Raw genomic sequence first — 144,179 nt, 5'->3', positions numbered from 1 at the left:
TAAAATTTAAAATTATTTTTAATATATTATTGAAAATATTCAATATTAATATTTTAATAATAAATATTTATTATAATTATAAATATATTAATAATAAATGTTTTGTAGTATAAAAGTTAAAATATGACATAAGTTTATATACTCTTCAAAATTTAGAATTCAGTCCTATACTTTTATTTTTAAGAATTTAATTAATTCCTCTACTTTCTAGATTTGAAAATCAAATTTAATTGTTAACATTATTAATTTTTTCTATCAATTCTTTTGATGCCAAATTTTAAATAAAAATAATTGGCATTCTTGTAACTAAAAAACGATGTTATAATAAACATGAGTTTTATAAAATATTTTTAATAATGCTAACAGCTAAAGCTGGATTTTGATATCTAAAAAGAAGAACAAACCTAAAAAAAAAAGTAGATGGACTAAATTTTAAATTTACAAAGAGTACAAGGACTTATGACATATTCTAACCTAGTATAAAAATATGAATATTTTAATTATATAAATATAAGTATTTGTTTAAATAATGCTTAGCTTCATTTATCCTTTACAACTCTAACGTGTCAACATGTACTCTCATATATGTAATATATGTAATTTAAATTAAGTTTTAATTAAGTATTATTTATTATTAATTTTATATATGACATTGATTATTACAAAATATTTTATTATTATAAAATAAATTTTGATTATTAAAAGGAAAATATTGCACTATAATATTTTATAACAAATATATTTATGTTGTGTTTGTTTTACAAAGAACAATCTAAAATATAAATCTACAAATATAAAATAAACTCGATTAAATAATAAAAAATTAAAATCTCAAATATATGTCGTTTCATTAAAAGGGCTTTTATGAAATCTCCAAACAATAGAAAATATTTTATACAAATTCATTTAAACACCAAAAAATATTAATTTTAAAAAATTATTTTTCAAAATTATTTTTAAAACTATTTTAATGAAATAGACAGAACCTAAAATTAAATTTAAGTAGTAAAATGTACAAAAATACTTATATTTATATCAATAAAAAAATTCCTGGACAACAGAAATGGTAGTTGAGACATTGATTATTATTTTAATAGTTAAGCATTATTATTTTAAGAACTTGTTATGTTTAAAACATTATTTTTTTTGAGTTGGAAGGAAAAAAAAAACTAATTAGACATTGATTATCGTTTTGTGGTCAGTTTAGTGCTATTTCAAAGGCCATGAAAGTCGGGTATTTTGTCTGGCCTCTTGGAAAGAAAGGACCAGTAAGACATTCGAATATTACAAGTCTTTTCCGAAAAATTTCCGCTAATCGATGATGAATATTATAATTTCAATCGAAAAAAATAACAAAAACTGAGATTTTAGTGCTGCATTGAAAAATGTTAATTAAATTTATTACTTTAGGTATGTTTCAATTTGCTCCTGAAATAGGTATAATTGCATAAATATATGGATGATAACTTTTAATAAAAAGTACTAACAATATAAATGAGGGTAGAATTTGAACAAAAATACAAAGCGGCTAAACCATTTCTGTTATTTTAATTGGACTGCTCAATACATGCCTATTTTCATTAACTTTAGACCATTGAATCTTCCTGTATACTTGGGACAGTAATTCTTAAAAAAGATGCCATTTCCATTGGAACCCTAACAAGCCACATGACTGCACACTTCTCCCACTCTCTCTCTTTCTTCCCATAATCATTTTTACCCTTTTCCCTAACCTTTTATCCTCTATAAATAGGGCTCACGCATTGAATAATCCAATTATAGCTTCAAAAGACTAGAGCTATATAAATCATTAATACTTCCTTCCATAACATCACCATTGTAGCTAGCCATGGCCAATTTGAGATGCAATTGCTTGCTTTTCCTATTAATGATCCTTGTTTTGTCCCATGAAACACTTCTCTTTACTGAGGGAAGGAGCTTGGAACTGAAGACAAGGTTAGGGCATGGCAATTTACTCGGTCATGGTGAGGGTGATGGGAAGAGCATTAATGTAGCCATCCCAAGTCCTTTGCACCATGTTTTCAGGTCCTTAGAAGGATATATAGACGCTTTTCGACCCACAACCCCTGGACATAGCCCCGGTGTTGGCCATTGATTCACCAATAAGATATTTGCAATTTGCTGTAGTTCTTAGTTTAGTTTGTATGCAGCTTCATTGTTCTTGCATTAGTGCTTGTATTTGTTGTATCTCTACCTTTTTAATAAAATCTTTTGCAATTAACTTTGGTCTCTCTAAACTCCAATGCCTATTGAGAATCGTATCACAATATCAAACATTGTCTTAATAATTATTTCCTCCAGATAAATAAATAAAAATATATTTTTAATTTTAAAAGTGATTTATCCTAATATCATCTAAATCAAATTATAAGAAGAAGAGTGAAAAGTTTATTAAAAACAAGTTCGTTAGTCAAAGTAGAGAAATGGGAGGTAACAAAGTTATGAAAGGAGAATATGGCCAAAGTTACTTCTCTCCAAAACTGTGGGGTCCCATACTTTGCATGGCCCATGCAACTTCTTTACATATTATTCTTTTCTGTAACCCTCACTAAAGATGCGGTTCATAATCTGTTCGCTAAGTCACAGGGAGAATTTAGGTTGAAATTTTAGAGGTGATATTATTGAAAGAAGAAGTTATGAACATGAAAAAATTAGTTTTTATGTACAATAAAATAGATATGAAAATGTCTTAATTATAAAAGTATAAAATAAAAAAATAAAATGTGATTTACTAAAGTTATTTTTTCATTGAAAATTCATCAAAATGAATGATATAAAGCTTATGCTTATTCAAATGATGAATTTTTATGTATATTTTTTTAAATTTTTTTCGAAATCAAGGTTTCTACTGTCTGTAACAGTGATTAATTTTCTTATCGTGGGTGCTTTCTGAGATGGAAAAGTAAACAATTGACCATAAAATGTGGAGCATTCTCACGAGTAAGGATCGAACCCTTGATCACATAAATAAGAGATAAGGTGAGCAACTACTGCATCACTCCTCATGCTTATACTAGTATGAATCTTTGAGTTCTTACTTAGATCAACATTTTTTTTTGTGTGTGTTTCTTTTTCCTTCACAATATAGTGTAACATATTCCATGATTGATTCTTTTTTATTTTCTCACATTTTCCGTTGTTTTGTGAAGTCTAGTATTCCGGTGAACAATTTAGTATTTTATAATTTACTAAGGTTATGTTTGATAAACTAAAAATTAAGTGTTGAAATAAGTATGGAAAAATTAAATGTTGAATTTAAGTTATAAAATATATGTTTGGTGTATTATTTAAAATTAAATATTAAATATAATTAGATTGTTTGATCTAGAATAATATAATCTTAAATGAAATGAAATAAAATAAAAATAATTGAATTTATTCTCTATTAAATGATAAGTAAGTCATTATCTATTTATCATTTTTACACTTTTTGTAGAAATAATTCTATCTAGCAGTCCACATTGTGGTTTATCAAACGTGTTTAAAAATTAAGTTGCTTAAAATATTAATTTTAAGTGGATTGAATTTTTCAACACTTTATCAAATAGGGCCTAAATTAATTTGAATTCTAAAACATACACATAATATAGAGTTTAAATTTCTTAAAATTTTATCTTATATGTAAGTTTAAATATAAATCAATGATGTAATTTAATATGTACTGTTGATAACTATAAATGGAAGCCTCCTCAAACTCATTTGTATCATTCAACATTTAACAATCAAATTAAGAGAGCATTTACTTTAGTTGTATTATTAAATTTAAGTCTTCAAGTTGATTTACGGTGGGTTTGGATGGACGGTAGAATGCAGTGTGATACGTTTAACTTATTTTTTATCTCATGTTACAGTATCTAATCTCAACGCCGTCATTGTTTTTACACTAACTACAAGTAAACGCACCTTCCATCCAAACCCACCCTTAATTCCTCAACTTATGTGTTCAAAATTCTCTGCAAAAACCACTTGATTTGTTCGATTAAAATCCAAGTCCACCTTAATCCTATCTTAATTCATTTAGTTACATTTTAACTCTCACAAATAATAATTCAATCTAAGGTCTTCTAATACAAAATTTGGCGTTTAGAATATTTATATTTTCATCAAGGCCATTAAGAAAAAATCCCTTGTTTCTCCCCAAATGTAGCCAATATGAATAGTTTTAATTTGGTTAAATTTTGCTATTAGTCTTTGTACTTTACAAAAGCTGTAGATTTAATCCTTGTACTTTTATTTGGTCATTTTTAGTCTTTATACTTTTCAAATTTTAAAATTTCAATCCTCATCAAACAATAACTATTAAATTCATTAAGTAAAGTTCTATTATTTCCAAAATCTAATGTGTCAAACATACTATCATATGTATAATGTCATGTTAGCTTATTATTTCTACATATATCTCACTAAAATCTAATTAATGGATTAACAATTGTCGTTTGCATCAAAAACTGAAATTTTAAAATTTGAAAAGTATAAGGACTTAGAATGATTTAATTAGAGAAAATGGACTAAAACTACAACTGTATATATAGTACAAGACTAGTAATTGAATTTAACCAAACAAATTTAATTGCTACTGTTTGGGTTAGGACTAAAATTTTAAATTTTAAAATGTATAAAACTAAAATTAATCAAATAAAAGTATAAAGACTAAATTTATAACTTCCACAAAATATAAAGATTAATATCAGAGTTTAACCTTTTAATTTTAATTTTGTACTCGTCACATGTGAAAAATATTGCAAGTACCAACTTGGGTTTTTCTTTCTTTTTTCCCTTTAGACAAACATTAAGAAAATAAAATGACTCTTGACTCTTGAATTCGTTGAATAGAAGAAAAAAAAAAGGGAAGAAACGTTGAAAGAAAAAAAACATGAATGATTTCCCTGACAGGTTTGCCTTTGCAGGCTAGCTGTGAAAGTCTTCACTTTGTCTGGGGGCTTTTAACTTAGGCCAAATATTATATATATGTGAAGAGCATGTAAAGGGGATTCCACATTCGACAAACTACCTACTTCCCGAAACTCCATTTTATATATTCACTCTTTGTGCACACTTCACATGTATCGAAAATTGTCTCATGGAATCTTCCTTCATTCATTTTGAGCATTCAGCGGCCTCACATGCACTTGTTGTAATCCTTTTTTTTTTCTTTTTCGATTTTCTAATAAATTTATAAATATGAGAGATAATTTCGATTTTCTAATAAATTTATAAATATGAGAGATAAAAAATTAAATATCTATTAAATAATTATGTTAAAATCAAATGTCCGCTATCAAATATTTAAATGTAACATGTATATGACAGTGTGTTAAGTAGTAAATAATAATACGTGCGCACGCAAGAGCTTTCAATGATGGTTTTGGACTTTAGTTTCGAGTTTCGGGTCAACAAATATTAAAGAAAACAAAAGCAAATTAACAAAGTTTCTACTTTCAAAAAGGCACTAACGATAAAACTAAACATTTCAAGGAATCTTCGACCAACCCCAAAACTTTTTGTCTATGAAGAAGATATTATATTATATACAAAGCCCCCAACTTGGCAACTACCCTCCACAGGCTATGGAGATGTTGTCCCTTGTGGTTTTTAATACATAGTTTAATTACACACCCTATAAGCTTCAAGTGGTGGCTATAAGGCTATTGTCGTAGGGACGGAGCCAAACCGGTGTAAAGTTGAATAGTGCCAGCTGCCGCAGCCTTTTAAACTGTAGGAACCGGCCAAATAAATCAGGTATAGTGGGGAGGCGCATGAGATGAGAGTAATATTATAAGGTGAAGTACTAATCTCCCCCATTTTTTTTAAAACCCTGGTGGTGATCAGCCTTTGAGCTGTTTGAAGGGTAGGGGTTAGACTGATTTTATATATGCATAGGTTTTGATTAGCCTTTTAGGTCTGATCATGCATGGTCCGATATGTAGAATATGCGAGATATAATTTAATTGCTCACGCACACAAGTGCATCAAAAGCATGTCGTAGAGTATAAGTGGAATAGCTGGATATTATTGATTACTTACTCGAAAAGAGCATTAAAAATGAATAAACTAATAGTATATCTGATGACTGAATCAAATAAATATATATGTCAATATTTCGAGTTTTAGATTTGGTCTCTATGACGACAAAACCTTGTGGGTTCAACTACAAAGCTCCCAAGTTGAAGCACGCCTTGTCTAAAGCATATATATATATATATATATATATATATGAATTTTAATTTGGTGCAATTATACATATGAAATTTTAATTGTGGTTCAAATATATACTTAAACTTTAATTTTGATTTAATCATTTATTTTTATATTGGATAAATATAATTATTTATGTATGTAATATATAAACATAAAATAATGTTATATCAATAATTGTATTAATAATTATAAGAATTGGATCAAACTAAAATTTCATGAAACCAAAATTTATATATATAATTGCATATTAAACTATAGTTCACGTATAAATTTGAGATTTATCTTTTCTTTAATTGAAATGACAAAGTTAAAAACGTGAAAAAAACCTTTACATTAATATTTATTATTTTATATCGAATTGATATCCGATTAATTCATAAAATGAAAAGTATATATTATGAATATAATACATGATGAGTGTAATGGACAAATAGCTGGTGAACAAAATTAATGAACAATATATAATGGAGTCAAAGCCCACTACTAATAAAACCCAAAGTCCATAACTCTATACAAAGTTTATCCTCGAAACCCATTTCCTCGGTATTTATAGGAGTAACAACCACTCGAATATCTATAAAATTATTATTCGTATTAAAAATAATTAAATTTATCTCTTGGATATTCAAATAATGGATATTTGAATTTCAAATTAATTATATACAAAAATAAAATGAATTTAACAAAATGAATATCTAAATTTTAATTTTCCTTTTTCTTAGTTTAATTGATTTTTCATTACAAATATATTAGATTAATATTTTATTTTTATAATTTTATGATAACTTTTCATCATCGTTTAATTAATTGATAGGGTATAAAATTATACACCATCAATACATCTAATAATACAATACTACTTGGAACTCAGAAATATTAACTTTTATAACTATATATATATATAAGGTGAATGTATATTTTAACCCTCCAAAATTGGCCACCGGTATTTAATTGGTACTTTTTAAAAATTAGATTTAATTGATGTCTAAATCTAAAATCATCACACAACGTGGTATCTTTTGTTACAGAATTACATGAAAACCTAAAATTATGACATGTGGTTAGCATTAATAGTTTAAAAAATCTTTAAAATTATAAATTTATTTCATTATTAGATGGAACTTAGATAAATAAAATGTCCAGGTCCAGATGAACCGGAATGTCATTTTATCTAAGTTCATTCCATATATAATATTTTTAGTAATTTTATATAATTTTAAATTTCAAAATAACAATATAAAAACTTGATTTTTTAAGTTGTGCTTGTATTTTTAGAATTTTTTTGGTATTTTCTAATATTTTTAGTTTGGGCAAACTACAAAAAGTCACTTTTGCTTGCTTCGGATTACATTTTAGTTACTTATGTTTGAAATGTTACGTTTTAGTCACTCACGTTATCATTTTATTACTAAGTGGTCACTCTACTGTTAAGCTCTATTACCTCCCTAACGATGGTCCTACGTGACAGTCCAAATTAAATTTATTTAATTTAAAACTTATTTTCATCCTAGCAACTGGACATTCAAGTTGACATTTAAAACCCATTTGGACTACCACGTAGGACTATCGTTAGAGAGGTAACGGAGTTTAACGGTAAAGTGACCATTTCATAACAAAATGATAACATAAGTGACTAAAACGTAACGTTTCTAACATAAGTGATTAAAATATAATCTGAAGCAAACAAAAGTGACTATTTTTATAGTTTACGCTTTTAGTTTTTTTTATCTCTCCAATATATTTAGAAAATTTTAGAATTTTTAATACTTTTCTGGATAATTTTCATCTCCAAGAAGTTTCTCTCATCTTCAATAAAGTCATGGAATTTGCTTTATTTTTCCATCTTTGGCTTGTTAGTAATTATTTTTTTCCTAAATTTTCAATTTTAAATATTTATTTGTTTTACGATTTTAATGAATTTTCTTAATTATGATATTTTTGTTAGTGAAAATTAAAACACCCAAAAATCTAAAATAGTTGGATGACTAAAAAGAAAAAATTAAATAGCCAAGTGATCATTTAATAATTTTTCATAGTTGGATAACAAAAAAAAATCTCATAGTGATTATTAATGTAATTTACCCAAATAACATTTAATAAAATATAATATTAGAATTTCAATATCTACAATTTTTTCTTTTAGGGAGACTCCTTTGCACCAAAATAAAGTGAAACAAATGCTCTCATCAAATCACTCCTTTATTATCAAAAACTACACAATTCTGCAACAAACTTTAGAGAGACTACACAACAATATTCTTAATTACAACTGATGCTGATTAGCAAATTATTGTGTCAAACAGGTGAAAATTGAAGTCTAGTTCTTGTAGAACATGGAAACCTAAATCTGACTTGAAATGGTTTTGTGTGCTTGTCAACCACCCACAACATCTTCTAAATAATATGTGAAATGGCAATAATAAGAAATAAATAATCAACCAAAGGGGACATACATATATACATGCATGCATGCAGAATGCTTTTCCGTCAAACAAGAGGAGCCCTTCACTCATGGCTCTATCCTTGTCAAAAAGTTCATAGGCTCTCACTCAAGATTGGGCTAGAGTCAATCTTTTCCTTATTCACCCAATGCTTAACAAAATCCCTAGCCCCTTAGAACTTCTGGCCTATGTGCTTTATCAAAACTTGGACCAGCTTTTAGAACAGATCCAAAAGTCTCAGACTATGTTCGGGCCCAAAATGGCGCCGAGAGGCAGGCAAGGGTTCCCCCCCCCCCCCAGTGGCAAATTTTCATTTTTGTCCCATTAAGTTTTTAAAATTATTAGTTAATGGTAAAAATACATTTTGTTCCCTCAAAGATGAATAAATTTCAGTTTAATCTCTTTAAAATTTTAAAATAACAAGCATATACAAAGATAAAATTGAACTTTAACCTCTTTAAAATTTTATAATTTAATTGGCCCCTTAAAGATAAACTTTTGACTTCGTCCCTACCCTACCCAGAACGAAACTGAATTCTAGATTTATCTTCTGTGAATTTGAGACCATTGCAACATCCTCCTATGAGTTATCCCCTCGGAATCTAACCTTCATTGTGGCCTTCAATTTGGGAAGAAGATTTTGATTAATTTTCAATACTTAAATGTCTGTATAAGTTTACTCTTTTGAATAATTAATTAAAATTTTATTCATGAAAACTTAATTAGAAACTGAAATTTTATGAGAAGAAGAAGAAGAAGAAAAAGATCATGAAAATCGTGGATTAAACATTTGGTCGCGCAGGTATGAAAGCTTGACTGAATAAATCGGCATAATTAATGGCTGTTGGGGTCCCTTGTTTTCCTTTTTCTGCTTAGTGAGAGACACCCCTCATCAGTCTCCATGGTTCCCAACAGCAACCATTTAATATAGCTGAAACAATTAGGTCAACCGGTATTAAGTGCAATGATAAGATACAATACATCATTAAGAAAAAATATAGGTTTGAATTATGAAGATGATATTGTTGGATGAGATAACTACGAATCTTGAATATGAATCATCAAATGAATATGAAAATATCGAATAAATAAATAAACAAATTATTGTTCTATATAAAATATTATATAATATAATCAAAATATAATAAAGTTAATGTATGTTTAGTCTTTATATTTAATATCTAAACATTTATCTTGGATCAAATTGACACATAAACATAAAAATTGAGTGGAAATGTTAAATCAAGAAAAACCTTAACAAAATTAATTAGATACCACAAAAAGTATCAATTTGTTTAACTATTTTGAAGTAAGTTATCAAATTTATAAAATATACATTAATCCAATATAGAAACATTAAAGTCTATACAACGTTAATTATTATATTAAAATTTATTCATAATATTCAAATAGATAATATAAATTTTGTTAGTTATCATTTTTGTCCCTTTATGTTTTTAAAATAATAAGTTAGTTAATGGTAAAAATATATTTTATTTGAAATAATAAACATATACAATAATAAAATTACACTTTGGCCTCTTTAAAATTTTATATTTTATATTTGCCTCCAAAGATAAACTTCTTGCTTCGTCCCTACCCAAAACAAAACTGAATTCTGGATTTATCTTCTGTGAATCTAAGACCATTTATAACATCCTCCTACGAGTTATTCCCTCAAAATCTAACTTTCATTGTGGCCCTCGATTTGGGAACAAGAATTTGATTCATTTTCAATACTTTAACGTTTGTACAAGTTTACTATTTTGAATAATTTTATATAATTGATTCAAATTTAATTCATGAATATTTATTTAGAAACTGAAATTTTATGGGAAGAAGAAACGTGGGTTAAACAAATTGGTCGCACAGGTATGAAAGCTTGACTGAATAAATCGGCGTAAGAACTCATATTAATGGCTGTTGGCGTCCCTTGTTTTCCTTTTTCTTCTTAGTGAGAGACACCCCTCATCAGTCTCCATGGCTCCCAACAGCAAGCATTTATTATAGTTGAAACACTTAGGTAAACCTTACAACCTGTATTCATACATATGAATAAACGAATTTCAGGTGTTAATTACAATGCTAAGATATATTGGATGTGACAACTATAAATCTTGAATATAAATTATAAAATAAATATAAAAATACCAAAAATATAAATAAACAAATTATTATTCTATATAAAATAAATTTTTAAAGAAAATATGATGTAATATGATCTCAAATCAACTAGCAATGAAGAATTGAACTGTAATGTTCACTTTTCCCTTATGATGAGTGTTCTTTTTTTTCCTCAAATCACAAATTTATAAAAACGAGTTATACTTGTAAAATAAAAGTTATAATTAGGGGTGAGTGTTTATCGAATCGAGTAAAAAAAATTAAATTAATCGAGTTAATGAGTCTTATTTTATCATCCTAACTCGATTTAAATTTTTTGAATCGAGTCAAGTGAAATGAAATTTGAATCAAGTCAAATCGAGTGAATCTGTTTGAGTTAAATTAAAAATTAAACATGTCAAAATAAAATCTTATTAGAGTATAACTAATTCCATATTAGAATACGTAGATTTGAAATCATATATATTTGAAAACTTTTTCAATTCAAAATAAAAATAATAAAATACTTTAGTATGGTAAACTTTAATCATTAATTAACTTATTTAGGTCCTTAAAATTATTATTTTAGAAATTTTTAAAATTTATAACTTTCTTTATATATATTTTTAGATTTTTTAAATATAAATTTTGGAATTTTTATAAATATTTTGAATTTTTAAATTTGTTTTGAATTTATTTTTGTAATTTTTGTTGAGAGAAACCAATTTACTCATTTTAAAATTGACAAAAAAGGGATATTTACCCCAATCATTATTTGAATTATTCGAATTGTAAAATTTGACTCGAACTTGAAGCTTGAATTATTTATTCAATTTTACTTGAATTATAACTCAAAATTCAATTTTTCTTTTATTTTTTTCAAATAAAATCGAATTTTACTCACGCCTACTTCAAATAATCCCAATCACAACCCAACAACCCCTTCACCAACAGAAATCTATTCTCAACATAAAATCACTATATATAAAGATTTAAAAAGCTTTAATAGCGTAAAAGAAACATGTATATACAATTTATGTTTAAAGCACATGTATAAAAATACAATTTATTATTTTTTAATACTCAAACGGCATATTTGAGTGTGGGTTAGGTTTGTAGAAGCCTAAATTGCCCGGGCCCGATTATATCAAAACTCAACCAAACCTCTAAACCCACTAAAACCCTTAACCCATGACCCATTTACATCTACCCAAACTCATTACAAAACCCAAATATTAAACCCAATTCAAAAGCCCATTAAGCCCTCCCAAAAAAAAACCTAACCAAAAAAAAAAAAAAGAAAAACCTAACCCCCAAAAAAACCAAGAAACCCTAGCCACCTAGCCACTTTCCCACTTGTCCCATTTTTCCTCCCATTTTTTATATCCATTGTCTACCACCACCACCTACAAAATAGAAAAAAAAATAATAGAAAATCATGTAAAAGATGGCTATAAAAAGCCATTCAAAATCATGTAAGGGGATTTACAAAGATTGAAAAAAACACAAAATCCTTCAAATTTTGAACACAAAAGAAACATCAATAAAATGTTACATCTTTTCTTTTTCCTCTTCTTTCGAATCTTTGTTTTCTTTTTTTGTGTTTTTTTCTTTCTTTATATATGCATATATTGTTAAAAAATTTTACCTTTTCCACCACCGTGGTGCGTGGCCGACGACAGTGGCGACCAACGATCAGCAGTGACCGCCCCCCTTGGCGGATTCCTTCCCCTTCTCTCTTCTTTCCCCTTCTTTTTTAAGTATTTTATATATATTATGTATATATTTTTAATGCCATTAGTTATATATTTCTTATGTATATATTCTTAAATACTATTATATATACATATATATATATATATATATTTTAAATACCATATTGTGTATATATTATTATTACAAATTATTACTATTGCTAGTATTATTATAACTATTATTATATTAGTGTATATTTTATGTACATATGTATATATATATATTTTGTACATATCATTATTTTATATTATTGTTGTAAATTTTTATGCATATATTTTTTTATGTACGTTTCCTAATATTTTCTTTTATTGTAGATATTATTATTATTATTATTACATACTTTTATTATATGCATATATATATGTATTTTTATGTACATATTATTATTTTATATTATTATTACCAAATATATCATTTTTCCTATTTTATTATTAGTACATGATTTGTTTTTATTTTGTAAATATCATTATTATTGTTATTCTAATATTCTAGTATTCCATGTTAATATTTTTCATTAATGATATCATTTTTTTAAGTCCTTTATCTATTTTTAATTTCTCACTTTAGGAATATTTTTTCTCATGTTTTAATTAATTTCAAAAATAAGGCAATGTACCGATTTAATATTAAGCCATCGATTTCATCGTTATGTTGGGTGAAATTAAATGGCTTGTGTTAAAAAACAGGACACCCTTTCTAAAAAAATCGAAAACTAAAATTCTCATTTTCAATCGGATCACGATTAAATATTATATTGAACTCGTATTTTTGAAAATCAAGTCAACACATGTTTATGAGATACCAATTTTGGGCGTCGCGAGGGTGCTAATACCTTCCTCACAGAATCGACTCGAACCCCAATTTTTCTCTCGGACTTTCACGTAGACCTAAATTTGGCCTTCTTTTGTTTTAAAATAATTTTATTAGGTGTCCGATCACACCTATAAAAAGGATCGGTGGCGACTCCTTTGTTAATAAAATCGAAAATTGGTTTTCAAATGTTTAATAAATTGCCACAATTAGCGACCAAGCGAAACTAAAAATTTTTTTTTACGTCGCTACAGCTGGCGACTCCACTGGGGACGCTTTTTGAGAGTCGAGTCGAATTAAACTCGCGTTGTCAAAATTTTCAAAGTTTCTTGTTCAAATTAACATTTAATAATGATCCTCAAATTTTTTGTTTTCAAAAAAATCATGCATTTGCATCGTGTTGTATATATTCTAACTTGTTTTATCCGGTTGTTTTTCAGCTTTAAATTTTTGTGATTTTAGTTTTGGTTTAGTTTTTTAAATAAAACGTAAAGGTTTGCAAGTTTCTCCCCACACACCGTGCACGTGCATTTTTGTTGCATAACATGAGCTCTATACCCGGGCTTCGTCCCTGTTAAGTGAAAGTAAATGCTACGCCTTCGTGAGTTAACTCGTTCCTCCGCACAGGCTAGTGAATACTTTCGGGTTACATATGACTTATGCTTTCGTGAGTTAATAGGCATAAGTAAATGTAATCCCTCGAATTGATCTCGTAAGCCTATGATGGGCCATGACCGAGGCTCTGTACTAACTTTAGTAGATGACAGTGCAGACGATTCGAGTACCCATCTAGAACCAAAACCGCATATAGTGAACCATACGAGCCACCCAACTAGAGCCATGCCAAACCTCCACTCATTTAGTAGTCACCGAAATAAATACACAGGAAAAGCACATCTTACCTTCTATTTCTTTTACATTTGTACTTTCTAAGCAAGGGAATCGAGTCCACTAGACCAAGTAGCTTAATTTGTTAGATTTTCCACAGTTTTTCTCTGTTTATATGTGTTGCGCTAACCAAGGTCGTTTGTCTGTATTTTTATTTTTCATCATGCATCGAAGGCATCTTGTTAGGAAGGTGTTGATTAGAGATTGGTTGCCAAAAACGGGTTTCTAATGGAGGAGTCAATTATACGAGTGACCGAAACGTTATGTAATACTCCTTTGATTAAGGAAATGCCTAAATAGGGGCCATCTTGAAATTAATACCAAATTTTTGCATATTCATTCATGACTGACATTCATTTGACATTCATGCATTCATTCGACATTCATGCATTCATTCATGCATTCATTCATACATTGCATATCCCATACTCGGTCGCTGAAGATAAAATATATAATTCGCAGTTGTAATACCACAAGATCGAACCACGTCATCCAGTATAAAACGCACCGACAAGCTAGAGTAATGGAGGCTGAATTCAATGAGAGAATTGAAAGGATGGAAAGGGCTCAAAAGGAATTACAAGAGCAACTGGCCAAATAGCAACAAGAAACGAGAGACCTAATGGTGAAATCTCGAGAGGAATCACTCGAGCAAAGAGATCAGATGGCCAAAATGGTGGAGATGATGACAGCTTTAGTTAAAGAAAAGGGACCCATGCAGAGCCCTGACATTGAGGAATCTCGATCAAGAGTTAATCACAATCAAGACCCGCTCTATCCCCCCGGATTTAATCCACCACACGCCCGTGTAGCACAAAGAGGGTACACCCAAGGAGAACCCACAGACCCAGAGCAACGGCCGGTGCCACATACTCATTTAGGGCAAGGAATATTTATATCAAATTCTGGGGCTAATCCTGCCAATCCAATTATTCCAGATTCGGACGATCCAGCGGAAATAGCCAGGTTGAGAACGGACGATCGTGAGGCTCAAGAGAAGTATAGGAGCTTAGAGGAAAGACTCAAAGCAATAGAGGGTACTGAAGCCTTCTCTGCATTAAGTGCCAAAGAGCTCAGTTTGGTGCCCGATCTAGTTCTGCCTCCGAAGTTCAAGGTGCCTGATTTCGAAAAATACGATGGCACGAGATGTCCAAAGGCGCATCTTGTCATGTTTTGCCAAAAAATGACCGGTTATATGAACGAGGATAAGCTACTCATACATTGCTTTCAAGATAGTCTAACAGGGTCAGCTCTTCGGTGGTACAACCAACTTAGTAGAGAAAAGATTCGATCTTGGAAGGACTTGGCGTCGCATTCTGAAAGCGAGACAAGCATGTATCGACATGGTGCGGATCGGATGACCTTGCAAATGATGGAGAAAAAGCCATCGAAACCTTGAGACGATCTTGCAGAGATGGAGAGCGTCTCGCCCAAGTGGAACCCCACTAACAAAAACGGAGATAACCGTTCTCTTTATCAACACCTTAAAGGCGCCGTTTTATGACAAATTAGTGGGAAGTGCCACGAAAGAGTTTACGGATATTGTAATATCTGGTGAGCTCATAGAGAATGCCGTCAAGAGCGGTAGAATAGAAGGCTCAGAAGGTTCAAAAAGGGCAGCACCTATGAAGAAGAAAGAACCAGAAGCCCACATGGTGGGAATGGGAAGCCGTTATGCCTCTAATCCATATCCGAACCAACCCCGACCTCGAAATTATCCACCTCCAAATTTCTATTATCCCCCTCAAAACCTTTACTACCAAGCACCACCTCCTTCCTATCCCGTTTGCGCCACGAACAACCAAAGACCTATCACCTCATTACCACAAAACACGATACCCGCTCAAAGCCAACCCAGAAATGAACCAAGACCAGCAAGGCCTAATCTCGAGAGACCGCAGTTTACTCCCATCCCTGTGTCGTATGGGGAATTGTACCCAAAACTTTTGGAGAAACAGTTAATATCCCCCCATTACATGGCACCCCTTAAACCTCCATACCCAAAATGGTACGATCCAAACGCTAGTTGTGCATACCATGCTGGGAATCAGGGGCATTCTATGGAAAACTGTCTTGCCTTCAAAAGGAGAGTTCAAGGACTCATTGATGCGGGCATTTTGAGATTTGATGGTACTGGCGGTACAACCGGGAATCCATTCCCAAACCACACTGAAGGGAATGTGAGCGCAGTAGGAGAGAAAAACAAACGAGAAAGTAGAATATGGGTTTCTGAAATAAGAACACCTCTGCAGAAAATCTGGGAGGTACTAGTTGAAAAAGAGTTGTTCTATCGTCTTGACGGAGTATTCGAAGGAAAATATGCAAAAGGTCACAGTTTTTGTGAATTCCATAGTATTGAGGGGCACGATATTCAATTCTGCGAAGAGTTTAGGAGATTACTGCAAAATATGATGGACAATAAGGAGATTGGGATTTTTTATAAAGGCGAAGAGGCCAATGAGAAAGAAGTATGTACCTCTGACAATCAATCGTCAGGTTGTCCGTATAGCGCCGACCGACCGTTAATAATTTATTATGACGCGAAGAAGGAACCAGTGAAACCAAAAGTGATAATCGAGGTACCATCTCCTTTCCCCTACAAGGACAATAAAGCAGTACCATGGAAATATGACGTTGATATCATCACACCTGAAGATGAAAAACCCAAAGCCATGACTGGAAGCGTTGGGGAAGTAGGTCATTTCACTCGTAGCGGAAGATGTTATTTAAAAGAGGTCGAATCAGTAAAGAAGAACAGTTACTTGAAACAGAAAAGAAAAGCACCAATGCATGTGACTAAAAATGAGTATGAAACTGTGCCTGAACAAGAAACTAAAAAGCCTGTGAACAAAGAAGAAGCTTAGGAATTCTTGAAATTTATCAAGCACAGTGAGTATAGTGTGGTGGAACAATTAAGCAAGCAGCCAGCACGAATCTCAGTTTTATCTCTACTCTTAAATTGAGAGCCACACCGGAACGCTTTGCTAAAGGTGTTAAATCAAGCTTACGTAGCTAACAACATATCCGTTGAGAAGCTTAATAGGTGGGTTAACAATCTGAGTGCGGACAATTTCATCTCTTTTAGTGATGATGAGATACTGCCAAATGGTAGAGGCTCGGTGAAAGCGCTGCATATCACGACTCGCTGCAAGGGCTACATAATACCAAACGTGCTCATCGATAATGGGTCAGCGTTAAATGTTATGCCATTGGCCACGCTTTTCAGAATACCGATGGATTTGTCCTACTTAAGACCCTGTCATTCCACAGTAAGGGCATTTGACGGGACAAGGCGAGAAGTTATGGGAAAGATTGAGATCCCTTTGGAGGTGGGCCCTTATATTTATGATGTTGAGTTCCAAGTCATAGACATTACGCCCTCTTATAATTGCCTTTTGGGAAGACCCTGGATCTATTCTGCTGGAGCAGTCCCATCATCCCTCCATCAAAAGGTGAAATTTATCATGGACGGCTGTTTGGTTACAGTCGAGGGCGAAGAAGATATTGTCGCATCTGTCTCTGCCGATGCACCATACTTGGAAGTGAACAAAGACGCACTGGAATGTTCCTTTCGATCCCTTGAATTTGTCAATGCCACTTTTTTTGTTGAGGGAAACAAAATTTCGGTGCTAAAACTGTCGAGAAATACTAGAATGGGGGTCAAATTGACCGTAGGAAGGGGAGCTCGAGCAAGAAAAGGTTTAGGTAGATATCTGCAAGGAATAGTCAGGGCTTTAAAGCCAGCGCACCACAAGGCCCGATACGGTTTGAGGTTCCAGCCTGACATGCGTCAAAGAAGAAGACAGTGGAAGAAGGATCAGGAAAGAAGGATTGCAAGAACTTTGGGCCGAGAACCAGAATGGGAACTAATAGAGTACCCTCCTTTGTCAAAAACATTTACATCTGCGGGAATGATGTACCCTGGACAAGATGGTCCACAAAACACGCCGTGGTTAATTGAAAAGGGTCTTCAAAATGTCAGTATAAATGTTATTGACAAAGGGCTGATCTTGATAAAGATGTCTCAAGGATACGCCTTGTCCCCCGGTTTCATGTTGAACAATTGGACTGCCGAGGAGCTTCTTGTAGTTTATAAGTCTTCAGAGTAATGCTAAACATTAACCTTCTATTGTGTCCTTAGATATAATAGAATTCTTTTGTAAGAGCGTGCATTCGCTCTTTATCATTCAAATGAATATCAATGAAGATGCATTTTGTCACGTTTTTTCACATTATCGCTAATTTCATAATCATTTTCACATTTCATAGCCTATATTCACATTTGCCTCATTGCCATGACATGATATTCCTTTTGTTGGTTCCAATACTTGGATGCCCCTCTATAGTTTCCTTTTCTATTCAACTTTCAGGTGCTCAGATATTGACGACATGAATAAACCCGTTACGAATCTTGAAATTGATTTTGAGAAGGCTGTTTGCTTAGGAGAATTTGAAGCCGAAGAAAATGTTGAAGATTACGTCTCATCTCCTAAATTGTTAAGAATGGTGGAACAAGAGGATAAACAGATTTTGCCTCATTAAGAATCTGTAGAAACAATAAACTTGGGCACTGAAGAAAGGAAACAAGAAGTGAAGATTGGGACTTCTATTTCAGAGAGCACTAGGCATAATTTGATCGCTTTGCTCCGCGAGTACAAAGATGTTTTCGCATGGTCATACCAGGATATGCCAAGGCTAGATGAAGATTTAGTGGTCCACAAGCTCCCATTAAAGCCAGAATGCAAGCCTATCCAGCAAAAATTAAGACGGATGAGACCCGAAATGCTGTTGAAAATAAAAAAGGAAGTCAAGAAGTAATTTGATGCTGGCTTCCTACAAGCCTCCAAATATCCAGAATGGGTGGCTAACATAGTCCCGGTACCAAAGAAAGATGGCAAAGTACGAATGTGTGTGGATTACCGTGACCTGAATCAAGCAAGCCCAAAAGATAATTTTCCCTTGCCACATATTGATACGTTGGTGGACAACACAGTAAAACATTCATTATTTTCTTTCATGGATGGATTCTCGGGGTATAATCAGATCAAGATGGCCCTTGAGGATATGGAGAAAACTACCTTCATAACAATGTGGAGAACGTTCTGCTACAAGGTGATGCCATTCAGGTTAAAGAATGCTGAGGCAACATATCAGAGGGCTATGGTGACGTTATTCCATGACATGATGCATAAAGAAATAGAGGTCTACGTCGACGATATGATTGCTAAATCTCGAAGGGAAGAAGAGCATGTAGTGAATCTCAAGAAGTTGTTCGACAGGCTGAGAAAGTTCCAGTTAAAGTTCAATCTAGCCAAATGTACGTTTGGGGCTACCTCGGGGAAATTGCTAGGCTTCATTGTCAGTGAAAGAGGTATCGAGGTTGATCTAGATAAAATAAAAGCCATTCAAAAGTTACTATCTCCGCGCACGCAAAAGGAAGTTAGAGGATTTTTAGGGAGATTAAATTACATCGCCCGATTTATCGCTCAGCTTACCAACCAATGTGACCCAATCTTTCGACTTCTTCGAAAACATAACATTGGAGAATGGAATGAGGAATGCCAGGTGGCCTTTGATAAAATAAAGCAATATTTGTCTAGTCCTCCAGTGCTAGTACCACCAACTCTGGGAAGACCATTGATATTGTATTTAACTGTGTTTGAAAATTCAATGGGTTGCGTACTGGGGCAACACGACGAGTTAGGAAAGAAAGAAAAGGCGATCTACTACCTCAGTAAAAAGTTTACTGAATTTGAGGCAAAGTATTCGTCCATTGAAAAATCTTGCTATGCGCTCTGGTTTGGGTAGCTCGAGACTCGGACAATATATGTTGTATCATACGACATGGTTAATTTCAAAGCTAGACCCAATAAAATACATGATGGAATCACCGGCACTCTCAGGAAGAATGGCACGATGGCAGATCCTCCTATCAGAATATGACATTGCCTATGTAAGTCAGAAGTCGATAAAAGGGAGCGCAATAGCTGATTTCTTAGCGACTCGAACGACGGAGGAATATAAGCCCTTAAAATTTGATTTCCCAGACGAAGACTTAATGTGCATCACAGAAATGGAATCCGAGTCATCAAAAGAGAAGTCATGGAAGATGTGCTTTGATGGTGCGTCAAATGCTTTAGGGCATGAAATTGGAGCAATCTTGGTATCACCAGACGGGAATCATTATCCGTTCACTACAAGACTGAATTTCTTCTGTACCAATAACATAGCAGAATATGAGGCCTGTATCATGGGACTTCGTGCAGCTATTGAACGAAACATCGAAATCTTAGAGGTGTACGAGGACTCAACCCTAGTGGTTTACCAAATCCGTGGAGAGTGGGAAGTGAGGGACCCAAAATTAATTAAGTACAGTAATTTAGTAGCTGAATTGATCAAAGAATTCAAAGAAATAACTTTTCATTACTTCCTGCGAGAAGAAAACCAATTGGCTGATGCCCTGGCCACATTGGCTTCAATGTTCAAAGCAAGTAAAGAAGCAGAAATAATGCCCCTCAAAATGAGCATATACGAAGTCCCTGCACACTGTTGTAGCATTGAGAAAGAGGCAGACGGACGGCCATGGTTCCATGATATCTTAGAATATATCAAGAATCAAAGCTATCCCGAACAAGCGAATGTGAACGACAAAAGAACAATTAGAAGAATGGCAGCGGGATTTGTTCTTGATGGGGATATCCTGTATAAAAGAGGAAAGGATCAAGTACTTTTGAGATGCGTGGATGATGTTGAAGCCAGAAAGATACTTGAAGATGTCCATGAAGGAATCTGTAGGACACATGCCAATGGTTTTAGTATGGCCAGAAAGATTATGAGACTCGATTGCTACTGGTTGACGATGGAAAGCTACTGCATTAGTTTTGCCAGAAAATGCCACAAATGTCAAATCTACGGCGATAAAATTCATGTAGCCCCTTCGCCCCGTCGCCCCTTTACGTCATGACTTCTCAGTGGCCTTTTTCTATGTGGGGCATGGATGTCATAGGGCCTATTTTCTCGAAAGCTTCTAATGGACAACGATTCATTTTTTTGGTCATTGATTACTTCACAAAATAGATAGAAGCCGCTTCGTTTGCCAATGTGACCAAGACTGCAGTTTGCAGGTTTTTGAAGAAGGAAATCATTTGTCGATATGGTTTGCCTGAAAGAATCATTTCAGATAACGCCATGAATCTGAATAACAAGATAATGAAGGAAGTATGCGAGCAATTCCAAATAAAGCATCATAACTCCTTGCCCTATCGCCCAAATATGAACGGGGCTGTTGAAGCAGCCAATAAAAATATTAAGAGGATCATTGGGAAAATGACTGAGACGTTTAAAGATTGGCACGAGAAGCTTCCATTTGTTTTGTTTTCATATCGCACATCTGTACGAACATCTACAGGAGCAACTCCTTTCTCTCTGGTTTATGGAATGGAAGCTGTGCTACCTATCGAGGTTGAGATCCCTTCTCTACGAGTCTTAATGGAATCAAAGTTAGAAAAAGCAGAATGGGTACAAGCTCGATATGATCACTGAACCTCATTGAAGAAAAGCGTCTCGGGGCAATTTGTCACGCGGATGTACCAAAAAGAATGATAGCACCCATGACAAGAAGGTACGACCAAGAGAATTCCATGAAGGAGAACTCGTCTTTGAGAAAAATTCTCCCAATACAAAAAGATCTGCGAGGAAATGGGCACCAAACGGGAAGGACCGTGCGTCAGTAAAGAATGCATTCTCGGGAGGAGCTTTGATCCTTACCGAGATGGATGGGAAAGAGTTGTCGAATCCAGTGAACTCAGATGCTGTGAAGAAATATTATGCTTAAGATGAAAACTCAAAAAGGGCATCTTAAAAAAAAAAAAGGATTAAGGCGAAAACCCGAAAAGGGCGTCTTGATTAGTACAAAAAGATTAGGATGAAAACCCGAGAGGGCGTCCTAATGAAACAAACCTGGCGGTCGAACGATAGGTCAAGCAGTGAGGCTACAGTATTTGAAGCATTTCTGAAAGCTCGAAATCTTCTACGCAAGAAACCGCGCTCGAAAAGATTTTTGATTGAGGAACGAGGAAGAGTTCATGTGTTGAATATCTAGAGCATTTGTATTCGTTGAATGCAATCCCTTTTCTCTTTATGACACTCTTTTACTATCATTGGTTAACTTTCTTTGTTTGCTACATTTGAAATGAATAAATGTGAGGTACCCTTTTATCCCTACCTGACCATTTTCACGCATCTCATTATGTGATTCATTTACATGATAAATAGTGAAATGACATACTCTAAACGAAAGAAATGTTAAGCATTACCCGGGTAAGAATTTGATAAGTACAAGAGCCTCAACGCAAGGACAAAGCTCAACCAAGGGCAGAAGAGTGATTTCTGAGAAACGTCGATTACTCGTGAAGCTTGAAGACAGGTATAAGGCCTGAAGAGAAAGTCGAGAATCAAAGCAATGAACACAGATCCTCAACAATCGTGGCTAAATGGACATACGACAAACATGCTTAAGGAGCACTGCATAATCATGTAGGCATAAAAGCATTTAAGACAAACATGTGCATATCATGATAACATCATGCATGACATATACAGGTACTCCAGTAGAGCAAGAAGATGTGATGATAGCTGAAAAGACACATGAGTTCCACCAGATGACATGTTCTGGTATTCTGATCTTTTATTTCAAAATTCAATTCATATTGCGAGAGGTGAATTGAGCCTCGGGGCACGCTGAGGTATTGTCAATTTTTGTGTTTCAATCTATTTTTCAAAAAATCAACTCATATTACGAGAAATGAGTTGAGCCTCAGGACACGCTAAGGTAATTTCAATTTCTGTTTGTCAAAAATCAACTCATATTGCGAGAGGTGAGTTGAGCCTCAAGGCACGCTGAGGTAATTTTCAATTTCTGTTGTTAAAAAAAATCAACTCATATTGCGAGAAATGAGTTGAGCCTTAGGACACGCTGAGGTAATTTTAATTTCTGTTTTCAAAATTCAACTCATATTGCGAGAAATGAGTTGAGTCTCAGGACGCGCTGAGGTATTTTAAAAAAAAATCAACTCATATTGCAAGAGGTGAGTTGAGCCTCAGGACATGCTGAGGTAATTTCAATTTCTGTTGTCAAAAAAATCAACTCATATTGCGAGAAGTGGGTTGAACCTTTTAATTTCTACTTTTTCAAAATCAGCTCATATTGCGAGAGGTGAGTTGAGCCTCAGGTCACGCTGAGGTATTTTCAATTTCTGTTTTCAATTTATGTTGTTCAAGAATCAACTCATATTGCGAGAGGTGGGTTGAACCTTTTAATTTCTACTTTTTCAAAATCAGCTCATATTACGAGAGGTGAGTTGAGCCTCGGTTCACATGCTGAGGTATTTTCAATTTCTGTCTTTCAAAAAAAAAAATTCAACTCATATTGCGAGAAATGAGTTGAGCCTCAAGACACGTTGAGGTAATTTCAATTTCTGTTTTCAAAATTCAACTCATATTGCGAGAAATGAGTTGAGCCTCAAGACACGTTGAGCTAATTTCAATTTCTGTTCAAAATGAGTTGAGCCTCAAGACACGCCGAGGTAATTTCAATTTGCTTTCAAAATTCAACTCATATTAGAAATTAGTTGAGCCTCAAGACATGCTTGAGGTATTTTCAATTTCTTTTTAAAAAAAATCAACTCATATTGTGAGAAATGAGTTGAGCCTCAAGACATGCCGAGGTGTTTTCAATTTACATTTTCAAAAAATCAACTCATATTGGGAGAGGTGAGTTGAGCCTCGGACACTGTTGAGGTAATTTCAATTTCTGTTGTCAAAAAATCAACTCAGATTGTGAGAGGCGAGTTGAGCCTCGTGTCACACGCCGAGGTATTTTCAATTTGCGTTTTCAATTTACGCCTTTCAAAAAAAAATCAACTCATATTGCGAGAGGTGAGTTGAGCCTTGGCTCACGCTACTGAGCTATTTTCAATTCGTCTTTCAAAAAATCAACTCATATTGCGAGAGGTGAGTTGAGCCTCGTGACACTGTTGAGGTAATTTCAATTCTGTCTTTCAAAAAATCAACTCACATTGCGAGATGTGAGTTGAGCCTCAGTCACATGTCGAGGTATTTTCAAAATCTGTTTTGATTCTATTTTCAAAATCAACTCATATTAGAGAAGTGAGTTGAGCCTTGGCTCAGCGTCTTTGAGCTATTTTCAATTCTTTTTTTTCAAAAAATTTAACTCATATTGCGAGAGGTGAGTTGAACTTTTAATTTCTACAAGAGTTAAGTTGAGTCTTTTAATTTCTTTTTCAAAAATCAACTCATATTGCGAGAGGTGAGTTGAACCTTGATCACATATCGAGGTATTTTCAAAATCGCTTTTCAAGTTAAGTTTCAAAAAATCAACTCATATTGCGAGAGGTGAGTTGAGCCTTGGCTCACGTGCTGAGCTATTTTCAATTTCTGTTTTTAATGTCTGTTTTTAGAGAGTCAATTCATATTGCAAAAAATGAGTTGAGCTTAGGATCAAATGCCGAGTAGAGAATAAAGATTGAAGCTGATTGAAGACGTCAGATTTTGTCTCCTTAAAGTTGCAGTGGAGTTGATCGAGGGTATCAGATCTTGCCTTTCTGGAGTCGCAGAAGAAAAGACCACAAACCTTATCTCACTGAAGCGATAGAAGAGTAGATTGAAGTTGTAGATCTCACCTTTCTGAAGTTACAACGAAGTAGATCGAAGCCATACATTTCATATCCTTGAAGTTACATCGGAATAAATTGAAGCTACAAGGCGTATATCACAAGATGCAGTGGAGTAAACCAAAGCTACAAGATGCGGTGGACTGAAAAGGGACTAACTAAACAAGAAGAGTTCCAAAGCAAGTCAAGACCTAGCAAGACCGGGCAAATTTGGTCTTCCTTGAAAGTCTTTGCTCTATTATCGTTGCGACAATGAGCAAAGAGGGCATTGTAGAAGCCCAAATTGCCCGGGCCCGATTATATCAAAACCCAACCAAACCTCTAAACCCACTAAAACCCTTAACCCATGACCCATTTACATCTACCCAAACCTATTACAAAACCTAAATATTAAACCCAATTCAAAAGCCCATTAAGCCCCCCCAAAAAAAAACCTAACCCAAAAAAAAAAAAAAAAAAACCTAACCCCCCCAAAAAAAACAAAGAAACCCTAGCCACCTAGCCACTTTCCCACTTGCCCCATTTTTCCTCCCAATTTTTATATCCATTGTCTACCACCACCACCTACAAAATAGAAAAAGAAATAATAGAAAATCATGTAAAAGATGGCTATAAAAAGCCATTCAAAATCATGTAAGGGGGGGATTTTACAAAGATTGAAAAAAAAAACACAAAAATCCCTTCAAATTTTGAACACAAAAGAAACATCAATAAAAATGTTGCATCTTTTTCTTTTTTCCTCTTCTTTCGAATCTTTTTTTTTCTTTTTTTTGTGTTTTTTTTTCTTTCTTTATATATGCATATATTGTTAAAAAAAAATTTACCTTTTTCCGGCCACCATGGGCGGTGGTGGCGTGATGGTCGACGACGGCGGCGACGACGATCGACCGTGACCGTCCCCTTGGCCGGATTTCCTTTCCCCCTTCTCTCTTCTTTCCCCTTCTTTTTTAAGTATTTTATATATATTATGTATATATTTTTAATGCCATTAGTTATATATTTCTTATGTATATATTCTTAAATACTATTATATATACATATATATATATATATATATATATATATATATATATATATTTAAATACCATATTGTGTATATATTATTATTACAAATTATTACTATTGCTAGTATTATTATAACTATTATTATATTAGTGTATATTTTATGTACATATGTATATATATATATATTTTGTACATATTATTATTTTATATTATTGTTGTAAATTTTTATGCATATATTTTTTTATGTACGTTTCCTAATATTTTCTTTTATTGTAGATATTATTATTATTATTACATACTTTTATTATATGCATATATATATGTATTTTTATGTACATATTATTATTTTATATTATTATTACCAAATATATCATTTTTCCTATTTTATTATTAGTACATGATTTGTTTTTATTTTGTAAATATCATTATTATTGTTATTCTAATATTCTAGTATTCCATGTTAATATTTTTCATTAATGATATCATTTTTTTATGTCCTTTATCTATTTTTAATTTCTCACTTTAGGAATATTTTTCTCATGTTTTAATTAATTTCAAAAATAAGGCAATGTACCGATTTAATATTAAGCCATCGATTTCATCGTTATGTTGGGTGAAATTAAATGGCTTGTGTTAAAAAGGAGGACACCCTTTCTAAAAAAATCGAAAACTAAAATCCTCATTTTCAATCGGATCACGATTAAATATTATGTTGAACTCGTATTTTGAAAATCAAGTCAACACATGTTTATGAGATACCAATTTTGGGCGTCGCGAGGTGCTAATACCTTCCTCGCAGAATCGACTCGAACCCCAATTTTTCTCTGGACTTTCTCGTAGACCTAAATTTGACCTTCTTTTTGTTTTAAAATAATTTTATTAGGTGTCCGATCACACCTATAAAAAAGGATCGGTGGCGACTCCCTTTATTAATAAAATCGAAAGTTAGTTTTCAAATATTTAATAAATCGTCACAATTAGCGACCAAACGAAACTAAAATTTTTTTTTTACGTCGCTACAAGGTTGGTGCTTAAGCTTATATTCTTTTTTAAATTAAGACTCCATCTAATTTATAAACACTTTTAATTTATACTTAATGTGAATTTTTTATATTCATATAAAAGCAAAATGCAAAAGACCCAACATTAAAAAAAAAAAAAATCAAAGTTGACTCAATATAAATTATGAAAATGAAAGCAATCGCAAAGCCAATCCTCGAAAACAAACCCATATGAATAAAACAGAAAGTAGGTAGGTAAATACAGTGTTTGAACACTATAATAGTAATATTATTAACGCAATATATTACACTTAAGATAATGAGTTTATTTACTAATATTTTTAAGAGATTACAAATATATTTACATTTAAATAATCATAATCAAAATAAAGCATTCATCATTGAAAAATATATATACAATTTATGTTTAAATCACATGCATGATAATGATGACCGGCAATACTTGGTGGTTTTAAAACAACTCAAAAGTAGGTTGAAAGTGGAAAACAAGTCTTCCTTTTAGGTAATTATAAAACCTTAAAAAAATACTAGTTGCCAAACCATATTAAGCAAAAGCAAAGAATATACGTGAAGTAGGTAAAAATCACCCCCAAACAAAAACAATATAAAGAGAAAAACTAACCAATTATTATTCACTTTGAATTAATTAATGTTCAAAATTCTCTCACTCATTTACTATAAATATGCAGTTTCAATGCTTCCTATTTCATATATGTAAGCTTTTAATATTGTTCTCAATTACAGAATCATAATCATGGGAAACAGTTGCGGGAAACGGAAGATGGTGACTGTGCTGAGCATTGATGGTGGCGGCATTAGAGGCATAATTCCAAGCGTTCTTCTTGCATCCCTTGAATCCAAGCTTCAAGTATGGACCCTTTTTTGTTTTACCATCATCATTATTTATCTGTTAATTTATATTTTTTGAGTTGATTATTGTGGTAGGAACTGGATGGACCAAATGCAAGGATTGCAGATTATTTCGACATTGTTGCAGGAACAAGCACAGGTGGATTGATAGCCACCATGCTTACAGCTCCCAACAAGGACAATGGACGACAACCTTTGTACGAGGCAAAGGACATCGCCAAGTTCTATTTAGAGCATTCCCCTAAGATTTTCCCACAAGACAGGTTCTAGATGTTTATTTTTAGGATAATGATGCAGATTCTAATTTCATCTCAAATTTCGAAATTTTTTTAATTGAGTCTTCAAATTGTATCATTATAGTTGTGAGTTTGGATATTAAATGCTAGCTTGAAATAAGAAGTGAAGTATATTTAAGCACATGTTGACTAAGGGCCAGTTTAGTATTATTTCTTAGAAACACTTTTAAGATAAAAAGTACTTTTGAGATAAAAGTATTACTAAACAAGATGCTTTTAAACTTTTTAAAAGTGCTTTCAGGACAAAAGATGCTTTGCAAAAACACTTTTTTGGCCTTTTGGCCAAAAGCAGAAGCAGAAAAATTTTAAATTTTGTCCAAATGTGTTTTTTGGTCGAAAAATACTTCTAAAAAGTAATGCTAAACTAGCCCTAACTACTAGCTTAGTTAACATTGTTGTTGTTGCAGCAATTTGGAGGCTAAGATTCGAGTGCACTTAAATGTGCAATATCTTTCAATTTAATTAGTTGGTATTTGGAGGTTTACGAGTAGTTTAAAAAATGTATCAAAAGAATTAAACACATAAATATTGCATCAATAGCTTGGATATAACATGACAAATAAATAGCTATGTTGAAAGAAGGCCAACTCCTTTAGGAGAAGTTTTGATTTGTTGTTTGTCTTAAGTTGACTTATCCTCAATAGGTTGGTATTGTCCCTAGTCGGGTTTTTGTTTCCCAACTCTAAGGAGAGCCCAAATACTTAAGGCGGTAGGTTTAAAGAGCAAGAGCACTTTGTCAATATCAGACCATGTGTAGCACACAATCACCTACCAAAGGAAATATGGACATTTTGACAAGGTTCAAACTTTACTATGGGAAAATGTCCATATTTCCTTTGGTAAGTGCAACATATATGGTCCGATCTTGATGAGGTGCCCTTGTTTTGCAAACTTGTCACCTTAGGCAATCAGAGAGATAAAGCTCTAACCAAGGATAATACTAACTCATTAAAGGCTACATTAACTTTAAACGGATGACACTTCGAAAACTTTTTCCGAATAAGTTAACCTTCCCTGAACAAGTTAATAGGTATATTGATTCTTTGATAACTCAATCAAAAGATTTTGAAGCTTAAGATCAATTTAGAATTTGGATCATAGATTCAAGACATATGATTCAATTAACCTTTTTCTATTTATTTATGACATTAAAATGTTATAATTTAGCAGCATAAATACATCGATGGGACCCAAATACGATGGAAAGTACCTAAGCTCACTGATAAACCAATTACTAGGAGACATTACTCTAAAACAAACATTGACTAATCTCGTTTTACCAACTTTTGATATCAAGCTTCTTCAGCCAGTTATCTTCTCAACCAATGATGTAAGAATTATTGTGTTATTTCTAATATTATTTATATTTAGTCATTAAATCCACCTTAATTTTTTTTTTTTTTAATTTAGGCAGCGGTAAACGATTGGAAGAATGCTAAACTAGCCGATGCATGCATCGGTACCTCAGCTGCTCCAACTCTTCTGCCGGCACACCGCTTCGAAACAAAGGGTTCTGATGGCAAAACCCATAGCTTCGATCTCATCGACGGCGGAGTTGCTGCAAACAACCCTGTGAGAATCCAACCAGGCAATATAGCTCATAGGTTGTGAGTAGCTAAAAAATTTGTGATAATTTAAAGACCATTTTAATGTGAATTGTATGTGTAGACTCTGATAGCTATCAGCCATGTTTGGATGGAGAGTTTCAAGCAAAACGCGAAATTTAAAGATATCGAACCAATGGATAACAAGAGGATGCTCGTGCTTTCGCTCGGAACCGGTATTGCCTCCATAGATGTACCAAAGTATGATGTAGTTACAGCCAATAATTGGGGAATGTTGGACTGGATCTTCCACAATGGGAACACACCACTTCTTGATGCTTATGGGCAAGCGAGTTCCGATATGGTTGATTTTCATGTTTCTGCTCTTTTCCGAACCTCTAGGTGCAAAGAAAATTATCTTCGCATTCAGGTACAGTTTAATAGATTCGTAACGAAGCTACAAGAATTACAATATGCGTATTGACATCTTGTTTGAATAGGATGACTCATTGACGGGCGCAGCATCAACAGGTGATATTGCAACCGAGGAGAATCTGCAGATGCTTGTGGAGATTGGAAACGAAATCTTGAAGAAACCTGTTTCGAAGCTGAATTTTGAGACCGGGAGACTAGAGGAAGATGAAGGACTCACAAATGAAGAAGCTCTTGCTAAATTTGCCATCAGACTCCATGAACAACGATGTTTTCGTCTTAGTGCCTAAGGGCATGCAAGAAAATTCAGATTTTTCCCTTTGTAAAATGTTAGTCTTTGAATAAAAACTTTGGAGTTTGCTTGTTTGTTTCGCCTTTAAATAAATCGAGATAATAAAGTTTTCTCGAAGATTAAGCTATGTCTATGAGACTCGTGTGAGCGTTGAATATGAATATATATTTGATATGGGTAATATTCATTTATTTTCCAAGTTTTTCCACTAGAAATATCGTATCCCTATAACCAAATCCGAAAATGCAAAAAACATGGGTGTTAGATGTAGGTACTTCAAGAAGAATGAAACTATAGCAACATAGTAGACCTATCAATTTTGACACAAACTCGAAAATCACCCGAATCCAAACCTGACAAAATCTATCTGACCATAAAAAGGTCAACAACCCAAACTCTTGTAACCAGAACCTGATCCGAAACAACTCAACCCAAAATAATCCGAACTCAAAATGACCAGAAATAAACCAGCTCAAAAGAATAGAGTGATTGTCTGTAGGACTCCATTACACAAAAAAGAATAAAATTATACCTGATTTTTTACTAATCCGGCCAGATTATATCTAGAACAAACTCGAAAGACGGGATACTTGATAATGTATGCAAAAAGGAAACAAATTTGATCCTTCAAGTAAAAGGCAGCCTACATATCAAATTATAGTTTACTAGAAAAGTAATACCTTTGGGTAATCAGAAAGCAAATATGATGGTCGTTGGTGGACCGTGATCTACTGAAACATTCTAGAGTAAGCCTTTTTCTCCTGGTCTCGTCTATCAGCAATCTGCGGTAATTTTACGAAAGCAGTTACCTCCAATGATGAATTTAAAGGGAAGTGTAGGAAGGAAAGCATTAAATGTTTATCATGTTTAATACAAGTACAGATGATGGACAGACCTTCTTCCTTGCGGCCGCAAGCTCTTTCTTTATTCCACCTGAAAGTGAAGAAATGTATATGATAAGCAAAATGTAACAGAGGTAAATGATAAATCGACATTAAGTTCCATACATTTATGCATGCTAGTTAACCCGGTGACACAACCATGCCAGACCCTTTTTCAACCTCGAAAGAGTGAAAAGGAAGGGAATGGAAGAGGGAAGGACCGAGCAAAGAATCGTACAAATTTGTTAAAATTTTCTGTTGTTATTTCACAAGAGACAAGATTGTACTGACCATCATTCGGTTCTAAGTCCAATGCCTTTTTAAAGCTCTCTACCGCAGAATCGATGTCATTAAGTGCCATATATGCCTGACATCAATGAAAAATGAAAGCACTTGTGAAAAGCATCCAATGTAAAAGTACAATCACCCATTTAAGAGTTTGAAGCAATTTGCATTTCGGTACAAACACATAGCATGCCTGCATCTTGGCCTAAGAATAAGAAACGACACCTAACCAGAAAAAAACACAGACGAATTTGAACATTCGAGAATAAGAAAAGCATCCAATATAAAAATACAATCAACCATTTAAGAAATTGAACATTTAGCATTTCATTACTAACACATAGCATGCATGCATCTTATCATAAGAACAAGTAACGATGCCTAACCGGAAAAAACACATATCTAAATAAACAAGCAAGGTTCCACCCTCAAATTAGTTCCGATACTAGGCTACGTCATAGAGATAGTAAGTATTAGACCTGGCCTTGACGAAAGAAAGCTTTCACATTATATTCTCCATCACGAATTGCAAAGTCTGTGTCCAACAATGCTCCTTTTAGATCACCGAGTTTCAATTTGCAGGCCTAAAACCAAGAACAAAGACAGTAGTTATACGAAAGGAAATGAACATCGATTTCGCGAAAACAATATGCGTAAGCAACAACAAGCATCGAAGTAGAGAAACTCCTTACTATCACATACTGCCAAACCAACCATTACAGAGATGATTAAAGTAACGAGAATCTAAAATATGAGAAAGAAGATTGAAATGATCTAAAATTTTCCATGCTAGATGCCTAAACCTATGAACTATTGAAATATTTTTAAGGAATTCGAAATCTTACAGAACTGTTTGTAAATATCTGAGACTTGATCTTCCGCAACTTGGAGCTTTTCACTGTTCAATGACAAATTAAAAAGGATTCATGGCAAAAATATCATGATCATCAAAGCAAGCAACTAAAGTATGTACCTTCATCAATGCCTTCCAGCTCCCAACATTCGTCCGAGTAGCGCAAAGCCTTCCAATATTTTCTAAGAGCAATTTTGTAGTCTTGTTTCTGTAACAAGAAACAGCTAGGAATATCTAGTGAGAAAATGTACCATTGTTAAGCATTCATAATAGAGCATACACCATGCACAGTCTAGAAAAAGGGAACAAAAGGTGCAAATTATACCACAAAGCCCTTGTGATTATATCAAATACCTTGTATTGTTCATTTCCAACTGCTTTGATTGAGTCGACTGCCTCCATCCACCAAGAAATTTCATCGGATTTCTTGTCAAGGTCAGCAGGCCAATCAGGATACATATCACCATCCTTAAAAAAGTTTGCTATTCCATCATCTGCCCCTTCGGGAATTTCTCCACAATCTGCAATTATAACCTCTTGAGTGGGGTAATCACCATCATCGGTAGCAACATGCTCAATAGAACGAACAATACCCATTCCTTTTATAACTTTCCCGAACACCACATGTTTTACATCAAGATGAGGCGTTCGAGTAGTCGTAATAAAGAATTGAGATCCATTAGTATTAGGCCCCATATTAGCCATTGATAACATCCCTTTTCTTTCATGTTTTAACTCGAAATTTTCATCTTCAAATTTCAAATCATAAATGGATTCTCCCCCAGTTCCGTCACCAGCTGATATATCCCCACCTTGTATCATGAAACCTCGGATAATGCGATGAAATCGCACACCCTGTAGATTAACATTGTTTACACTGTCACTTACAAAAGTGAATAAAACAATTCTAAGGCTATCTGCATAAAAAAGCTTGTGTTCTTATGAACATAGGACCCCCATGAAATTGATTACACAAAGGTAAAGACAAAGAGGGGAACAAAGCTAATTCTCTGTAATAAATGAAATGAGTGAAAACATGTGAATTGAGTGCATGCAATCATTCAACCAAAGCAACTGAACCATACCATCATTATACTTCCCTCTATTCTCAATTTTAAATATTATCTTTATACATGCAGCAACATTAGAAGCAAACTGCATTACTATTGCATCATTTTATCACTTTTACATCAATTCCAGGTTGTTTAGTAACCCTAAACATTTTTACTCCTAAAAGAATTGTACTCTTTATTATCAAATAATACACAAAATGCAAAGAAAACACGTAAGCTCTAACAAACAATCATTTATAAAGATCTAAAACTGCTTTCCAGCTAAATTTTCATTAAAAAAAATACAAAAAAAAGGCTTTTTACTTCACAAAAAAGTCAAAACAACCCCCCCCACTCCCACCCCCTCAACTTTACCATCCACTAAACTCAAATCAAAGAGTGCTACTGCTAAAACCTTTTGACAAACCAGGAAGAAAGAAAAAAGAGTAAAACATAAACAAGGCATGGTCTCCATGCAAATTACATATATATATAAATATCACTGTTGTATATAAGAAAGGGAGAGAGAAAAGGGTAAGAACCTTGTAATGCAGAGAAGCACCAGTGTTAGGTCCAATGCCTTTCTCACCTGTGCATAAAGCCCTGAAATTTTCAGCAGTTTTGGGCACAATATCCTTATACAACTCAATCACTATCCTTCCTTCTAGTTCTCCACCTATACTTATGTCCATATAACATCTTGGGTTCACCATTTTTCTCCTCTCCTCTCTCTCTCTCTAGTAACTCTCTAAATCCAACCCAAAACAACCCTAATCCTACTTTTTCCTCTCCGATGAAAGAAGGGAAAAAAAAGGGCCTTTATGGCTTAACTTGTTCGTTTGCCGTGTTGGGTTGTTTTGGCTGCTGAAAGTGCTGACCCCACGGCACTGCTGTAGCCGTAGCTGCTGCTAGCTGCTTTTTGAGTTTTGCCTGTTCAGGGACTGTACGTTTTAGCTGTTTCTTGTTAGAAAGGGTGGAGGGTGTGTTATAATCTGTGGGTTGGTGTATGATATATTTGAGGTTTGGAACCGTCAGATTCTTTGTCTAGGGAGTTACATGACACGGATTTTGAGGTTAAAGGATGGGATGTTGATGTTAGGAGGCTGTCCAAAAGACAGGATTTTGGTTTGGCCTTTGCACCCGTACGATATATCATCTGGTTGTACTCTAGTACTGTATCAGAGCTCATCTGTCTGATTTTCCCGGATACTATCCTTTCTGAGATTAAAATTTCACATTATCATTGTTAACCTTGTCTTTAATTATATGATTTGAAACATAATATCTGTTCATGAAATTAAAAATATTTACCATAAAAGGATTAATCATCATTATCAACATAATATCAGAAGTTAATGTCTCATTTGCTTTGGGAAATGAAAAAGGCCTTCATTATCTTATAGTTATAATCACGAAACGTTAATCATCTATAATAATGAGGTTCACATGCGTGTCTCATAAATCTCTGGTTATAATTATTTAAATAAGAGAAAGAAAATATCAATGTTGCCATAGTGTCGGAATAGTGCTATCATATTTGTAACAATTATACTTGCTTTCATTCCATATCTAGCATTGATCCAAATAATATAATTGGTTGATATAGGGTAAGGTGAATAGACAAGTACACATGACTTCAACATTTTTTATTACTTGTGTAAATTTGTGTATATTTATTATACCAAAACAAAATGGTGCGAAAATGTCCCTTCAAATTAGATAATAAAAAACCCCCAAATAGTATAATGACAAATTAGTTTCAAAAATCGAGGTTTAAATTTTTTTAATTTGTATAAATGCATGAATTCAGCTAATTATTCAGGTAATTTTTGTACTTGTCGGTTAATTTATGATAAATAAAGAGTAGTGTTAGGGAAAAAGAAAAGTGAAAGGAGGAGGTTATTTTAAGATTGTTGTGTAGTCCGCTAAGAAAATAAGCTAATCCTCGTTTCTTGTGCGCTCAAGATTATATAGTGGTTATTTCTTATCTTATAGGGTTACATAGTTGCATAGTTATGCAAGTCGACTAAGAGAGTGTTCTTCATTATTTTTAGGATTGACTTTTTTTTAAAAAAATGTTTTTCTTTTAAAAGTAATAAGGAACACATATCATTGAAGTAACTTTTTTAATTTTTGGGATGAGCTTTTTTAGAGATGAAAAAGCAGTAAATTTTAGCTTTTTCAGCCAAAAAACACTTTTGGCTGTTATTTTACCTTTTTAACCTTTTTTTTGACTTAAAATGTGTTTGATGCTATTATTTTGTGTTCTCTTTCTTGGTTATTTAATATGAGTTTTACAAATATGTTAAAAGCATTAATTAAAAATAAAAAATATTTTTTAAAATAATACAATTGTGTCAATATCTAATTACAAATATTTAATTATTATATTTAAATATTTAAATATAGTTTATATATTCTAATTAAATTTAATAAATAATTAATATTAATTACTTAGAAATATTTAAAATTAATATTATATATTAAAATATTAACAATAAGTTATAATAAATTATTTTTTATATTTTTACTAAAATATCATAATATTAACTAATTTGAACATTATTTAAATACATATTTGTTACTTTATAATATCATGTCTAAAATGGACATTTTACTTTTCAAAAGCACTTTTTGACAGCAATATCAAACACTTAAATTTTTTCAAAGCACTTCTCAAAAGTACTTCTCAAAAGCACTTCTTCACAGCACTTTTCAAAAGCACTTTTCAAAAGTAATGAAGAACTGGCCCTAAATGATAGTGTTTTTACATGTCAATTGTGAATATAGAGTGTACTGTATAGTCTTATTTTGACATTTCAATCATTAAGGTCGTCCGAGATGGTTATACTTTGGTGGTCTTAACAGGGTGCATAGCATGTTGTTTATAAGTCAACTAAGATAAGGTCTACAAAGGTCATCTACAGAATGTCTCACATGGAGGACTATTTACTGACCGTTTCCTACGAAGGGTCATTTGTAGACTGTCTAACAGCTTGTCTTATGTCATATTTTGATAAAGATATAACAGTATTGATTGACTTTTTAAAATAGTGTAATTTTATTTTTAAAGTAATACAAATATAACCATACTAATTAACAAGTACGAAGAAAATAAACCCAAGTCCCCACATATAAAAAAGCAAATGACACAAAACACAAATCAAACATAATTTAAACCAAAATAACTGAGGACAAGACAATAATGGCAGGATTATTACATTCTTGTGTCAAAGTCTTCCATGAGATAAAAGCATGCAAAAATCTTGAGGTATGTACATGTATTTATTTATATAACAAAAAAAGGGTAAGGCAATAAGAAGTTTCAACAAGCAGTTAATGAAAAACAAGCATTAAAATGAGGAAACCATTGAGTATTCGTAATATTTATGTTCGAATTATGATTATAATATTATTAATAAAAGTAATTAGGAATAATGAAAAGATTAGTCTCGATTCTACCAAAAACAAGAAACCATTAATGGTATGGAAAGGACATATGCCACTTTGGGTACTCATGCATTATTGCTCGCACCAATATATCTTGTAAGGTAACATCATTTAGTGGATACAAATGGAAAGATAGTAACAATTCATAGAACACAATGGTTTTACTATTTTTCTATTTATCTTTCCAAGACCTCGGAAATAGATGTTTAATTACTTTATTTATAAAAACAATTTCATATGATTTGAGGCTATAGATAAAACTAATTTACCATCATAATTCATTTGATATCATTCAATATCACCAATCAAAAATAAATAAAAGAAGCAATTTTAGCAAAATTTGTACCTTTTTGAATCTAAGGGCAATCAATCACCTTTTTCTTTTCAACTCTTTTAATTGGTTTAGTGGCTAGAGATGCTTTTTTATAGAGTTCACTGGGGTTCGAACACTCATAGAAGTAAGTTGTAGATCTTTAATTGGTAGCACTTTTTGGACTTAGTGTGTGGTATGCATGAGTATTAACCATCTAATTGAGCAAGTTGTAGGTCACAAAAGGCACATCAACCTTCAATTTAGTCGCTTCATCAACCCAAACAAACATCAAATTTCAATATTTCCTCAATCTCGTGATCCCTTTGAATCTATAAAAACAACCTAAAAGTTTTTTTAAAAAGTTTTCATTAATAAGACCATTAGTTCTTAATTTAATCAATTCAATCAATCTTATCGATTTATCTAATTCAATTGAATAAATTATTAAAAGATTTACAAAATTAAAAAAAATAAAAATTGGTTTCATTGGTTCATCAATCAATCAATTGAATCTCTTATTTTAGACTGATATTAACTAGTTCTCGATTCAATCGGTTTGGTTCTCTATTGCCCATAGAGTACGTTTGGAATGAGGGTTTCGTTGAGTTTCAAGGATTTGGGCCACGGCTGAGGCTTTCTTTGTTTGGGTTAGGGTTAGGGATAAGAAAATGATTGTGGACACCATATGTGTCCATTGAAGATAAAAAAAAAATAGTACGGAAGATTCTAAATAAAATTGCTGCAATTGTCTTTTTGGGTTGTTGGATTTTGAAACAAAAATATTTCACGTGGGCTTAAAGATTCAATTTTTGTAATGAAAGCGATTGCTTTGTCGTTCAATTTTGCGACCTTTTCTTTTTGTAAATGGATAGAGCGAATTGGGAAATTTTGTCGACAGTCGGAATTTAGTCGCAATTTTTTATTAGTGTTAAAATTAATATTTTTATTTAATAATTTATATTTTTATAATTTTATAAGATTAAAATTTTGTATCATTTTAGAGATTAAAGTGAAATTTTATCATATTTTAACTTAAATTTCTATAATATTTAAAGGACTAAAAATTAAATATTTTATTTTAAGGGACTGAGGCCATGCCAACCTCATTTACTCAAAAACTTGGTAAAAGTATTGGTAAATCATTTATATGAGAAATACTGGTAAAAGTATCACGGAGTTAAATTACATTTTACCTCATTTATTTAAAAACTTGTTAAATTAATCTGTGTACGTTAAATTAAATAACAAATTGATCATTATTGTTAAAAACTCTATCTATTTGTATTGTTAAATTTTGGCGTAACTAAAGGAATAACCAAACAATGGCACGTGACATGACACATGTATCACATGCTAATGTATAGAGATTATTTTTTAATAGAAGAATCAATTTACTCTTTGATTTAATGTACAAGAACTAAATTTCCTATTTTTTTTGTGCAGAGGGGAAAAAACACGATCTTACTCCTAGTACAAGGTCCTCCATGATGCTTTTAATTAGAAATGTTTAAGTTGATTAAGGAATGTTTAAAAATAAGCATATTGAGCTCCATGTTCTAGAATTGTGACTATACTTCTCAACAATGTCGTCTTTAAGGTAACACTACTTATTCATTCTAATTTCCCCAAACGTTAGAAAAACATTACTAATTGAATATGTATAAGATTTAAATAACTGAGAATTGGTTGTACTCAAATTAAATTGTACCTTGCAAGAATTGAGAATTGGTTTTACTCAAATGAATGCTATTAGTAGTGTTTCTGAGAATTTAGGGTAGAGGAAATTGTTAGTGATACTTTTGTAGATAATCCCACGAGGCAAATTGTAATAGTGAATAGGAAGTTCGTTGGAGTTTTAATGTAAGGTATTGTCTGGGTTGCATTAGAATCTAATGAGTCACTAAACTAACTAAAATCACGACAAAGGCAAGCGCACCTATCGAATAATAGTATAGCTATAGTGAGTCGGGAATATCGTATCCACGAGGGCTAAAAGTACTAGTAATTACTATATTTTTATTATCTAGCCTATAAATTAAAAGGGATGTTTTTAATCTAAATTTAACAAAACTAATTATTAAGAACGCGACAAAGAGTAGAATGAGAAAATACTTGAATATAACCAAAGAGAAAGACAATACCCAAGAAAGAATCCACCTAGACTTCACTTATTATTCTGAATCTGAATTAGACGATTTATTCACTTGTGCCTTGATCCGTAGAAACCCCTAAATTATATTAATATCTCTTTCGAGAGTAAGAACAACTAACTCTAGGTTGATTAATTAAAATCTCTTTGTAAGTAAAACCCCTATTGTCGCATTACCTCGATCTATAGATTCCCCCATTAGATTTAACTCTAATCCGGTAGATTTATGTCATCCTATTTTTAGGATTGCATGCAACTCCACTAAATTATGCCAGATCTACTCTTAAATAGGGACTTTTGCTCCACTGAAATAATCACATCACACTTAAATTAATATTATGAAAATATTAAAGCAAGAAATAATCATACATAATTGAGAACAAGAATCAAGTATTTATCATATAATTCAGAAAATCAAATAATAAGATCCATCATAGGTTTCATCTTCCCTAGGCATCTAGGGAATTTAGTTCATAATCTGGGAGGAAAACATCTCAAAATTAGAATAACAACAAGACATAAGAAACCCAATAAAATATTGAAGGAAATTTGACTGGAGATTTTCAATCTTGAAGGAGATCTGCTTCTGAGTTGATTCCGACGGCATTCTTCGAGTAATTTCTTCGTTCTATTCTGCGTGCTCCCTTTAGTCCTTGATAAACCATAATATATACATATTTTTACCCCATGCTTGACATATTTATGGATGATTTTTCTTGGTTTCATTGAATTTGATGCTCGTAATCCTTTAGTTTCATATTTTATACTCAGAAGAGCTTAGGAGGACAAATTGAGCCTAAATCAGTGTTTTCCACGGCCTAGGCACTTCCACACTGGTGTTTCACATGTCCGTGTCGACACTAAAATAAGTCAGAATTACACACAGCCTGAGCACCTTTACATGGGCGTGGCACACAACCATATCCCTGTCGAGCCCAAGTCTAATTCTACTCGAAAAAGGCTAATTTTGAGGGTTTGGAAGCATTCCAAAGTCTATATAAACACCCTAGAAGAGGATTAAAGGGGACACGCAGAGTTGAAGGCAAAACATACTCAAGGACAGCCATCAGAATCACCTCAGAAGCAGAATCTATATCAAGACTGAAGATTTCCATCCAATTTCCTAGAAGTTCTTTGGATTTCTTTATGCTTTGTTGTTTTACAAACTTCGAGATGTTTTCCATTATTATTATGAACTAAACTTCCTAAATACCTATGGGAGATAAAACCTAAGACGGATCTTATTATTATTTGAGTTATATGATAAATACTTGTTCTTATTTTTAATTATGAATTTAACCCTTGCTTTAATATTCTAGGATATTAATTCAAGTTTTTGATGTGCTTATTCAGTGGAGCAAAAGTCCCTGTTTAAGAGTAGATCATTCATAATTAAGCGGAGTTGCATGCAATCCTAGAGATAGGACGACATAAATCTGCCAGATTAGAATCACATCTAATAAGGGCATCCATAGATCGAGTTAATGCGGCAATAGGGGTTTTAATTAGAAAGAGATTTCAATTAATCAACCTAGAGTTAGTTGTTTTTAGTCTCGAGAGAGATATTAACATAAATAAAAGATTTCTACTGTTTAAGTTAAGTGAATAAATCATCTAACTCAAAGGTAATAAGTGAAGTCTTGGTGGATTCTTCCTTGGGTATTGTCTTCTACATCGGTTTTCTAAAATGTATTTACAACTTTAATCTCTGCCGTAACCTTAGTTAGTTAGATAGTTAATTTTAGTTTTAAAACATCCCTTCCATTCTTAGGCTAGATAATAAAAAGATAGTAATTACTAGTACTTTTAGTCCTCGTAGATACGATATTTTCGGTTTCACCACAACTATACTACTGTTCGATAGGTGCGCTTGCCTTAGTCGAATTTTTAGTTAGTTTTACGACCATCAAGATTTTGGCGCCGTTGCCGGGGACTAAGATATTAGAAACGCTTGATTTTTATTACTTTAGCCATTATTTATTTTCATTGCAATTTAATTTTGTTTTTATTTACTAAATTTTCTTTTCTTTACTTCTGGCAGGGTTTTATAGTTTATGACTAGAAGAAACACGTCAGGACCTCTACTTGTTGATAGCGAAATCGAAAGCACAGTTCGCAGAAACCAAAGAGAAATAAGGTGAAGCCTACAATACATAGAGGAAGACCGAGAGGCTGATATCCATACCACAACCGAGGAGATGATTGATAATCAGAATAATCCGTTATCTCCTATGGTTGCTGCAAATCACGTAAATCAGGATCCTGCTCTTTGTACTATGTATGATTATGCTAAATCTACTTTAACAAGAACTGAATCGAGTATAGTTAGACCTGCTGTTGCTGCAAATAATTTTGAACTGAAACATAACATGATTCAAATGATACAATAGTTTTTTCAGTTTGATGGTTTGTAGGACGAGGATCCAAACACTCATTTAGAAATTTTTTTAGAATTTTGCGACACCTTTAAGATCAATGGCATTTTTTACGATGCCATTCGCCTTCGGTTGTTTCCATTCTCATTGATGAATAAGGCTAAACAGTGGTTGAATTCGTTACCACGATGGTTAATCACCACTTGGGAACAAATGACCGAAAATTTTTTACTTAAATATTTTCCGCCGGCTAAAACGGCTAAATTAAGGAATGATATCTCTTCTTTTGTGCAGATGGATCTAGAAACTCTTTATGATGCATGGAAGAGATACAATGACTTATTGAGAAGGTGCCCTCACTATGGGTTACCTCTATGGTTGCAGGTTCAAACTTTTTATAACGGTGTAAACCCCTCAACAAGGCAATTGATTGACGCAGCTGCCGATAGAACTTTAAACAAAAAAATGCCTGAAGAGACTTATGAATTTATTGAAGAGATGTCACTAAATAACTATCAGTGGCAAGTCATGAGAACAAAGCCAACAAAAGCAGTTGGTGTTTTCAATCTCGACGCGGTCGCTATGCTCTTTAACCAAATAGAACTATTAAATAAAAAGATTGATGGTTTGTATGGTCCTACTTAGGTATATCTAGTGATGAGGTGTGATTCAAATGGAGGAGGAGTGCACAATACAGAGTATCCGTCCTTCAACCCTAGCACTGATGAAGAAAATGTCCACTATATGGGTACTAATTCTAGACCTCAAAATAACCCGTATAGTAACACTTATAATGCAGGTTGGAGGAACCATCCCAATTTTTCGTAGGGTGATCAGGGAAATTAAAGGCCACAATATCCTCCAGGTTTTCAACAACCACCTTACCAACAAGAGAAGAAACCGAACCTTGAAGAGATGCTTACAAAATTCATCTCTGTGTCGGAAACTCATTTTCAGAATACCGAAATAGTGCTTAAGAATCGACAAGCGTCTATTCAATGGCTCGAAACTCAAATAGGACAGCTTGCTAAGTTGATCTCTGAACGACCACAAGGTGGCCTACGAAGTAATACTGAAACTAACCTAAGAGAGCAACTTCATGCTATTATTGTGCACAATGATGAAGGGTTAGTTGAGGATGAACTGAAATTGAGGCAAGATAATGTGGTGGACAACGTTAAGGTTGATGTAAGTAAAGAGTATAAACCTCGTGTGCCATAACCCAATACGAAAAAGAAAGACCACACAGACGAATAATTCTATAAATTCCTTAAATTATTAAAAAAATTACATATTAACTTAACATTTATTGAAGCTCTTTCGCAGATGCCAAACGCAGTTAAATTTTTAAAAGAACTTTTAGCAAATAAGCAGAATAGGCTACCCAACAAGTTGAAGGATCTAGAGAGTTTTACGATTCCTTGGTTAATTGGAAGTTTAACTGTCAGCAATTTTTTGGCTGATTTAGGGGCAAGTTTAATGTCATGCTCTATAAAATATTTAAACAACTAGGTCTTGGAAAACCCAAACAAACTAGGATGAACATTCAATTGGCAGATAAAACAATTAGATTTCCTAGGGGTATTATTGAAGACGTGCTGATCAAAATTGATAAATTTATATTCCCAATTGACTTTGTTGTTCTAGACATGGACAAGAATAGTGACGTACCTTTAATTTTAGGAAGGCCCTTTTTAGCAACTACTAGAACTATTATCGATATTGTCACAAGTGAATTGATATTTCGTGTAGGTGATGATACGATTAAACTTAAAGCTCATGATTCTGCTAAAATATCTAGTAATCGAGATGATTGTTTAAGTTCGGTTAATTTGAATAATGTTGTAACTCAAACTCTTTTGCAAGAGTCGCCTAGGAAGAAAGTGATGGAGCCTCATTCTAATCCATGTAACAAAAACAGAGCGACTCACGAAGAATGAAGGCTTTAGCTCGATGAACTAGACAAATGGGGAACACATGTAAAGGAAAAACCAAAAGCACACGATGAATCAAAGCGACACCACGATAGGCGTAGGGATGAAACAACACAATTTAAGGTTGGGAATAAAGTATTGTTAGTTGAAAAGGACCCCTGAATTACTACTTAAGAGCTTAATGCAAACGGAGTGACTCCTTTCACGGTACTGAATGTTTTCCCATACGGTACAGTCGAGGTAAATCATTCTTAATTCGACACTTTTAAGGTAAATATTACTCGACTTAGACTTTATGTGGATAATAGAATCGATAAAGAAAAAAAAGAGTCTCGAATTCGTGATCCGCCATGACCATGCGAATGAGAGGAAAGTCGAGCTTAGACTCTAAATAAGCGCTTCTCAGGAGGCAACCCGAGCACTAATACTACTAACTAGTTTATTTTAGCTATTTTTCATATTTCTTTATGCAAGACCAGTGACCCACATGGCCTGGACACACGGGCGTGTCCTTGGCTGTATGGAAACAGGGCTAAAAAATCCTCAAGTAACGAGCCACACGGCCTGCGATAGATCCACACGGGTGTGTGACACGGCCGTGTAGACCACACGGCCTGGACACACGGGCATGTCCCAAACTTTATGAAAATTGGAGCTAATTTTTTAATTTTCAAACAAGTCAAAAAGTTACACAGGCAAGGCACACGGCCGTGTGTTCGGACACACGAGCATGTGGGATACCACACGGGCGTGGGAGAAGCGAACAACGAAGGACACGACCATGCGATACAGCTGTGTGAACCACACGGGGGTGTCCCAAGCCGTGTGACGATTGGGCATTCAATTTTCGTGATTAACACTGGATAAACTCGAGCCACATGATCGTGTGACACTACCGTGTGGCCTAACATAGGCCTTCACACGACCATGCCCCTATTTTAACCCCTCAAACCTTAATTTTTTCTCTCTTCTCTTTTTCATTCCACATTTCTCCTAGCCGCTGCAACCCTTTAATCCTCCTACTCCAGCCACCTTCCACTCCCCGTCCGGCCACCATCATCCCTTCTCACCTTCCATTTCCTTTCTTTTTCTTTCTTCCCTATCCCTTTCCCCCTCTCTTTTTTCTTCTTTTCTTCCTCTCCTCCCCTTCTCTCTGCACCCGTCCGAACCCAAGATCTACCCACACGCCTCCACCATCACCCCGTGACGCTGACGCATCTGATGATGGGGACCTCTGAGTCCATTTATTTTATTTATTTTTATTTTTATTTTTATTTTTCTTTTATTTAATTTTCTTAAGACTTATGTTTTATATTTTGAACTATGTTTATCTTTATGGTTATTATCGAGTGATCCCTTAATTCTCTTCCACAGTTGTGTTTATTTTCTTATTAGCAACTCAAAATTATACCTTTCATTAGCCTTATCCACAACTCTGGCTTTTACTATTCCAAAGATTTCATCCAAAAATTCAGGGCAGTTTCACTTCTCTCCCTCTCTTCTGATATTATACTTATATTATTATCTAACTTTATACATTGAGGAGAATGTACATCTTAAGTGTGGGGAGGTAATTTATGATTATCAGAAAATCCCTGAATTTTTATCTTGTTCTCAAATAAATCTCTCATATTACAATTAGAATGAATTTGATTGATTTATAATTTTTATTGATATGTTTTGAATTAAATTATAGGTAACTGTGCATTGATTGTTTAAACTTTTAGACATTAGAGGATCAAGCATGATAGGTTGAATTTTGAGAATTGAAATTGTTAGGTTATTTCCCTGAATTGAGGTATTATCTTGAAGTTTTGAGTTTACAGGATTGACATCAAACACCCATAACTTTCATGAGATTTTGAGCCTTTTAGAGCATTTATCTTTCTTGTTCACTAATTTTTTATAAGTGTGTCAAAATTGATCTGCTATTCTAGAACTTGCATCAATAATATATGTCGAGACCATACCTTTGATTTGATATACTGAAATGATAAAGACACTTAGGTTTTAACCCATTTACCCCATAAAAAGCCTACTCACATAATTGACCCCTAGTGAACCCCTTTGAGCCTTGACTATTATTTCTTGATTTTTCTCCTTAATAGTAACCCTCAACTTAACCCTTTTTGATTTGCTAAGAATTTCTCCTTTCTCGTTGACTCCTTTTTTATCGAGATTTAATTTGATTAATTACCTAACTATGCTCATTCATTCCAGTTGCTGAGTTATTATGTACATTCCATTATTATACTTGTTCTTATTCTTAAAAAAAAAGGAAAAAGAAAAAACAATATATTTATTTTCATTCAGTCACATATTTGTCTAAAGAGCTTGGATAAGTTAAAGTTGTTTTATTGAGAAAAAGCTCACATCATTAGTTTCGGATAGTTCGAATTCTGGCACTTTTTTTGTAATTCAGCAATTAGCTTCATTTGTCTAAGTTTGGTAATTTATTTAAATTAATCTCGATTCTAACCCTCGTTTTCAGCCTTTATCCACATCTTTAACCCAAACCCCATTACAACCCTGTTAAAGACCTTTTGATTTGTGTATCATCTCATTATAGTGGTGGAGATTTGATTTTCATGCAAGCCTATGGTAATAAATTTTCATGTTTGACTATTGAGTGCTTAATTATTGAACCTTAAATACTTTGAATGATTTGAGTGAATCTTTAGTAAGGAATGTCAACTCTTGTCGATTTGAAATTAAAGGTAATTACTTAGATAAAGGGGGATACCTACGATTTTATGATTGAAATGTTCAATTTGGATTGTTGGAAATTTTAATGTTCTTTTAGTTAAGCTTTCAATGTATGATTGCTAGGGATTACTTCGAAACATTATTGATGAGAATTATAAGTTGAAAAAGATTTATTTTATTTATGAGTTGCGAATTTTGGTTGAGGACAAGCAAATGCTTAAGTGTGGGGATAGTTGATAAACTATAATATATACATTATTTTACCCCATACTTGGTATATTTATGGACGATTTTTTCTTGGTTTCATTGAATTTGAAGCTCCTAATCCTTTAATTTCATGTTTTATACTCAATAGAGCTTAGGATAGCAAAAAAAGCGAGAAACAGGCTAAAAACGGACAAATTGAGCCTAAATCAGTGTTTCGCACGGCCTAGGCACTTCCACACGGGTGATTCACACGCCTGTGTGTCATGGCTGTGTCGACACTAAACCAAGTCAGAATTACACACGGCCTGAGCACCTTTACACGGGCGTGGCACACGGTCACGCCGTGTCCCTATCGAGCCCAAGTCTAATTCTACTCGGAAAAGGCTAATTTTGAGGGTTTGAAAGCATTCCAAAGTCTATATAAACACTCTAGAAGAGGATTAAAAGGGACAACGCAGAGTTGAAGACAGAAAATACTCAAGGACAGCCATCAGAATCACCTCAGATGCAGGATCTACATCAAGACTGAAGATTTCCATCCAATTTCCTAGAAGTTCTTTGGGTTTCTTTATGCTTTGTTGTTTTCCAAACTTTGAGATGTTTTATATTATTATTATTATGAACTAAACTCCCTAAATACCTAAGGAAGATAAAACCTAATATGGATCTTATTATTATTTGAGTTACATAATAAATACTTGTTCTTATTTTTAATTGTGAATTTAACCCTTGCTTTAATATTCCAGGATATTACTTCAGGTTTTTGATATGCTTATTCAGTAGAGCAAAAGTCTCTGTTTAAGAGTAGATTATTTATAATTAAGTGGAGTTGCATGCAATCCTAGAGATAGGACGACATAAATCTGTCGGATTAGAGTCAAATCTAATAAGAGAATTCATAGATCGAGTTAATGCGACAATAAGGGTTTTAATTAGAAAGAGATTTCAATTAATCAACCTAGAGTCAATTGTTTTTAGTCTCGAGGGAGATATTAACATAAATCAGGGATTTCTACGGTTTAAGTCAAGTGAATAAATCGTCTAACTCAAAGGTAATAAGTGAAGTCTAGGTGGATTCTTCCTTGGGTATTGTCTTCTCCATCGGTTTTCTAAAAAGTATTTCCAAATTTAATCTCTATCGTTATAGACCCAAAATTCACGGGCACTGGAAAAGTGAGTTATAGGGCTTCCGTCTTAGTGAAATAAGTTCGAAAATACTTATTAGAAATATCTATGAGTTTAGTAGCGTGACTAATTAGGTTTTAATTAAGTGAATTTAGCTTAATTTAAAGAAATTAGTAAAAAGAACTAAATTGAATAAGGGGTAAAAGTTTAATTCTAAAGTAATAGAAAATAAAAGGATTAAAATGGTAATTAAACCATTTACAAAACATGAGGCGGCATATGTGTTAAAAAATCTAAGATTTTATTATTATTATTAATTATTAGTATGGTTTTATATTAAATTATTATTATTATTTTTAAATTAAGTTAAAGATATTTATTAATTAAATAATTAATTTATGAGATTTTGTTTGACAAACAAATTGAATAATGACAATTGTAATAAAAATATTGGTACATTTGTAATAAATAGATATATGTACACTTGTAATAAAATAATTAATTTACTTAATATTAAAGTAAAAGATATTTGTTAATTAAATTATTAAATTATTAAATTTTGTGTAAAAAAATAAAATAAATGGTGACAAATGTATAGTATTGATGGTGTACACTTGTGTGTATATAATTAAATACTTAATAGATATTTAAAACAAATATATTATAATATATGTTAATTAAACAACAAAGTAAATAAAAGAATAAAAGAATGAAATAAAAAGAAACAAAGAAAAGAAAGAACAGAGACATTCGAAACAGAGCAGGAAGAAAAGGGAAAAGAAAAGAAAAAGGAAAAACTAAAAGTTTAAGGTTTAAAGCTTTGATTGGTAAGTCATTTAAGTCCTTTCTATTTAATTTTGATGTTTTAGAAGCTTTAAAACAAAGGGTTCATGTTGGACAAATTATGGAATTAGGATTTTAATTGAATGAATTTTAAGCTAGAATTGATTAAAGGATTAAATTGTAAACAAGACTATAAGTTTTGTGTTGTAGGGAATAAATTGAAAGAAGTTTTAAATTAGGGTTTTGTTATGAACATTAGATAGTTAAGTAGAATATGGAAGGAAATTGAATAGAAATAAAATATGAATTGAGTTAGAAAAGTAAATGAGTTAATTAGGATTTAATTGGAATTATGGTATAAATTTGATAGAAATTCAGTTATTATTTTTAATTAATGCTGTAATTAATAGTGTAAATTATTATTATTTTTGTAGCTAACAAAGAACCCGAGACATTAGCACAAAAAGGAAAGGAGAAAGTTATCGAGGAGTAATTGCGAAATTTGGGTTTGTATTACTATAATTCAAGTTATTTGTTATTAAATATTAATTTTAAATTTATTTATTTTATAGTAAGTAAATATTGAGGTAAGTAATTTTATTGAATTGAATTTAGAAAATTGAATTGCGTGTTAGTATTACTATAATTTGAATTTAATTAATATTAGTATTAAATTGTATGAAATTAAATTGAATTGAGATTTATATGTGAATCGAATACCCTATTAACTAGTCAGGTTGAGTCGGATATAGTTAGCATGCCATAGGATTAAAAGTGTTCAGGGATGCTTCGACCTCGAGTCGATGAGACACTAGGTGTCACTATATTTCTTCGGATAGATTCGATGAGGTATTGGGTACCAACTTTACTTCAGCTAGGCCGATGAGACACTGGGTGCCAACTATTATCCGATGAGGCACTGGGTGCCATATTGGTGTGTTTGGTTGGATCCGTGTATCCGCCAAAGTCCGAGTTACGTTAATAGGGTGAAAAATTGAAATGTGAATTTAAGGCATTGAAATGAGAAAAAGAAGTTGAATTATGAATAGAATTTGGAATTGTGATAGAAAGAGAAAAGTATGAGCTAAATGTTCATAAGTGGTTTAAATTCAAGTTTGTGAAAAATACATTGATTGACGAATAATTAAATTGAATTGTTATTATGAAATGATGAAAATAAAAATAAAAATAAAGTATGAATTAGTATTTAAGAAATTAATTATTATGTATTTTAATATTTATGTTTTTATTATTGATGATATATTTTGAATTATGGTAATACCACTGAGTATATCCATACTCAGCGTACGGTTGTTTCCATGTGCAGGTTAGTAGAAGTCAATTGTCTTGGCTCAGCATCCAGAACATTCCAGACTCCAACACAAACTTAGTGATGTATTTTTCTTTTGGAAAAAGGTGGCATGTACATAGGTGTTGTGTGATCACTAGAATATGTATATTATTTTGGTTGTGAATGATGAATTATAAGGTTTAGATGCTTAAATGAAATGGTAAGAAAGGTATATGATATTTTGACACATGAACATTAAGTTGTTAAATGAATGAAGTTTTCAATCAATTTTGAATGATGCTATGATAGTTATTTAAGTTCAAATTATGTTAATGATATAAATATTAGTTAAGTGAATTTGAAAGAAATTGGTATTGGTTGTTTTTTTTTGTTTGAAATTGTAGGGGTTTTTAGGTAAAAATAAGCAGAAATGCTGTCGAAATTAAAAAAAAATTAAAATTAAAAATAAAAAATATCGAAAAATTTTCTGGAATACTCGAACAAGTCTCGTTCTATTTTTAATACGTGTTTTGGGATTCGAGGGTCCAATATAGGAACTTAATTATTAAATTATACTATGAAAGGTATATTAATTGTAAATTATTCGTAAGTTGTCTAATATGTCCGATAATGCCTCGTAACCCCGTTCCGACGATGGTTTGGAGTTAGGGGGTGTTACAGTCGTAACCTTAGTTAGTTAGACATTTAATTTTAGTTTTAAAACATCCCTTCCATTCTTAGGCTAGATAATAAAAAGATAGTAATTACTAGTAATTTTAGTCATCGTGGATACGATATTTCCGGTCTCACCACAACCATACTACTATTTGATAGGAGCGCTTGCCTTAGTCAAATTTTTAGTTAGTTTTACGACCATCAATCCTCTTCTAATATGTATTTATAAACTTTAGAATGATTAGAAACCCTAAAAATTGGGTTTTTCCACGTAAAAAAAAAGCAGGGTTCGAAATTGACATGGGCTAGCATATGGTCGTGTGGCTAGCCCGTGTGGCTCACACGAGTGTGTGCCCAGCTCATGTGGAAGTGCCCAGGCCATGTGGTTTCTGAAAACAGCTTTTTTTGTCTGATTTTGGCTCGTTTTTCGCTCCTTTCACTTACCTATGCTCACCTAAGTATAGAAACATAAATTTAAAGGATTAGGAGCATCAAATTCACTAATTCATAATAAATCATCCAAAAACATGCCAAGTAAGGGATTAAAACATGTTACTTTTATGGTTTATCAGAATCAGAGTTGCACAGTAGAAGTGTGCTGGTCAGTTTGGATTGAGAAGTTACAAATTTTGTGGTTGACTGAATAGTGTGACAACATGAATTTCAGGGACAAAATTCTTATAAAGAGGGGAGAGTTGTCATATCCTGAAAATCAGGTTAGTAGAAATTGGAATGGTGAACTGAGAGTGGTCACGCCTTTTTTTTTAAATAAATGTAGTAGAGCTATATTAAGAAATTTAATTTGTTGTAGTGGCTAAGCGTTAGTCATGTGTGTTTGAGATCTTGTGTGTAAATCTCTTCCTTTGAATTTTTACCATTTTTGTTCCAACCTCTATCTTTGAACATCTAGCTTATATATTATTTTTGCTCAAATATAAACAAAAATGAGCTTGTTGGTTTAATAGTAAGGCTTCAGCTTATTTAAAAGTATTATGTTTAAATCTTAAGAGTGCAATGCAAAAATTATTTTTGGTTCTCCCTAAGTGTGCCTCCATGTGGTTAGTAGTTGGGTCAAAATAGAATTTTGGAAAAAATTGATTAGTGGGGATGTGGGTAGTTTTGCTAAATTCTTTTTTTAAAAATTTCCCAAAAATCTCTCCAAACTGCAGTCTACATCCCACTATCTTTCTTTTCACATTAGTTCCTTTGTTACTGCAAAATTCTTCCTTTTTTTTTTGCAAATTTTCCATTCGATTGATACTAAAATTTTCTCCCTCTTCTGTGGTGAGTTTCTGTTTTGGTTTAATCTCTCTTCCTTGTTCATCCTTGTTGCCGCCATTTTGACTTTGAGTTGTCCTTGACTGTCGACCCATTTCGTTTTTCCTTTGTATGGTTGATAAACCATAAAAGTAGTATATTTTAATCACATAGTTAACATATTTTTTGGATGGTTTATCATATAATTTAGTGAATTAGATGCTCCTAAACCTTTAATTTCATGTTTTATACTTAGTAGAGCATAGAAGAACAAAAGGAGCAGAAAACGGGCCAAAAACAGACAAAATGGGCTGATTTAAAGATCCACACGGCCAAAACTTCTTCCACACGGGCAGAGCATACACCCGAGTGAGCCACACAGCTAGCCACATGCCCATGTGGCAGCCCATGTCGATATCGATCATTGTTTCCCAAATACGCGAAAAAAGCCAAATTTTAGGGTTTCTGAGCATTCTAAAGTCTATATAAACACACCAGAAGTAGACCTAAAGGGGCACGCAGAGCAGAAAGTAGAAATTACTAGAAGGAAGCCGTTGGTATCGTCTCAAAAGCAGATCCACGTCAAGATTGAAGATCTTCATTCAAATTTCTCTCGAAGTTTATTTGGGTTTTTCATGTCTTATTATTTTTCTAAATTTGAGATGTCTTCCTTTTATATTATGAACTAAATTCCTTAGATACCTAGATAATATGAAACCTAAGACTGATCTTATTATTTAATGTTCTGAATTTAATGATAAATACTTGTTCTTGTTCCTAATTTTGTGTTCTTAATACTTGTTTTAATATTTTCATGATATTAATTCAAGTTGATGTGCTTATTCAGTGTAACAAAAGTCCCTGTTTAAGAGTTAATCTACCATAATTAAGTGGAGTTGCATGCAATCCTAGAGATAGAACGACATAAATCTGTCGGATTAGAGTCAAATCTACTAAGGGAATCTATAAATCGAGTTAATGCGGCAATATGAGTTTTAATTAGAAAGAGATTTCAATTAATCAACCTAGAGTCAGTTGTTCTTAGTCTCGAAAGAGATATTAACATAATTTAGGGATTTCTACGGATCAAGACAAGTGAATAAATTGTTTGGTTCAGAGTCAGAATAATAAGTGAAGTCTAGGTGGATTCTTCTTTGGGTATTGTCTTTATTATTGGTTTATTCGATTATTTTCTTCACTCTCTGTCGCGTTTAGTAGTTAATTAGTTAGTTAATTTTAGATTAAAATAAATCCCTTATATTTTAGGCTAAATAATAGAAATATAGTTAATACTAGTACTTTTAGTCCTTGTGGATACGATATTCTGGACTCACTATAGCTTTACTACCATTCGATAGGTGCGCTTGCCTTTATCGTGATCATAGTCTAGTTTAGTGAACCATAAAACAATCATCAGTGGTTGTGGGTGGTTAAGGTGTTCAGATTGTAAGTTTCCTCTATTTAATTTCCTTAATTGTTATATCGAAGTATGTGAGTTGATTGTAGGATATCAGTTTAACTAATTTTGGGTATGTTTAGGTGAAAATCTTGAGACGAACATTCCTTCAGTGATTAGTGAGCCTTAGAAACTGTTGCTTCAATCTTGGCAAGTAATCGAATGCCTTGTAGAGGCTGATTTTGTTAGTGTTAAAGTCGATTGAATTTTCGTTTATTGTTGAATTAGTAGTTGGAGTTAGTACGAGAATTGCTAATTAGTTCGTTCTTAATGTCATTTTAGGTTTTAAAATCCTCGTTGTTGCGTTGACATAAAAAAACGACCAAGTGTATGACTTGAGCTCATAAAAACAATTAATGACATGAAGTCGAAAAACCTACTATTGACGCCACACGGCCGCGTGCCAGGCCATATGGCCATATAAACTAGGTTAAATGGGTTGTGTAGGCCACACGACGTGTGCTAGACTGTGTAGGCCACACAGGCTAGGCCAGATAGGCCGTGTGAGCCCATTTTCAGTAAAAATTAGTTAAGGTTGTGTTTGATGTTCGCTTCGAGGTTAGCTACTTCGTATGGTCTATTATGTGTTATTTATGACTTTTGTATATGAAATCCAATATTCTTCTTTTGTATGTTTAACTTCTAAAAGCATGTTAGCATGTTCTGATGTGTAAAATATTTATGATATGTGTGCATCTGGATATATGGATAATAATTGCATGTGCATTGGGGTAGGATTATGATGTGATGGAGGAAGTGTTGGCAATTTAATGATCTGGTAGTTTAACCACATATCTGTTTATGGTAGCTTGACTACAATTCTAGTGGTTTGACCATTCTTATGTGATTCTAGTGGATTACCGCATTATTTATGGCAGCTTAATGCACTATTTTAAAAAGTGACATATGCTCACTTATAAGTGTGGGGGGTTGAATGGGTAATTATTACCATATTTGGTGTGTAGGGATGGATGGAGATGGTGTGTAGCAGATGGGGGTGGGATCTTTTTCGATTTTGTATTAAATGTTGCATCGCATGATATGTCATGCCTTTTGTATTTGATTTGATTATTATGTTGCATTGCATAGTATGACATGCTGTGTATTCTATTCGATTTCTAACTTTTGTGTGATTTTGTTATCTATTCTGTATGTATGGGCTAAGTTACACATTGAACTTTGTAGGGGCTCCTAATTTTTTTTGACTTATTAGATAATCAGCAAATTTAGGATCAGACAACGCAACAGAGCTCGGATTGATTTTTTGAGTAATACCATAAAATCATTTTGTTGGATTTTGATATTTTAAACATAAAACTACAAAATCGTACGAATTATCAAACTAGAAATTGGTTTTCAAAACTAAAACTTTGAAAATTTTCCGCTACTATACTAAGTAAGTAATTAAGTGATTTTATTGTAAAATGAATGTTTTCGAGTATGAGATTTTTTAAAAAACGCATAAAAGGTTAGCTAAAATTAATATTTTTTGACCATGCGTTTTCCAAAATAAGATGTGTTTCAAGAACAAATGGCTAAAGTTTTTTAATTTATCAATGTAACCTTCATAATCCGGCCATAACTTTTAGGTCAGGCTTAGGTGTTACAAAAATTGGTTCTCACCACCGTTTTGCATTATAGAAAAATATCCAATGGTTCAATTGGTTCTTTGATTAATTAAAATTCCATAGCAATTAACTTTTACCATTTTTACAATTTAGTCATTATACTTTAATTAACTGTCCAATTAACAAAATTAAGGGACCAAACTTCAATTAAACTTTATACTAACCTCGTAAATATTAAATAATAACATTCACGAATTGAATCATCAGAAATGGGTTCCAAAATCACCGGGTTCGACACCATTGAAAATTAGACTGTTATAGATTTTATTTTTTAATTTTTTTAAAATTTTTATAAATTTTAATAATGTTTTAAAATTTTATGAAATTTTTTAAAAAATAATTTTAAAAAATATATTTAAAAAAAAATTAAGCTTTGAAATGAATGACCCTAGACAACCATTTATCCAGATTCATTCCAATAAAAATATTTTTTTTTATTTTTCATTTAAAAAAAATGAATTTATTATATTTTGTTGACCTGGCAGTACATTAGCAACTATTTTTGACATGGAGCGCAACATCAGCGCTGTTAACAGATATGTTAATGTTGTAACAGCCATCATTAGTCAAATGGCCTATTTGACCAGTTTTATTAATTTAAGGGCTCGATTGAGTGTAAAAAAATTCCAAAGGGCTAATTGATTTTTTTGAAAAGTTCGAAATACTTTTAAATCATTAAGCCTAAAAACAAAGATAAAAATTAACTAAAACCTAATAAAAAATCAAATTTTTTGTTAAAAATTAAAAGGCAATTTAAAAAAAACAAAAAAAGTGATCTTCAAGTTTTTAATTGGATTTGTTTTCAAAATAGTTCTAATTATTTGCGATTATATGTTATTGATATGATCTTTTATTTTCAATTTAACATATCAGTTGGATTCAGTTTTGATAACAATCATATAGATATAGTGTGAATATACTAACCAAAATAATAAACCTAAATTTTAAACTACAATATGTAAAAATAAATAAAATGAATGAATGAAATAATACTTAATTTGCAATTTTTTACCGTCCATTGGATAGTGCTTCTACTAAGAAGGTAAACAGATACGAGGGCCATTTAGATAAAAATTTTATATGATGAATTAATAATTCTAAATCACAGCGAAAGAAATTAGGGATAATATAATTTTTGGTTATTAATTTGATAATTAAGTTTATTTAGATATCTGAATTTTGTAATTTATTTTAGTCCCTCAATTTGGATTTTGATAAGATTTGATGATGTGATTAGTGTTCTTAGAATATGATTGAATTAGTTAATCAGATCGATTGGATCAAATATCAACTTGTATACTAATCGAAATAAAGAGGTTGAATCGATTAAATTACAAACTACTCAAAACCGGTACAAATTCAAAACTAGGACAAAAAAACCAATAGTTGAACAAATTGAATCAATTTAACATTTAACAATTTTATTTTTTAATGATTTTTTAATTTATTTTTTTAATTATTGTTGGTTTAGTAGTTGAATTGATCAAACCGATTGAATCGAGAACCAATAGTCTAACCCATTCAACCACTAATTTAATTATTAAGATATTATATGTGACACTTCAAGAATATATCATATAATCACTTAAAAATATATATTTTTTAAATTTTAAGTAATAATATGACATAACTTAGTATCAATTGGTAATTGGTCTAAATTTGTTGACACTTGGATTTGAAAATAGGAGCCATTGACTTTTGGTTACATGCCAGTCTTTTCACTTATTGGGGATGAGGTAAGAAAATTGCAAATAAAATCTTATAGAAGATGGAAATTTTAGGGGTGGTTGAATTGGGTCACCACTATTGCAGGATATATTATCATGAAGTAAAATCTCCACTCAAACCCCATTCTATCCATGGATGTCAAAAACAATGATTGCAAATTATGACTATTTTCACTCACCCAGGGTTTGTTAGTGGATTGTTGCAGAAATTTAAATATGGAATATTATTTAAATTTAAAATTATTAAATTTATTGATTTGAGGATATATTTGAATGATTTGTGTATTTACTTATAGTTAATGTAAAAATATTAGTCGTAGTGAGATTAAATATTGTAAAATATTATATCATAAGACAAAAAATAAGTTAAATAAATCATACTACACTCCTTTATCCATCCAAACCTACTCGAGTCTTTTAAATCATTTAACGTTATTGATGTTATAATACGTGAAAAGATATGAATTAGAGTATACTTAAATTTGTATTATTCTTTTATTTTAGAGTTTAAAGATTTTGAGTGATAATAAAATTGTATCAAGAATAATTCTAATTTGATAGGACTTAATCTAAAAACTCCAATTGATCTCAAATTCGGAATGAATTAAACCCAAACATGAAATGATTCAAAATGATCCATTCAAATTTAATAGGACTTAATCTAAAAAATATCTAAACTCAAAATGATCCAAATAAAAATTACCTCAACTCGAATATTTCAATCTTAGAAAACCTTGTTAATAAACTAGAATTACTTAAACCCAAAATAATCAAAACTTATCAAATAGTTGGTTGCAGTAAGACAAATTTTACTCTTAACGGGAGACTCTATAAGTTTAAACATTAGAGATAACCTTATTGAGAAGGATATTTATAAATTCCGAACATAAACTATAAAATAAAAGAAAATTTGAAACTCACCGCAATGAAAATATTTTATGGTGAGTTTGAATGGATAGTACTATGCGTTTAACTTACTTTTTGTCTTATCGTCGTCGCTATTTTTATGATAAACGCACGTCCATCCAAACCCACCTTTACCAAGAAAATTTTAAACCTGTTTAATCCGAATTGAAAATCAACTGGATAAGCCCAATATTAAGTAGATAAATTCTAAAAGGAATTGAGTTTAAAGCCTAAATGAAAGAAAAACTCTGTGAAAGATGGTCATTTTAGTTTCTAAAAATCCAATATCATGAATTTACACAAATTCATGTAGCAGACCAGGAACTTAATCCATGGAGAATGCTATCTGCAAAAATCTGTTTATAAATCTCCCTAAGTCACTGTTATTATGGTCCATTTCCCCACGTTTCAGCAAAATTCATGGGAACAAACAAAAGTTATCTGTTTATACACATCAATGCTCAATCTCCCCAGTCTTTGTAACCCCGCTTCTCCAACTTCGCCCATCGGATTTCTCATCGTCTTCGCCCTCCACGACGCTGCCCCCGCTCGACAGCCCTTTAGTCCAACCGCCGGCTCGGAGTGGACCCTGTGGGGAATCAGACTCAGAAATGTTTGCTTTCATCTTCTCATTACACTGATTTTGAGCCGATGAATCCGAAGCAACCTTTCGGAAATGAAGTCTATATTTCTGCACAAACGAAAATTTCTTTCAACAAACATAAAGGACATAAAACAAGGCCATCAAAAGTCTAAGATTTCACATATGGTACCTGTAAATGGCTTTTCACTTCATCATTGGTAAGACCATCAACTTGCATCAATTCCCTAATCTGTTTAGGAGTTGCCACTGTCAAAAAACCATTAAGACACCAACAAAAGAATCAGATTCCTGGTCCTAAAAAAGGGTTCTTTTCAGTTCAACTTGGATAACAACCATACATAAAATAAAATACATCAAAATTTGATTACTTTATTTGTAAAGGCCTAACCTTTTGAACCACCAAGCTTTTGAAGAGCTTCAACAAATCGTTTATGAAGCTCAGGTGACCAGCACCGTCTTTGTTTCTTACAATTCTGCATATCTTGTTGGTGTTTGGTCTGAAACTTAGTTTGGTTTTGATCTGAACCAAAACCAGTTTTGCAGTTGTCATTGATCTTCAAGATTGGATTATGAGAAGGAGAGGAAGAACCCAAATCAAAACTTGGGGTCATAAGAGAAAGCTCTAGATTGTCCTTATCCATTTGTCCCTTGAATCTTTTGTTATTAAAAAATTCAATTGGGTCCTCAAACATATCTTGTTCTTCTTCTTCTTCTTCTTCACTTCTCTGTCAAACTCAAAATCCCCTTAAAAACATTAGTAAATACTGTTCTATAAAACAAGATTAAAATCACACACTTGGTTTAGGATATTACCAGTTTCAGTCTTGGAACTTTGTTTGGTTTCTTGTTCTGATCAACGTTGTCGGAATCAGAGTTCCACAGTTGAACAGTACTCCTCCAGTTCCTCTTGTCGCCGGCGCCGCCATCGTTTTCCTTGTTTACCTTTCCATTTCCTTCATCAATGGTCACTGATCCATCACCAAGCTCCTTACACATCATTTCTTCCTCCTTCAATCTCTTAATCACTAAAATCCCATTAAAAATATCAAATTAAATCCCGGAAAAAATTGAAAAAAAAATAAACAAAAAAAAATACCATCTTTCAAGAGAAGCATGCAAAGAGGAAGCTCGCGTTTGAAGGCATCAATTTTCTTCATCTCATCTTCCAATCTTCTAACATAATCACTAATCTTACATAATCTTTGAAACCCATTTTTGATCTTTGAAGCTTGTTTCAAAAACTCAGATACAGTTTCTGGTACATAAACCAAATCCACATCCATGTTCAACTCCATTATTCTTTTTTTTTCTCGCTCTCTCTTTTTTCTAACATGACAATAACCAACCAGACATGTTTATATAGTATAAAAGAGATTCAAGATTCGCTGCCTGTTTTTCACGAACGGATCGTCGCGTATTTTTAAAGTTTATAAGAATATAACTCGGTGACTCGGTAGTCTTAACTCAGTGATGTTTGTAAATAATCTATAGGTTCCGTAAAGGCCACGCGGCGAACTGTTGAAAATATGAACATTTTTTAAAATTTTTATTTAGTTTTTTTTTCCTCCACTTTTTGGGATGAAATTACTGTTTAGGTGTAAAAAATTGACCATAAATAGTTGACCCATGAATAGGGGATGCTTTGTCAAAAGTACGTTAGAGGGGTATTTCGGTTATTTCATTATTGTAATAGATAATTTAGTCATAAAATAATTAAGAAACATATGTGTTTGGTAAGAAAAAGATCACCCTAGATTTTCTATTTCAAATCCAAGAAAATGTTACTTAAATGCGAATGATACCCTTGCATCTATAGATATTTGTCATCTACCACATTGATTTTACGAATTAATCCGACACTATTTAAATTTTAAAAATTTATAAAATCAATCCAAATTAAATATAAAGGATTTTTATACTAATATTAGTTATTTAGTAAAGTGAATGTTTATCTGTCAACTTCCTTTCCATTTTTATCTATTAGTTCACGCGTCGAACGTTACTACTTGTTGCTATCTACTCAAAATCAGAGACAAATACAATGGGCGAGTAATGTTTAAATCTCTTTACAAATTATAAAATTATAAGTTGGTATGACGGTAAAGTTATATTTTGACCCCAAAATTTAAAATTTCGTTTTGACCTCCCCCAGATTCTTAATAGAGTATGGTATAATGAATTAAGCGAACATCAATTCAATTGAAAAAAAATACGAAACAATCAAATTAAAAAGTAAAAAAATTTATACTAACGTTAATTATTTTTTTGTAAATTTAAAACTCTGTTGACTACTTTCATTACATTTATCTACAAACTCACTCATTAATCGTTACTATTGAAGTAAGGTGTGCTGAATGAGGTGAGTGGCACTTGAAAATGCCACTGTAACTAGCACTGAGGAAGTGAAATTACTTACCATATTTGAAGATTGTATAATCTTTCTATGGAAACTAATCCAAGGCTATTGAAGTATAGATTAGTGCCGAGTGAATCAATTCGACATATTGTGCTTCGAATGTTTAAGGAGTTGTGATGCACTCGTAAACTAATTAAAAATATTAGTAATTACTGTCTTTCTATTATTTAACCGATAAATTGGAGAGATAGATTAAAACTAAAATTAACTAAATAACATGATAACGAACAAATCAGGAAAATAAATTATTAACAACCAAGAAGAGAAACAATATCTAGGAAAGAATCCATCTAGATTTCATCTATCATTATCAATCTGAATTAAACAATTTCTTCACTTAGTATCTTGATCTGTAGAAATTCCTAAATTATACTAATAACTCTTTCGAGAGTAAGAGCAACCGACTCTAGGTTGATTAATTGAAATATCTTTCTAATTAAAACCCTTATTATCGCATTAACTCGATCTAGATCCCCCTATTAGATTTGACTTTAATTTGGTAGATTTATGTCATCCTATTTCTAGGATTGCATGCAACTCCACTCGATTATATTAGATATACTCTTAAACAGGGTCTATTCCTCATTTGATTTAAGTACATCGAATATGGATTAATAATTTAGAAATATCAAACCAAGAATTAAGCACACATAATTGAGAACAATATCCAAGTATTTATTGTGTAAAATAGAAATTAAATAACAGAATCCATCCTAAGGTTCATCTTCCTAGGTATTTGGAAAATTAGTTCATGATAACAATTAAAAACATCTTAAAGACAATATAACCACAAGAAACAAAGAAACTCATAATAAACTTCAAAGAAATCAAAAAGAGATCTTCAATCTTGATGGAAAACTGGTTCAAAGTCAGCTTTAATGGTGTTTTCCGAATTGTTTTCTTGAATATTCTATGACGACTTACTCACATCTTATTACATTTGTCATATATAGGTTTTAGAATGCCTGAAAAACCTAAAAATTGTGTTTTTTCGTGTGTTTGGAGTGCAATTTACGATTTTAATACGGCCTGGCAGATGGCTGCGCAACAACCCGTGTGACTCACACGGCCATATGTCCAGCCTGTGTGGAATGGACTAACCTGTGTGGCTTCTAAAACTTGCTCTGGTTTTTCGATTTTTGCTCGTTTTTTGCTCATTTTGCTCCCAAATGCCCTTCTAAGTATAAAAAATGAATTTAAAGGATTAGGAGCATAAAATTCACCATTTTAAATTGAATAATCATCCAAAAATTCATTAAGAATGAGACTAAAATATGTTACATTTGTCATTTATCAAGTTGATTATTATTCACTTAGATTCTATGTTAGCAAGCCGTAATTGGTATATGTTATGAGGATTGTCTAAGTTATGTATGAGAGCTTATAGAGAGCACTTGAATCTGTTCATTAATGAATTATTTTTTTGAAAGAGTGCAAACTGGGTTGTAAATATTGAGTATTTACTGCCCAAGTTTTCAGGGGGAGGGATTGTAGGTGAATGTTTCAGTATTAAGGTATAAAGGTGGTATCTCTATACAAGTCATAGAGTATGATTCACTTGTTGTATTGGTGATTAAAGATAGTAGAGTTACTCACTAAGTTAAGCTCTAAAGACATGGAAACCAAACTGTGTAAAAAAAGATTAGTGTTCTTTTTTTTTTTTTGCACAGTTTTCACAATGATGAGTCGTAGTAGTCACTGTAGTCAAACACTTTCATTAACTATTTTAATTCACAATAAACGAAAATTGTATAACTTGCTTGACAACTAATTATTTATTTAATTTCATTGTTTTCACCCACACACGATTTCTAATTTATTTCAACCTATACCAATATTAAAATTTTGACTGAGTTAATGTCAATCGTTAACCTAACACCAACATAGTTGGGTTAAATGTAAAAAACAAAAAAAACAAAAAAACCAAATTTAATATATAATATTAAATGAATTTAAGTATAATTATTTAAAAAAATTATTTTTCAAGCCCACAAGTGCAATGGGCTTTAGTATAAGAAAATCTTTTGTTAGATTAATATTTAGAGAGCGGAGATAACCTGCCAAATTATTGCTGTTTGTTTTTCTTTACAAATATTTGATCTATAAACAAATTAAAATTTAATTACATATAAATTTAATTTTGATTTAATTCTAATATTAAAATCAACCAAGTGACTTACACTGAAATTGAATTAAAATAAAGATGTTGCTCAATCATATATCCAACTTCACTCGAGTGAAATTAGGGGTATTAACAGTGATCGACTCTTAAAATAAAAATTTTCTATTTAGGTAATTTAAAATTTTTAAAATTTTAAATTAGTAAAGATAAAATTGTACTTTAACCCTTTAAAAATGTAAGAATTTGATTTAATCATTTAAAATTATAAAAATATAAACTATTAAAGTAAAAAATTATATTTTATATATCGTAAAAATTACAATTTAAATTCACTCTTTTAAAAAAATTTAATTTCATTACAATAAATGCAATCTTCGGATTTGTACCAAATGCATATAAAATATCTCATTAGTTTCACACACACCTTGAGTTTTAAAACCTAACACAAATCTAAATTGTTTTAAACCTAATAAGTTTCTTATTATAACATTAAACATTTTTAGGTGATTTGTCACTAAAATATGAAGTCTCATAAGATTTTCCTTAGCTTTATTTATTGAATAACAAAGATCTTTTCTCTTTATTCCTTCTCAATGCAAATGCAAATGTGAATAATGAGCAATCAATTTAATTCAAGATCATCCATCAAGTGCCCCCCACCTATTCAAGACTTTGTCCTTCACCTAAGACTCGAGATGGAAAAAGATAAAACAAGGCATGCGAAAGATTCCTTTTGACAAAGCCACTTTATTCATTGTATATATATATTTGTCTTCCCTTTTTTTCGGATTGGTGTTCAAATAACTTAACTTTTATATATATATATATTTTTAAGCATTTGTGTGCCCAAGAAATTAGAATCTCCTAGAGAAAGCAAAACAACCAATTGAATGATGGCAAATGGTAAGGAACCGTTGATGAAGATGAGAGATTCTTTTGCTAATACCCGTTCACCCCAAAAGCAACATACTTTATTGGGTTGAATTCATATCTAAAATTATTTTTAAAAAATTTACATATAAAGTAAGTTATATCTTACTATAATATTTTTATTCATTTTAAACTCGAATATAATACGTAATAAATAATTATGTAAAATTTTAATAAATATATTTATTATATTTTTTTCATCGTGCCTCAGGGATCAATTGATTCCTTAAGGAGAGCCCAAATTTTGTTGTTGAGTACAACATACTAGTGTCACGGGACTAAAATTTTAGTTTGGAAAACCGTACGGCCTTAGGCAATTTCTTGAGTTTAAATCTGTCTAAAGTCATCCATACTCCAGAAAATAAGAATTCTAGTAGAAATTCTCCAAGGCACAAAAAACAAAGCGAAAGTAAACTTGTAAAGATAAAGAAACTTGTATCAAATAGAAAAGTAAAAAAAGAAAAAGAAAAAAAGAACAATAACACAATCAGTGTTTGAATAAATGCTTTCAAAAGTATTCTATTACTTTAAAGAATTACAATTGAGTGATAAGAAATTACATCAACAACTAAAGGTAGTGCCTATCTACAATATGAGAGTCCTAAAGGACTTAAACTCTACACATTCTTATCCTTTAGGATTTACAATAACTACAATGGTAATTCTAATTTTACTGGAGTTTTTCACTATGCTACTAAGACTTCAAGTAGATGAGCTTTTTATACAAGTATAATAAAAATAACCCGACCCGATAAACCCCCTATATATATTTCTAAAAACCCCTCTTGGGGGGAAGAGCACTCCAGATACTCTATTTTTACTATCTTCTTCTTCTCTGCTTCTTCACTAAAACTCCCTCCACCTCCTTCTCTACTTCTGTTGATATTGTGTATCAACAATGGTGCGGTGAGTGTGGACGAATTACTCTGGTCTCCATATTGGGTTTGAACTTAGGCTTGACTTGCAGTAGATGAGTCATTTGGTTGCTGGGATAGAACCTGTGACTGAGGCTGCAACGGGGTTTATTCACTCATGTGAAATCGATCAAAATCTTAAATATAATTTAGAACCCTTTAGAGTGTAACATGCCGTTTTCAGTGGTGTCAAAAATAGTGGTTTTGGGACCACAATTTCGACAAGCGAATCAATATTTTATTATTTACTTAATGTTTATAGGGTTAGTATAGGGTCGTATTAAAATTTGGTTAAGAAATTTAATGTTTAAATAGTTAATTTAGTAAAAAGGACTAAATCATAGAGGCTACAAAAGTTAGTTTCTAATAGCTAAAGATGTTAAATGGATATAGGAAAGTAAACTGGTGAACTTAAATGGTAATTATACCATACCATTAGATAGCGGATAGTTGTGGTTTGGTTTTGGTGAAATTTTGATTATTTTTAAAGGTTAATTTTATAATTAGGTAATTTGGTAATTAAAACAAAAAATGACAAAATCTATTATCATCATCTTCTTCCTTTAATTTCCCATAGTCAAATCCTCCATTAGAGAAATTGGAGAGCTTTGGTCAACATTTTTTCATGCATGGTAAGTGATTTTGATCCCGTTTTTAGTGATTTTTATGTTTTTAAAGTTGTTTTAGCTTAATCTAGCTAACTCGGGGGTCAATTTGTGAAATTGTTAAAAGTTTAGGGACCTACCATTAATGAGTTAAGTGTGTTTGTCAACTTAATTGATAGATTCATGAGTTTGACAGCTAATTATAAGTATTTTGTTAAGTGATTTTTGGTAATTTTAATGTTTAAGGATTTAACTGTTAAAATAGTAAAATTTTATGGAAATGCTCTGAAATGGTGATAAACATGGGCTGATTAGAAACCCTAAGAAATTCAGCTAGCATGAATGATAGTTAAAAATGGTTAATTTGCAAGTTTCAGATTTAGGGGCTAAATTGCATAAAGATTAAAATATTAGGGGTAATTTTGTAAATTCACTTTGATAAGGGTTATAAACCTAAGTTTAATTATTTGATATGCATTCATGTGTGCATTCCTAGCTAATAAACTCCATTGAAGAAGCATCTGAACCACAAGTAGGCTTTCGGATTATGTTATAAGTGCTTGTTTGTGTTTAACAATCATTTGGGAAAAAAACAATGGCTATATTGTTCTTCACCACAAATGTATTTTCAATACATTCTTACATGTGATGCTGACACTTTTGTAAAGAAGGGCTAAAAAAATGTTTGGACAGTTCTTAATCTTTTCTAAGTGTTTCATGTAGCTTGATGGTAATTCTTTTGGCAATAGTTGCATTCTTGGCAATAACTGCATTCTGTATATATATGTAAAACACAACTTTTCTATTACATGGAGTCAGTTATGTGGGTCAAACTATATTTTTGTTCTATATTTAGGATCTTATCTTAAGTGAGATTGGTAACATCAAAGTTTTTCCATTAAATCACATGTTCTTACATGTAAAATGTACTAGAGTTACATTATTTTATTTTATTAATTAAGCAACTATCTTGTATTCAATATGATTGCCTTAATGTAAGCTTGTGTTCCCTATATTTGTTCCCTATCTATTTCAACATAATAGGATCACCCTTTAAATATTTTTTCCTTAATGCAGTTTGGAGTAACTCATACTGTTGATGTAGTTTTGTCACCCTTGTCCAGTTAAAGTTGCAAGGCATTAATTCTCTCTTCGCAAGCATAACTTAAAAAATATTATGTATGAACGTTATACTCTCTTTTTCAATAAAATTACATTTTTTGCAAATATTGTTTAACTTGCCTAGACAAGAAACAACAAAATATATGAAACAACTCGTTGATTTACAATCAAAGTTGATATTATTAAGGTTCATTGATTTGCGATTACAACCCAAGTTCATTAATTTACTATCATGAGCAATCTTCTCTGAGTTAGTTGATTTACGATCGCTACTCCAAACAGCTTATTGATTTACGATCACAGTTGATATTATTAAAGTTTACTGATTTACGATAACAATCTAAGTTCTTTGATTTACTATCATGAACAATCTTCTCTGAGTTAGCTGATTACTATCGCTACTCCAAACAGCTCGCCAATTTACGATTATAGCTAATATTATTAAGATTCACCAATTTATGATCACAACCTAAGTTCATTTATTTACTATCATAAACAATCTCCTCTAAGTTAGTTGATTTACTATCTTTATTCCAAACAGATCACCGATTTATGATTACAGCTGATATTATTAAGGGTCATTGATTTATGATCAGAACCTAAGTTCATTGATTTACTGTCATAAACAATCTTCTCTGAGTTAGTTGATTTACTATTGCTATGATCACAACTGATACTATTAAGGTTTGCTGATTTACGATCACAGTTTAAGTTCATTGATTTACTATTATGAACAATCTTCTCCGAGTTAGCTGATTTACTATGGCTACTCCAAACAACTCACTAATTTACGGTTATAGCTAATATTATTAAGGTTTGTTGATTTACGATCATGACTGTCGTTTTTAAAACCCATTAATTTCTTCAACAAAGTGGGAGACAAATTTTTACTTACGGGAAAACATTTCATGGTATTCTGCAATACAATTTTTTACTCCTGTACCACACTATTGGACAACAAAATTTGCTAAGTAAAGTTTCAAGTTAAAACTTATATAGTAAGCCCCAAATTACACGCATCACACTTGTAAGCTTGTGTAACACCCCTTACCCGTACTCGAGACCGGGACAAGGTACAGGACATTACTGTGCACGAACAAGACATTTCCGAAAAATTTGGGCTATAAAAATTTCGTCTAAATTAAAACCAGTCAATCATATTTATAATGTCCCTATTATGGACCTACGAGGCCCAAAATATGCATTGAGAATCTGGGACTAAATCGAGAACTTAAGAAAGTTTTTGGAAAATTTCCTAGGTTAAGCCTCACACACCCATGTGGAGGCAATGCACACGCCCGTGTACTTTGGGACACGCTCGTGTCCCTTACTTGTGTGGAATTAATTGAATTTATTTCTCATTTCGAACCTACAAGGGTTTTCACACGGCCGAGCACACATCCGTGTCCCTAGCCCGTGTACTTCACACGGCTTAGACACGCCCGTGTTGTCGCCCGTGCCCAAAAATTGAAGCAGTCTGTTTATGAGGTCATCATGCATTTAGGGACACACGGCCAGAACACACGCCCGTGTGCTAGGCCGTGTCCACCATACGATTAAGACACACGGCCGTGTCTCTACCCGTGTGTGTACTACCATGCATTCTGACCTAAAAATTTTAGGTGCAGGGGACACACGGCCTTACCACACGCCCATGAGGCTGATCGTGTGTCACATATGGCCTAGACACACGTCCATGTGTCTAACCGTGTGGACCATTTTGGAGGCTACAAATCTAAGCCAATGGTCACCCTCAATAACCATTCATATTCGTGAATCTCAATAAAGTTTAACATGGCCTAAATATGCCCAAGTACTACCATAAATGGTCTATTGCATGTTAACCTCATCTCATCGGTTATGTACATGCTAATTTATCCTCTTTGTATTTGGGATTTACATTTCATTCAAGAACACATTTAGACTTGGCTCATTGTTATAACTCATTGCCAATTATGACCTAACCATCCCAAGTGATTTCGCCACATTTCATATGTCTATTTATAATATACCACATTTAATCATAACAAGAACATTTAACCACAAACAAGCACAATTAGTAGGTAATAGCTTGCATCAAAATGAGCTATGTCTTATGGCCATATACAAAAAAAAAAGAAAGAATAAGTTTAATATTTAAGCCCTTACATAGGCCAACCAATGACACATATCACAAAATAACCAAAACCTATACATGCCATTGAAACAAAATAAAGTATCTATATACCAAAGCAAAACAAGTTGTTTGTGTTGACAATGCTCCAATTGTCTTCCAATCTTCACGAGTCCAGGAGCTCTGTAAAATAGGGAAAGGAAAGGGGGTAAGTATTAACATGCTTAGTAAGTCCGGATAACGGGAAGTAAACTTACCGGTTATTTAGCATGCAATCATACAAGACATTCAGGCCAACATTCATAGTAAAATTTCTTATCACATGTACTCAACCATCAAGTTAGTCTCATGCCAGTATAATGTAACATCCTACATATATGAGCTCATCAATTCAAACATGTCTATTCCCATTTAACATTTTAATCCCGTCGAATTTCTTGGAATATTGATGGATATCTCGTTTACCATCAAATCATACAAGTGATCTTTCAAATACACAACACAGGATTATCAGTCAAGGCTAAATCCCCCACAACGTAACTCACAGAGTAATGTCGGGATTACCAGTCCAAGCTAAATCCCCTACAATGACATGCACTCCTACGAGTTCAGGTCTGAATTACCAGTCCAGGCTAAATTCAGACCCCATTTGGATTACCCGTCCAGGCTAAATCCATTAAACAACACATATTCTTCGGGATGCTAGATCACTATAGGATCACCTGTCCGGGCCAGATCCTTTGTACCATTATTTCATTTTCGAGTAATCCATTAGACATTTCTTTTTATTCAACCGGGACATTTCATCATAACATTAATAATTCATGAGTTGTCATACAATAAATATTACTATTATAATTCATCTATGTACATACAACTTAAATGTATTTTAAAGATAGTTTACATTCGAGTTACACGAACTTACCTTGTAACTGCTTAAGTTTCGTATTTTAGTTATTCCGAAACTTTTCATTTTCCACTATTGATCTCTGGAATCGGTTCCTCAGGGTCTATATCAGTAAAAATGAATTATTAATACCTCATGCTATTTATTTCGGACCTAAAATTCACCCCAGGCAAATTGACCATTTTGCCCCTAACATTTCAAAATTTTACAACTTAGTCCCTAGGCTCGTAAAATGAAATACATGAAATTCATTGGTTACTCAAGCCTAGCCAAATGTATTATAAACTCATACTAGCCCACATTTTCCCCTATTTCACATTTCTACCACATATTTTGTACCTTTTGCAAAAAGGCCCTTTTAGGGGTTTTTCATGAAAATCACTTAGAAAAAGATATTTAAATCACATCTAATTTTCATATTCCCCCATAAATCATCAAAGAAAAAACATGTCACACATGGGTCATTTTGCATACATGAACCCTAGCTTAAAATATGTGTAGAAATGGAGAGAAAATGTTACAAGGATCTCAAAAATACAAAGAACATTAAAATCGGGCCTAGGAATCACTTACTATTGAGCTTGGAAAATGAAGAAACCCTAGCTATGGTATCCCTTGAAATTTCAGCAGTAAGAGGGAGAAGAATGACTGATTTTTGCCTTCATTTTCCCTTTTTATTGCTTTTATTACCAAATGATCAAAATGCCCTTCTTTACTAAACTTCCAAAATTTTCCATGCATGCCCATTTTTGTCCAAAAACTTAAAAATTGGTCAAATAACTCTTTAAGACCTTATAATTAATAATCTAAAGCAATTTCATGCAAACTTTTTCTAGAATCCAAGTTTTGCCATTTATTCGATTTGGTCCCTAATTTCCAATTGGACACCTTACACTAAGAATTTCTTCATAAAACTTTAACACATGCTTACTTTCATATTCTAGGCCTCATAATAATCATAAAATAAGTATTTTTACATCGGATTTGTGGTCCCGAAATCACTGTTCTGACTAGGCCCAATCTGGGGATGTTACAGCTTGTCTCATAATAGTCACTTTATAACTCTTTTTTCACAAGGTAGGGGAAAATTGTTATACACCTATAATAAAAATAACTTGGTCCGGAATTCGATCCAAAATTCGACCTGATATACCCCATATATATTTCTAAAGACTCCTATTGAGGGGAGAGCACTCCAGATACCCCATATATATATATATATATATATATATATATATATATATATATACTATCTTCTTCTTCTTTGCTCCTTTACTAGAACTCCCTCCCCCTCTTTCTCCACTTTTGTTGATACCGTATATCAACAAACTTCTTCATGTGTTTCACGAATCGGGCCAGTTCAAGTGGGTCAAATGAGCTCTATTTAATCAGTTAACCTTCATGAGATGTTTTGTGTGCATTCTTTTGGACTTAGATCCACGACCCTTGACACTAGTAAAGGGTTTTCCAATCTAATGATTGATGCCTCATTTTATAGGTTTGATTCATTCATTGCTCTTATTTGTTATTGGTTGGCTTTAACCATCGCTTCGAATGGATTGTCATGTATGGCTTTGGACATTTGAGATAAGAGTTTCTTCATATAGCTGAGGATGCCCTTGCTTTATTGTGTTAGAAAGGTGCTATAACGTTTTGTAACCCCATTTTGTACTAATTTGTGTTGCTCCTTGTTCTTTTTCTTTTCGAGTCAAGCAAGATTGTATCTTACCATTTTTATGGTTAGTTTATTCTATTTTTGTTTCTTTTGATTAATAGCGTTTTATGTGAACAAAAATTATGTTGTAATCATGTTATTATAAAATTAGATTAATTTTCCAAGTTTTTGAAAAAATATATTATTTAGATTTTTTTTTGGTAAATTACAATATCAAGACAAAGTCCAAACAACCAACGTGACTAATGCAACTCAAACCCAAGCTACATTTAGAGCGGTAAACACCTTTGACCATCGAGCCATCACATGGGGTTCGTATTCTTTTTAATTTAATTGTTATATTTAATAGTCTATTTATGTAGGTTGTGCTCAAATTTCAAATAAAAAAATGTGTTTTTTTTATTTATAATTTGTGTAATATCCAAAGAAGCAGTAAAAACTGCTAAAAAAATCCTTTACAACAAGCAAAGGCAACTCAAATTGATAACAACATTCTATCTATCACTCTTTGTCATTATAAGTGTAATATGTACAATTTCTTTAATTATGCAATTAAGAATTTCTTTTAATCCCTAAAACAATTTCTTTTATGCAATTTCTTTGAATGTTGCACAGCTTTAGGACATCTCCTTAAACCTTGTTTGCAAAAACACATTCAGAAAACTAAGTGGTCCCTTATTTCCAACTCTCTTTAGCAGAGGGTACAATGACCCTCAAAGTCTGTCTTTGGTAGGAAGCCTATTAATAACACCCATTCATGTTATGTTATAAGAGAGTGCTTCCAAGTTAGGAATGTTGAGAGGAAACCTAACAATCTCATGCCGATAGCTTCTCTCCTTTTAATTTCATTCCAGTTTAGGAGTTGGAACATGCAAAAATTCCACCCCGAACATGTTTCAATATTTTGATCATATCTTAAATTACAAAATTTCGATTTAGTCACGTAAAACAAGAATTTGAAGATTTAATTGACTTATTATTTCAAGCATTGGAGCTTAAAAATAACGGAAAGAAATCCAAAAATAGCTCGAAAGGTTTTATTTCCAAACATAACTAAAATTTAACTTAAATCATATCATAATTATCTTTGAAGTTTATCAAATTCCTCCATATACTCTCTCCAACTTTAAAGATATGTTAAAAATAGTCTGCCTTTTTAATTAAAAATATATTATTTAATGTATTAAATACATTGTTTAGTCATTTTAAATTAAAAAAAAGAAATTATCCAATATATTTAAAAAAAACAGTATATTCTCTTTTAAAATATTAAAATTGTATTAGTTTTATGATTATTCTTTTATTAAAAATAAAAATTTTTAAAAATACTTTTCAAGTTTAAAATTTATTTTAAAATGATACTTAGTGGTTTGGTTTCAGGAAATAGATGCAATTTTCTTTTTCGTTTTCTTGTAAAATAAAAACATTGAAAAAATATATTTGGTTGAAAATTTTAAAAGTAATTTTAAAAAATTAAAATACTATACTATTAGAGGATATTTATCAACCCCATGACATTGTTTGTGGAGTTTAAAAATAAAAATTCTACGGTAGTATACTTTTTTAATTTCATAAACAATTTTAAAAATTGTCTCTCCTTGTAAATTTTTAACTTTACTTATAGAATCTAAAAACTTTACTAGTAATGTACCAAATATAACTTTAAAACTTTCAAAAAAAATTGGAGGGATTATATAAAATTTTAATAAACCTTAAAGGGCCATTATAATATTATCCCATTTGAAATTTAAGGCACTCCAGCTTCGAAGGCGTCTCTCCGTCCGAAGGATAGCATTCAATCAACTCTAAAATAATATAGGTACGGAGATTAATTTGTTTTCATTATCCTCTCAAAATTCGAGACACATGTCAAAACATCATTCTAAAATTCGATATTTCTACATGTTGAAAATATATATATATATATATATATATAAAGGTAGTGAAGATAAGGATTCATTGAATTGTTGACGTTGGATATTGATAAATGAAGAAGAAGATAAAGATGCCTTTTTCATGCAAGCTGACAAACCATTTCTGACCATCAAATTATGGCATTATTAATATATCAATTATTTCAACACCATTATCTTGGACTATCAAAATAACTCTCTCTTTTTCTTTATAAAGTATTTTTTCAAATTATTCTATAATTATTCTTATATTAAAAGTTTGAATTATTTTTATTTATGTTAATTTTAAATTTTTTGAAAATCTTAAAGTTTAAGCTCTTATATTAAAACAATTGTCATGTTTAGAAACTAATTTAAAAAAATTCATATCTTAACGTAAAAATAATTATTTAGTTTAAATTTCAATACGAAAATAATTGCTAAATACAATTACTAACTTGACAAAAAAAACTTGAGTAAAAATTGTTTTCAAATATCAACTTAGGACAACTTACAGATTACTCAAATATCAAGCATAATTATGGGCCATGGTAATGCATATGTCATACGAAAAAGGGCATATCATGGAATAAGAAATTTTGCTTTGTGATGGTCGAAAAGCCCAACAACTAAAATGATAAGTTGTTTTGTGTTACTCTTATAAATAAATATTAAAATTTTGAAATTTTCTAATTTTAGCTACTCAAAAGTTTTTAAGCTCATTAGTTCCTATTAGTTGGACAAATAGTTAAATATTAATTATTAAGTATTAATTAGTATTTTAATAAATATTAATATTTGAAATTTAAATAAAAATATTAAGTGCAGTTGTAAAGTATATTATATATATTTAAAAATATATAAATTTAAATATTAGAAACCAATAGAGAGATAATTGTAAAACTCAAACATAAATTTTAAAACCCATACTAAAAACACAAAAAAAAGTTTGCAAATTTTCAGTCTCTCATCAATAATTTCATTTGGACGAAAAAAAGGCTTTAAGTTGATTTTAAGTTAACAATTATCAAATGATATTTTAAGAACATGTTAATGTTACAATATACTACGATGAATTTAGCCTTAGGGATATATAAAAAGGCTGTATGGGTACTAGAGGTGATCAAAGGTCGGGTCAGGTTGGGCCCAGATAAAATTTTAGGCCCATCTATTAGGCTCGGGTTTGGCCCGACTCGAAATATAGGCTTAAAAGTTTGTCCAAGCCCGGCCCAAAATAAAATTACTAAGCTCGAGCCCAGCCCGGCCCATATTAATTTTTTTTGCTTATTTTATTAAATAAAAAAATTTAAAAATATAATAAATCAAATATATTTAAAAACATAAAAACAAATAAAAATAATACTAAAACAATTCTTAAAACAATATACAAATTGATAATATAATAAAAAATAGTTATATTAAAAATTTAAAATGATTAAAAATAAAATAAAAAATATATTAATATATAATTTGGGTCGGGCTAGGCCGGGCCCTGAGCCAAAAAACTCTTACACGAGGCTCGGCTCGTTTTCTAAACGGGCCTTATTTTTTTACTCAAGCCCATTTTTCGGGCCTATATTTTTATCCAAACCCTCAAATTTTTTAATCCGGCCTTCGGGTCGGGCCGGGCCACCCGGCCCATGATCAGCTCTAATGGGGACCTCGTCTTCTTTTCCCCCTTTTTTTTTTTTTTTTGGGCCTTTTCATTTGTTTCTTCGACCTTTGGCTGGCATTTTGTGAGCTTTTCCGGCCGTCTTATGAAGGTTCCCTCTTTCCGTTCGTAGCTCGGGCCTAGGCCTTTGACTTCTCTTCGATATTCCCGATCTTTACTTGTTGTGCTCCGCTGTCACCATGGTCCCCTGCTGGTTAGAGCTTGTCGGTGCTCGGGTTTGCGTTGCACCAGTCTGTTCAACTGGTGGCTGAAGCTGTTCGTGGTTGTAAATTCTTCCTTCGGCATCGATTACCATCTGGCTTCATGGTGATTGTCAAAGTTTTTCTCTGGGTTGTTGAAGCATGGTCTAACTTCGGAGGCGTTACATGCCGTCATTTGGTGCATTCGCCTTTGACCTTTCGACCTCCCTTGGAACTTTATTCCCGTGACGACGGCTCTGATGTTTTGTTCTTTGTGTTTGTTTGTGGCTTGTTGAGGCTGGGTTCTGCTCTATCGTAAGCCTGTGAGCTTTTATGTTGTAGTAATATAATTTATTTGGTAAAAAAACGTGGTTATCAACTCGTTTAATGATTTTAAGTTTTTAATAATTTATTATGTCTGTCACTATTTATAAGTTTAAAAAAACATCTAAAATAAGTAACACAGTAAGACAATGGTTTTTGTGGAAATACAGACCAATTCCCCTCAACATCAGTCACATAAAGCACTCATCTTATTGCTTTATCGGTCACTTCCCAACAAGCATTACCAGTCTCTATGGCAACCCAATCTCAATTTGGTTGCTTCTTCCCTAATTAAACCAAGACCAGTGATGACAAATATGAAGATGAAACGAAACTAGGATGCTAATTAATTAAAGCTTTAGAAATGGAGATTTTTTACTGGTCAAGAAATTGATTCGTGTATCTCCAAATGTACAATGCAGTGATAGCGAAAATGGCTACCCATGAAACGAAGTGATCCAACTGATTCATAAACTAGCTGTAATAGATGTTGCTGTTGAGCTTGCGAGAAGTGATCCACTTTGTCGAAACCACCCTTTTTATTTTAAAAAAAACTTATGTTTAATGAAAATACAGGGGAATCGACTTTTGAAAATAAAACATGGAGTCGCCACCAATCCTTTTTGTTTAGCTGTGATCGGGTCACCTAAGAATTGGGTTATTTTAATAAAACATTTTTTTATTTACTAAAACAACGATTTTGGTCTACGAACTTTGAGAAAGTAGGTTCGGGAGTCGGTTACGTATGAGGAAGGATTAGCACCCTCACTACGCCCAAAATTGGTACCAAATCGATTAAATACTGTCTTTATGTCTAAAATTAAAAATATTTTTGAAATGTGGTTCTTTTTTAATAATATTTGAATAACCCGAGTTGGTTGCCAAAAATCTTCTTGTTTCGACTTCCGAAAGTTTATAATTCGAAAATTGCAAAAGGATGCCCAACTTATTTGGTCCAACGAAAAACTGAAACCCAGCACAGTAGGGCACGATTCCTCGAATTTCCAAACATTGAACATTGCCTTGCCTTAGAAAATACGAGTGAAATTCCAAAGGGATCTTCGATTGTTTTGAACAAATGAAAAAGCGCAACCCAGCATGATAGGGCCCGATTCTCAAATCGCCAAACATCGAACATCGCCTTCGTTTTGAATGGTTTTTAGTAAACATGAATGAAATTCCATAAGGACATTCGATTGTTTTGAGCAAACGAGAAATTGCAACCCAGCACGTTAGGGCACGATTCCTCGAATTGTCAAATATCGAATATCAGCTTCATTTTAAAGAATTCTTGAATAATTGTGAAACTAGCTTAAAAGGCCTTAATATGTTTGAAATAAGACGAAATCAATCATCAAAAAAATTGGATTTTATAAAGCCATATTTCATAAATCGAATGGAAAAACAATGATATGGGATATATGCACATGAGATACGATCAATTAACAAACTAATAATTAGGTATAACTAACCTAGGAAATATAATTAAACTCACAAGCATGGTTGAACAATGATTGGTTTAATGACATCAAAAAATAAATGAATATGGTACAACCAATATACATAGTACACAAAACAATATGAACAAACTACAACCACAATAATTATTAAAGCAAAGATTATGAAGAAGGAAATTTGCACCAAATAATATATAAAAACATGTTAAAGATGATGTGTTCATTTAAAGTGGACAAACATACATGCATATAAAAATAGTATTTAAATGTGAAATCAAAACAATGTGTAGTAAAATGTGTTCTTAAAAAGGTGACTTGTGTACGTAAAAATATATATAGGAAAGTTTAAGAGAATTCATAAAATAATTTAGTATGGGACTAAATATGTACATAGAACCAAATTATTAATTATTCATGAACAAATATACATGAAACATGTGAGCAAGTGTTATATAAATATTTTGAATAATATAGTATAAAAAAATGAACTACAAAATGATGGTTAAAATATATATAAAAGGTTATTGAAATAGTTCAACAAATATATAAAAATATTAAGTACTTTAAAGTAATGAATATTACAAACTACAAAATTTAATTAGAGATGTACATGTAGAATATTTAAAGAAATATCGTATAAATATCGAAATAACATGATAAAAAGAACCTCAAACTCATTGTACAAAGAAGACTATAAGTATAAAATCATGAGTCTAATAATGTGTATAGATTAAATATATGTACCAATATATATATAAGTACAAAAATAATTTAAACGATATGTAAAACGTGTACACAAAACATATTAAAATAACAAAAACATATGGGTTTAGTAATGTATAGATTAATATATATACCAAATATATGAATATTAATGGTTTGAATAGTACACATATAAATAAAAAATAATCATAAACAATGCTAATTAGATAATAGTACATGAAAGAATTTTGAATAATGGAAATACAATAAAATATATTTTAAAATATAAACTATATACACCATAGACTTGAAAGAAAATATAGATTTAAAAGAGATTATATACATAAAATAATATGGGATTAATAATGTATGTAAAATAAAGCTGATTTTAATATAAACCATATATATATAATATAAAGGTAATTTAAAATAAATATTATACAATATTTCAAGACAACATAATATAAAAGAGAATTTTGAGACAATAATTTTAAAATTTAAACCGATAAATAAAAGAAATAAAGAAAGTGAAATTATTATAGCGATTCCAAATGTGTATTTAAATAAATCTTTAAAGATAAATATTAAATGAAATTTTCTAAAAAATAAATAAAGAACTACACATATTGAAATGAAAAGAAAACTTAATTGAAATAGAATTAAACTAACAAAGATAATTAATAAATAAAATAAATTAATGAAACTGACATAAGGACCAAAACGCAATGCGCATGAATGCACGAGGGCTAAAAATGCCAATGTTCCCAACCCCCCAAAAAAGCACTCAAGCGCGGACTAAATTGGAGTGGCGCGCAAAGTTTAGGGCAAAAATGAAAGAAATGGAATAGGCTTAAATTAAAGGTGGTGCAAATTGCCCTTTTAAGATGGAAATGCGCAATTCCAGCCTAATGGGTAGGTCAACATGCCGGTTTCCACCCTCTTAATTGCACCACTCTAAATTTAATATAGCTTTTATAATACATTTATTTTAAAAGCTTGCAAAACCATTTTTCTAAGCAAAAAACCCCCCAAATTCCTAACCCTCTCAACTAAGGTTTCAGTCAATAAACCTGCAGCAGCCGAAGCACCACCAGATCCGGTGGCTGACAGTGCAGACGATGGCCTAAACCTATCAACGATGGAGAACTTTCAGCCTTGAGATCTCTGCAAGATAAGGCTCTCCTCTCTCTTTTTCTTTAAACAAAATTGATTTCTTTCCTTTTATTTGTTTTATTTTTTGCAGTAGATAAATCAAAGAAAACAGAAGCTAAATTGAAAGAAAAACGGGATTAAAATCACCTTGTGGAGACTTTTTCTTTTCAATGCTTTTTTTGTATTGATTTTATTTTGTTGTGTGTGTCTGTGTTCGTGTCCAATGATTACAAAGAACATAGGGCTTTTATATAGCCGAAAATAAAAATGAAAATACAAAGAGTTTCTTTTTTTCTCTTTTTTTTCTTGCTGTTGTTTTTGCTGTGCTGTTCTTGTCCTTTGTTTGTCTTCTTTTGCAGGTACGGAGGAGAACGTGGAGCACGTACAGAGGCTATCTTGTTGGCGTCTGGAGGTAGTCAAGGCGATCGGGGTCATTGGTGGCTCATTCATTTGCGGCAAGGCGAACCTTAGGGTTCCTGAGGATTGCTTGACCTTTGGGCCAATCGGGCTGTATTTTTGGGTCTAGGTTAATGGGCCATTGTATTTGGTTTTGGGTCTAAACAATGGGTTTGGGCTATTGGATTTTAATTGGGTCTTGGGTTATGCTGCTGGGTTTGGGGTTGTTTAATATTGTAAGTGGACTTGTGGACATTGTAATGATTTGAACTGTAAATGGACATTAGATGGGCCGTTAATTATTTTTGTTTTTTCTTGGTTTATTCTTGTGGTCTGGGCCCGGGCATAATTTGGGCCTTACACACTTCTCTTCTCTCTTCCATAAAGCTATGCAACAACAAATAAAAACGGCTGTACAAAGCTTTTAAAGCTCAAATTTTCAATCTTTATAATTTAATCCTTAGTTTTACTAATCACTAAATTATCACTTTATCATTTCTTACTTTACTAACATACATTTATTTACATATTCACTACATTTATTTTCTCTTCACTTTCTTATGCTTTCTTTCACTTTCTCCTTCAACTGATTGATTTCTATGGTAGAAAATGATCTAATAACACTCTAACATATGAAATTAAGCTATGGTTTTAAAGTAGAACTCAAGGAAAATTACTTTCTTTTTCTCTTCTTTTCTCTCTTTCCTTCTCCTTGCTGCCGTCCCATGCTAAAATAATATAAGAAAATTCTACAATTTTCTTTTCTTTCAATTTCATCCTTATTTTCCACCCATCAATCAAATTTCAACAAATTTCATCCTTAATTACCATATTTCCCCCTCAACTTTGCACTTCACTAGGTAATCTCATTATTATGTCTAAAAATATCAATTAAAATAGTAGCATTGCATTTAGGTCCTTTTCTCACAATATACTTTCCACTACTATTCAATTTAGCCCATACTTAGATTTTCCAACTCCACACATCAATACATATCCATGTAACATTCAATAAAATATTTATTCAATTTCAACTCCTTTAAAAAAATGGTGAATTTTCACTTTTAATCCTTCAACTTTTACAATTTTTTAATTTACTACATGCTAAATTTTCACTATTGATACTTTCTCTCCAAATACTTATTTCACTTTTAAATTACTTAATCCTTTCTGGAATACTAAAATTTTGGGTATTACACCATCATAAAACCATTTAGTCTCGAAATAGCTCGTCATGCATCATGAAAGAATGCATATCCGATAAAATCATATTTCTTCCCCGATCTACTCTTTCTCGACAGTATGAAAACGTCCACCACTCTCCCATGGTATTGGAACAGTTTCCATAACCATATCCAATGCATCCTAGCCGAAAGGTTATTGACGAACACGGTCACTATACCACGAACACAATACATGGTTGAGATCACTGGCACTACTGAATATTTTGCAGGTGAAACGCAAGAGAAGCCATACGATAGAGGTATGTCGGTGACCACGATGAAAGTCCAGAGGATGATTCAGTCACGGTGGCTGCAGGTGGTGGGACAACCGAAGGAAAGCAATGGTGATGTTGGTCGGCAGCTGCAGGACGCACGGCGCTAGTGAGTGGTGGTGGCTAAAGGTTCCAAGTTGAGTGCTTTAAGTTCATGTTAGATTAATTGCTTAATGAATTATCTCGCTTGATAATAACTATAAAATTGCAAAGATTTATAAAATATGTATAACTATTTTGCTGGTTGTTTTGTTGTCCATTCAATTTAATTTGTGTTAGGAATTGAATTTTCATCACTGAATTTTATGGAATTGAATTTTGTGTTTAGTGTGCATATCACAGGTAGCTTTTTGTTTTTAATAGTTATGGTTACCTATGTTCTTATGTTGTTTATTGGCATCTTCGTACCTAAGTTTTTGATCCAATCCTTACTCCTTAATTTTCCTTTTGGAGTAATTGGTTGCCATGTTACAGTATGTTCTCATGGATTGAACTTCTTTAATTTATTGTAGCTTCCTAGGATTGAGGTTGATGGTGGGAGCACTGACATGTGACAACTTCTTGTGGGAAACAGATAAGAAAAGAGGTTTTTTTTTTTTTTTCTAGCTTAAGTCAACCAATATATATACTATTTACTCGCATGGGACTGTTTTAAGGTGCTAACTATTGATTATATGTGAAAAGAAAAAAACTATAGATTATGTATTGTGAATTTGCCATTGTGTTTAGTAATTTTATTTTGTGTCTTAGTAACAGGAAATATTTGAGTTTTTATACATATTATTACTGTTTATAGTATGACTTTACGGTTCATAACTTGACTCTACTACTTTTAGGACTGACATTTTGAGCGGACTGACATTCTGAGTTGACTTTAGGCATGTTGAACACGTGTTTTATTTTAGATAGGCTGTCAAACCACGTGGTCTCCCTTCTATGAGCTTCCTGGATACATGCGAACTGAGATTGCGACCTCCCCTCAGTTCGTGCGAACTATCCTTGTGAGCTAGACTTGCAAACTCCCCTTATTGTCCTCTTACGGTTCGGGTCATACTCAATTTTTTGGTGGAACCTATCTGGATCGCGGGTAGGTGACGTAGATCCTACTTGATATTCGGATTAGTGATCACCGATGTATAATACACGGTATATTTTATCATGGAAGTGGTCTGATCTTTTTTATCTTCTTAACGTGGGATTGGATCAAATCAAATGAATATCTTCAACCACAATATAAAAGAAAATCGAAACCAACATCTTCAGTTCATCAACAGAATCCAAAATTTTCCCAGTATCTTTATATATCATGACCAGAAAGAACACTTCCAACTCATTCAAGAAGTTCTCTATATCGTCTAACATATTGGATTTTGGCTTGTTAAAATGTTGAAGCACTTCTCAATGTCTATGTTTCTTCCATTGATTGCCATTCTCATCTTTGATCGTGTGAATGATATTCCTAATTCTTCGTTTGTTGGCAGTGAGATGAAAGTATCTGGTGTTCCTCTTACCATCCATAATCCAATCCAATTTGTAATGAAAATTCATGCAAAATGTATATTAATTAAAAACTTCTGCTAAAATCAGATGAAGCTTTGAAAGAGTAAAATTGAAGTTCAAATCTCATAAAATATAAACCTTTTTTCTTTTGTCTTGAGGCTTTTCATCTACTGCCTTAACCCTTCTCCATTGTGGCCATTGGCAAGGACAGCTGCATGGGTTAACTTGTGATATTAGCTTAGTCAAAGTTTTATGTATTATATATATATTAATTTTTTTTATGATTCGTAAAATTAACTCAATCAAATATTTTAGATATAACATAGTATACTATAATATATATATATATATATATATCAATTTTTGTATAAAAAAACCAAACATCACACAAAAAAAATTTGCAAATATTAAGATACAATTTCTTTTATACGTTGGATGTCGCCTCTTAAGAGTGATTATATGAACCAACTAGATTAATTATCGGACTCTATATATATAAATATCAATTTTGTTTCTTCATTTTCTTCTTGTTTTCCTTTTCACCAACTTTGCCCACCACACTCCCAAAAAAAGGCTTAATTCGATCCCAGTTTTTTGCCACCAGCATAGGAAATGTTGTACCCATCATAACACCTGCAATAATGCAACATCAACAACCAAACAAAAATTCTAACATTTTGAATTCATTAACAATATATATTTATATACTTCAATGAAGTAAGAAAAATTCTAGTCATTTCATGTTTAAGATCAAAATCATTTTGAAGTTAAACCAATTTAAGTTGGAATCAAACCAGGTTGGGCATATATTTACCTCTACAAAGCGTTGGCAGATCAAAGAAGGTTCCGGCGTAGGAGAAAAGCAAAAGAAAGGCAACCGTTTGTGGAAATACAGACCAACAATTCCCCTCAACATCAGTCACATAAAGTACCCATCTTATCACTTTATCAGTCACTTCCCAACAAGCATTTGCAGTTTCCATGGCAACCTGTTCTCGCAGTTTTTCCAATCTCAATTTGGTTGCTTCTTCCCTAATTAAATCAAAGCAGTGATGATGAAGAGGAGGATGAAACAAAATTGGGATTTAATTAATTGAAACTTTAGAAATATTGGAGATTACTTACCGATCAAGAAACCGATTCACATATCTCCAAATGAACAATGCAGTGATAGCAAAAATGGCTACCCATGAAACAATAGTGAGGAAGTTGTATTCGTAAACTTGTTGTAATAGCCATGTTGCAGCTGAGCTTGCAAAAAGTGATCCACTTATCTTCTTTCTCTTCCATAAAGCTATGTCGTTTACAAGCTCTGCAACAACAACAACAAAAAGAAAAGGTCGTAGAAAGCTTTCAAAGGTCAATTTTGATTTTGGTAAGCTAACATATGAAATTTAATTCTAACAATAACTTAACATAATTTAATCCTCTAATTTTTGGTCGACAACCATGTTTGTGGTGTGTGAACTGATAGTGATTTGCTCCTCCTAATACAAATACCAAAATCAGAACCAAAAGGAGTATATCAGGAACTGACCTGCAGGCTGGGAATTAACAATTTTCTCAAATGAAGCTTTGGATCGAATCAAATCAAGAAAAATGCCACCAGTATTTTTAGCACCCGAATGAAGATCTTCAACCGCAATAGAAAAGAAAATCATAACCAACATCTTCAATTCATCCATTGAATCCAGAATTTTCCTAGTATCTTCATATATCATAACCGGAAAAAATACATCTAACATCGTCCGAATCGAATTATCCACTTCAATCAGCTCTTTGGCAAACTTATACTTCTTGGCGTAGCTCCATGAACTCACCCTATTTGATTTATCAACTATTTCCTTAGCTCGAGTCAAATGATTCAACAGCCTCTCGATCTCATGCGAATCAGTGGACCGACTTATCTCCATCACCCTCGGCGTAACCCAATTCACCGTGTCGTTGAGATGATCGAGGAGTGGCTTGAATCTTTTTTCCGTCCTCTTTGCTCTCTTTATGGAATCTAGTAATAAGTTTATTATGTTTGATAGAGCAACTCCTGGGACAACGTTCATCAGTTGAGGAAACATCATGAACTAGTATTGTTTTTGTTTTTGTTTTTTTTTTTTAAATTGACGTGAACGTAAAAGGTGTACAATATATATATTCATGAACTCCATTTTATGAACTTTGTTTCTTGGAATCTGCTTTGTTCATCACTAGAAACTGATGATTTTATGTATAATTTGACCGGGTTCTGATAAAATTATTTCATTTTGTATCTGCTAGGAAACCTTCTCCTTTATATTTAATTCCAACTTTCAGATAGTTTAGCTTCAACAAATCTTATGAAAATGGCAGAAAGCAACCTCTGTATATATATATTGTAGCAATATATGTGAACAAAATGATTACTCAACTAAGCATGAGTCATCCTCCTCTTTTATTAAAATTTTCTGAAACTAATGAAACTTTTCCTGGTTTGATATGTTTTGGTTTATTTGTATTCTTAGAAACTTTGATTTCCTTCGCTTCGATTCATTTTTCTGAATTAATTAATATATAATTTTGTTAACAAGGCTTGTATGGAATATGGTTTCTGTTTGAAACACTTGCTTTATTAAGAAAAATAATAATTTTTTTATTATTTAATTGGAATTTGGACTGACTTGACAATAAACTATTGCAAGTTGATATTGAAATTTAGAAATTGGTTGAGTTTTAATTTGATTAGTATTGGTATTGTTGTTAGTGTAAAGAGGACGTGCTGAAATTTATTATCCTCCTATTTAAGAATTTGGAGAGAGATTATGGATCATTTTAGACATTGTATAAAAGAACAGATATAATAAAAACTTATAACGACCAGATAACAGTATTTCAAATTTTCTATAAAATTAAAAAAATTCATCACTTGTGTATTAAATAATAATGTATATAAATAAAGAAGATTATATACAGAAAGAGCCAAAGTAATATAAAATTTCAAGTCAAACTCCTAACTAACAACAACTTGAAATTAAAGGACCATTAATATAATTTATGTTTTTTTTGGGTATACTATTATGGCAATTATCAAAGCTGTATCAATATCGTCAAACTAATAAAGAAAACTATATATATATATATATATATATATATAGTCGTACATCAAAAACCATATTAAATCTTATTAAAATGATAAAAATTAAATTATGACAGGCATGATGTGGGCAGTGGCAGGGTGTAGTGTAGACGCATGGTCCTCATTGTAAAATTTTAATTTACATCTTTTATAATTTATACAATTATAAATTAATGGAAAAATTGTATTTTAGTCCCTCAAAATTATAAAATTTTGATTTATCCCTTTAAAATTATAAAGATATAAATTATTAAAGTGATAAAATTACTTTTTATTATCATAAAAATTCAGGCTCCGTCAATGAATGTGGGTAAAAAAGTTATGCCTAAAAGCAAATGAGATTTTGGTTGAAATGATGAAATCTATAATGTCTTAGATTTAAATTTGTGGATAATTCTTAAGTTTAAATTGGGGGAGAATGTCTAAAATTATACATGAACTTTTGTGCAATATGTAATTAGACCTATTTATGGGCCGGACTACCTACCCAAAGTTTGGGAGGGTTTGAATAAAAATATTAGGCCTAAAAAATAGGTTTGGGTAAAAAAATTAGGCCCCTTTTAAAATATGGATCAGGCTCGGGCTTGAACATTTAAGGCTTGAGCCCAACCTGACCCGACTCAACCTGTTTTTAAATTTATAATACTTTATATTATGTTATTTTTATATATTATGTAATTTGTAACACATTAAAAAATAAACTCATACTAAAGATATAATTCTATTCTAATGTACATATTAAAATAATGTTAAGAAGACTATATAACAATATTCAATTAATAAAAAAATAAAATTATGTATATTAAAATAAAATAAATCTTTTTAAAAAATATTTAAAATATAATATGGGCGGGCCTAAAATGACTTGGGTTAGTCTTTTGCAAATATGGGTAAGTTTGCGCAAAATTTTAAACCTATATTTTGGGTTGGGCTGGGCTAAACAAACATAAAGTATGTTAATATCATGTTTAGACCTAGCCCATGAGCACCTCTACATGAAATGCTATACTTAAACTTTGATTTCAAGCAATTTTATATATTAAATTAATGTTAACTTAATTCACTTTTCACAAATCACCAACATAATTATCAATATAACATCTTTTACATTAACCTACCACATTCACAAATAATTATATTTATTCAATATAAAAATAAGTTAACGATTTATTTCTTCAAATGTGTACAACAAAATCAAAATCAAATTTCCATACGTACATTTGAATAGCAATTAAAGTTTCATTAATATAATTGCATCAAAGTTTTATATTTATCCTTTAAATTGATTTTTATAAATTTTATATATAATATAAAAAGACAAAAACACTTTGTGACTATTGAGAGAGGTATCCATAGACCTCAAAAAGATTCATTTTCATGGACCTTAAAACGAACATGAAGGACACATTGACCATGGAAAAAAATATCAAATAACTTTTTTTTATGAGTTACTATAATGACTCTACAATGCTTAGAACAAGTTTTCAATTAAAATTATGTGAGAGAATATTGCTAATGAGACCTTATTAATGAAATTTTTTCAATTTTCATGCTTCAAATATGCCATTAAAGAACCAGAATTAAATAAATAAATAACTATTAAATTTATTTCATTCCCTGAAACGAATATAGTATATAAAAATATAATATTTAACATAAATATAATAAGTAATTATATAATAATCGTAAAAGGAATAATCATATTAATAGATAAATAAGAGAAGAATAATAATTCTAAAAACAACCTTTTAAGTGCGTGATTGAGAACAATAACATGCTTGAAAGTGATAAGCTTATGGTGTTCAACGACCTATCATCTTTGCTAGGATGGGAAGATGATTGCACACATCTTTTGTGGTCGATCATGTTAACTATGGTTATTACCTTTCTGATGAACCCAATTTCTCTATTTTAGTTTAGCATAATTAATTAGTTGTTTTATTTTATAATATTATTTGTATATTTAAATTGATAACACCAAATGATTGGTGTTATTTATTTTGCACAGTAATTATTAATAATATTATTAATTTGAACCTACTTATAGTATTATAAAAATAGAAGGATGAAGTTCCACTAAAATAAAATAAAGGAATTGAATTTTGCATTTCAACATAATTGAAGAACTAAAAACGATAAAAAATAAATGAGATGATATTTTAACTTTCCTTGTGAAATTTAAAATTTCATCTTGAATTTATCAAATAATAATTCATATGTTTGTTATTTAGTCTATTTTAATTTTTAGCACGATGGAATGCGATAAAAACACATCATAAGTTTATATCGAAGCAATAATATAATTTTAGTTATTATCGATCCAACTAAATTAATACTTGATTAATTCATGATATTAATTCAATCAATGCTTTAATATATAAAATAGTATAGAAATATGTATTGATAACCCACTGTAACATTTTTAAGAAGAAAATAATGTAAGTGTAGCTAATTAAGGGTTAGTTTAATATTACTTTTGAAAAATATTTTTAAAATTATTTTTCAAAAGCACTTTTGAATTTTTTTGAAAAGTTTGGTTTAAGATATAAGTGTTTAGTATTACTATTAAAAAGTACTTTTAAGAAATAAAATATCCATTTTAGACATAGTATTATAAAGTAACAAATATGCATTTAGATAATGTTTAAATTAGTTAATATCATGATATTTTAGTAAGAATATAAAAATAATTTATTATAACTTGTTAATATTTTAATATATGAAAATATAAATTTTAAATATTTTAAACAATTAATATTAATTATTTATAAAATTTAATTCGAACATATAAACTATATTTTAAATATTTAAGTATAACCATTAAATATTTGTAATTAGATATTAACATATTTGTATTATTTTAAAAAATGATTTTTATTTTAATTAATGATTTTAATACATTTTATTATTTTATTTTAAAATGTAATTTGAATATATAATCCATATTAGATATTAACATAACATAAAAAATATAAACCTAACAAATTAAAATAGGCTTAAGGGTGTAAAAGGCCTCAAACTTTTCAAAAAAAAACAATTAAGCCCCTCCTTTTTTTTTTTTTGCACTCAGTTGAATACTGGAACTTTCAAAATGCATCAAAAAGCTCTCAAACTTCTTCCAAAAAAGTAATTAAGCCCCAGCTCTTTTTTTTTCCACTCAATTGGATACTTAAACTTTCAAAATGCATCAAAAGACCCTTAAATTTTTCAAAAATTCAATTAAGCCCTGCTCTTATTAAAAATTAGAAAAAAGTATAAAAATAATAAATAATAAATTTTAGAAAAAATTATTAAATTTTAATAAAAATATAAAAATTAGAAATTTATTAAAAATTAGAAATTTTTATAAAAATATTAAAAATAAAAAATGTAAAATTTTATAAATATCATAAAAATTAAAACCCTAGTTCTTTTTCAATTAAAGTCATCATGTGTCGCAACATAATGTGTTATGTGGTGAAAATGATAAAAAATCAATAAAAGTTATAAAAATTATAAAATACTTCTTTTAGTACGATATTTTTTATAAAATGTTTTTAAAAATTTATATTTCTTTATATTTTGCATAATTTTCTTACGACATTATAAAATTTTATAACTTTTTTATATTTCTATATATTTTATAATTTTTACGATTTTTATAAAATTTTATATTTTTATGATTTTTATATAAAATTTTCTAATTTTAATAAATTTTAAATTTTTATATTTTTGTTAAAATTTATTAATTTTTCTAAAATTTATTAATTTTTTCTAGTTTTTAACAAAAGCGTTGGCTTAATTACTTTTTTGAAAAAAATTGAGGTCTTTTGATGCATTTTGAAAGTTCAAATACCCAAATGAGTGTAAAAAAAAAAAGCAAGAATTTAATTGCTTTTTCTAAAAAAGTTGAAGGGTTTTTTAAGCCCTTAAGCCAATTAAAATATTATATGTATTTGAATTAAAGTTTAAAAAATAGGTAATATTTATATACCAAATATAAATATTAAAAATTTTACATTAACATTTACAAGTCCTCTTCCACTGCTACTTCACAAATCAAATTCTATTCAAAGAAAGTGCTATTACTTTGTTGTATTTCAATCTATCCTAAAATCAAATCCAAATTAGGATGTCATTATACAAATATTCTCCACAAAAGTAGATTCAAAATGGTCCTAAAATTGCAGGCAATTTGTACATAAATCTACATCACAAAAATTAAATCTACAATCCAACAACAGAATCAATATCATTAAGATGTTTCTCAGCAACTAAACAGAAAACCCAAAAAAATCAAAGGAGAAAAAGAAGGTAGGCTAAAAGAGATTAACCTGAAATAGGGGAAAAAACGAGAGAAAGTTAAATAGAGAGATGAAATGATAGATGAGATTAGGGGAGTAGAAATGGATAGTGTGAGAGAGAGAGAGCAACAAAAACCCTTGGAGAAAATGAAAGAAGCTAGGGAGAACCAGAGAAAAAAAAGGGAAAGTATCGTTGGATTAGAGATGAAAAAGTAATTAAGTACTAAAAAGTGTTTTGGGAGAAGAAAAGTTAAAAATTTTATCATCTCCGTTTGGTCAAAAGTAATTTTAAAAAGCCAAAAATCTCACAAAAAAGTTACCTTTTTAGCTAACTTTTCTCCCAAAAGTGATTTTCAAGGCAAAAATGTTTATTCACATCAATACAAAACAAGCCCTTAGCCTTAGCTTGATTGGTATCGACATTGCTGTCAGTGTAAGAGGACGTGGGTTTGAATGTATTGAAGAGCATTATCCTCCTATCTAAGGGTTGGTGAGAAACTATAGGTAATTTTAAACATTATATCAAAAAAATATTAATATTAAGAAAAAATTCTTGTAAATGTGAACACATACCTACGTTTAATTCTCTCATTTCTACCCTCATTTTCATTCCATTCTCTTACATGAATGCATATATATATAACACTCTTTTACCACACATAAAACAAATTACCACATCTTTAAATAATCAAATGCCAATTCTCTCTTTTCATACTTCTTTTTCAAGCTTTTGCCTCTCACCTATGTTTTAAACCTGGAGAGATTCCTTGAATACAGAGTAGTAAATTAACAGCTGTCATATTTTGAATCTAGCAGATCCCCTTTTATCTATATATATATATATATATATATATATATATATGTCGTTGAATAGAAGAAGGGGAAGAATTTTGGGTTGGAAAGAAAGAGCTGAAACAATGGGCAGAAAACCATGTTGTCTCAAAGAGGGAGTTAATAGAGGAGCATGGTCTTTCAAAGAAGATCAACTTTTAAGCAACTACATTAATCTCCATGGTGAAGGACAATGGAGAACTCTCCCTCAAAAAGCCGGTAAATATGTAATAGCAATCACTTTTTTATTTCACTTCATAACCTATCTTCTTACTCTTGAATGTGCTGGTTTTTATGGCTGAAAAACCAGGTTTGAATCGATGTGGGAAGAGCTGTAGGCTACGATGGATGAATTACTTGAAACCTGGTATTAAGAGAGGTAACATTTCTCCTGATGAAGAAGACCTTATCATTAGACTTCATCGTCTTCTTGGTAACAGGTAACTACTTTTTCATTCTTTTTTTTTTTAATTTTATATTCTAGTCTATTTCTGATTTAAGTCCCTCTATTATCTTGAAATTTAAGGCCCCTCCAGAAATGGATTTTAATTTGTCTGCACTAGAAATGGTAAAATTTTAAATTAATTAATATAGTGATAAAATTACATTTTAACACCTTCAAAAGTTTATAACTTAATATTTCCCCCTCAAAAAAAATTTTGAACGTCGCCTCTTATCATTATCAATTAACCATTAATTTACACTTTAAAGATAGCAATTAACAATGTGTTATCAATTTGGAGCTACTAATAACATTATAAAAGTAGAGGCAAAGGTGAAGGTAAAAAATAATTTTTTCTGGGGAGGTATCAAGTTGTAAATTTTGATAAGAGTGAAAATCAGGGGTGAAGTCAGAAAATTTTTTTAGGGGCGAATGAAATTTTAATTTTTAGTAGTCTATATGTTTATAATTTTTGAAGGATTAAATCAAATTTTTATAATTTTAGGGGAGCCAAAGTATAATTTAACCTTTACTAATTTAAAATTCTAAAAAAATTTAAAGGGCCTAAATAGTAATTTTCCATTTTAAGGGGGTCGGGGCCCCTGCCAGCCCCTAGATTCGCCTCTAGTTAAAATTTAATTTCGCCATTGTATTAGCTAATATCCTATATTCGCCTCTAGTTAAATGTAATTTCATCATTGTATTAGGTAATATCTTTATAATTTTTTAAAAGACTAAATTTGAATTCTTATCACTTTTGGGGGCAATGTGTAGTTTTATTATTACTAATTTATAGTTTTATACATTGTAAAGGGTAAAAATGCAATTTTCTAATTTTTGGGGGTTAAGCCCTGCCTCTCCTCCCGCCACCTGATGGAATTATATCAAACAAAATTAGAGATTAAATCTTAAATTTTTCAACATAATAGAGGCACTATAACTACAATTAGACCTTTTAATTTCTTGAATTTTTTTTTTTTTTATATATTGGAATTTTGCAGGTGGTCTTTGATAGCCGGACGGCTCCCAGGACGAACAGACAACGAGATCAAGAACTACTGGAACACCATACTATCAAAAAAGTTGAATGCCGATGTTTCAAAGAAAACATCTGAAAGTGAAGACATGAAATCTATCGAAAAATATTTATCGGCCGGCATTATTACTCCGGTTGTACCAAAGGCCACTCGTTGCACTGGGATTTTCTTCTCATCTGACGAAGTTCAACACTTGAAGAACAACCAATGCCCTCCTTTGTCAACCCCGACGGATACCGATGATGGGTTAACGTTGGAATCTTCCAAGGATAACGATGTTCCCGACATGGATAACGCTTTGGATGACTTTGGTTTCTCACAAAATGGGATAGCGGACGTGTTTGAGAACAGTAACATGCTCGAAAGAGATGAGCTTGCACCAATGTTTGAAACGAAGTTCAATAATGACTTATCATCTTTGCTTGAATTCGAAGATGATTGGACAAATTTTTTGTAGTCGATTAAACTCTCCCTTACTCATTCTAAATGCTTACAATTTCTATTTTTGTCACTCCAAAAAATTAAATTTATTAAATTAGCCACTCCACTATTAAATAGTGACGGAAGTCTAATGATGCATTTTTATATTAGTTACTAAGTAATAAACTAAGGTATCTTTTATATATATAAATACAAGTAAAAGTATTATAGAGATGTTTGATTTAAGAGTTGGATTATATTTGTGTCTCCCTTACTAAAAAAGACAAATTAAATTTTATACATTAAATCAAAGAGTAAACTGATTTTTCTGTTAAAAATTTCATCTATTTCTACAATTAAAAATTGCCCTGTATGTCAGCATGAGGTACATGTGGCATGCGACGTGTAACTATTTAGTTATTTTGTTAGTCAAACTAGTTTATAATAGTAGAAACGGATGAATTTTTTGTGGACATGAGTCTAAAGAGGTCCTACACGTTCTTAAAGATTGCCCTACTGCTAGAAGCATTTGGGACAAAATCGTTCTAGATGGAACACTCTCAAGCTTTTACACCAAATCTCTTTAGGAATGGATAACGGGCAACTTTCAGATGCATCAAATTTTTTCTTTGGTTAGGATTGATTAGCTGTCTTTTTTGGGATCATCTCTTGCCTCTTGGTGTATTTAGAAAAACTGCAACCTGCTTTCCTTTCAAGGTATTTCATGGAGCACTGACAAAGTTCTTAAAGTTTCTCTTAGCTGGGCAAGACAATATACCTTCGCTTTTAAGTCATTAACACATAGAATCCAAAGGTCTTTTGATAGTTCACCTATGGAAAAAAAAATTGGGTGTGCTTAAATATGGATGGTTCAATGAGATAGGATGAAGGATTTGTTGCAGCAGGAAGCTTAGTGCGGGATCAAAATGGTAGATGGATCATTGGGTTTAACAGATACTTGGGAAATTGTACAGTGACGGAGGCTAAACTTGGGTATCTTGGATGGGTTAAAACTTATTTTAGATAAAATATTTGAAAGAGTCTTAATTCAAACAAAAAGTCTAGAGGGCTACTATTACCATTCAGAAACGTGCCTTTAGAATCTCAAACTCAACACTCCTTAGAAGAATTCATCAGATTCTGAAAAAGATAAAGTAGTGGAAGATTCAACATATCCCCTGGGAGGAAAACACAATTACAGATAGACTTATCAAGATGATTCGTGATAGAAAGTCAGGTTTAAGATTGTTTGAGGATCCTCCATTGAAGGTCTAGTTTTTTGAGTCTATATCTTGTATTTTTCACCAATTTTTTTATTAAAATACCCTCTCATTTACAAATTAAATTATATTTTATGAAGGCATTTTATCTTTTTATATAATAAATCAATAAAATTTGGTCATAATTTGAACCCAAATCCCCATGCTTGGTAAACAATTAATTTTACTATTGTAACCAAATCATCAATTAACTTTTATATGAATTTTAATAAATATATTTGTTACATATTTTTACTTATCTGGCGAGTGTATCATAAATCTAAGAATAATAATAATAATAATAATAATAAATTTTAAAAATTATTGTGTATAAAGAAAAATAATATAAAATTAATCCATAATATATTGATATTTTAAAACTAATTTTTAAATATGAATTCAAGCTAGTTAGGTAAGAATTTGCAGAATCTTTATCCAGAATCTAGCTATGCCGAGTGGGCTAATTTTTAAAATTAATTAATAATAATAGCTGCTACAATTTTTACATGCTAGACATTTATGGTCCACCTCAACCTAAATAAAATAATAGAAATACGTTGCATGTACATTATATATTGGTTGACTTTTTGTATGGTTTTGGTCTTCTTTGATCTGTCACATTAATTCACCAAATTAATGTAAAATAAAATAAAATTTGAAATTATTTAATAACAAAATATTTTTAAAAATGACTTAATTCACTTTCTCGGGGAGACTTACTTCACTTAGGGCATGGTTTTTCCCTTACACAAAATATTGTTTTCTATGCAATCAAATTTAGTATTAATGTATTTTAAATAAAAATATTTAAATAATAATTTTAAAATATTAAAATCTTATGTCAACTGGTACGAGTTTATATGCACTAGTATGAATTAATATTAATTGGAATGGATTAAAACACATTGGTACAATCTGTACTAACTAAAATTTACACTAGAATGAAAAATATAATTTTTTTTTTCAGTTTACAACTGGAATAAAATGTTCGAACCGATATAAGCAATGTCGGTACAAATTTGATTTCCTTAGTATTGTATATAATAGTTTCAAAATATATAAAATATTATACCAATAAGTGTTGAGTATTCCAAATGGAAAAATAATATTTAAAATTTGGAGATAACTTTGTTGGGAGTGGCCATAATGAACCTTAAACATAGACTGTAAAATCGGATATTATGAGTACTAATAAATATGTATATATAATATTTTAATGACATAATTTGATACTTGAGTTTGACACTTTTTTTTATCTAATGTGATACATGTGTTATTTTTTTGTCTAACATGATACTTGTATTTGACAAAAGTTATACATTTTGGTACTTGAAGATAACAATGTTAACCTTTTAGTGTTTAATTCGAGTTTTAAAGTTGATTTGATGAAATTCATAATTAGCTAATAATATTAGCAATTAACTTTCATAAATCTCATCCATCGATCGGGTATTAAAAAGTTAACATCGCTATTTTTAGGTACCAAAATATATAACTTTTGTCAAATACAGATATTTAATTGAATAAACTCGAATATTACATAATGTATTAAACCTTTTTTAAAATTAATTTTTATATTGTAACATCTCTAAATAAGAGTTTTGGATAAAGAAATTGAAATTTTCCTTGTATATGTGACATCCTATGAATGTGAAAAGTGAATCCAGTCATCAATTAGGAGACACCGAGACAGCATAATAAGTCCACAGCTTTAATGCTTCCAATAGAATTATAGAAAGCATACAATTGTGGACAAAATTCAAAGGTCCAACACAGAAAATAAATTATGCTTTAATTTTATGATTTTTTTTAATTAGGCCCAAACTTTTTCTTATCAATTTCCCAATTTGGAAAATTTGGACAAGGCCTAAGAGTATAGACTCAACAACAGCTGGAAATTAGGGATCTCATGGTATTTTTAAAGGTAAAATCATGGTTTTAGCCTTTTAGGGTTTTCATTATTTCGAAATATGAATAGACGTGATGTCAAATTTTTTGTGTTAGAAGTTGAAACAAGATTAAAAAAATTTAGCGATTTTCTTTTAATAATTTCATTATAGATAATTTTAATCATATTTGTTATTTTTGACACAATTCCTAGAACTACTCATAACTCCCCCTTAACTCATAAATAGGAGGATAATACACTTTAAAGCACTCGAACTAACGTCCTCTTGCATTAGTAATAATGTTCATGCCAATCAAACTACGACTCAATTGACAATTTTAGCGATTTAAAAGCATAAATTTTATACAAACAACTTTCTCTATAACAACCATGCATTATAATAGTATTTCATTAGAATAACATGTTTATCGTAGAACCGGTTGTTTTTATAATTTTTAGGTTTAAATGATAAATTTGGCTATTAACGTTTTCATGTTCTATTAAAATGACTCTAATTGTATTTTTTGAACATTTTTTGGCCGTCAACCTTTTTTCCAATCTACTTTTTATAACAGATTTAATGAAAGTACCTTTAAAAAAGTTAAAGGAGATGATGTGGAATTTCATATATGGAATTTTTTAATGAGACGTAATTTATTACTTAGATAACTCAATAAAATAATTACATGAGGAAAACAATAAAATAAATAAATAATACATTAAATTAAAAAATCTTAATTTAAAGAAAATAAATTAACGTAATTATCTAAAAAACTAAGCGAGTAGAAAAACTTCTCAATATACAAACGTATGAGAGATTGAAACCTTTTGAAAAAAAAAAGAAAAAGAAAAATTGTAACTTTAAATTTATTCATTAAATCGGTTGAAAAAAGCATATTGAAAAAAAAAAAGTTGATGGCCAAAAAAGACTAAAAAATACAATTAGAGCCATTTTGACAAAACATGCAAACGATAATGGTCATATCTATTATTAAGCCTAATTTTTACAACTTTTTAACTATAACAATAACAATCCTAAAGTATAGATTATACCCTTTACAAAATAAGTTCTCTATTACAACCTTAGCCGCTTACCTTAAATTTTAGTAAAATTAATTTTATTTTTAAGTGAAATAAAATAATAATTTTACATGATCTATTACTTCAATAAAATGTTTAAATTTTATATAAAATTTATTAATCATATATCATTAAATGATAATAATCTTTAATAATTAGAATTACATTTATAGGTTTTATTAATGATGCGATTTAAATCTCACTAATAAATATTAATAATATATTATGATTTTAAATTTTAAATTTAAAAAATTAAATATGATCTAATTCTTAAATGTTGTTAGAAGTGTCTCGAATGTTGTTATAAGTGTATAACAACCGCCTCTCTAACTTTCAAAATTTGAATACATAAATAGATTATTATAAAGATAGTTGATTGTATCTAAAAAAAATTAAATTCAACTATAAATCTTTGGTAATTGCTAAAAGAAAATTATAACAATTTCAACTAAGGGAGGTAAAACCCATGGTTGCCACCCTTGAATCTGCCCCTAAATATAAGATTTTATATACTTTAACTTAATATAATTTGATGTCTTCAATTTTATTGGTAGAAGGTAAGGGGGAATGGGTTATCCAAGGCATCAACCTAAGATTAGATGTTAATGCAATACTTAAACCAATAAGTTTTGTGGTTGATGGTCATGTCAAAATACATTTTTAGGGAGGCAAAAGCAGTTGGTGAGACTATCTATCAACAATGAATCATAGTTACAAATCTTCAACAAAGCTCCTATATTAGTGGAGAATGCAGTGTTAGGAGACATGTTTGGTGTAACCCATGACCCTAATTGTGTTATGTGATTTTTGTTAGCTTTAGGATAGCATCTTTTTTTAATTTCAAATTAAACTTTATTATAGGCTGGATCGCGAAGATTCGTTCGAAAAATGAAAAGATTTTTGTAAAAATATAGGTTTGAAAAATAAATTTGGGTAAAAAAATGAGGCCTATTTTTTATACAGGTCGGGTAAGCTTTTTTAACTCAATCCAAATTTGCAAGAAAAAATCCTGCTACTTTTTGTTGTTGGTTTGGTATTATTTCGCTATTATATTGTTACTGTTTTGTTGTTATTGTTTAGATATTGTAAACTCTTATTTTATTGTTAATTTTGCTACTATTTTAGCAGTATTTACTTACTAAGTTGCATCTATTTTAATGTTATTTAAGTTTAAATAATGTTTTAGTATACTTTATGTACTATATTTTTAAATTTATTTTATATAAAAATAATAATATAAAAAATTAATACTGAGGGCCGACTCGAGTTTGGGTTTTAATATTTTTATGCAAACCGGACTTGAGTAAAATTTTAAACCCATTTTTCAAGTCGGGCCTTGGCATAAAAAATAGGTCTAAAATTTTATTGAGATCCAACTTGACTCGACCCATAATTATCTCTACCCCAAATGAAATCAATGCAATGCAAACTTTTTAACTATTATTTGGTAACATGGTGAGAGTGACATGGAAATTTAGTAAAAATTATTTAATTAATAATACATAAAATAAAATTATGGATTTAAACCTATATAAAAACATTACAAAAATTGACATCTCAAATTTCATTAATAAAACCATTTTTGAATAACATCATTAGCATGATCTATTTGATGCACTATTTATGTTGAGGCTATTGAACCTACATTATCCATCTACTCAATCTCTGAGTGGATGCAATATTCAATGAGACCACCTATCGTAATTAATAGGTAAACTTTTATTGTTGGTTCTATAAATTTTCTTTCCATTATTGTTCATCCAAGAGTAATCCAATTCTTAATCTTATATAATTCACAATTTTAGCTACTATAGTCTTGGCATTAGTCCCCTACATATCACCATTCCAAATCCCTTTACTCTATAAACTATATATACAAGGACGTGTGAAGTTAGCTCTCATTTCACATTATAAAAATCACAATATTTCAATTTTGATCCTTCTTTATGCCTAGATTTGAGATTTAATTCATATATTTTAATTTTTAATTAAATTTAATTCTTATATTTTTATAATTTTATTAGTTAGTTCAAATAATTAATATTATTAACTATTTAGAGAAAAAAATCTATTCTGACATTATGAGATGAAATAATGATTAAGGATACTAATTAATGAGGTTATAATAATAAAGGCAGCAAATTAGATCAAATAAAAGTATACAAATTAAATCATAAATTTAAGTATAATAGAGTGATGAATACCACGATATGGCTTAAGACCACCTATACCTAATACAATTGTTTCTTATATATATATAGTAATTGAATGTATAATAGAAAATAAAATATTCAACAATTTTAATATCTTTTACAGATTTATATATACTACATATTTGAATATTAAATTTATTATGAAAGAACAAAGACAATAATTGCAAGCAGAAGCAATGCTTAATAATAATGCCAAAAACTAATGTACTAGTGAAGAATAAAGTAGAAAAACAATCAACATTCAAAATGTTTATGCAATTCGGTTTTTCGATATCTGTAGGGTCGTCGAGGCTTTATTCAGAGAGATAATTTACTATTTTAACACCTCATACAACAAGTGATTACGAGAGAACTGGCACTCACTAGATTAGCAATCTCACATTTGCACCTAAGATCTAGATCACTCTCCTCTAAGTTTTCCCCTTGAAAACTTAGGATAAAAACCAAGTGATTCACTTGGTTTCTTACAAAATGAACTCTAAAAAAACAAGTTCTAAATAACAAAAATGTGTTAAACTTCTCCACACCTTTTACCTACACAAACCATTAATATATAAGAGTTTAAGGCTGATTAACATAAAAATTAATTACCATCAATCGTCCCATCAAAATAATAAGATAATAAGCATATAAAATATCTTCAATAAGTTCAAGATAATTCTTCAAATTTTCAAGAAACGTTATCAAGTTACCCAAACCAATTCAATCTTCTCAAAATAGGAAAGCCGATTTGCTTGATCCAATCTAAACCAATATTCAAGTTATGTTCCTATAATAGATTTAGATATTATATATGAGCTTACATATGTTCACATAATTAACAAAGAGCACATCCTAAAGATTTTGTTAACAAAAATTGTCAACTCCATATGAGACAAGTTATAAGGCTGAGCAATGCTATACAGTAGAATGCACTAGTCTAGAAACTATTCATAATTGTCTCAACAATAAAACCCATATTAAGGTTGGACAAGCCTTCCATATTTGGAGCATGAATCCAACTTCACTAAGCAAACTTCGATCCATCATGATCTACCCAGATTTCATCAAATAAATTACTCTTTGTATAAGGAAACAAAAGATCATAATACTAAATATTTTAATGCAAATATTTTAGATACTAATTCACTACTTAAATTCACTTTTATCTTAATGCAAATATTTTAAATATTTAAATTTTAATCAAATTGAATCACCCATAATACTAAATATTTTAGATATTCAAATAGAATATTCATTTTATTGTTTAAAAATAATGTAATAAATTTTAATGTTTTTAAAAATCTAATTAATATATTTTATTTTAAAATCTAATCAATTCACAAAATTATTATATACCATTGAAAAACATACCATATGGATAATTGATTTTAATGGACATGATGAAAAAGATAAAGGCATAAACATTAATAGTAGACAAATTTTAATTGGCATTCCATTTGATTAAACAAAAAGCCATTTAACCATCAAATGAACACCCTTGGAAATTTTGAGAAAAAATACCTAGTAGGTTTAACATATCAACACCAAAAACTACACACACATCATTTTGATTTAAGTTCATGTTCCTAACATAAAGATGGTGGAGAATACAACTACAAGACAAAAACAAACCAAATCACATGGCATTAAGTCACCAAAGAGCAAATAAACAAAAGGATTATATAGTACTATTTGTACTTTCATGTAGCTAGTAAATTAGTACTAAGATTAACCTTGTACTAGAAATTAACATGAACAATGAACCCCCCAAAAGAGGTGATGATATTCACTTGACCCCATTGGCAGGGGTTGAAATAGCAAGATCAGGCCAAGAAAAACAATCCCCACCAACAAATCCAGTCTCTGCACCTTCAAACTGCCATGCATTCCCCATTCCCGTGGCAGCTCCACCATTACCACGCCCACCACCACCACCAGCGGCCCCTCCATCTCCTACGCATGGCAAAGGCCACATTCCTCTTCCAAGCCCAAACCCAACATCATCAAGTGATGGAGCAATACCTAGCCCAAACCCACCAAGTGCTAGAAATCCAGGTCCTTGAGTATTCAACAATGAAGTGAAACTTCCAAATATATTGCTTCCTTTGGACTCTCCACCGATACTAAAGCTTCCTTGGTTGGATGAGATTGGCAACAAAACCGGGGTAGCAGGTAATGGGAAGCTATTATAACTGGTTGTGGTGGCGGTGGTGGTGGTGGCGGCGGCACTAGGTGCAGCATTGGTTGTGGAAAAGGTGGTGGTGGTGCCAATGTTGCTACGTGAACGCTTAGCATTTTTCCTAGTGCCACCACCAACAGGGATGTCCCTAAGTGTACCACCATGAGTCCAATAACGTCTACACGACTTACAGAAATAACGAGGCTGAGAAAAGTTATAGTTGTTGTAATAACAAAACTTCGTGTTAGTGGAATCACAACGTGGGCAAAGCAGTTGTTCTTGTTCTGGTGGTGGGGCGCCATTGTTAAGCCCCTTGTTAAAACGCCTACATTGATCTGCAGAACTGGATGGCATTTTCAAACCAAAACAGAAAAGAACAAAACAAGCTTAAGTTAGAGAGTATCAAGGGGGGGGGAGGGTTATGGGGGGAAAATGAGACATGTTGTGAAGGGTTTATATTATAAGAGAGAGAGAGAGAAGAGTGAAGAAAACACAGGCTTTTTACAGTGTTTTGTTAGGCACGAGATTCTTTGATCAGTGACTCTGCAGGATGAGGTCTGACCCTCTGTGTTGAGGGTCGGCTCCATCAGGTATAGCAATGCTGCATGGTGTTGTTAGCTGTTTGATTTTGGATTTTTCTTTTTTTTTAGTTTTTGGATTTTGTAGAATTAGGTAAAATTACCGGGAGGTTACATTAAATTTTATTTTGTTTCATTTACATAAAATTAGTTAAATTAATTCTCGTATGTTCAATTAAAGAGAAAAATGATTATTTTTGTTAAAAATTTTATTTGTTTTTACTATTAAAATTAGTCTAGCGGACTGAGTAATTAAATAGTTATGTGTGGTGTGTCACATGTACTTTATCTTGACATGCAGAGACAGTTTTTTAACAATAAAAATTAATAGAATTTTTAACAAAAAGACCAATTTACTTTTGATATAATGTATAAAGACTAATTTGCTTATTTTTTAGTAGAAAAATTGCAATTAGACTCTTAGGTACAGTAGGCTCATGCCTAGAAAAGGAAAAATTTAAAGGTTAAATTCTACTATTACTCTATTAGTTCCTATTCTTGTTAAAAGTTATGAATTTAATCTAAGTACTTTAATTTGATCAATTTTAGTATATGTACTTTTCGATTTGGTTAATTTTAGTCTCTGTATTTTTCAAATTCTAAAATTTTAGTTTGACCCAAACAATAGTAGTTAAATCAATTCGGTTATATTCAATTACTAGTCTTGTACTATGCATACCGTTGTAAATTTATTTCATATTCTCCAATTTGATAATTTTAAGTCATTATATTTTTCGAATTTTAAAATTTTAGTCTTGATGCAAATGACAATAATTAATCCATTAACTGAATTTTTAGTGAGTAATATGTCAAAATAGTAAGCCGACATGACATTACACATATGATACAATGTTTGCCGCATCAAATTTTGGAAATAGAAGAACTTAATGAATTTAACAATTATCATTTGGTGAGGACTAAAATTATAAAATTTGAAAAGTATAACAACTAAAATGACCAATTAAATATAGGGATTAAATCCACAACTTTCATAAAATATAAGGACTTATAGTAGAATTTAACCAAACTAAATCTAACGGATATAAAGCAGTCAAATAAAGGTCCCATTTTGGATTTATGTAAATTAACAGTAGTGAAAAAGACGACAAAATTCAAAAGGATATACAAATTTGTCTAATTCTGATAATGGCAGTAACTAAATCATATTTATGGTCATAATTTTGAGGGTTAAAATATGTTGTTAGTCCCTATACCCCTACAGAATTTAAGATTTAGTCCTTGTACTTTAAAAGTTAAAAATTCAATCTCAAATCCTAGTCCAAGCATTATTGTTGTAGGTAATTTCTAGCAAAATTTGTCAACCTAACATTTTTTTTTCCTTTAATCATGTACCACAGTCATATGAGGACATTTTAATTACTAAGTCAAATTAACAAAAAAAGGGAACGATATTAATGATTGGATTGAAAAATTTTAAATTAGAAAATTAAGTAGGAGGACTTACTTTTTAACTTTTTAAGTACATAGATTAAATCTTAAATTTATCAAAAGATAAAGACTAATAGCATATTTCAACCTACCACTTTCATAATTAGGGCCGAGTAAAAAAAATAAAAAATCGATCCAAACAGATGTTGTTTGGATGATTTTGGTTCACAAATTAAAAGCTGTAGTTAACGAAATGAACTAAATTTTTTAATTTAATTTATAGTTATTTTAACTTTTTATAATGTAAAAATTAAATATTTTCGAAAATTTAATTGTTTTTATTTTCTTGAAAAATTAACTTTTTGTTCGAAATAATAATAAAAACTTTAAATAAGATAATATCCAAAAACCATTAAACAAAGAAGATTTTATTAAAATAAAGTTCAAAAATTCAAACCACAAAATTAATATGAAAAAATTAAGAATTGAACCAAAATAAATTATCATAAAGGTTTTAAAAATTTTGACCAAATTGAATTGAACTCACTCTTATTTATAATGTTGTTAGTAGATCCAATTTGATAATTAGTTGTTGTCATTAAAATGATCACATGAACTTTATTTTTTTATCGATATTCAATTATATAATGAAGATCACTCAAAAATCTAGTTAATCATATTCAACCGATAATAAGTTTACATGTTAATGAGATTGTTTTAAAAATAAGTTCACATATTCATTTAATAGCAACATCTAAAAATTTTCTAATCTATGATATTATTTAAACCCTCACTGAATTAGTGTCACGAGTTAACCGAGCACAAACTCAAGTAAGAAAATTACTAAACTACCATTATATATTTGAGACAAGTTATATTTTTAGAATGATACTTTTATCTTCTTCTATTTTAAATGAAACCAATAAAAATCATAGATGATATAATTTGAACTCATGTTATCAGCATAACATAAAATCTCAATTTTACCACTTCAACCAAAACTTCTAACTTGATTTCTTTTGTAAATTTTAATATTATTACACAACATTGCTTACCCATGTTAGAATCTATATCAGAAGTCAACTTAACACCTACTCGGTTGAGAAAATTTACTAAAATACTCTTAATTTAAAAAATAATTACTATTATTATAAGAATATTTTTTTTTTCATACTTTTATATAATCTTCAACTAAATCAATTGAAAAACGAATCAAATATGAGACCACAAACTTATATAGAAATTTCTTATAGGTGGAGCGGCTGGAGATGGATTGGCAACGGCCTTGCCTCCCTCTGAAAATATAAAATTTAATTTTTAATCTTTTAAATTAATAAATGATAAAATTATATTTTAACCCCTAAAATTCTCTTTACAAAATACAACTAAATTTCAGGTTGAAAAATGTTTTAGGTTCCCACCTTTTCTCACTCCACCGTTGATGATAGGTGTATTAAAAATTTTCATTCAAGTTTTCTTAAAATTCTTTGTTTCACGTTTCTTTCACTCCATTTTTAATTTGCTAAAATAGGAAGTAGACCATTTGAACAACAAATTTGTTCCCTATGAATAAAACTTTGGGGTGCAAATTGTGGCATTGCCATCGTCCCAACAATGGAATAGACCGAACTGAAAGTAGTATAGACAAAGCATGCCAAAGAGTTTCAGCTAATAATGTCGAATTCCCGACAGGTTCTGGCCGAGCAATGGGGGGGGCCAAAAGAATTCGAAACAAACTGGAGTTTTGATGGTCAAAAGAGTAAGAGGATAGAGATTGATGGAAGGGGTGGTGGGGATGGGGATAGTACAGACAGAATCATGAGTTGTCGGACAGCGTGGGGTTCAATTATAGGGTCACCCCCTCTGATTTTCCGACACCTCATGTCCGTATCAGATTCCTGGTCCGTACCTTCCGGTCCTTTCCCGATCTTCTTGCCGGATTTCTCGCCCCTACTGTTACTGTTTCGCTGTTAGCCTTGGATTGCTTCTCTTTGTTTTGGATGTTCACCGTTGATTTAGCTTCACGGTACTAGACCCAGCAGGAACCCGGGGCTGCCATTGCAGGAAGAGATGCTGTCCTATAATCTGGTGTTGGATAAAATGAACAGTGTCCTAGGTTTATGAACCCTCTGTCCCTCTATGAAGAATCTTTTGCAAAAGATTACAGAGTTTATTATGAAAGGGTAAACTAAACTTAATATGTTTCATGCATTACAAATGGAGCCACTTGATTTGATTTTGGTAACGTTTATACTATTCCTTAATATTTAGGGTAGATTACACCCAAAGATAACTAAATTAATAGTAAATTTATATTTTGGTTCCTCAACTTCAAAAAGTTACAAAATGACCATTAAACTAATCAAAAATTTTCCTTTTAAGTTAATGAACTATTTTGAAAGTTTTTATTTAAGTCAATGGGATATTAAGTTTTTTTTATTTAAAGTCCAGCTAGCGAGCTCTAAGCGACGATCAATACGGTGGAAGTACCCATTGATGAATTGAAGAACATACTTTAGATCGAAGTCAATCTGATGGTCATTTTTGGAAAACAGAGAAGAAAGTTGTTTCAAATTTGTTTCATGATAAAAAAAATTGTAGAAGAGACAGGTAATGAGAACTTTCGATTGGTTTATTGACCATTTTGTAACGTTGAATAGCTTAGTGACTTATATGAAAATTTTTGAATAGTTTATTGACCATTTTGTAATTATTTTGAGTTGAGTGACCTTGGATGTAGTTTACCTTAATTTTTAACTCACTACTGTACATATTAGTAGATTGTATATAGGTTAAACTATGCCATAATACCTTGTACTTTTTAAATTTTTAAATTTAATCCCCATACTTTTATTTCTAGAAATTTAGTCTATCTACTTTTCAGATTTCAAAATTTTAATTGATCCAACTGTTAATTTTTTTGTTAAATTAAGATTAATTACGTCTTTTTTAATTATTTGGCTACTAAGTTTTTTTTCTATTTCAAAATGTTACACTAACAAATTTAACAAAAAATCAACAATATTAACAATTGGACCTGAATTTTGAAATCTAAAAAGTAGAAGAACTAAATTCTTAAAAATAAAAGTATAATGACTAAATTCAAATTTTGAAAAACATAGACTTATAACATATTTTAACTGGAAGTATATTCTTGAATAAATTAAAATTAATAATAATAAGCTTGGGACACCTTTATTTAACATCTTATTCGTAGCATTGATTTAATACTATATCTTAATTAAGCATCAGTTCAATTAGAAGAAAATAATTTACATTCAAAATAAAATTAAAAAAAAATTATTTATTACAAATAGAAATTATTCGGTAGATTTTCATGTCACATCACTCATGATCTCATCTAATAATATAATGCCATGTGAAATGGGTAACTAAAAGAGAAAGGAAGGAAAATCTCATGTGATGGCTTGAAGGTCAACGTGTTTATCACTTTAAGTGTGACTTGAGTTTTAATCGTGTTAGTCGTATTTGTTGTAATTAAAAAAAAAAAAAAAGGAAGTAGATGATTTGAAAATGATGAGTTGGCAAAAATTTTAATCACCTGTAAAAATATTCCATATAATATTATATTATTAGATGGGATCATGAATAATTTGATAAGGAGGACTTACCTAATAAAATTCCCCTACAAATCTTAAACCTAAAAAACCAAAATTTTAAATTTCAAATTGAACCTCATCCATCATGAGTGTATATTGGGCTAAGTTTGGGTAAGTCAAATTTTGTATAGCTAAGCTTTGGGTTTTTCTTGTGGGCAGCATCCTTCACCATTTATAAAAAGGGGCCAATTCAAATGTTAGCCCCAAATTTATGTGTCATCTCCAACCCAATACATCCCACAAAACAGGCCCCAATAGCTTACAACATTAAAGTCTATTATATAACTTCAACGGCATATTCATAAATCCGAAAATAAATTATAAAATTATAGTAAAAATATAAAAAATAATTATTTAATTTTGTAATAATGAAATTTTAATTTAATGATAAAATTAAACATTTTAAAACTTTTAAGATTTTAAGTTTAACTACCTTATTTTTCTCATATTTTTATTATCATGGTTTGAGTGTTTCTATTATAACTGTCATTAAATATGACACTAATTCACAAATCGTCATTTTTTCTATATCGGATTCTGACTTTTTATTAAGAAAATTAGATAAATCAAATCTTATACGTTAGATCAAAGAGTAAATTGTTAAAAATTGACGTAGCTAGTTGAATAATCAGACAGTTACATGTGATGTGCTATGTGTACCTCATCTTGATGTACAAAGACAAGTTTGTAACAGTAAAAATAGATAAAATTTTTAGTAGATTGATCAGTTTACTCTTTGATCTAATATGTAATGATTGATTTGCTCATTTTTTTAATTAAAAATGACAAATTATAATCCGGCTCCTAACACAAAAGTTGTTTTTCACATTTATGATGTTTTAAAATCTGTATGGTCGGAAAATTTTAAAGACATGGCCAAGTATAAAAGCATTGATTAAATCCCGCATGGATTAAGCATTGAAGACTGAGAAAACCTTTGGAACATTGGTACTCGGCATCAATGGCAATGCCATGCAGTATAATAATATAAAAAACAATGGAAACTCTTAGCTCAGACTGTAAACTGGCTTTAAGTAACTGTCGGAACCAAGACCAGATATTAAAGCATATGTTTTCAGACCAAAGGCTGATAGTCTTAATTTTCTACACGACAAAGTTAAAGCATTAATTATGCTTAGGAAGCTTTATGATCATCAATTTCATTACAAATATAACATCAATATTGTCTCATTAATACCGAGGGAAAGAAACATCACCTTTACTCCTGCTTACTGCATTGAGCTTTAAATGTCAAATTCTAATTATTGACTTTTAAAATAAATTCTAAAACAAATTCTAGTTATTGACTTTTTAAAATAAAATTAAATCAAATTTTCAAATTCAAATACATAATAAAATGTCTAACTACCACCTATAAAAAGTAACCAAATAAAGATAAAAAAAAAAAAAGAAAAAGATGATCTCCCACTCATTGTAATCAAATGACCCCAACTTTTTACGAAGTATGATTATGTCTCTTATCAATTCAAGAACAATGACCATAACATGCATGGACATGGATGTTTATGTGAATGAGGTACAGTCAAGAAATGCATTCCCTCAAAAGCCCAAACCCAAAAAAGAAATTCTATTAGGTCCTTAGTGAATTCCACTATCAATGAACAGATGAATGATGATGATGATGATGAAGATATTATACAGGGTCATTCGATAGAGTCTATACCATGTGGTCCAAGACCTTTGCAAAGGGTATTTTAGTACTTTCAAAAAGATAGTTGACTAATCATAGATCATGAAACATGAAACATGAAACATGAAATCATGATCATAATTGGCTGGCTTTGACAAATTATATCACAACTAAAGTAATGCACGTGCTCTCTGAAGTAAACAAATTGAATTAAGATTATATTACATGAATATAATTAATTTTAAAATTTTAAAAAAATTATATTTCTATATTCATGTATCGAATTCAAAACTATATTTAAAAAATCCGAAAAATATAAGTTTTAATCCAATATTAAGGGTTGACTTGAAATTTGTTTGTTTTGTATAACTTTTTTGAAGATGAAGCAATATTTGATGTAGCCATTTTTTTAAAAATTCAATGTAACCCTACAAATACTTGTTCAAACTTGTGACTAAGTTTTTTTTTTTTCATGTTATTATAAATTTATATTCAACGATACTATATAATTAAAAAAGTAGATCTTATATATTTATATTTTATATTTATATTATGAATGATAAGAATTGATGTAAATTGACAATATGATTAGAATTTTAAACCTTTATTAATACGTATCTAATTGGACTTTTACTTTTGAGGCAGATTATTTTTGGGGTTTCGTGCATTGGTTCGGCTATTGAGGAGAGGGAATCCAAAGGCAAAATGGCTTATATGTTTTGTTTTTTCCCTTTACCTATTATTTATGGGATATTTTTTTTATCCAATTTATTCTCCAATTATATTATAAAACATTCTTCAAAAACATTACACAAAATAATATTTTTGTTTAGACTTACAACCACTAGCTCATTGGTCTTAAAGGTGATTATAGTTGGGGTCGAGATTTAATTGAATAGTATAACAACTTTCTTTGATAATAGTTTCCTAATTGATCAAGTGCAATCGCCTTTTGTCATTTGTTCCCCCTTACAGCAAGTTGTGATTGTTACTATGAAAATAAAATAAAGAACACACAAATTTTTAAGTGGAAACCCTTTCGGGAAAAAACCACGAGCAGAAGAAAAGAAAATTCACTATGTCGAATTCAAATTATTACAAGAAGAATAGACTATGTCTATTTATAGGCTTGTAAAGCAATATTCTAGTAAGACTGAAACACCTTATTCTAATCAATATCAAATAGATGAAATTTAATAAGGTTTAAAAAACCTTATTCTAAAATAAAATAAAAGAAGTATAATTCTATATGGATTCTTCTTTTATTTTATTTTACCACTGTATTTTATTTAAATAAGGATTCGAATCATTTAATTCTAACAATCTCCATATTGACACGAATTCTCAATGAACAAGTTCTTCATCGCGAACTCTCAACGAACAAGTTCTCCACCTTTTCTATAAAACCTCTTAAGGGTTCAACTTCAACAATGAACACCAACAAAGTCTAAGCAATGCTCAAACTTCGTTATAGCAAGTGACTTAGTCATAATATCTGCAGGATTTTCACGAGTACTAATTTTGCTCACAACAATATCACCACGAGCAATAATATCACGAACAAAATGATACTGAACATCAATGTGTTTTGTTCTCTCATGAAAAATTTGATCTTTTGTAAGAAAGATGGCACTCTGACTGTCACAAAATACTGCGCTGATTTAAAGGTCTTCATTGAGTTCACTAAAGAGTCCTTTCAACTAAATAGCTTCTTTACAAGCCTCAGTAATCGCCATGTACTTAGCTTCAGTGGTAGAAAAAGTGGTTGTAGTTTACAAAGTGGCTTTCCAACTGATTGCACAATCTCCAATTGTAAAGACATAACCTGTTAGAGATCTTCTTCTATCAAGGTCTCCAGCAAAATCAGCATAAACATACCCAATGACTCCATCTCTAGTTCTTCCAAACTGTAAGTAAACATCAGTAGTACCTCGTAAGTATCTTAATATCCACTAAACTACTTTCCAGTGTTCTTTACTGGGATTCGCCATGTATCTGCTAACTCACTGACTGCATATGATAAATTTGGACGTAAATAAACCATAGCATATATGAGAGATCCCACTGCACTAGAGTATGGTACATGTGATATATACTCAATCTCATCATCTGATTGTGGAGACAAAGCCGGTGAAAGTCTAAAATGGGCTGCTAAAGGAGTACTAACAGGCTTAGCACTCTGCATATTGAACCTGCAAAGAAGTTTCTCAATGTACCCCTTCTGACTTAAGTATAATTTACTTGCTTTTCTATCTCTGAGAATCTCCATACCAAGTATCTTCTTTGTTGCTCCTAAATCTTTCATCTCAAATTATTCAGTTAGTTGGGCTTTGACATTTCTTATATCTCCTTTATCTTTTGCTGCTATCAACATGTCATCAACATAAAGAAGTAGATACATAAAAGAACCATCACTGTTTTTCTTAAAGTAAACACAACTGTCAAAACTACTTCTTTTGGAATCATGAGAAGTCATAAAGGAATCAAACCTCTTGTACCACTATCTTGGTGACTGTTTCAAATCGTAAAGGGACTTTTTCAGCAAGCAAACATAGTCTTTTTTTTACTAAGCCTGTAAAACCCTTTGGTTGTTGCATGTAAATATCCTCCTCAAGTTCTCCATGCAAAAATACAATTTTTACATCTAACTGCTCAAGCTCCAAATCATGCATGACCACAATACCAAGCAAAGCTCGAATTGAACTATGCTTAACAACTAGGGAGAACACATTATCTGTGAAGTCTACTCCTAGAATTTGACTGTAACCCTTTGCAACAAGCCTTGATTTATATCTGGGTTCTTCAACTCCTAGAGTCCCTTCTTTCTTTTTAAACATCCATTTACAACGAACATTCTTTTTACCTTTAGGAAGTTTCATAAGATCTCATGTTCTATTTTTGTGGAGTGATTCCATCTCCTCTTGCATAGCAAACATCCACTTTTCTGAGTCTTCACAGCTAACCGCCTCAGAATAATTAGATGGCTCTTGATTCGCATCTATATCTTCAGCCACATTTATAGTATAAGCAACTAGATCAGCCTCGGCATACTTCTTTGGAGGTTTAATTTCTCTTCTAGTTCTATTTTTGGTGATAGAGTATTGTGGTGAAGAAGTAACTCTATTCTCAATTTTTGTATTGGCTTGAGGAGTCGACTCTGTATTAATCTGATGCTCCACCTGCTTTTGATTTTCTTTATTGGAAGAGTCTTTAAGAGATAAGTTAGGTAACATAGCAGTTTCATCAAAAACAATATCTCTGCTAATCACAACTTTTCTATTTTCAGGACCCTATAACTTATACCCTTTTACACCAGTTTTATAACCAAGAAAAACATATTTAATTGATCTCGGTTCCAATTTTTCATTATCAACATGAGCATATGCAGGACACCCAAAGATCTTTAAATTAAAATGATTAGCAGGATTACCACACCATACCTCTTGTGAAGTCTTTTTCTCAATAGAAATGGATGGGGATCGGTTGATCAAAAAACATGCAGTAGAGGCTGCTTCGGCCCAAAACAACTTTGGAAAGTTGGCATTTGACAACATACATCGAACCTTCTCCATAATCGTTCTGTTCATTCGTTCTGCAATACCATTTTGCTGTGGAGTATGACGAACTGTCAGAACAGAACTCTAAGCCATTGTCTATGCAGAGGTATTTTATTTATTTTTTCGTCTGTTTTTCAATCATAATTTTTCAAGACTTAAATGCGAAAAACACATCGCTTTTCTGTTTTAAGAAGAACGCCCAAACTTTTCTTAAAAAATCATCAATAAAGGTTAGCATATAATTAGCTTCACCTCTCGAAGGCACTCTGGATGGCCCCCACAGATCAGAATGAATATACTCCAACGTTCCCTTTGTGTTATGGATTCCTCTAGTGAATCAAACTCTCTTTTGCTTCCAAAAAATACAATGCTCACAGAAATTCAGTTTGCAAATTCCTTGCCCATCAAGAAGTCCTCTTTTGCTCAATTCTGCCATGTCATTCTCATTCATATACCCTAGGCGCATATGTCAAAGTTTAGTAATATCATCATTTGACAAGGAAGAGGAAGCAACAATGCATCACCGATATGATAGAACCACAAAAATATATAACTTGGCGGTCTTTTTACGCCCTTTCATCACAACAAGGAACCTTTGAAATCTTTAAAACCCCACTTTCAATGTGTGTATCTGCACCTTTTGAATCAAGAGTGCTCAATAAAATTAAATTTCTTTTCAATTCTGGAACATATCGTACGTCACTAAGTGTTCTGACAACTCCATCAAACATCTTAACTTTAATTGTTCCAACACTTGTAATTTTACACGAAGCATTATTTCCTATCAAAACAACACATTCAGACACTGTTTCGTAAGTTGTAAACCAATCCCGATTGGGACTCATGTGGAAGGTGCAGCCTGAATCAAGTATCCACTCCTCGCTCACTTTAGAATTGTTGACTGAAGCGACTAGAAGTTCACCATCGCTGTAGTATTCTACAATATCAACTTCACCAGAATTTTCTGGTTATTTTTCCTTTTGATTCACAGCCTCCCTTTTAATCTTGTTCTGTAGCTTTTAGCACTCAGATTTAATGTGTCCTTTCTTCTTGCAGAAGTTACAAGTTTTACCTCTGTTTGAAGACTTTGATCTACCTTTAGATTTACTGCGAGAATTCTATTCTTGTGTCCTTCTACGATCATCATCAGAATTCTGATCTTGTCTCTCACGAACAATGAGACCCTCTCCCTGAGATTCGGGTTTAACTACAAGATGTTTCATCTTATCATATGAGGTCAAAGAATCATAAACCTCATCAACTGTGAGAGACTCGTGGCTATATAAAATCATGTCTCTAAATGTTGAATAAGACGGGGGTAACGAACAAAGTAGAATCAACCCTAGATCTTCCTTGTTATACTGAACCTCCATGACCTCCAAGTTTGAGAGTATTTCTTTAAACATTGTTAAGTGTTCGTGTACAGACGCACCTTCCTCCAAATAATGAGCATAAAGACGCTGCTTCATATACAGCTTACTTGTTAGAGTTTTCGACATACATATTTGTTCTAACCTCTTCCATAATACAGTGGTGGTCTTTTCTTTCATCATATCTTGTAAAATTTCGTTGGACAAATGCATATGTAATTGTGTTAACGCCTTTCGATCCTTACGCTTCTTCTATTCATCTGTTAATGTCGAAGGTATCTTATCTATCCCTAGCAGGGCATCCTTCAGATCCATCTGCGCAAGAACTACTTGCATCTTAATCTGCCACAATGCAAATCTAGTGTTGCGATCCAACAGCGGAATTTCATACTTCAAAGACGCCATTATCGTGATCGAGATGAACAACCCGGAAGTTCTGATACCAATTTGTGAAAATAAAATAAAATAGAATAAAGAACACACAAATTTTACGTGGAAACCCTTTCAGGAAAAACCACGGGTAAAGGAGAGGAAAATTCACTATCTCAAATTCGAATTATTACAATAAGAATAGACTATGTCTATTTATAAGCTTATAAAGCTATATTCTAGTAAGACTGAAATACCTTATTCTAATCAATATCAAATAGATAGAATTTAATAAGGTTTAAAAAACCTTATTCTAAAATAAAATAAAAGAAGTGTGATTCTACTTCTTTTATTTTATTTTATCATTATATTTTATTTAAATAAGGATTTGGGTCACTTAATTCTAACAATTACTATAATGGTATGTATGAGTGTGAGTCTTCCTATCAGTGACACCTTTGGAGAATTTGATACTTTGACCTAACTCTGCCATAAAAGATTGTAGTACTCCTCTTATAGTGAGGATGGATTTTTTTGTATTTAGCAAACAAAATGACCATCCATTAAATGCAATTTCCTATTAATGTGACATGAGCCCCCACTTCAACTAACATATTTAATAAGGATTCTATATCTATGCATTCATTAAATGCTGTATATTCATAATTCTTGGAAAAATTTAGTGTCCTTTGTGAGTTTGAGTACAAAAATAAAGATTGGGAAATAATATAAACTTAATATTAAATAAATTCATTCAACTGTTGAGTTTCAGAAATACCACCCATGATGAATATAAAAAAAAAAATTAAATAGTCACTTTTATTTATCTCAGGTTATAATTTAGTCACTTATGTTTAAAATGTTACGTTTTAGTCACTTACGTTATCCCATTGTAACATTTTAGTCACTGAGCTGTTAATTGCCACCAACGGTGTAATGGTAAGTTGATTGACACGTTAAATCATCATTTCAAACAAAAAAATTAAGTTAATTTGTACAATCGGTCTCCATATTTTTTTCGTTTTGAGCTATTTAATTTTTTTCTTTTATATTTTTTAACTTTTTTTTTCCATTTTCTTTTGCTTCTTCCTCTATTTTCCTCCATTCTCCGTTTCACTTAACGTAATTTTTCTATGTTTTCCATTGGTTAAAACTAGTCCCTATACTTTTATTTTTTGAACAATTTAATTTTTTTAAGTAAGGCGAGCTTTTGGAATAGTTTTAACAAATGAAAAACATAAAAAAAACCACATTAAAAGAAATGAAGAAGAGAAGAAAACAGACGGAGAAGCAGAAGAGAATGTAAAAAAAAAGTTACAAAAATAAAAGAAAAAAAAATTAAGTTGTTCAAAATGAAAAAAAAATAATGATCAATTGTAGAATTTAATCTAAAAAATTCATTTAAAATGATGATTTAACGTGTCACGTTAGCTTACCGCTACACCGTTAACTATAATTAATAGCTCAATGACTAAAATGTTGCAACACGATAACGTAAGTGACTAAAATGTTACATTTCAAATATAAATGATTAAAATGTAACTTAAGACAAACAAAAATAACTATTTTAATAATTTAACTTAAAAAATGTGAACCATCTTAAATTTTAAATAATTAAAATCAAATTTTAAATTTTTATTGATTATTTTTTTTCTAAAAGAAAGACAACTAGAAGTTTATAGAATTAAATATTTATCCAACTAGATGTGCCCTTATATGATAGCATGAGTTTTATTCCATTGCAAATATATATTTTGTCTACTTTCAAAAAGCTTAAATGATCATTTAATTTTAAGATGGCCCATATTAAAAAAGAAATTCAAATAAACATTCATCACATGCTGCAAAAGCAAGTATTTTCTTTTAATATTATTTTTCCTTTAAATAATTTAATTTAATTTTTGTCAATTTTAAAATGAACAATTAAAGAATATTACTTACAATATTAATGTTCTTTTCATTAATTGTACATGTTTTTTATTCATATAATAAATTTAGTTAGTAAAATTTAAATATTCTCAATTTAGTTTTGATTGAATAAATTTAGCTTATAATACTTACGCATTTTATCAATTTGGTATTACTTTAATAAATTTAGCCTATAACATTCAAATAGAATATATAAATATTAAGAGCTAAATTTGTTATTATATCAATTAAAATATATTTAATCTGCAGAAAATATTAAAGTTGTGATTAATTGTCTTTGGTTGCGAGGGCAAAGCTAAATTTTTTAGAATTTTAGTTGTATATTATATTATAAGAGGTTAAATCAAAATTTTATTATTTTTTAAGTTAAAGTGTAATTTTACCAAGTACTAATTTATAAATTTATAACTTTTAAAGGGCAAAAATTAAAATTTTCATTTTAAAGAGTTAGACCCTGCTAGCCCTTTGGGTTACAAATTAAATTATTTCAAAATTTTAAATATCAAATTGAGAAATTTCTTACCTCTATTAAATTGGGTTACAAATTGCTCATAACTCAAAATAGCAAAATACTTGTGATTGGACCAAAAACATACCTTATTTTATGATCTGATCTCATTTTAGATAATTATTATAGTGTCAACAAAACACTCAATCTTTTTGCATGTATGAAATACACCAATTAGCCACAAAAAAGAAGAAGAAAGAAGCTTTTTTTTTTTTCCTTTTTAGGTCACTTTGTTTAGTAAGGTGTAAGTCAAATATATAGTTTTAGGCAGATAAAGCTAACATTGTTTTGCAATAGTAAAATGGCTGAAAATTTGTATATAAAATAAATGTAAAAGAATCTGATATGGGGAAAGTTAAAAATGAAAAAAACTGAAGGATTTGGAAGAGGTGGACTTTTTAGTTTTGCTTTTAGTTGGACAGAAAACAGCTTTTACAAGCCAGCTGATTATTTGACTTTTTTTAGCTAAGAGTTTTTGAAGAAAAGGTCTTTTCTTTATATAGGTCCCACCCACCACAAGAAAAAAAAATTGAATTTGGGATATTAAAGCTTTCATTTTTTTAATGTATAAAGAATTAAAAAAAAAGCATCAAACAGATAAATATTAGCACAGTTACAAACACTTCTCGTTTGATTTGTTAAGGAGAGTGGTTATCATTAAAAAAAAAATTGGGTAAGATCTTGGAGAGAGAGAGTCAATGAAAGAGAGAGAAAGACTGTGGTGGGTTATCATCAATTCTTGTTTTTGTATGTATTATTTTGGGTTTTTCACCTCTTCCCCAAAGTAATTGTGCATTTGATGTAAAGGGGATAGCTTTAAAAAAGGTTCCAATTTTTAAGCTGTTTTAATGGTGAGGTGGATTTGTGTTTTGGAGAAGGGATCTTTATAATCTTTGTTTTGTTCTTCTTTTTGAGCCTTTTTTGTTGGTTTCTTGATTTTTCAAGTGTCTTCTTTGAAGAGAGTTTTTTGGTTGTTGATTATTGGGATCTGGGTTTTTGGGTGTGTTCTAGCTTTCTAGGGCTTTCAATTTATTCACCCTTTGACTCATTTAGTCTCTTCATTGGGTTCCCTTCCATTTTTATTCTTTTGTCTTTCTTATAAACATGGGCTTTTGACTTTCTGGTATACTTCCAATTCTGGGTTCTTCTCTGTGGGTTTTGCACCTGAAATAAAAGTTCATGGGATTCTCCTTTTCTCATATTAGTGCCTGAGATTTGCTTTTTTGGGGGGTTTTTTTATGGGTTGTTTTCCTCTGAATTGAATCCCTTTTTTCTGAATTTAGGGATTTCTATGGGTTTTTGTTTGATGTGTTGAAATCCCATTTTTTGTGGCGAATTTTAAGCTGGTTTTGTTTCTGGGTTTGTTTCAAGCTTTTACCGCTTTGATGCATCTTTCACTGTGGAAACCCATATCTCACTGTGCTGCTCTACTTTTAGACAAGAAGAGCAGCAAGAGAAGAGATGGGTCTGAATCAGCAGCTGAAATAAAAAAGAACCCATCAGTTCTTCGTAGATTACACGAGAACAAGCTCAGGGAAGCTCTAGAAGAAGCATCTGAAGATGGGTCTTTGTTCAAATCCCAAAACATAGAACCTGATTCAACAAATCAAGATGAGAGCTTGGGACGATCAAGGTCCCTTGCTAGACTCCATGCTCAACGTGAATTCTTACGAGCCACTGCTTTAGCAGCCGAGCGTACATTTGAGACTGAAGATTCCATCCCTGACATCCGTGAAGCTTTCAATAAGTTCCTCACAATGTACCCAAAATACCAATCATCAGAAAAGGTTGATCAGTTGAGGTCAGATGAGTATGCACATTTGTCACCAAAGGTATGCCTTGATTATTGTGGATTTGGGCTTTTCTCTTATGTTCAAACTTTGCATTACTGGGAATCTTCTACATTTAGCTTGTCTGAGATAACTGCGAACTTGAGTAACCATGCGCTTTATGGTGGTGCTGAGAAAGGTACTGTGGAATATGATTTAAAGAGTAGGATAATGGATTATTTGAATATTCCTGAACATGAGTATGGACTTGTGTTTACTGTAAGTAGGGGATCTGCGTTTAAGTTGTTGGCTGATTCATATCCATTTCATACCAATAAGAAATTGTTGACCATGTTTGATTACGAGAGTCAATCGGTGAATTGGATGGCTCAGAGTGCTAGGGAGAAGGGTGCAAAAGTTTACAGTGCTTGGTTTAAATGGCCAACTCTTAAGCTTTGTTCTACTGATTTGAGAAAGCAGATTTCAAATAAAAAGAAGCGAAAGAAGGATTCTGCTACTGGTCTTTTTGTTTTTCCGGTGCAGTCTCGAGTAACAGGGGCTAAGTATTCGTATCAGTGGATGGCATTGGCTCAACAGAACAACTGGCATGTCTTGCTTGATGCTGGCTCATTGGGTCCCAAAGACATGGATTCGCTTGGTTTGTCCTTGTTTCGGCCAGATTTCATAATCACATCATTCTATAGGGTGTTTGGCTATGATCCAACTGGATTTGGGTGCCTCCTTATAAAAAAATCAGTCATGGGAAGCCTTCAGAACCAGTCTGGATCTACTGGTTCTGGAATGGTGAAGATTACCCCTGAGTATCCTCTCTATCTGAGTGATTCTGTAGATGGTCTTGATGGATTGGGTGGAATCGAGGACAATGAAGTTGGTACAAATGGTGATAAACCCTCTGACAACCGTCCAGGTACGCAGTTGCCTGCCTTTTCCGGTGTCTTCACATCTTCTCAGGTTAGGGACGTATTTGAGACAGAAATGGATCAAGATAATAGTTCTGATAGAGATGGAGCAAGCACCATATTTGAAGAAACTGAGAGCATTTCTGTAGGAGAAGTGATGAAAAGCCCTGTTTTCAGCGAAGATGAGTCATCAGACAACTCATTCTGGATTGATTTGGGTCATAGTCCTTTGGGGTCCGATGGTGCAGTTCAGTTGAATAAGCAGAAAATAGCCTCCCCTTTGCCACCTTTTTGGTTTAGTGGCAGGAAGAACCACAAGCGGCCCTCTCCAAAGTCAACATCAAAGATATATGGCAGCCCGATATATGACGATAAAGATGCGAACTTAGGGCATGATGATCATGTATTATCCTTTGATGCTGCTGTTTTATCAGTTTCACAAGAACTAGACCGCGTGAAGGAGATCCCTGAAGAAGAACTGTTTGCTGGAACGAACATCAGATCACAAAATCAAAAGAAGGCTTCTGATCATTCACATGTTCCAGAAATAGAGGAAGAACAAAGTACCAGCAAACCACTGGCTGTGGGGTCTGTATCTGGTTCTGCTATAAATGGAGCTCGCCTCAATAATGGGCTAGCAAATGGCTCAACTTCTGAAATTTCCTCGGAGATTAAAGAGAGTGCCATTAGAAGAGAAACTGAAGGTGAATTTAGGTTGTTGGGAAGGAGGGAAGGGAACAGATATAATGGTGGCAGATTTTTTGGGTTAGAAGATGAAAATCCTAGCAGGGGACAAAGGGTATCCTTTAGCATGGAGGACACCCGTAAAGAGCGCACGAGTCATACTTTAGAACCAGGAGAAGTGTCTGTGACCAGCCTCGATGATGAAGACTACACCAGCGATGGAGAATATGCTGATGGACAAGACTGGGACAGGAGGGAGCCTGAGATAATATGTCGGCATCTTGATCATGTTAATATGTTGGGGCTCAATAAAACGACTCTTAGATTACGGTTTTTAATTAATTGGCTTGTAACCTCATTGCTGCAGCTTAAGTTACCTAATCCAGATGGAGATAGCAGAGCGAATCTTGTTTACATTTACGGCCCGAAAATAAAATACGAAAGGGGTGCGGCTGTTGCATTCAACGTGAGGGATAGAAACAAGGGTCTCATTCATCCAGAGATTGTACAGAAGTTGGCTGAAAGAGAAGGTATCTCTCTTGGTATTGGTTTTCTCAATCACATACGAATATTAGATAGTCCGCGACAACAGCAAGGTGCTCTGAGCCTCGAGGATACTACCTTGTGCAAACCCATGGAAAATGGGCGACATGATGGGAAAAGCGGGTTCATAAGAGTTGAGGTTGTCACAGCATCTCTCAGCTTCCTAACTAATTTCGAGGACGTCTATAAATTGTGGGCTTTCTTGGCAAAGTTCCTTAACCCGTCATTCATCAGAGAGGGTACACTTCCAACAGTGGCCGAAGAAGATCCAGAGACATAATGAATCAAGCAATTCAAAAACCAGTCGTGAAACAATCCAGGAGTCTGACTGGAAGATTCAGAAGACCCTGAAGAGGATTTTGCAGGTACATTAGTATATGCATGGCTTGTTCTTCCTCAAGACTCTCCGATGCAAGTGGGTGAATTTGTTAATTAATGTTTGTTGTTGCTTGAAAATGTCCATTCTCTTTTGGAGGTTCTTGTAGAGTTGTTTTAGAAAAAAAAAATGTACCATTTTGGAAGTCACCATGACCTCAAAGCAGAAACTATATGGACAACTGTTACCACTTGAAAGCATTTCTGCTTTTGGTTTATACAACATTCCATTTTCTTCTCTGTAAAAAAGTAGCATCTAATTTTACCTTCTCATTTGCCTAGTTGGTTCTTGAACCATTTTTACTTTTTACCATAGTCAAGATAGACAAGCTTTTTAATGTGAGAATATCAAGATAGACAAAGCATGAATAAACTTTGTTGGAAGTTAGAAATTTTTGTTGGCTATATACCAAATTATGCTTTACTGTCAAATTAGAAGCCATGAAAGTGTAAGAATATCCATGGTAGATACTGGTGGGTGAAACACATTGTTTAGATTAGGTTGAAGTTCAATAGATCATACAACTTGTCAATAACATAAACAATCTTAATAGAATTGACATTAAACAACAAACCCCATCATGAAACTGGATTAATTAGTCAAAGAATCCAAGGGTGGACTGAAAATCAAAGAGTCTGTATTCGATGTCCTTTTCCAACTCGTAAATTATCAAAGGTTGGGCCATAGCCATTGAGTTTTGTTCCCTATGGAATGTAATGCTGAAGTTACATATCAATATCATTATGCTTTTCTTTCTTTTGGTTACTTATTTTGGATCCCACGTTCAACTTAGTGGGGTTTTTTTTAATAAAGTTGGTAGGGTATAAAAAAGGGGCACTGCAAACTTCTTTTCATATCCTGAAATCATGATTCAAGACCTACTTTAAGTTATATTTTTTTCCAACAATATCATCGTATGGTATCTTGTAGGCAAAGCTGTCTTGTACAGGGAACTTGTACGAGGTGGTTGATGATGGTGAAACATTGACAAACTTCATCTTGAAAATTGCAGTTGGTCACCAGTTAAAAACCTGTTTGATATGGAAGATTTTGCATGTCATCATCTTTATGAAGTATTGTTATTATTGTTGTATATTAATAAGGGATAAGGTATGTTAAGGGGGGATCAACTCCTCACGGAGAAGTCTTCGAAGTGTCGTCCTTGGGGATGCCAACCCAATCCTTCAACAATGTAAGGTATTATCTCTTAGGGAAGAGTTTTGCACCCTCCGTAGAGAGCATGTACGGTTGACAGAGGGGGAGGTGCCTCGATTGTATGTGGACATATGACCACCCACTAAGAAACAATGTGAGCACCTCGCCCTTGGTAGCTAGCTCAAGTGGTACCATATGCCCCAACAAATGACCTATATACCATAGGTTAGGAGTTCAAATCCCAAGGACAAAACACTCATATTGCCTCTTGGTGGATGGTTGTATGTCCACATACAGTCAAGGCATCTCCCTCCGTGAACCATAAATGGCTTTCTATGGAGCGGGGGCAAAACTCTCTCAAGGGACAATACTTTCCATCGTTGAGGGACCGAGTCGGTGTCTTTGAGAACAACACTTTGAAGACTTCTCCCGGAGGAGTCAATCCGCACTCGAACAAGGTGCAATGACAAACATGGCCAGAAAATTGGTTGATTTGTCAAAGGTGAACCATATTTGGTTGGTTAAACAAGCAACCATCTGGCTTATCCTTATAGTTTGGCCAGAACAGAGATAAAATCATAAAAAAAGCATTAAAGCCCCACTTTTCTAGCTTCTTCTTGCATCGCATAAGATCAATGGCAGAATCATAATATGGAATGATAGAAGTCAATCCATGCTTCCATTGCCTTTAACACCATATGCTCCATGCCAATGAAGCAATCCGGGGCTTTGTCTATCCTTTCTATTTTTTTTTTTCCCTTTAGTACAGAATGGTTAAGGCCCCATAATAAGAAGAGACATCATTGATTTTTATTAACAAGCCAAAATTCAGATAGGGCATTCCAAGAGTTTTATTAACATCAAATTTTCACACGTGTTTTCTCAGCAATGGCTGAAGGTAAACCTTAACCATAACAAAACAAACTCCATGATTTTGGTTCACTTTTTCCTTGGACGAGTTTTCAGCCAATGGAGGCCTTTTCGTTTTTTTGTTCAGAGCCAGTGGAATCAAATCAATTTTTAACATTTTTAGAAACTGGGAAAGCAATTCAACAGGAAATCCTGTCCATGATAGCTATAACTGAAATAGTATAAAAAATCCTGGACTGATACTATAGTATTCAATTGTGAGATACACCATAGTTTGAAAGCTATGCTTTATTCTCTGACAGATTCAAAAAGAAAGAAATAAAATGGAGAGCCAAAGGAGCAACTGAGAGCTGCAACAGTTGAGCAAACTTTCAATATGACTAGGAAACCAAACGAAGCCCTTAATTCTTCAAGGTCTTGGTAGGAGACTTTGATAAGAAGTTGGTAAGTTCAAGTCCTACTAGCAGCTATTTAATGTTTGATGTATATAATAACTTATTAGCTGCTGTTTTTGTTCTTTTCTTTGCAGAGAATTCCACCAGCTTTTGTGAAGTATGCTTCCAACGGAAATGTGACTACCATGTTCACCTTGTATTCTGACTCAGGGAACTCATGGCGAGTTTAAGTCAAAGTTCAACAAGGAAGCTACTTTTTCAACAGTGGATGGTCAAAGTTTGTCAAATACCATGGCCTGGAAAAAGGGATTTTCTGGTTTTCTTTTTGGTTGATAGTTCAATGCTTGATGTTTTTATTTATAATCGAACAGCATGTGCAAAGAACATCAGTTTGGCTGCTAAGAAACCAAAGGGTCGACCCCCTAGAGTTAGCAGACAGATTGAACAAACCCCAAACAAGAAACCAAGAACAGTTTCTCGTGAGCCCCATCCTTTTCATTTCATGTATAATCCTCCATGTTCATTTTCCATTTCACTAACTTTTTTAATGTTTCATGCGTAGTTTAGGTGCACAGGAGGCTGAGTTTGTATCTGAAGTAACCCCAAAGCATGTTTCATTTCAAATGGTTGGGAAGGAATACCATAAATACTATGGTGTAAGAACGACTACTTATTAAATGCTGTTAATAAGTGTTAATTACTTTCTACATTCATGTAAATATCTGTTTCTTAAATTTCAGTATATTCCGCGTTGTTTTGTCAAAGAAACAGGCATGGGAAAGGAATCCATAACGGTAATTAAGGATCCAAGAGGTGGGATGTGGCTAATGAAGACCAACGTGAGCAGAGGACAGGTTCGTTTTGGTTGTGGATGGTTCCAGTTTCTGCATGGAAACGAAATAGCTGCTGGAGATACCCTGTTGTTTGAGCACCTTCCAAATACAGGCAATTTTATCCACATACAAGTTATTAACAAGGGTGGAAATGGGAATTGTGGGAGACTAAACAAGCAAGCAAATCCCTGTGAGGACACCAGCCTTGCTGCTAAGCGACCAAGAGGTCGACCTCGCAAGCAAATTGAAGAACCACCAAGCACAAAATATGCTCCAAGCACGGCTTTTTGAATATTGAACTGTTGAAGATGGTGACCATGGGTTACATTGTATGCCAGTCTTACTTTTGTTTGGTCTGTAAGAAAAAGAAATGGTATGATCATGAAATTGAAAAGCCCTTTAAGTTCGGTGATCAACACTTCATATCATTATTTTTCTGTTTATAGTACTTCCTCCATTAGACTAAAGATTTTAACAAGACCAAACACGTTACACTGACAATGATGAAGACTAAACACGTTACACAGTTAATTACTCTCTCATAATTCTTATTATAAGGTTTTAATTAATAGTGCTGGACAGATAAGATTATCTGCTATAATTGGAGATCCTAGCCTTGGTTTTGAATGGCTGAAGAGGAAGATGAAAGGCAAATACAAACGTTGGTCATTAAATGAATATGTCCTTCGGTTTCCCGTTGAGCTCAGAAACAAAGAATTTAGCAGTCAATGGCTAATAATCATCATTAAAATTGTATTAATTACTTTTGAAATATGGGTTTACAGGCATTTCCTTATGATGGATAAAATACTCAGCAATGGTCATTTATTGATAAGAGTATATAAGCGACTCACCTTATTTCTTCAAAATAATTCCCCAAGACACTACCCAAAATGGAAAACTTGTAACCATTTTCCCATCATCTCTCTTTTATTTTATCTGATAGTTGCATGTATTGATAAGAGTTCTTTTACGGGGAATTCCGAAAAAGTTTGTGAAAAACAATGGAAATGGCATGTCAAGCCCAGCAATGTTCTGTGTCCAATCTGGTGGAAGTATGGAAGGTGGAACTTACAAAATGTGATGGCAAAATATGGTGTGAAAATGGCTGGCTAGAATTTTCAAATCATTACTCTTTGTACATTGGACATCTTTTGGTTTTTAGATATGATGGGAATAGCAATTTTCATGTAATCACCTTTGATAGGACTGCTACAGAGATACAATATCCCTACACCGGCAATTATCACAGGCAGTCCAAGTAATTCTGGAGCAGAATATCGACCAATCCAGGAAACCGAGAGAGGAATCGCAATTGCCTCGCCCTCGCCCTCGCCCTCGCCCTCGCCCTCGCCCTCAGTCTCATAAGATGATGAGAAGTACAAAATCAGCAATGGAAACCGAAACCGAGTGCAATGGGAAGCCTGATTTTCCTTCTAGAAAGGGTGATACAAGCACGAACCATAACACAGTTCGACGATTGAATACTTGTGAAAAGGTTAAGGCTCTCGAGAGAGCTCGTAGTACTTTCAAATCTGAGAATCCATTTTTCTTGGTTGTCATTCAACCAGATTATGTGGGTCTTAGTCTCGGTAAAAGATATAGATTGGTAAGCAATCAATTGAATTCCCACTGTCAACATATATGTATGCTGTTCATTCATTTTGTTATGTGCAGGCCGTGCCAGCTGACTTTGTAAGGGAAAATTTGATGAAAGAGCACTGTTCTATGACTCTTTGTCACTCAAGTGGGAAAAGTTGGATGGTTACCTTCAAGCAAAATCAAAAAGGTAAAAAGCTATATTCATTTCTACAAACTGGTTGGGGTACTCTTGTACGGGATAACAATTTCCAAGTAGGTCATGTATTTAAATTTTCAGTGAAAAGTTAGTGGAGCAAAAGAGTTTGCTATCTCAGCAACAGATAAATTTACGCCATCAATTTATTAAAGTTGTCTACCCTTTTATCCAATGAGGTTTTTTTTAATTTTAAATATATTAAAAAATCTTTTCGATAGGTAAATATATTAAATATATTAAAATTTTAAAATTAGTTATGCTTAAATTTTTTAATATGTTCAAATTTTAATATATTTAAATGTATTAAGTATATTAAAAAATTAAAATTGGTTATACTCAATATTTTCTTCAACATATTTAAAATTTTAATATATTTAAATTATTTTTAATTTTTTTAAAATTGTAAATATATTAAAAATTCTCTTTACCTATTAAAAATATATTAAATATATTAAAATTTTAATATATTTAAAAGTTTAAAATTTTTAAAAAGTATATTGAATATATATTAAAATTTTAAAATTGGTTATACTTAACACTTTTTTAATATATTTAAATTTTTTAAGTTTTTAAATTTTAAATATATTAAAATTTAAAATTAATTATAATTAACAATTTTAATATATTTAAAATTTTAAAAACTTTAAAAGAAAAAAATCACATTGTAGCTTTGGAGACGGGTGGCCTGTTTATTTGGCTCCACCTGAAAATAGAAATTTTTTTTAAAGTCCCTCATTTTTTAAAAAATTATAGTAATTTTTTATATTTATACAGGTAGTACCATTCTATATAGCTCTATCAAAAAATTAATTTTTTTTTATTCCGATTGTTGATGTAGCATGTTGGTGGCGCCAAACTCTTTAGCTCCATCAACTTTTACTGTAGATCTAAAGTCATTTATGCGTTTAATAAAAAAAATGAGTCATTTATATAATTAATTAAATTTTTTTAGTTAATTTTATAAAAAAGCCTGCCTTTGAGCTAATAAATAGCATCAAAATATCCTTCAATGTAGTCATTTACCAAGGCCAGCATGCAAATTGCCATCAATCATTAGCTCCAACTGATGTGTTTCGTTCAGTGAAATGAAGGCTTTGATTCACTGAAGGCTTTGAATGCAATTGCAAGTCCACGGAAGGCTCCGTTGTATGCAAGTTGGGGCAGCCTGGAACCAGTTAGTTCAGCTTGGTGATTAAAACTGAATTGGCTTGGATGAAGGAGAAAGCAGAGATACCAGCCTGTAGGGTCTATGTCGTTGATTCAATGATTTGTTTGTCGTGTAACCATTTCGAGGATCACTATGTTCGAATGTTTTCCTTAGTTAGCCATGATATTGTAACATGTGTCTAATGTTCTCTGTATGAATATTTCACCTGTAATTGAATTTCTGATCCTAGCATTACCTAAAGCTTTCCCTGTCTTCATTCAATTGCCTGGTTTCAGCACAATGAATCACTTGAATAAGGCCAAGGCCATAACTAGAGCAGAGATAAAGCATTAAACCCCACTTTTTCCGGCTTACAAGAATTGCATAAAATTAATGGTAGAATCATCAGAATGGAATGCTAGAACCCAACTTATGCCTCCATTGCCTTCAAAATAAATGCAGTCTCCAAAGCTGACTTTTAGCACTTACGAAACCTGTTCTGTTCCACAGTGCCTGTCATTAAATTAAGCACTATAGGATGTCTGCTATCACATAACTCAAATTTGAAAAGAAAAATGGTTATGATATTTTCACTATTCGGCACGAAATTATAGGTGAACAATTTTTGTATTTTTGCAGATACACATATTTTAGCCTGTGCTCCAACATTTATCAAGCAATTTCACAATATATGCTCCATGCTTATGAAGCAATGACTGAACATAAACCCATAAGTTAAAGAAAACAAACTCTGGGTTCTTTCATGGTTTAGTATAGGAGCCTGGGGCCCTTTAAACCAAATCAAAATTTACCAATTTTAGAAACTGGGGAAAGAGATTTTATACTCTATAGGTAATGCTGTGATAGCTTTTCCTGTAAATAGTATAGAAAATCCCAGGAAAATGTTTTGTCTTTCTTTGATTTTGTCAAAAGCCAATTTTTTTTTTGTTTTTTTGTGTAGGATGTGGGCAGCCTTTCTATTATTATTGAGTGTCAAATTCTCAATTTAAAAGAAGAGAAAAACAGAGAGTGAGATTGAAGCTCGTTGGAGAAAAAGAGAATAGAAAAATCAGTTTTTTAAGCTTGCTGCAGCAGTGATCAACTCCATGATCGAAGGTCCATCCGTGGTTCGATTGAGTTGATTTTTGGACAGCAGCTAGGTGATAAGGTGTTCTTGACTTTGTACGGTCGGATTTTTCATCCGAGACTTGTAGCGTCAGAAATATCCATTTTTCAGCAGCTACGTTTTTTGGTGATGTTCTCTCATTTTTCTCTCTTTTACTAAAGATTACATATTGTTAGCCTTGTCGGAGTTGAATGCTTGTTGTAGGCTTGATATTGTGATCTTGTAGTCGAACATTTGATGATAATAGAGCTCTTTATCGGACTCTAAAGTCCCGTGGTTTTTACCCTTGATTTAGAGGGGTTTTCCACGTAAAAATATCGGTGTCTCTATTTATTTTTGTTGTGGTTGCATTAGTTGATTTGTGGTTGATTAAGGTTGCTAGAGAACATATCTTGTGCTATTGTGCTTGCCATAATTTTTGACAGGAGTTATAAGGAGAGAAAGAACACGGTTGTGCTTTCGCTTTGTTTGATTGTTCGATTTCTTCCCAACAAACTGGTACGAGCTTGGTTATTGTGTCGATAATTATGGAAATTAATACGAGCAAGATGATTATGTTGAATGGCACAAATTATCAACTTTGGCGGAATAAAATGAAGGACTTGTTGTTTGTGAAGGCTTTGCATCTTCCGGTCTTTACTATTCAAAAACCCGATTCGAAAAGTGATGAAGAATGGGAATTTGAGCATCAACAAGTGTGTGGCTTTATTCGCAATTTGTTGAAGAAAATGTTTACAACCACATTGATCAGGAGACACATGCTCGAACATTGTAGGAGAAGCTTGAAAGCTTGTATGCTTCGAGGTCGGGCAATAACAAGTTGTTTTTGCTAAAGAAAATGATGGCACTGAAATATAAAGAAGGAATGTCTATAGTGACCATGTTAGTGAATTTGAGTGTGATGAATCGGTTGCTTGGTATGGGTGTCAAATTTGATGGCGAGATTTTAGGACTTTGGTTGCTTGCTACTCTACTGACTCTTGGGAGACCTTTCGAGTCTCACTCATTAATTCCTTGCGGGTATTATTACTTTGGATTTGGCTAAGAGTGGTGTGTTGAATGAAGAGGTTAGAAGAAGATCTCGGGGTTCTACATCACGGTCAGAGGTGTTGGTTATCGAGAACAGGGGAGAAAGCAGAGACAAAGATGGAAAGGGTAGAGATAAAAGCGAAGCAAGTCAAGATCGAGATACAAGAATCTTGAGTGTCATCATTGTGGTAAGAAAGGTCATATCAAGAAATATTGCTTCAAGTGGAAGAAAGAGAACAAAGGTGGTGGTGATAAACACGATCGGAATGACGATAAAAAATCCGGCGTGTTACTCACATTTACTCGTGAAGATCTGTTAGTTATTTGTGATGAGAATTTGGTCAACCTAGCATGCGACGAGACTAGTTGGGTGATTGATCTTGGTGCATCACTTCATGTCACGTCGAGGAAGGAATTCTTCATCTTATACTCCCGGTGATTTTGGGGTATTGAAGATGGGTAATGATGGTTTGGTTTCGGTTATTGGTATGGGAGATGTTAGCTTGGTGAGTAACAATGGAACAAAGTTAACTCTCAAGGATGTCAGACATGCACCGGATATCCGTTTGAATTTGATTTCTGCAGGAAAGCTTGATGATGAGGGATTCTGTAACACCTTCAGTGAAGGGCAGTGGAAGCTGACTAAAGGCTCCTTGGTTGTGGCTCGAGGAAAGAAGAGCTCAAATTTGTACTTGATGCAAGCTTTGACTTCTCGAGAGACGGTGAATGTGACACTGAATGACAACTCAACTGAGTTGTGGCATAAACGACTTCGTCACATGAGTGAGAAGGGGCTTAGCTGTTTAGCGAAGAAGAATCAACTTCGGGTTTAAAGAATGCTACCTTTGAAGAATTGTGCTCATTGTCTAGCGGAAAGCGGAGAAGAGTTTCATTTAGAAGCCATCCTCCTCATAGGAAATCAGAGTTGCTAGAGTTGGTCTATTTAGATGTTTGTGGTCCGATAAAAGTAAGATCACATGGTGGTGCACTTTACTTTGTGACTTTCATTGATGATTGTTCAAGAAAGCTATGGGTTTACACTTTGAAGTCTAAAATCAAGTCTTTGAGGTGTTTAAGCAGTTTCAAGCATCGTTGAAAGGAAGCGGGAAGAAGTTGAAGTGCATTCATCTTGAAAATGGTGGCGAGTACAGGTGGTCGTTTCATGAGTATTATGCTGCGACGAGGGAATCGGACATCGAGAACACCACCAAAGACTCCACAGTTAAATGGGTTAGTGAAAGAATGAACCGAACATTGATTGAGAGAGTCGGATGTTTGTTGTCGGATGCAAAGTTACCAAGATCGTTTTGGGTGAAGCTTTGAATCTGATGACACATGTGATAAATCATCTCCTAGTGTTCCTTTGAAAGGTAATGTGCGGATAGAGTTTGGTTTGGTAAAGGCGTGTCATATGATCACCTCGTGTGTTCGGTTGTAAAGCATTTGTTCATGTTCCAAAGGATGAAAGATCCAAGTTGGATGCCAAGGCTCGACAATGCATTTTATTGGTTATGGTCTAGATGGTGAGTTTGGTTATAGACTCTATGATCCGATTCGGAAGAAACTTCGTGAGAAGCGAGATGTTGCCTTCATTGAGGATCGGACCATTGATGACATTGATAAGATGGAGAAAGTGGATTCACAAGGTAGTGGTGACTTGATCGATGTGAATCCGGTTCCCTAGACTCTTCACGGATCCTATCCGGGATGATGTGCATGGTGATGTTAGTGGTGACCATCGGACTATAGGTGACTTTGATACTCCCATGGATGATGTTGTGAATGATCAACAACAAGCACCTATAGCTCCACCAGAGTTCCACTTGAAGGTCTTCTAGAGATCGACGATCTTACGTCGGTATTCTCTAATGAATATGTTCTTTTGGTGACGGGGAGAACTGAATGTTATAAAGAGGCTATGGAGAGTGAATGCAAAGATCAGTGGGTTGAAGCGATGAAAGACGAACTTCAATCCTTACATGAGAACCATACTTTTGAATTGGTGAAACTGCCTAAGGGCAAAAGAGCTTTAAAGAATCGGTGGGTTTACAGGTTGAAGCAAGAAGAGAAGTCTTCATCTCCACGATACAAAGCTAGATTGGTCGTCAAGGGTTATACTCGGAAAAAGGGGTTGATTTTGAAGAAATATTTTCTCCGGTTGTGAAGATGTCCTCTATCGAACTATCTTGAGTTTGGCGACTTGTTATGACCTAGAGGTTGAGCAAATGGATGTGAAACCTTTTCTTCTTGGTGACTTGGAAGAAGAGCTTTACATGGAGCAGACCGGAGGGTTTTGTTGCACAAGGGAAGAGGACTATGTGTGCAGATTGAAGAAGAGCTTGTATGGTTTGAAGCAAGCTCCAAGGCAATGGTACAAGAAGTTTGAGTCTGTTATGGGGAGCAAGGCTACAAGAAGACTACTTGATCATTGTGTGTTTGTTAAGAGATTTTCGGTGATGATTTTATTATTCTTTTGCTCTATGTTGATGATATGCTTATTGTTGGTCAGAATGCTTCTAGAATTGAGAAGTTGAAACAAGAGTTGCGTAAATCCTTTGCAATGAAGGATTTGGGGCCAGCAAAGCAAATTCTTGGCATAAGACTGACACGTGATAGAAAGGCCAAGAAATTATGGTTATCACAAGAGAGGTACATTGAGAAAGTACTTCAAAGGTTTAGTATGGACAAAGCTAAAGCGGTGAATACTCCCTTTGCTATGCACTTTAAATTGAGTGTTAAGCATAGTCCTTCCACAGAAAAGGAGAAGGAAGAGATGCAGAAAATTCCTTACTCTTCAGCCGTGGGTAGTTTGATGTACGCAATGGTTTGCACGAGACCAGACTTGGCTTATGCCATTGGTACAGTTAGTCGGTTTCTTTCTAATCCAGGCAGAGAGCATTGGAATGCAGTGAAGTGGATTATGAGATATCTTCGTGGCACTTCCAACATGAAACTTTGTTTGACAATGAGAAACTGTTCTTGTTGGGTATCTGATTCGGACATGGCGGAGACATTGACTCGAGGAGATCTACTTGAGTTACTTAATCACTTATGCGGGGAGCTGTGGCATGGCAATCGAGGCGCAAAAGTGTGTTGCATTGTCCACCACCGAATCGAGTTCATTGCGACAACCAAGGCGTGTAAGGAGATGCTTTAGATGAAGAAGTTTGTGCATAAACTTGGTTTTACTCGGAGAAGTATGTCTGTCTTGTGATAGCAGTGCTATTCATCTTGGTAAGAACTCAACTTTTCATGCTAGATCTAAGCATATTGATGTGAGGTACCATTGGATACAAGATGTTCTTGAAGCTAAGTTTGTTAGAGCTTGAGAAGATACACACTAATGATAATGGTGCTGATATGTTGTGAAGGCCTTACCAAGAGGAAAGTTTGAAGCATCTTGTTTGACCTCCGGCATGGAGGCATTCCCCACATAGTTGGAGGGGGAGATTTGTTGGGTATGGGTCCCACTATGTGGGAAACCCATATTTTCTGCCATAATGTTTTGTCTTTCTTTGATTTTGTCAAAAGCCAATTTTTTTTTGTTTTTTTTGTGTGGGATGTGGGCAGCCTTTCTATTATTATTTTGTGTCAAATTCTCAATTTAAAAGAAGAGAAAAACAGAGAGTGAGATTGAAGCTCGTTGGAGAAAAAGAGAATAGAAAAATCAGTTTTTCAAGCTTGGTGCAGCAGTGATCAACTCCTCGATCGAAGGTCCATCCGTGGTTCGATTGAGCTGATTTTTGGACAGCAGCTAGGTGATAAGGTGTTCTTGACTTTGTACGGTCGGATTTTTCATCCGAGACTTGTAGCGTCGGAAATACCCATTTTTCAGCAGCTACGTTTTTTGGTGATGTTCTCTCATTTTTCTCTCTTTTACTAAAGATTACATATTGTTAGCCTTGTCGGAGTTGAATGCTTGTTGTAGGCTTGATATTGTGATCTTGTAGTCGAACATTTGATGATAGTGGAGCTCTTTATCGAACTCTAAAGTCCCGTGGTTTTTACCCTTGATTTAGAGGGGTTTTCCACGTAAAAATATCGGTGTCTCTATTTATTTTTGTTATGGTTGCATTAGTTGATTTGTGGTTGATTAAGATTGCTAGAGAACATATCTTGTGCTATTGTGCTTGCCATAATTTTTGACAGGAGTTATAAGGAGAGAAAGAACACCGGTTGTGCTTTCGCTTTGTTTCGGTTATTCGGTTTCTTCCCAACAAAATGAAATCTCTTACACCGCTAAAATCTTTTTAAGTCAAGTATCTTATGGAAAGTCATTTGACTGCAAATCTTCTGCAACTCCACGTTCAACAAAAAAATAAACAAAAAAAAAGATAAAAAGAAAGAAATAAAATTGACAACTAAAGAAGCAAATGAGAGCAGTAGCAGTAGATGCAAACTTTGAATATGACTAGGAAACCCAAAAGAAACCCTTCTTTCTTCAAAATCTTGATAGGAAACTTTGATAAGAAGCTGGTAAGTTCAAATCCTACTAAACAACCATTTAATGCTTCTTAGTTCTTAATCACTCAAGTTTTCTGTATGTAGTTATTAAATGCTGTCTTCTTTGGTTTTTTTGCAGAGAATTCCACCAGCTTTTGTAAAGCATGTTTTTAAAGGAAATGTGCCCACCATGTTGACCTTGTATTCAGACTCAGGGAACTCATGGCGAGTTAGAATCAAAGTTGAACAAGGAAGCTATTTTTTCAACAATGGATGGTCAAAGTTTGTCAAATATCATGACCTGGAAATAGGGGATTTTCTGGTTTTCTTTTTGGTTGATAGTTCAACGTTTGATGTTTTCATTTATAATCGAACGGCATGTGCAAAGAACATCATTTTGGCTGCTAAGAAACGAAAGGGCCGATCCCCTGGAGTTAGCAGACAAATTGAACAAACCCCAAGCCATAAATGTACTTCAACTTCCAAGAAACCAAGAACAGTTCCTCGTGAGCCCCAACCTTTTCATTTCATGTGTAACCCTTCATGTTCATTTTGCATCTTACAAACTTTTTTTAATGTTTCATTCATGGTTTAGGTGTACAGGAGGTTGAGTTTGTATCTGGAGTAACCCCGAAAAATGTTTCATATGTAATGGTTGTGAAGGGATACAATAAATACTATGCTGTAAGAACACAACTACTTTATTCAATATTGCTGTTAGTTAGTGTTAATTACTTTCTACTTCATATATGTTCTTTTTTTCAGGGTATTCCGATATGTTTTACTGAAGAAGCAGGCTTGGGAAAGGTATCCATGGTGATGATTAGAGGTCCAAAAGGTGGAATGTGGCCAATGATGACCACTTTTAGTTCAAAACAAGTTCTTCTGAGTGTTGGATGGTCCAAGTTTCTGCATGAAAACGAGATTGTAATTGGAGATACCCTTTTGTTCGAACACGTACCAAATACAGGCCATTTAATCCATGTCCAGGTTGTTAACAAGGATGGAACTGGAAACACTGGTAGCCTTGCTGGTAAGCGACCAAGAGATCGACCTCGCGAGCAAACTGAACTACCACCAAGCACAAAATATGCTTCAAGTTCCAAGCGTACCAAAGGTCCTTTAACTTGCATTTCATCACTTCAATTTTTTTCATGTTTTTTAGTCTCATTTCATTTCAATCATCATTGCTTGTTTAGGTGTATCAGAGTTACTCTTGGAACAGGCTTCATTTGTAGTTGTTTTGAAGAAATACCATCAATACTCTGTTGTAAGAACTATGTCTTGATTATCTATTCTCAATTCAATGCTGTTTCTACTCCATTTTAAATATCTTTTACTTAAATTTCAGTCTGTTCCAGCCAGTTTTGCCAAAGAAACAAGCTTGGCAGAGGAACCGAGCACGGTGATAAAGGACTCAGAGGGTAGGAAGTGGGAATTAAACATCTTGGTTGATGCAAAATCAAATGTTCGTCTAGGTGCAGGATGGTCACAATTTGTGCAAGAAAACAAATTAGAAGCTGGAGATACCATTTCGTTTCAACACATTCCCAACACTGGTAATGTAATTTACTTCAAGATCATTAGCAAGGCTAGAGCTGCAAATTATGGTGATGGAAGAAACATGAGAAAAAATGTCAGTTAAAAAGTAGTATCATTTGTAATGTCTGTTGTTTACCAGTTGTTGAAGATGGTGATGGTGGTTTGTAACTTGTATGATTGTGTTGTACCTGTCTATCTTTTGTTTTGATGGTAAGAAAAAGAATTGGTATGATCATGTATGAATTTCCAGGAACCCTCTTTGAAGTTGGAAAGTCATTCAGGAAAGCTTGATCATTATGTTTCTGTTTATAGTTAACTTGCTGCAGTAGACTAAAGATTTGTTGGAGATTGGATACATGACAATATGTTGACAATGCATGTACATGATGATATAGTTTAACAGATCCCATTTTTGGCAATTCATATTAAAAATATTTTTAGACTTTCCAATTATATATTCTTTTATATAGCAAAGTTGTTCGCTTTTTATAAAAATAATTAATTATTTAAATCAATTATTTTTTATAAAATATGAAAATAATTCAAAATCTATTGTAAAAATTAATGAAGTCAAAGTGTTTGGCGTTACCAACATAGTAAGTCAGCAATTTGTATTAAAAATCCAACATAGTAAGTCAGCAATTTGTATTAAAAATTTAATTTTTTGGTGAAGCCAACATGTTACCAATTTTCATTAAAAAATTAAAATTTTGATTTTTGGTGGAATCATATAAAATAACGTCACTTCAGAAATATTGAAAGTATAAGGAATTTAAGCAATTTTAACTTTTTTTAAATTGGCGTCACCAAATTTCAAAATATTAGCTAAATTTCAAAATATTAGCCTGTTATGTATATTTGCCTATTGAAACAATCTAAATTTTTATTTTTTATTGGTTACTTTTTCTGATTTTTGTTTTTTTTCATTTTTTGTTTTTTCTTTTAAGTTTTTATTTATTTACTTTTTATAAAACCAATAACAAACAAATAAATAAAATAAATAAAGTAAAAATAAAAAACTTAAAAAGTAAATAAATAAAAAACTTAAAAAGAAAAAAAAAGAAAAGGACAGAATTAGAAAAAATAACAAATGAAAAAAAAATTAAGCTGTTCCAATAGACAAATAGGCAAAACAAGCAAGTGTATTGGAATCTAGTAACGCCAATTTATTTGGCTCCACGTGAAAAAGGTAAAATTGTTTAAATTTTTTATACTTTAAAAAAATCACAATATTTCCCTAGTTTATATACAAATGACGTTATTTTACATGGTTTTACCAAAAAATTAATTTTTTAATACAGAATTGCTGACGTGACATGTTAGTAGCGTCAAACACTTTGGCTCCACAACTTTTACTGTAAATTTTGGATTGTTTTCATATTTTATCAAAAAACAGATCACTTAAGTAATTAATTATATTTTAGGGTTATTTTTATAAAAAAACCTCAAGTTCTTAATATGATTTTCGTTAGTGCACCTCTCATAATTTAATAGATAGATTAATCTGTTGTAACTAGAGATACTAGCCTTCTTTTGAATGGTTGAAGAGGAAGATGAAAGGCAAGTACAAAACTTTGTTTAATGAAATGAATCTATCATTTTGTTTCCCTCAAGTCCAAAAACAATGAATTTAACAGTAAATAGCTAATAATCATCATTAAAATTGTATTAATTACTCTTGAAGTATCGATTTATAAGAAATGAACGGAAAGCTAAGCAGTCAACTATCTCTAAGCATATGTTTCATAGTATAGTAACCAGTTCAACAGTCCCTGGAAAGTCGAATCAACCTATATTAGTTATTACTTCTTTTTTTTAGCTTGTTTTGTGTTTAGTTCTCAAAGGCTTATTCTAAAGCTGATCAAGCATGGCTGTTGCTTCTCATCAGCAAGGCAGTGATCTTTTAAAGTATATAAGCAACTCACCTTTTTTCTTCAAAACAATTTTCTTAGACACTATTCATAATGGAAAACTTGGAAGCATTCTCTTAAGACCTTTCTTTTATTTTATCTTATTCATAAACCTCAAGAGTATATGCAACTTACCAAGCGCCTTTGTAAAAATGTCAACCAATTGAACTGAGGTCGGAACATAAAAAGGTACAATCAACTCATCCTAAATTGTATCCCTAACAAAGTGACAAATCACTTCAATATGTTTAGTACGCTTGTGAAATATAGGATTCTGTGCAACATAAAATGCAGATTGACTATCACAAAATAAAGTAATAGCTTTAGGATGATAAACACCTAAACTCAATAGCAATGTCTTCAGTCACTTGAGCTCACAAGTGGCAGAATCCTAGACCTATACTCAGCCTCAATGGAAGAACGAGAAACAATACGTTGTTTCTTAGTTTTCCAAGAAATAGGAGATTGTCCCAGAAAGACAAGCCAGCCAGTAAACGAACGTGAGTTAACGGACAAACAACCCAATTCGAATCATACCACCCCTTTAAGGACAAATCACTATCAAATCTCAATAGAAATCCTTGGCCAGGAGAGTCTTTCAAGTACCAAACAACCCACAGAGTTGTGTCCTAGTGCTTCTACCTCGGCTCATGCATAAACTGAGATAAAACATGAACCGAGTATGCTAAATCAAGTCTAGTCACTACCAAATAGATTAAACAACCCATTAACCATTTGTACTACTCAAAATTAGTCAAAACTGCCCATGGAGCATGCATCAATCTATGATTTTGCTCTGGGAATCTTACGGGCTTTGCTTCCAAATAACCAATCTCTGAAAATAATATCAAGTGTTTATTTCCTTTGACAAAGAAACATACCCAAAGAAATATTTTTGGAAGCAAGAATTGAGATACCCTTTACAAGTTTTTAAAGCAACATAATCATTCCTAAAAATAATCAAATCATCAACATAAACTAGCAAATTAATGTGTACAAATTCCTTAGTGTATGTAAAGAGATTAATAAGAATATGATTGAAGAAACTCATAGCCTTTCAGTGCAGTAATCAGCTTAGCAAACTAATACCAAAGAGCATGTTTTAACCTATACAAAGACTTGTGCAAACGAAAAATTAGTCTAGGCATATCAAGTGCAAAACCTGGAGGAAGCTTCATGTAAGCCTCTTCTTCAGGATCACCATGCAAAAAGGAATTATATACATCCATTTGATGTAACTCTTATTTTTCGAAACTGCAACAACTAAGAAAGCACTAATAATCACCATTTTTGCCATAAGAGCGAAAGTTTCATTATAATCAATAGCTTCTACTTGGCTATTACCAAAAATGACAAGACAAACTTTAAGTCTCTCAATTTTTCCATCGGAGTTATATTTAATCTTATACACCCACTTACAATCTAGAGTTTTCTTTTTAGGAGGAAGTGTCTCTATAAACCACGTGTCATTATCCTCCAAAGTACGAATCTCCTTTTACATAGCATTATGCCATACTGCATCTTTCACAGCCTCTTTAAAAGACTGTGGCTTGATCTTTGCAGTAGTAGCTATATGAAAATTCCAGTGTTTCATAGTAAATTTGTCACAGAACATAATACGCTATAAGAAATGGAGTACCTGTGGAAGGCCCTAAACTATCTAAGGTGGGAGATGGACTTTTCTTTATGGCAGTATTAATGACAAAATCTTGAAACTATTGAGGAAATTTCTCTCTATGCTCTCACCCCAATTCAGATACATCATTATCCAAAGCCCCAAAACCCTTTGTACCACCGTGTCATCGGAGGAAGAAGAATACTCCACAAGTGGCGAACTCACAAGCTACGGAGTGACAAGAGAATGAATTGTATAAAAAATATGTATAAAATATTTCGTCCGCACTCCTATATGGCAGAACAACATTGTCGAGGTCAATAATTGCAATATTCCCATCCAAATTCTAAAATAATATCTTCAAAAAATTTCACATCACAGACACAAAAAACTTCTTAGAATCCATACAATATAAATATAAACCCTTTTTTCCAAAAGGATACCTAACAAAAACATACTTTCGAGCAAACGTATTAACTTAGAACGTCGATTATGAGCAAAACATAAGCAACCAAGCACACAAAGATCATCAAACAAAGGAGGTCTACCAAATAACATTTCATAGGGTATTTTACCATGAAGAAGAGGTGAAGTAGTTCGATTGATAAAATGAGAAACAGCTACATTTAAAATATGTTAAAATATGTTAATGCTTCCTGAGGACTCCCCCATTTTTTTGAGGAGTACAACACAAAATGTTTGAAAAATAATATAATTTGTAAGAAAATAATCCTAGAGATACAATATCCCTACACCTGTAATAGTCATATGCGATCCGATGAATTTCCGGAGCAGAATATCAACCAATCCGAAGATGATAACTCTATAAAGATCATAAAATACATCTCTCCAAGAACAATGATGGAGGAGCCGAAACCGAATTCAGCTATGGAAATCGAAACCGAGTGCAATGGGAAGTCTAATGGATGTCAAGTTAGAAATGGTGATAAAAGCAAAAGCCATACTATAATTCAACAATTTAAACCTCATGTAGTGATTGAGAACCCATTTTTCCAAGTTGTCATGCACCCATCATATGTTGGTCACACTAGTGATAAAAAATGCAGACTGCTAAGCAATCAATTGAATTCTCCACTAGATCCTATGCATGCCGTTCATTTCATTACTTCATTAATATATACTAAACTTGCATAAATGAGCAAAATTTTCCTTTTCACAGGCCATACCAGCTAACTTTGTGAGGAAACATTTGATGAAAGAGCAATGTTCAGTACTCCTTTGCAACTCAAGCGGCAAAACTTGGATTGCTACCTTCAAGCGGAGACGAATAGGGGAAAGACTATATATACGAAGCGGTTGGGATTTTGCGCGTTTGAGCTAATAAATAGCATCGAAATATCCTTCATAGTAGTCATTCACCAAGGCCAGCATGCAAATTTTCATCAGTCATTAGCTTCAACTGATGCATTTCGTCCCGAGAAATGGAAAGCTCCGTCGTACGCAAGTCGGAGCCGCACCGAACCATTGACTGCTCTTGAGAAAACTAAAGCTTTTCGAATAGCTAGTGCTTTCTAATCTGAAATCCGTTCTTTATTGTAATCATACAGCCATCAAATATTAAGTCATGTAGATTGGTAAGTTTTTCTGTTGAAACTTGTTGGCCATTTCCAAGTTCTTATGACTGCACCATGCAAATGTTATAATGCAACTTGAAAAGGCAGAAAATAACTGAACTGACATGTTTTTGTTTATACGAACAGAGTATACCAGTGAATTTTGCTAGGAAATATCTCACAAAGATGCACAAAGAGGTCATACATCTCCTTTCAGATGGAAAATCATGGCCAGTGATATTTTTTCAGCACAGTATCGAAAAACCAAGTGTAATATCCGGTACGGGTTGGCGTGGATTTGCTATGGATAATAACTTAGAAGTTGATGATGTTTGTGCCTTTGAACTCATTGAGGGTCCTAAAACATCAATGAAGGTAACCATTTATAAGATGCAGGCTGTTGAAGACTTATCTTTGGGTAAGTAGGTTCCATTTCAGGTAAGGCCTTAGAAGAGGCAAATTAAAGCTATCAAGCTTTTCAAGAGGATGAAGCAAATCCCAGCTACCAAACCGTAGGACCGATTTCATTGATTCAATGATTAGCTTGTCCTGTAACTGTTTAGCCATGACATTGTAACTTGTTTCTGATGCCGTCCTATGAACATTTCACCTGTAATAATTTTCCTTTAGATGGTTTTGTAAATTCACTAACCATTAGCTTGAAAAACTGGTCTGTTTCATATTATAAAAAACGCTGCTTGCAAAACCCTCCAGATTCTCCTAAAGAACCCAAATTACCTACGAGCTTGATGGAGGTGTAAGCAATGGTTGGATAAACTGTTACGAACATTTTTTTTTATTCCTAAGCAAGTAAATGAAAATAGAAAAATTAGTGATATATGTAGCTTTCTAAAAAATTAAAGCACTGTTAATTTTAATGATTCAATTTACTTGGTCAAATAATTAAATGATTTTTGTGTGAAAATATATTTTCTAGCAATGTATCGCAAAGAAAAGAAAGTAAAATAGAACACACCGATATCGAATTCGAATGATACAAGTGGAGAGACGATTATATCTATTTATAAATTTGTAAAACTATATTCTAATCAAACTTAAATAGAAGTAATGCAGTAAAGTTAAAATATCTTATTCTAATTAATATCAAATAGAGATAATATATTTCTATACGTATTTCACTTGTGCATCCCGCATCGTACTGCGAGAGTCCAGAGGCCCCTACACTCTCGATTGTGACCTCAGCCCAATATCTTGCCACTTCTATTTTATTTTAATAAGAATTTGACTATTTTATTAAAAAAACTAAGTTATCAAAAAAAATTTATAAAATTTTTACAAGGCCCATTCTTTATCATGTCTATTTGACTATTTCTAATGTGGTTGAATTCTTAAAAAACGACATAAATTTACCGAATGCAAATCATATGGGCAATGTAAAAGGTAAGTTTTAGGTTTGCTCTTCAAGTTCTTGCTGCTCGGGTAAATGGATTTCGGATCACTTTTTGTTGGAGCCAATGGAGGACAATGTTGGCTCTTAAGCTTAAATCAAATCAATGTCTTTTAATGAAAGAAAAAAAAATGGAGATCGTCATCTGCATTTTGATTCTCTGACATATACAGGATCATCTTTCCTGCTCTGGTGGCGTAAAAAGCTAATGTGATGGAAATCATTTGACTGCAAATCTACAACTTCACGTCAAAACAAATAAATAAATGGAGAGAATCCAAAGTAGCAAAGCAAATGAGAAAACTGCAGCAGTTAATGCAAAACTTTGAATGTGACTAGGTGTTAGAATATACCATATCACATGTGCAAATTGTTAGTCTGTTATTGAATTGTTAAATGGAGTAGTTTAGTGATTGAAAATAGTCAAGGGTCTAGACTATAAATATATAAACATGTGTATTGTATAGGGTAGATTTTCAAGTTTTAATATTAAGAATATACTACTCTCTTCGATCCTTGTTCATTCTTGTAGGTTTCGATAGGAGATTTTGATAACAAGCTGGTAAGTTCATATCCTATTAACAGCCATTTAATGCTTCTTAATGGCTCTAGTTTCATGTATATAAACAACTTATTAACTGTTATCTTTTTTTTTTTCCTTTCGCAGAGATTCCACCAGCTTTTGTGAAGTATGGTTTTAAAGGAAATGCGCCCACAATGTTCACCTTGTATTCTGACTCAGGGAACTCATGGCGAGTTAGAGTCACAGTTCAACAAGGAAGTTACTTTTTCAATAGTGGATGGTCAAAGTTTGTCAAATATCATGGCCTGGAAATAGGGGATTTTCTGGATTTTTTTGGTTTTTAGTTCAATGTTCGATGTTCTCATTTATGATCGAACTGCATGTGCAAAGAACATCATTTTGCTGCCAAGAAACCAAAGGCCCAACCCCTTGGAGTTAGCAGACAAATTGAAGAAACCCTAAGCCAAAAATGTGATTCAATTTCCAAGAAACCAAGAGCAGTTTCTCGTGGGATAAATTTTTCATTTCATGTGTAAACCCTTTGTTGGAAATTGGCCTGCATGCAGCATGTGAAGATTCATGCACACAAGAATTCATGCATATAAGTTGTCTGGTAAAGTACGTACAAGAATCCATGCACATAAATTTCCCAGGTAAAGTACGTGCAATTAAAGATGTTAATGCTACTGGTTCATCTCAGTTTCATTTTGTTACCTTTTAACAATATTTTTGTAATTTAGTTCATTTTGAATTATGTTTGGATGACAAATTGATGTAACTTGATGGTCAAAGAGCTGGTTACCAGCTTTGTTTATGTGTGCAAGTAATATCACCTAGTTCCAATGTAATAAGTGGAGTTAGGTAGTGTTTAGGTGATGAATTTGTTGATCTTTTGACCAGCTAATGACTGGTATATGTAATGGCTTTGAGCCAAAGTTTCTTTTGAATGAAATCATCAGATTTTCTTCCATATGCTCCATCTTTCTTTTCCTTCTAAAAACTTCTAAGTTCTGTTCTTCATTCTTGACAGTAGCTAAAAGCTTAAACTCCAAGTATTTTTCCTTCATATTTTATCCGGGTATAATACGTTGCTGCCGGTGCTCTGTTTGAAATTCTTACTTTACCCGGTAAAAGTGTGCCAAATCCCCAACACCCTTCATATTCATCCCCCTTTTTTTCACTACTCATTTCAATGTTTCATGCATGGTTTAGGTGCAAGAAATGTTAGCCAGGACCAGGAGGTTGTGTTTATGACCCCGAAGAAGGCTTCATTTGTAGTGGTTTTGAAGCAATACCAGAAGTTCTATTTTGTATGAACAAAACATATTAATTCTCAATTCAATGCTGTTTCTACTCCATTTTACATAAGCATTTTTCTTATATTTCAGCCTGTGCCAACGAGTATTGCCAAAGAAATTGGCTTGGCAAAACATAAGTTCTAAAGGCAAATACGAGTTCTTTTTTGGTAGAATCAAAGTATCTTTCATTTCCTTTTACAAGAAAAACAAGCTCTTGGCCATTAATGAATCAGCCTCGAGCCTAGAAACACTTAATTTAACAGTCATTAGCAAATAATATTTTAGAATGGTATTAATTACTTCTAACAAATGGACCATTCCATACTTTAGGTAGATATGAGTAATAATGAGGAGAATGTACTCAGCTATCTTCTTCAAGTTCATGTTTATGTTTATTACTTTCTCAAAGGCTCATCCCTCAACTGTTCAAGCATGGCAACTTCTTCTCACCAGCAAGGCAATGGCCATTTAAAGTATATAAGCAACTCGCCTTATTTCTTCAAAATAATTCTCCTAGACACTATCCTGAATGGAAAACTTGTAAGCATTGTCTTTTACTATTTATGTATATTATATATATAACATTTGCATATGTTGATAAGAGTTCTTTTACAGGGAATTCCCAGAAAGTTTGTGAAAAACCATGGAAATGGCATGTCAAGCCCAGCATTGCTCCAGGTCCCATCTGGTGAAGTATGGAAGGCGGAACTTACAAAATCTGATGGCAAAATATGTTTTGAAAATGGCTGGCTAGAATTTGCAAACCATTACTACTCTTTGGAGTTGGGGCATCTTTTGGTTTTTAGATATGATAGGAACAGCAATTTCCATGTAATCATTTTTTATAGGAGTGCTTAAGAGATACAATATCCCTACACCAGCAATTATTATAGGAGGTCCGATGAATTTCCGGAGCAGAATATCAACCAATCGGAAGATGATGCCTCTATAAAAGATCATAGGAAACATCTCTCCAAGCAAGAAAATGAGAGAGGAATTGCAACCGCCATGTCCTTGGCCTCATAAAATGATGAGAAGTACTAATTCAGATAACGAAACCGAAACCAAGTGCAATGAGAAGTCTGAATTTCTAACTCAACAAATTAGGCATAATGGATGTCCAGCTAGAAATGATGATAAAAGCACAAGCCATCCTATAATTCAACAATTTAAGACACATGAAATGACGACTGAGAAACCATGTTACCAAATTGTCATGCACCCATCATATGTTGGTCATAGTAGTGATAAAAAATGTAGACTGGTAAGCAATCAATTGAATTCCCCGCTAGATCCTATGCATGCTGTTCATTTCATTACTTCATTAATATATACTAAACTTGCAGAAATTAGCAAAATTTTCCATTTCACAGGCCATACCAGCTAACTTTGTGAGGAAACATTTGATGGAAGAGCAATGTTCAGTACTCCTTCGCAACTCAAGAGGGAAAACTTGGATTGCTACCTTCAAGCGGAGACGAATAGGGGAAAGGCTATATATACGAAGCGGTTAGGATACTTTTGTACGGGATAACAATATTCAAGTCGGTGATTTTTGCGCGTTTGAGGTAATAAATAGCATCGAAACATCCTCCAAAGTAGTCATTCACCAAGGCCAGCATGCAAATTGTCAGCAGTCATTAGCTTCAACTAATGCATTTCGTCCCGATGGAAAGCTCCGTAGTACGCAAGTCGGAGCCACACAGAACCATTGACTGCTCTTGAGAAAACTAAAGCTTTTCGAATAGCTAGTGCTTTGAAATCTGAAAATCCGTTCTTTGTTGTAATCATACAGCCATCACATGTTATGTAGATTGGTAAATTTTTCTGTTGAAACTTGTTGGCCATTTCCAAGTTCTTATGACTCCACCATGCAAATGTTATAATGCAACTTGAAAAGGCAGAAAATAACTGAACTGACATGTTTTTGTT

General features: G+C 32.1%; 9 protein-coding genes and 1 non-coding gene across 18 annotated transcripts; 5 read left to right on the top strand and 5 right to left on the bottom strand.

Moving 5' to 3' along the window:
* Positions 1 to 27,318: 27,318 nt before the first annotated feature.
* LOC108468924 (patatin-like protein 3) lies at positions 27,319 to 30,583 on the top strand. Of its 4 annotated transcripts, none has more exons than XM_053023594.1 (7): positions 27,319 to 27,436; positions 27,679 to 27,802; positions 27,880 to 28,067; positions 29,268 to 29,430; positions 29,511 to 29,672; positions 29,769 to 30,074; positions 30,145 to 30,583. In XM_053023594.1, the coding sequence occupies exons 2-7, from the start codon at positions 27,689 to 27,691 to the stop codon at positions 30,364 to 30,366; spliced, it is 1,155 nt and encodes a 384-aa protein (XP_052879554.1). In that variant the 5' UTR covers positions 27,319 to 27,436; positions 27,679 to 27,688; the 3' UTR covers positions 30,367 to 30,583. The 4 variants fall into 4 exon arrangements, with proteins under 4 accessions (XP_052879554.1, XP_052879552.1, XP_017625316.1 ...); XM_053023592.1 differs by having other exon boundaries at positions 27,415 to 27,510; XM_017769827.2 differs by lacking the exon at positions 27,319 to 27,436 and having other exon boundaries at positions 27,566 to 27,802.
* LOC108469077 (peptidyl-prolyl cis-trans isomerase CYP40-like) lies at positions 30,258 to 34,592 on the bottom strand. The gene is made up of 8 exons (XM_017770001.2): positions 33,982 to 34,592; positions 32,742 to 33,242; positions 32,508 to 32,595; positions 32,380 to 32,432; positions 32,014 to 32,118; positions 31,541 to 31,616; positions 31,264 to 31,301; positions 30,258 to 31,150 (listed from the first exon to the last, which is right to left on the bottom strand). Exons 1-8 carry the CDS (start codon positions 34,150 to 34,152, stop codon positions 31,097 to 31,099), a joined length of 1,086 nt encoding a protein of 361 aa, XP_017625490.1. The 5' UTR covers positions 34,153 to 34,592; the 3' UTR covers positions 30,258 to 31,096.
* A 7,395-nt stretch (positions 34,593 to 41,987) lies between these two features.
* On the bottom strand, positions 41,988 to 42,094 carry LOC128289723 (small nucleolar RNA R71). Its single transcript, XR_008279368.1, has one exon. It is a non-coding gene; the product is annotated as a small nucleolar RNA R71 (small nucleolar RNA).
* A 15,591-nt stretch (positions 42,095 to 57,685) lies between these two features.
* Positions 57,686 to 59,509, bottom strand: LOC108481791 (transcription factor HHO5-like). The gene is made up of 5 exons (XM_017784874.2): positions 59,122 to 59,509; positions 58,839 to 59,050; positions 58,414 to 58,750; positions 58,195 to 58,271; positions 57,686 to 58,112 (listed from the first exon to the last, which is right to left on the bottom strand). The coding sequence occupies exons 1-5, from the start codon at positions 59,318 to 59,320 to the stop codon at positions 57,876 to 57,878; spliced, it is 1,062 nt and encodes a 353-aa protein (XP_017640363.1). The 5' UTR covers positions 59,321 to 59,509; the 3' UTR covers positions 57,686 to 57,875.
* Positions 59,510 to 81,939: 22,430 nt separating this feature from the next.
* Positions 81,940 to 83,785, bottom strand: LOC128289409 (uncharacterized). Its single transcript, XM_053025255.1, has 4 exons — positions 83,136 to 83,785; positions 82,724 to 82,910; positions 82,413 to 82,630; positions 81,940 to 82,231 (listed from the first exon to the last, which is right to left on the bottom strand). Exons 1-4 carry the CDS (start codon positions 83,671 to 83,673, stop codon positions 82,101 to 82,103), a joined length of 1,074 nt encoding a protein of 357 aa, XP_052881215.1. The 5' UTR covers positions 83,674 to 83,785; the 3' UTR covers positions 81,940 to 82,100.
* Positions 83,786 to 89,855: 6,070 nt separating this feature from the next.
* LOC108486491 (transcription factor MYB1-like) lies at positions 89,856 to 91,754 on the top strand. The gene is made up of 3 exons (XM_017790572.2): positions 89,856 to 90,037; positions 90,129 to 90,258; positions 91,262 to 91,754. The coding sequence occupies exons 1-3, from the start codon at positions 89,905 to 89,907 to the stop codon at positions 91,752 to 91,754; spliced, it is 756 nt and encodes a 251-aa protein (XP_017646061.1). The 5' UTR covers positions 89,856 to 89,904.
* Positions 91,755 to 99,578: 7,824 nt separating this feature from the next.
* LOC108484500 (dof zinc finger protein DOF3.4-like) lies at positions 99,579 to 100,877 on the bottom strand. The gene has a single exon (XM_017788313.2). It carries the CDS (start codon positions 100,670 to 100,672, stop codon positions 99,926 to 99,928), a length of 747 nt encoding a protein of 248 aa, XP_017643802.1. The 5' UTR covers positions 100,673 to 100,877; the 3' UTR covers positions 99,579 to 99,925.
* Positions 100,878 to 115,653: 14,776 nt separating this feature from the next.
* Positions 115,654 to 119,972, top strand: LOC108454099 (uncharacterized). The gene has a single exon (XM_017752426.2). It carries the CDS (start codon positions 116,675 to 116,677, stop codon positions 119,483 to 119,485), a length of 2,811 nt encoding a protein of 936 aa, XP_017607915.1. The 5' UTR covers positions 115,654 to 116,674; the 3' UTR covers positions 119,486 to 119,972.
* A 1,563-nt stretch (positions 119,973 to 121,535) lies between these two features.
* Positions 121,536 to 123,250, top strand: LOC108479878 (uncharacterized). Of its 3 annotated transcripts, none has more exons than XR_008279067.1 (4): positions 121,536 to 122,050; positions 122,136 to 122,480; positions 122,564 to 122,657; positions 122,773 to 123,250. XR_008279067.1 is itself a non-coding variant. In XM_053025275.1 (4 exons), exons 2-4 carry the CDS (start codon positions 122,219 to 122,221, stop codon positions 123,123 to 123,125), a joined length of 735 nt encoding a protein of 244 aa, XP_052881235.1. In that variant the 5' UTR covers positions 121,545 to 122,050; positions 122,136 to 122,218; the 3' UTR covers positions 123,126 to 123,250. The 3 variants fall into 3 exon arrangements, 1 of the variants encoding a protein (XP_052881235.1); XR_008279068.1 differs by having other exon boundaries at positions 122,767 to 123,250; XM_053025275.1 differs by having other exon boundaries at positions 121,545 to 122,050; positions 122,569 to 122,657; positions 122,742 to 123,250.
* An 8,222-nt stretch (positions 123,251 to 131,472) lies between these two features.
* LOC108487604 (putative B3 domain-containing protein Os03g0621600) lies at positions 131,473 to 134,204 on the top strand. 4 transcript variants are annotated; one of them, XM_053025273.1, is made up of 6 exons: positions 131,473 to 131,784; positions 132,517 to 132,883; positions 132,973 to 133,061; positions 133,143 to 133,494; positions 133,577 to 133,647; positions 133,729 to 134,204. In XM_053025273.1, the coding sequence occupies exons 2-6, from the start codon at positions 132,568 to 132,570 to the stop codon at positions 134,020 to 134,022; spliced, it is 1,122 nt and encodes a 373-aa protein (XP_052881233.1). In that variant the 5' UTR covers positions 131,473 to 131,784; positions 132,517 to 132,567; the 3' UTR covers positions 134,023 to 134,204. The 4 variants fall into 4 exon arrangements, with proteins under 4 accessions (XP_052881233.1, XP_017647473.2, XP_052881232.1 ...); XM_017791984.2 differs by lacking the exon at positions 131,473 to 131,784 and adding an exon at positions 132,215 to 132,410; XM_053025272.1 differs by lacking the exon at positions 131,473 to 131,784 and adding an exon at positions 132,221 to 132,410 and having other exon boundaries at positions 133,586 to 133,647.
* Positions 134,205 to 144,179: the final 9,975 nt, after the last annotated feature.

This window comes from Gossypium arboreum, chromosome 2, assembly GCF_025698485.1.
Source record: "Gossypium arboreum isolate Shixiya-1 chromosome 2, ASM2569848v2, whole genome shotgun sequence".
NCBI classification, from domain to species: Eukaryota; Viridiplantae; Streptophyta; class Magnoliopsida; order Malvales; family Malvaceae; genus Gossypium; species Gossypium arboreum.
The sequence above is the reverse complement of the archived record's forward strand: the minus strand, read 5'-3'. Positions and strand labels throughout refer to the sequence as shown.

Excerpts from the sequence above, each read along its gene's own strand:
- LOC108468924 (XM_053023594.1), top strand. The coding sequence starts at position 27,689 with ATGGGAAACAGTTGCGGGAAACGGAAGATGGTGACTGTGCTGAGCATT. Across the intron at positions 28,068-29,267 it reads AAGATTTTCCCACAAGACAG|CAGCATAAATACATCGATGG; the intron begins GTTCTAGATGTT and ends GTTATAATTTAG. Across the intron at positions 29,673-29,768 it reads GAGTTGCTGCAAACAACCCT|ACTCTGATAGCTATCAGCCA; the intron begins GTGAGAATCCAA and ends TTGTATGTGTAG.
- LOC108469077 (XM_017770001.2), bottom strand. The coding sequence starts at position 34,152 with ATGGTGAACCCAAGATGTTATATGGACATAAGTATAGGTGGAGAACTA. Across the intron at positions 32,433-32,507 it reads GCTGGAAGGCATTGATGAAG|TGAAAAGCTCCAAGTTGCGG; the intron begins GTACATACTTTA and ends GTCATTGAACAG. Across the intron at positions 31,151-31,263 it reads TTGCGGCCGCAAGGAAGAAG|ATTGCTGATAGACGAGACCA; the intron begins GTCTGTCCATCA and ends AAATTACCGCAG.
- LOC108481791 (XM_017784874.2), bottom strand. The coding sequence starts at position 59,320 with ATGGAGTTGAACATGGATGTGGATTTGGTTTATGTACCAGAAACTGTA. Across the intron at positions 59,051-59,121 it reads CATGCTTCTCTTGAAAGATG|TGATTAAGAGATTGAAGGAG; the intron begins GTATTTTTTTTT and ends ATGGGATTTTAG. Across the intron at positions 58,272-58,413 it reads AAAGCTTGGTGGTTCAAAAG|TGGCAACTCCTAAACAGATT; the intron begins GTTAGGCCTTTA and ends GTTTTTTGACAG.
- LOC128289409 (XM_053025255.1), bottom strand. The coding sequence starts at position 83,673 with ATGATGTTTCCTCAACTGATGAACGTTGTCCCAGGAGTTGCTCTATCA. Across the intron at positions 82,631-82,723 it reads GTGAATCGGTTTCTTGATCG|GGAAGAAGCAACCAAATTGA; the intron begins GTAAGTAATCTC and ends TGATTTAATTAG. Across the intron at positions 82,232-82,412 it reads TCTGCCAACGCTTTGTAGAG|GTGTTATGATGGGTACAACA; the intron begins GTAAATATATGC and ends GCATTATTGCAG.
- LOC108486491 (XM_017790572.2), top strand. The coding sequence starts at position 89,905 with ATGGGCAGAAAACCATGTTGTCTCAAAGAGGGAGTTAATAGAGGAGCA. Across the intron at positions 90,038-90,128 it reads AACTCTCCCTCAAAAAGCCG|GTTTGAATCGATGTGGGAAG; the intron begins GTAAATATGTAA and ends CTGAAAAACCAG. Across the intron at positions 90,259-91,261 it reads CATCGTCTTCTTGGTAACAG|GTGGTCTTTGATAGCCGGAC; the intron begins GTAACTACTTTT and ends GGAATTTTGCAG.
- LOC108484500 (XM_017788313.2), bottom strand. The coding sequence starts at position 100,672 with ATGCCATCCAGTTCTGCAGATCAATGTAGGCGTTTTAACAAGGGGCTT.
- LOC108454099 (XM_017752426.2), top strand. The coding sequence starts at position 116,675 with ATGCATCTTTCACTGTGGAAACCCATATCTCACTGTGCTGCTCTACTT.
- LOC108479878 (XM_053025275.1), top strand. The coding sequence starts at position 122,219 with ATGGCGAGTTTAAGTCAAAGTTCAACAAGGAAGCTACTTTTTCAACAG. Across the intron at positions 122,481-122,568 it reads GAAACCAAGAACAGTTTCTC|GTGCACAGGAGGCTGAGTTT; the intron begins GTGAGCCCCATC and ends TGCGTAGTTTAG. Across the intron at positions 122,658-122,741 it reads AATACCATAAATACTATGGT|TATATTCCGCGTTGTTTTGT; the intron begins GTAAGAACGACT and ends CTTAAATTTCAG.
- LOC108487604 (XM_017791984.2), top strand. The coding sequence starts at position 132,327 with ATGCAAACTTTGAATATGACTAGGAAACCCAAAAGAAACCCTTCTTTC. Across the intron at positions 133,495-133,576 it reads AAGTTCCAAGCGTACCAAAG|GTGTATCAGAGTTACTCTTG; the intron begins GTCCTTTAACTT and ends TTGCTTGTTTAG. Across the intron at positions 133,648-133,728 it reads AATACCATCAATACTCTGTT|TCTGTTCCAGCCAGTTTTGC; the intron begins GTAAGAACTATG and ends CTTAAATTTCAG.